The sequence below is a fragment of the Dermacentor albipictus genome, chromosome 4, assembly GCF_038994185.2.
Source record: "Dermacentor albipictus isolate Rhodes 1998 colony chromosome 4, USDA_Dalb.pri_finalv2, whole genome shotgun sequence".
Lineage (NCBI taxonomy): Eukaryota > Metazoa > Arthropoda > Arachnida > Ixodida > Ixodidae > Dermacentor > Dermacentor albipictus.
The window spans coordinates 94,324,798-94,432,702 of record NC_091824.1 but is presented as its reverse complement, the minus strand read 5'-3'; the positions used below and the strand labels follow the sequence as shown (position 1 = coordinate 94,432,702).

Below are 107,905 nucleotides of genomic sequence, written 5' to 3'. Positions count from 1 at the left end.
AACAAGCCCCGCATTCCTCTAAAAATCAAATCACCCTCGTCTGGATCCCAGCACATGCCGGCGTTGTCCACCCGCACCTCACCAACCTCAACGAGGTTACACACTCCGTAGCACGAGGACTAGTCAACCGTGCCGGAGACGGTGCAGGTGCACCCGCAGGACGCGACCGCCTTACAAGGTACAACGACCTTGTGAAGTAATTTTACCTCGCAAGAAGAACCTTCCCCACCCCTCAGCGCAAGTTAAACAGAGCGCAGGCAACCACCCTTCGCCTGTTACAGACGAATACATACCCCTCCCTCACACGCTATCACACCACATACCCCGACATCTACCCGAGACAGACGTGCAAGATCTGTAAAACTGAATCGGCAACACTCCCCCACATGCTATGGGAGTGCAAACACCAATACCAAGAGCTTAAGCCCGTGACCCTCTCGTCGAGATGGCACGCCGCCCTGCGCAGCTCCCATCTCGACGACCAACTCTGGGCGAGCCAGCAGGCCTACGAATCGGCGAAGAGGCAAGACCGCGACGTCCCATCGTGGGAGGCCTAGGCCCAGCTGACTGAACTGCTAGTGCTCATTAAAGTTCTCTCTCTCTCTCTCTCTCTCTCTCTAATTTCTCCCGAATGCTCTATAGCTCTCAATCTAATGTAGATACATTGGCAAAAAAATTTGGTGATATTGGCAGCTAAGACGACTCTGTCATTACGCCAAGTTTCACTTACTTGTCATAATTAGTTAGTTCACAGTGAAGTTATAAACGTTATAGAATTCCCGTCTGCTGTCGACACATGGCCGGCTACGGAGGGAGTACGGTTGCAGGAAACAGTTGTAACTCTTGTTTTATCAAAACTGCCCCGAAACAAATTAAACGAAAATTAGCCCCTAAGAGGACTCCAACATTACGCCGAGTTTCATCTTCTTTCCTTAATTGTGTAACTCTCAGTGAAGTTGTAAATATTGTGGAATTCCCGTCTGCCATGCGGCGGTACTTGTACACGTCACTACTTCATAAAAGAATAACTCATTCCGCAGTCAAAAGATGTTATTATTGTCTGCGTCCAATAATAATAATAATAATAATAATAATAATAATAATAATAATAATAATAATAATAATAATATAGTTGTTGTTGTTGTTGTTGTCGTCGTCATTGTTGTTGTTGTTGTTGTAAACACAGCCCGTCACAGGGTGGAAGGGCTTATGATTTTCTTTTCAGTCTGCAGGACCACACGAACTCCTTTCCTTATTGTTCAACCGAATCGCACAGAAACAAATTTTAGTGAATCACATCATTCTATACCACCAAAGCAGGAACTATAAAAGCTCAGTAAGGGGCTCTGGATTACTGTGTCGCTCCTGAAGTTCGATAACTTGCACCACTGTGGCACTGCTAGACCTGCAACTTCCCTTCCTATTCACGTACATTAAAGACCTGGCTTCGCTAGCAGTGAGCCCGCTTGCGACACCGCAGAGTCTGAACGACGTATGTTAACACGCAGAACTTGAGTAGCCGTTGAGCCGCGCAAATGCGCATGCGCACACTACCAGTGTGACGGGCCCGGACGCCACTGGCGCGAACGCTCGTGGAACAACTGAAACTGAGAGACATCCGCTATTTCGCCACATTTCATTGTCGGTTATCCGGGCCTGTGTATCAAACTCTACACATGAAACTTATGATTTTCGCAGTACACATTACCAGAAGAAACGAAATATTGGGGAGGGGTTAACGAGAGTAGCGTCCCATCGGTTACCCTACGCTAGCGCATGTGAACGTGAAATTGTACAGATGTGAGAAAGATAAGCCAGGGTAGAAAGAGCAACCGCATTTCGAACGCAGCCAATCATGTACACGTAGGGCGGACCTCCGAATAACCCGAATCTACATAGTGGACTACGTTTGATGGCATAGTGGATGGCTACAGCTACTACAGCTAAGAATTGAACCCGCAACCTCGTACTTAGCAGCATAACGCCATAACTCCTAAGCCGCCACGGCGGGAAGTGAATCGCAGAAACGTAGCGGTACCTTAAGCGTGTTCATGTTAGAAATTTCGATACGGCTCGGAATGCGATACCATGTCCGGAGTGTTGTGCGGACTACAAGGCTGGAAGACACAAGGACAAAAGGGAACTTTGTTCCTACTTGTGTTTCCCCGTCACCGCCAAAGTGTGCTTTGCAGCCTCCGGGCGAACCCTAAGAGCATGGGCGCCACCTTTGCTGCCAAGATGCCATCGTATAGGTTCTCGTTTTTCTTTCTTCGCCTAGAGCAAGGAATTTCCCTGGAGGTTTTGCCGGGAGCTTAAGACGCTGTAGCATCAAAGAGTGAGGAGCACGAAGAAAGCAGAGATGGCAAATCCACACGCGTGTTTCGGGTTCCTCGCTCTGACAGACGACGCAAACACTCGCCTGCTCTTCAATGGTCTTCCACAAGCAAAAAAAAAAAAAAAGAATGCTCACGAATAAAAGAGGCACTTTCAATCTTCTTCTTCGATGTCATTCCTTTTTCCGAAGGGTGAATTTGTTACGTTTATCAATTTGTAGCTTGTTTTAGAAGGTGTGTGTGTTTATTCTAGGTGGTACTTTCTTTTTTCTTTCCATTGGGCTTCTTTCAGCTGTCTCAGTTTTCCAGCGCACTCGGTTAAAGGCTTTCGCTGCAGGGCACACATGAGTCGCAGGTTCTAAAAATTTCAGTGCGGTGTTCTTATTTTTATTTTTGTACTTAGACGTATTAATATTACGTGAACCATTAAGGATGGTATTTGCTTCGTCTGGAGTTCGGAGAGCTGCACACCTTCAGCAAATAAGTGTTCATGATGTCGATGCAGGAAAATGTATACACACTATAGCTTCTCTATGACAAGATGGCCCGATATCAACATATCTTGTTCCATCAGCAATCTATCATTTACGCAGCGTGTACATAATAATTTTGAGTGATACTGTGCCGCTATGTAAATCGCCATTTAATAAAAAAAATCTTCTAAAGAAGAAGAGTTGCGGAGAAAAAGACAGCCTTTTCTCAAAAGGACGAACTCTAGCCAATCTTGAATCAACGCCGAAATGGCTGCAGACAAACGTTTTAGTGTTTAGCATTCCGAAATAATCGTGGCTTCTAATAATTTTTGATAGTGAGTGCGTTAGTGAAACAACTTTATTTGGTCCATAATAGACGCGATCAAACTCAACCTCACCTGGCTAGGCCCACTCGGAGACCATCAAGTGAAACCTACCGGCCCTCTCGCGAGCCCTCTGGACTGCCAGGATTTGAGAGGTCTGGTCCTGGGCCCTAATGAAACTCATCATTTCCTCTTGGGTGAAAAAGAGACCAGCAGAGGCGCAGCCCCACAGCACATGCTAGCATTTTTATAGGAATGATTATTTGACTCGTATTCGGCACTTTGATGTAGTTAGTTAAGCTCCTGTCTGCCGTCGTTCGCGGCCTCTCCCGAAAAAAACGTTTGGTGGTGAGATTCGAACCAAAGGACCACCGCGCAGTGGCCAGATGCTCTACCTAATAATTGAGGGACGCTTTTTAAAGCTATAGCTTTCTCCAGCTCTGATACACCGACTAGGACTTGGTGAGAAACTTTCCGATGCTATTTCGGACCTTACATCATCCGGCGCACTCGGATATGAGGTCGTGCCCGACGGCATTTCGCAACTGTACCGGCACCGCGCACGCCTGAGGTCATCCACGTGGTGCGTCCTAAAGGGACTCACAACCGATATTTAAAGACATACTTTTTTTTTGTGACGCAACGCAAAGCTCACCCTCGGTAGTGTTTACACCTGCGGCGGTTCCTTCCAAAAGCACGTGGATATTTCGAAAGCTGAATTTTCCGATGCGAGGAGTCTCTAAAAAAAGAAAGAGTATCGCCCTTCCTCGTGGCAACTCCTCAAACATCTGCTTGATAATACCACCACCCGCACCACCCAACAGGATCGGCTGCAGAAGCTCCTTTATACGGAGACCCTTAAGCAAGGTCCACAACAGGTGCTTGACTACCTCTGCACCAGATATATCTCCAGGGGACAAGTCAGTCCACACAGCAATTACATCGGTAGACCCAACCCAACACTAGACGCCGATTTCAGCGTATCTGAAATACACGCCGCTCTACGCAAGCTTAACGGTCGTTCTGCTCCAGGGCCAGACGGGGTCACTAACAAAAGCCTTCGCAATCTCGATGACGAGTCCGTGTCCCATCTGACTGACTACATCAACGATTGCTGGCGCAGTGGTGCCCTTCCAGCCGCCTGGAAGACTGCCAACGTTATCTTAATCCCAAAGCCTGGCAAACCATCTAGCCTCAATAACTTAAGGCCCATCTCCCTCACTTCATGCGTAGGCAAGGTGATGGAACACGCCTTCTTAGCACGCATCAACAGTCACCTCGAGGACAACTCTCTCTATCCCGACACCATCATTGGATTTCGCCCTCACCTTTCTACTCAAGACGCTATGTTGCAGCTCAAACATCAAGTGCTCAACGATCGTTCTCGTAACATGAAAGCCATTCTCGGACTCGACCTCACTCAAGCCTTTGATAACATTTCCCATGCAGCTATCCTTGATCAGGTCTCCAAGCTCCAGCTGGGAGAGCGAGCCTACAATTACATCCGTGACTTTCTCTCCAATCGCACGGCTACCCTCTCGGCCGGGGATTTACGATCAGACCAGCTTCCCCTTGGCAGCAAAGGCACCCCGCAGGGTTCCGTTATCTCTCCCATGCTCTTTAACTTAGTCATGATTGGCCTTGCCAAGCAGCTACAGCAAGTCGACAATATCAACCATACCATCTACGCCGACGACATCACCATCTGGTCGTACCGAGGCAGTGATGGTCAAGTGGAATCGGCCCTCCAAACGGCGATTGACACGGTTGAAGCCTATCTCCAAGGGACTGGACTGCGCTGTTCGCCGGCTAAATCGGAGCTTCTGCTATACAAGCCCATTCAGCGGGGTCGCCCTCCCAAACACCAATCTGATCACCGACCCTGTGACGCCATCACCCTACGCCTTCAAGATGGCAGTCCTATCCCAAACGTCCCTAGTATCCGGGTTCTTGGTCTCACCATCTCTACCAACGGTTCCAACGCCTTGGCTCTCAACAAGATCTGTGCCCAATCTCAAAACACCCTACGACTTCTTAAACGTATATCTAACCGTCGAGGAGGACTCAAAGAAGAAAGCCTTCTCCGACTCGTCCAATCCTTTGTCATATGCCACATCACCTACGTTGCTGCGTACCTCAACTGGTACCGGGCTGAGCAGAACAAGCTCGACACCCTCATACGAGGGGTCTACAAGCAAGCACTTGGTCTCCCACATTGCACCAGCACTGAACTCTTCAACCAACTGGGAGTTCACAACAACCTTTCCGAACTCATTGAAGCCCAACAACGCTCTCAGCTTGAACGGCTCACCCATACTGAAACGGGGCGCTTTATTCTGTCCACGCTTGGCTTCACCTACCATCAGCAACAGGGCCCCAAACAACCGATCCCGACCGACATCCGTAGCTGGATCTACATAGACCCTATCCCTAGGAATATGCACCCTGAATATAACAGGGCCCGGCGCCAAGCTCGGGCCGGAGCTATCATAAAAGCCCTTGCCAACGTACCTGGCGTCACATTTGTTGATGCAGCCCGATACTCCCATGGCACACGATTTGTGGCCGTTGCCACACGTGATGGAGCCCTACACCATGCCTGCAGCGTCACTACCCCCACTGCAGAGACGGCTGAAGAAGTGGCCATCGCCCTGGCCACTTTAGATCCCACCTGTCACACCATAGTGTGTGACTCTCGCTCAGCCGTTATTAACTTCAGCAAAGGGCGTATTTGTCCCCAAGCTCTTCGCATCCTCTGCCAGGCACCACATTCTAAAGACAGCATCATCTCCCTAACATGGATCCCGGCCCATGCGGGCCCTGTCCACCCACACCTCCCCAATCTCAACGAGGTCACCCACTCCATTGCGCGAGGCCTAGTCAACCGCGCCGGAGTCACTGGAGATGAGTTGGACACCAGGGACAGTCTGACAACTTATAACGATCTTGTTAAGGCCTTTTACCTGAGTCGCCGAATCTTCCCCCCGCCTCACCCAAAGTTCAGCCGGGCGCAGGCTACCACCCTGCGTCTACTACAAACAAACACGTACCCTTCACCCGCCCGCCTCCACCTTATATTTCCGGACGTCTACACTACCCCCAACTGCCGGTGCTGTGGAATTCACCCGGCTACGCTTTCGCATATGCTATGGGAGTGCCCAGCACAGTACGCACAGACTAACACCACGACTCTCTCGTCGAGGTTGCATGGGGCTCTGCGGAGCTCCACCCTCGACGACCAAACCTGGGCGACCCAGCACGCCCGCGAGGCGGCGGCGAGGCAAGCCCTCGACGTCCCTTCGTGGGAGGCGTAGGCCCGGCCATCATAAAGTGCTGGTTCTGCAATAAAAGTTTATTCCTCCTCCTCCTCCTCTCCTCCAGCAACGCTCTACGTACAGTGCTACGTGCAGTAGCAGAAAATCCAAGCATGAAATCAGTGAGAATAAAGCTTGGCATAGGACAAGGCAAGATGTATGCACTAAAAATAATAAGAGTAATGTCATCAGCAATTTTTATGATGTAGTAAAAGCAACAAAAGAATTCTATACTGACATGTAGAGTACCCAGAGCAATCACGCTACCTTCATTCGAAGCAGTGATGAACAGGATACAGTAGCTACTTCTATTACTAGCATTAAAGTTTGAAGGGTTTTTCAAGGCATGTCCTGGCGAAAAGGGGCAGGAGTAGATGTAATAACAGTCGATTTAATCAAGGATGGAGGATGTATTATGCTTGAAAAAGCCTTCGGCGTTTTATACGCAATGCCTCACGACTTCGAGTGTACCAGAGAGCTGGACGAATGCCAGCATTATACTAATCAGTAAGAAGGGAGACGTTAAAAAATCGGAGAATGGTAGGCCCATTAGCTTGCGTTCAGTATTGTATAAAGTATTCACCAAGATTATTTCCGATATAATCAAGGCAACTCTTCAATAAAACAAAAGAACTGCTTGCTTCAGGAAGGGATATTCTACAATGGATCTCATTCATGTCATCAATCAGGTAATCGAGAAATCTGCTGAGTACAATAAACCTCTCTATATGGCTTTCATAGATTATTAAAGGGCATTCAATTCATTTGAGATACCAGCAGTCAGAGAGGCATTGCGTAATCAATGTATATACAGGAGGCATACGTGAATAAAATCTTGATAAATATCTACAAAGATTTCATAGCTACCTCGTTTCTCCACAAGAAAAGAAGAAAGTTGCCTATCAAGAAAGGGCTCAGACAAGGAGACACAACCTATCCGATGCTATTCACCGCAGGCTTAGAAGTGTTCAAGCTTTTAGACTGGGAAGGCTTAGGAGGGAGGATGAACGGCGAATATCTCACGAACATTTTGTCTGCAGATGGCATTGTCCTGTTCAGCAACACAGGGGACGAATTACAACAAATGATTGAGGACCTTAGGCGAGAAAGTTTAAGAGTGGGGCTGAATAATATGCACATGACAAAGATAATGTTCAATAACCTGGCAAGCGAACAAGAATTCAAGCTAGCTAGTCGGCCTCTAGAGTATGTAGAGGAGTACGTTTATCTAGGTGAAATGCTCACAGAGCACCCTGGTCACGAGGAAATTTACAGAAGAATAAAATTGGTTGGAGTGCATACGTCAGGCATTACCAAATCCTGACGGGTAGCTTACCACTGTCATTGAAACGAAGAGCGTACAAACATTGCATTATGCCGGTTCTAACACATGAGTCAGAAAGTTAGAGGTTAACAAAAAAGCTCGAAAACAAGTGCCAAGCAAAGAGCAATGGTACAAAAATATTAGGCGTAATGTTAAGAGACAGGAAGAGAGCTGTTTGAATCAGAGAGCGAATGGGGGTAACCGATATTCTAGCTGACGTTAATAAAAAATAAATGAAGCTGGGCGGGTCATGTGACGTGTAGCGTAGATAACTGTCGGACCATTAGAGTTAAAGAATGGGTGCCAAGGGAAGGGAAGCGGAGCCGAGTACGTCAGAAAACTAGGTGGGGTAATGCAACTCAGAAATTTGCAGGCGCAAATTGGCATCAGCCAGCGCAAGGCAGGGGTAATTGTAACTGCAGTTGACGTGAAAACAGGCTGATGATAATTATGGTTATGTATATGCGTGTCATGGCATACGTGTGTGGCGTTAGTGACATGTCATGTCATGCATATCATAAAATGATTGACATGAATGTCACGGCCTGTATGTCAAGCCATGGCATGATTCCCAGGAATCGCTGCAAAACACTCTATTATATTTTGAAGGCGTCACTGCACCTTTAACGGGACTAGAGCTTGGCACTACGGCACATTATCGCCCCATGGCAAAACACCACCCGTGCGTTACGCGCCACGAAGGTGCTGCCAGGCTAACATCTCCAGCATGCAAATAAAGCTTGTTCTCTCTCTCTTTCTCTTTCTCTCTCTCTCTGTCTCTCTGTTATAAGCTGCGCCACAAATTCACTGGGTGTGTGCCACTTTTTAATTGATGCCTTTCAAACCAACGCTTTAGCGAGATGCGCTGTGAGTTAAATAGGTATGTGTTGCTCTTCAGTGAACCTCTCGCTAACTTGGGTTACTGAGTATGTGCTTCTGAGTGTGAGGCAAGCGAGGGAACGACTCTCGGCGTTCGCAGGCACCGGAGCGAAGAGCTTCTCGTCTCGGAGGCCACGCAGCTCGATGGCGCAGCGTGTCCGAAAAGATGCGTGAGAGAGAGGAGCACGGTTTACGCATGACGCGGTTTCACAGGCGCCATGCATTTCGGAAGCCACGCGCAGGCTTCGTGGTGGTGGCACTAGAGGACGCCAAGTGTCCTTAGTGTTGCACGAAAGCGGAATCCCACTTTATTACACGTCTCATGGATACCTCACTTCATCCTGTCACCCTTCATCCATTCACCCTGTCCCTATACTAATTCAATGCCGAGGCACTACCGTCGACAGTCATCGCGAGATGGCTTCTGCCAAAATTTTTTTTTATATTTACTGACAGTAGCGACAATTTTGGTACCGATTAATGAGAGTTCTTTTGCATTATACAAATACAAAAGAACTACAATATGGAGTTTTTTTTTTTAAATTCCGCTTAAGCGATTTCTGTTCACTATATGATCCTACTGCATTGCCAATGAATTAGTATAGTGCTGGCCCTTCGTAAATTAAGCCCAACAATAGATTATAATGTCATTCTAAATGGCTCTTTGTCCTAATGAATCGCAGGTTTGCGAGTCTTTAAATCCTTAGTAGCTCCACACTTAAGCGATATCCATTTATACTGGGTACCTGGGAAAAACTGGCCTAGCTCTAAATGAAACGGCTGATTCATTGGCGAAAGTGTTGCTAACCTGGCCCAGCCATTCAAGTTCTCCCTACAGCAGCCTTGATTATAGCTGCAAGATTTCGGAGGCAAATGATGCTGAGAGAATTATCTGCGCCATCTAAACCAATTCCTCGGATTTTAAACACTTAGTTTACCCCTGGAAATATAATCTATGCCGATCAAGAAAAATTGAAGTAATTATTAGTAGGTTTCACTGTCGCATACCTTCTCTAAATTTTTATTTATGCAAGGGTGATCTGGTACCCTCACCGATTTGTTAAATGTATCGAAAAGATGAAACCATGGAAATTTTCTTTTATTTCTTGTCAATGATTTACGAGGTTAAAGAAACGAAGCTTAGAAATAACAGTCCACCTTGGATCAGATTTAACTGTTCAAAACGCACTATCTCCGAGTGTCTCTGCACATGGGCATAGTAACAGGATGTTAGCGCTGCCATCCAAGAAGTTTTTTTAGGATTGATGAGACTTCAACTCTGAATGCAAAATTTTAAGCCTCCGTTTCTTCAAACGAAATTCAATTCGTATTGCTTTATTTTCATGGTAATGGCAGAATTTTCAGTTCCATAATATCAAGCAGGCTCTCCAATCTCTATCTTTCGATACTAACTTACCTATTATGAAATGTTGACCTGTTATTTTACGCTTTTTGTGACCTGCCCGATTCTTGGCCAGTCCACCAACGTGGGTACGTGCCAGTGGATCGCATGTAGATATACATCTGCATTTTCCCCAATATTACAAAAAGTCGATGAAGACGAAAAGAAGCAGAGGGAGCGCGGATCGCTGCGCGCCATCCGTTGAGCCTAGCTCGAGAGCTCGCTCCAAGCAAGCCTTTTTTCGCCTCTTTCAAGATGGAACCGCGCCGGAAAAAAGTGAATTGTGCCCAGTGCACTTAGCGGTCGATCGCTGACAGCGCCGCGTCAGTGAAGTCAGGATACTGTCCGTCCCCGTGCGTGGCGGCCCATGTGTCCTTCAAACGAGCGCCCGGCCAGGCGCCGGTCCGGCAGGCGGCCGAGCTGAAGAATCTGTCGAGCCAGCGGCCCTTCGTCGTGGTTCGTCATGAGTTCGGATCAGCACGTGGGGCAGCCGCAGCGGACGCCACTCGTGCCGCTCGACGATAAGAGCCAGAGCGAGCCCCGGCTCGAGCCTCCGCCCGCGTCGCTGGGTTCGATGAGTGCACTGAGCAGCCAAACAGAGCACAAGAGCCGCGAGCCGCTGGAGCCACCGCTGGTCGAGTATGGCGACATCCGGAGACCATCCATCAGCGTCAACGAGGGTGAGCTGGGCAGCCAGCCACCGCTCGGCGAGCATCCGCGCAAGAGCATCGGCAGCGTCGACTACGGCGACCCAGGGCCCGAGAAGTCCGAGAAGGAAGACATGCTCACGCCCATGCCCCCTGTGGCGGGGGACAACGTGGACATCGCGAAAGATCAATTGGAGGGCGGATGGAACTCTGAAGAGGCCCCCAAGGCTGCTGCCGCGCCTATGTCTACGATGCGGGTGCCTCTGGACGCGCGCGGAGAGGAAGAGCAACGTCAGCCTGAAGCAGCTCCGCCACAGCCACAACCGGAGCCACTACCTTTCGTACCGACTGAAGAGAAGCCGCCGCCACCACCAGCAGCATCCTCAGAAGGTAAGAAGGAGAGTCATTCGGCTACCACCACGGGCACCACTACTGGCTCCTCGTCGGAGGGCTCGGAGAGCGAGACATCGACTAGTGGCTCTAGCAGCACGGGTACTAGCAGCAGCGGTACAACTAGTTCCACTAGTTCGACTGGTTCTAGTAGCACGAGTGGCAGCACCAGTACCAGCGGCACTAGCAGCAGCACGACTGGTACCACAACTGCCACGAACACTCGAACGACCAAGAGCAAGCCGGAACCGCAGGATAAGGCGGCAAAAGCAGCAGTCGCTCCAGCGCCTGCAGTGCCGGCACAGGCGGCTGCCACGGGTCAGCCGTCGCAAAAGCCACCTGGAGAAGTGAAAGCGCCCTCTTCGTCGGAATCCTCGTCCGGTTCTAGCTCTGGTAGTGACTCCGAAAGCAGTGAGTCCGGTTCGTCGTCAGCAGAAACTGCAGCTCAAAAAGATGAAGAGAAGCAACCACTCCTGCCCAAGCAACAAGCACCGTTGACAGAGGGAAAGAAGCCTGAAGGAGAGGGCAAATCCAGTGTAACTTCACCAACCAGTGCCTCGTCAGGCCCGTCTGGCCCGACATCGGGATCAACGTCAGGCCCATCTTCTGGCCCCACATCTGGTCCAACGTCGGGACCAACGTTGGGTCCGACAGCAGCAAAGAAGAGAGCGCCCTCATTACCACCACCTAAGCACCCGCCCGTGCCTCCAGGTGGACTCAGGCCAAATCGGCCACCTCCGAAGCCGCCACAGCCAAAAGCCCCACCGCCACCTGAGAAACCGCACAAAGGGAGCGGAAAGTTGGGGAACGATCCTTCAATGTACGCCGTATTGAACAACGAAGCGCATCGAGATGCCGAGCACAGAAATAGTCGGATTCCTTGCTGCCTGCTCGTGGCAAATATCGTGGCAGCTCTCATACTCGTCATCATCTCCCATGCTCTCATCGTGTACGATCTCGAACGACGCGCCTCGATGACCAGTACTACGGCACCCCCTGAAGTGAGGGAACACGATTATGTGTGTCGGGATGTACAGTGCAGTGCAGCTGGCACTCACCTCTTTTACGTGCTGAATGCAAGTGCTAGGCCTTGCGACAGTATCTACAACTACGTATGCAAAAGTTGGATACACGAGGGGCCTCAGAACTACCGAAAAATAGTCCTTGGCGCCGAACGCATCCATGTTGACAACATGTACACTGAAATGAAAAGCGCCCTACTCAGCCATCAGGCAATGGCTAGCGAATCAATGGCCGTAAGGAAAGCTACTGCACTCTTCAGGCTGTGCTTAGAAGAGCCAAAGAAGCAACCAAAGAATACAAACCTAATATTAGGAGTATTGAATGAGTATGGTCTCTCTTCGTGGCCCTACTCAGAAAGTGCTCCTTTAAATGCTTTCTCAAGTCCGTACGTAAGCCTCGCGAAGTTTATCCGCGATTCCGGTGTCGGCGCGGTTGTGGCTGTGAAAAAGCTACCGGACCCCGAAGATACTCATGCTAGACTGTTTGCCATTGACTGCTCCAGTTTTGTTGTGCCAATGGGCACGCTCCTGTCTTTTGCGGAACATAAAAGCGACACTTTGCTCGGTTACAAAGCATACATTGCTGACGTCATAAAAGAAGTGCGACCTCAAAGACAGGACATAGAGAAGCTGGCCACAACCATTATGGCGTTTGAAGTCAACATGGCACACCGTTGCAACGAAGGATGTCGCAAGAAAAGGCTTAAGAGGACGACCTTCGGGGATTTGAAAGCTGAATTGAACAGCAAAGGTGTGAACTGGGAACAGTTTATAGACATTGTGGCTTCAGGCAATTCAAATGTTGGGCCGAACAGTCCCGTCCTCGTCCGCTCTGCGCGGTACCTTAAAAGCGTCTCCATGCTTTTTGAAGACCAGCAAACACTGCGGCGTATGATGAGCTATGTAGGGTGGCGGGTAGTTCATCACTTTATGCGGCACGCTGGCGTTCGCTTCCGAAACTTGACAGAGTCGTTCATGACGGCGAGGCTCAAGGAAGAAAGGTTCCCGTACGACAGAAGCTGTCTCAGAGACGTCAACGATGTCATGCCTTTTGCCGTGGGACGCATCTTCGCTGAGACAGTGTTGTCTCGGGACCGTTTTGAGCACGCCGCGCGGACTGTGACTGCTATCATCACAGGTTTTCAGCTCGTGCTCAGAGAGTTTCAGTGGGCCCCTCTGGATGTGCAATCCAAATTCTCTAGAATGGAATACATCGTCAGCTACCCGGAGTGGATAAAGAATTTTTCCAGACTGAACGTCTTTTATGCAGATGTAAGAACAGACGGATCGTATTTCGAACGCTACATCAGCGCCTCGCGGAATCGATATCAGCGTTACCTCTCTCCACTACCGAGGATGTCATACATGCACCGAAGGCTGGCAGAGTTCATCTTCCCTTCCCGCATAGTCGACCTGGAGCGGCGCGTAGGCCCTCCACGCGAGACCAGCTTCTACGACGCTCGCGACAACACGCTCATCGTGCCGGCTGGCTCCATGCAGCCGCCTTACTACGACCCTAGGGGTCCCTGGGGTCTCACCTTCGGAGGTCTCGGAACCATGGTCGCCCGGGACTTCATCAACGAGATGTTTCACACGCCCGAAGGAATCCTAAAAGATGATAAGCAAAGGACCACTTTCAAGGACAAGACTCAGTGTCTGCTGGATCACCTCAAGAAAGGATTGGACCCGAACGCAAACCCCGGCTGCTCGAGCATCGTCACGGACGTCTTCGCGCTCCGGGTGGCGTACGAGGCGTACCAGATCTTTGTCGACGGCAAAGACGATCAGACGCTCCAGGGCGTCGCGCACATGACACCGGAGCAGCTTTTTTTCATCTCGGCCGTGCGAACGCTGTGCACCAGCATCAGGGAACAGCACTTCGCCCAAGTTGTGCTTCTGCGCAAACCTGTCATGGAGATGGAGCTCATCGACCCCGCCGTGATGAGCATGCGAGAGTTTGAGGACGCTTTCGACTGCAAGACGAGCAACATCACGGCTGGCCAGAACCTGTTCAACAAGTGTTTCTACCCTGCTCAAGCATCGTGACTGTACGCATCCCTGCAAGGCGAGCAAGTTCTGGAATGAAGCAACTTGAGTGAAAGCTTGGGCATCCACACCGAAACGCCGACTCAGGTGTGTCCTTTGCGGTCGCCTCTATGTGGTCGCGCGGCTCCGGCTGGCTCGATGCTCGAAGACGAAAATGTCTGTGCCTGGACGTTTCTTGCGTCAATTTTGACCCTCGAACTATGGCGAAACGTGGCACTGTAAATATGTTAATACAAACAATCGTACGGGGCCTTCATCACATTCTGTTCTTTTTTTTCTTCTTTACAGTTGAGCGGACTGGTTAGCAGGAAGTTTTGTCGTGCGCTTTTTGGAGACTGGCTAGACTCCTTTACCGCAAGTTGTTGTGCAAAAGTTTGTGCGATGAACTATTTTTATTAAAGTCGCACTCTCAATGTGTGGGAAGCCCATATTTCTACGGAAAGCATTGCATCATGTTCTCCGCGAACTTGTTACCTAAGAGTAATTTTTTGTTGCAGAGAGCGAAAAATAATTATCCTGTATATATATATATATTTGCTGTATTCCTTGAGATCAGAAATTCATGCTGTAGAGGTATGTGTTAGGGTCACATTACTGCAGGTTATATGATGTATCACTGTTAGTGAACACTAGTGGCGTGAGCATCGTGTAACACTCTCGTTTCTTAGGCAGCACTTCCGGTTCACCTCCTGAGGCGACCGGGAGGAAATTCAAAATAAATTTGAAAAAAAAGAAATGGAATAGTACAGTACAGCACAAACTTTCTGCTTTCATTACAGATATCACATCAGAAGTTTAGTTACAAGATGATGTACTGAAGTTTGTGGAATCATAAGAATAGGGAATTACTGAGATGGCGGGGGACGAAATTCAAAATAAACCTGAAAGAAATTGTAGAAGAATAGAACAGTACAAAATTTATTAGTTTCATTACAGATATATCATAGGATAAGTTTCATTACAAGTTGAGTTAATGAAGTGTTTGGTATAATTAGAATTAAGTAGAAATAACTGATATGACCAGGGAAGAAATTCAAAATAAATCAGAAAATAAAATATAAAAACAAATTTGCAATACAAAATTCATGAGTTTCATTATAGGCCTTTTCATCGGGCGAGGAGGATAGGGCGCGCGGCGCGCCGTTCCTCCTCTCTGGCTTGGGCGATCCGGAGCGGCGCTGCTTGAAAGTATTGCTGTCGCGTGCTGCGGAACGATTTCGAGATGTTTTAGATCGTGCTTTGTGAAATTTACGCCATGTCCGTTCATATAAGGTCGTCAGAGAAGCCTTTCGGTGCATCGGTAACTACAGTAGGCAGAAATGTGTGCCTTGGGGCCGCAAAAATGTGACGCGCTTTATCAGCCGTGGTGTACGCCCATTCTCAGTCCCGGTGTGTGTATGTGTTGTGAACTATTTTGCTTATATCGGTTTTAATTCAACAAAGAAAGCCGGTGTCTCTGTATTACCAGCATTGAATGGTAAATCAGCTCACTGTCTGATCGCTTGGCGCAGGGAGTAAAACATAAAACTTAAGAGGGCATGCTCGTGCACGGCCAACCTAAGGCAACCACGAAACATCTAAGCGGCACGCTCTATCGAATACTCGTGATACAACGGCATCGTTGTCACGCATTTCAAGTCTAGTACGCTTGAAATTACTATTTGTCTACGCTAGCCTTCCTCCATGAGGCCGGTGGCGCTGCTCAACACAACGATCACTGCGTTTGGTGAACCAGCACGATACATGTATAAGCTCTGTACTTCGGAATTGCCTTTTTGGCCTGTATACTGCCATAATATCCGAGATGGATCGCATAAAAATAATGCGATGGCTATTTTTGTGGACAACATTTGCGTAATACGTGCGAGTGTGTCGTAGAGAACGGAATTGACACAACCGAAAAAATAAATTCGGTTATCATCCTCTTTCTCGAAAAAAAAAAGAGAAAACGGGCAAACGCCGAAATACGACCTCGCATAGTCACGCCGTATAACATTTATAGATATATAACCACTGATGCCGTATGCTTGGACCATGCGCTATATAGAACAAAGATATATGCAATCCAGCACCTACCACTGCTTAGGACGCTCGCGCAGTTCGTAAATGGTCGCTTTGTTGGACGAGCTTAATTCAGACTGTAAGGTATGCTGCTATTAATAGCCGAAACTATTTTATTCATGGGTGGAAACCTCATCCATCGAACCAAGTAGTCACGCAATGTAACCTGTAGCGAACAGTTTGAAAGCTTGTCAAAGTATAACAGCACAGCTCCTATCGTAGCAGAACGGTACCCACGCTTTTACGATTGTCGCGTATATTTAATTTAGTCTAAACCGCTGCTTAGAACTAGATGATAATACTGCAATAAGGTCACATTAGTGAATGAAACATTCAGAAATACACAATTGACCTCCGCGGTTGATGCTAGGCTCAAATATTTGCGCGCACACATCGCGCTGTGTGCTCCGTGCGCCTCAATTCCAGCAGAAATTTCGGCCATCACGCCTTAAACCACTTCAGTACGTCTCACAGAACCGTTTAGCCCGTAGAAGACGCACGTCATGCTAAATAGACCGCGCGAGTGCGAAAAAAAACACCACAAACTATCGCCGAACGTACACCTGCCATGCAAAACAGAACGCTCGCCCAAGCCAGTATGCCGACTGCCCATAGATGGCGCCACTGTGTAGCAAGATTGAGCCTATGACAACGTAGACCGCAACATTTTGTGGGATATTCTGGAAGGGGAAGGCTTAGGTGACGATTGTCTACAGCTTTTGAGAGAGATTTACCTAGAAAATACCGTTTGCGTTGAATGGGAAGGGATGAGGAGCTAAGAGAAAGTTCATATCAACAAGGAACTGAGGCAGGGGTGCCCTTAATCCCCACTGCTGTTTATGATGTATATGGTGAGGATGGAGAGGGCTCTAGAAGGAAGTAATATCGGTTTTAATATCTCATACAAACAGGCGGGTGCAGTAGTAGAGCAGCAACTTCCAGGTTTATTTTATGTCGACGATATTGTGTTGTTAGCTAACAAGCAAAGCGATTTGCAACGTCTGGCTAATATCTGTGGACAGGAAGGCAACAATTTAGGTTTGAAACTTAGTGCTATAAAATCAGGTGTTATGGTATTCAATGAAAACGGTGAACAGACAGTGGCGATAAAGGGCAAGGAAATACCTCGGGTAACAGAATATAAATACCTTGGTATATGGATAAACGAAGGCAATATATATATGGAAACACAGCAAAAAAAAACAATAACAGTGAAGGGGAAGAGAAATGCAACCATAATGAAGCACAGAGCGCTATGGGGATACGATGGGTACGAGGTCCTCCGAGGTATGTGGAAAAGTGTAATGGTTGGAGGACTAACTTTTGGAAATGCGGTTGTTTGCTTTAAATCAGGGGTGCAATCAGGACTCGATGTGAACCAAAGGTCAGTGGGTCGCCTCACATCGGGCACTCACGGGAAGACTACAAATGAAGCTGTGCAGGGTGATATGGGCTGGACTAGTTTTGAAGGGAGGGAAGCTCGCAGTAAAGTTGAGTATGAAGAACGACTGAGGAATATGTAAGAAAGTAAATGGGCTGGGAGAGTGTTGAGGTATCTGTACAGGAAAAACAATGATTCACATTGGAGGAAAAAAACTAGGAAGCTTTCCAGCAAGTATGCGGCCTGTAGGGTGGGCAACACAGCAACAAAGAACGTCAAGCGGAAAGTCAGAGAGGCTGAAATAATCTCATGGATGGCGGCAATGGAAAAGAAACGTGCCATGAGTAACTACTTAAGAGGAAAAAACGAAATCAGGAAAGAAACGATTTATGATAACTCAAAGGGAAGCTCATTACCTTTCGGAGCGAGATCGGGATGCCTCATAGCACGCACGTATAAAGCGAGATAGAAGGGCGAAGAAGCATGTGCTTGCTGCAGTAAAGCTAAGGAAACTATGGAGCATGTTTTATTAGAATGTGAAGACGTCTACCCAGCGGTCCATTTAGGCGTCACTGGCCTCCTCGAAACCTTTGGGTCCAGCGAGAGCAGTGGAAAAGCAAACATGTCTGTAATAGGGATTAGTAAGAGACAATATGAGGATTGGTGGAAGAAAAGTATGGAAACGACAAAAAAAAAACGGAGACGTACGAAATCACAGTTCGCAATAAGGGATCAGAAAATGTGGTTGTGGGAATTCATAGTGTTTTTTTATTTATTGTTTAACCTATGTAGGACATTAGGCAGTATAATAGTAAGAGCTTTGTGGCGCAACCCACCTCCCCGTTCCAGAGGGACGCTCATAACATCCCTCTATCTATCCATCCATCCATGGTGGTGCCCATGAAAAAATGGTGCATAGATATATCTGAGCATAAGTTTAGTTACAACTTCAGTTACTAAAGCGTCTGGAATAATTAGAATTCATTAGAAATCACTGATTACCGCACTCCAAAGTACAGAATCGTAGACTTTAGAGATTCACCACGTGACCACGACGTCGGCGAAATTCCTGGAAACCCGGAAGTAGAAAGCGGAATAATGACGTCACCAATAACGTCACATATAAAAACAATTATGGGGTTTTACGTGCCAAAACCACTTTCTGATTATGAGGCACGCCGCAGTGGAGGACTCCGGAAATTTCGACCACCTGGGGTTCTTTAACGTGCACCTAAATCTAAGTACACGGGTGTTTTCGCATTTCGCCCCCATCGAAATGCGGCCGCCGTGGCCGGGATTCGACCCCGCGACCTCGTGCTCAGCAGCCCAACACCATAGCCACTGAGCAACCACGGCGGGTATCACATATAAGAAAGGGGCAAGATACTTAGCCGGCTAATTAATGAGAAACAGCTGCCTCCGAGTTCGGTTCGTGTATTGCGTTCGCCTAAAGTTAATCTAAACAACAACATCACCGAGGAGCGAGTGCCACTAAGAGACACCTAAGTCAAAGATTAGAATCGCCCGCCATTTTCTTTTTTTTTTTTTTTTGAACAGCATTGCTGAGTGATATAACTGGTTGTAAGGAACCGCGCATTTTACGACGCCAAGGTGCGCAACAACCTTTCTTGTACCTGTGTCTGCAATGGGGAAGAACTCGACGGTGTAAACTCGTGTGCATTTACCCCGCCCCCGCATCTAAGCAGGGCGAGGTAAATGCACACGAATTCTTCTCGTTGTTCGCGCATTTGCCCCACCTCACTCGTTATGTCGCGCTTCGCGGGCGCAAGAAACGCATTTCCCTTTTATTTCCTTCCCATGATTGACCCTAAAGTGAGTAGCCCGATTGTCCTTCGAAGCACATTGTTGAAGGGAAGTTTAACGTCACCCTCTGTTGGCACACCTTGGGCTCGCAAACGACACTGCACTGATAGCTTTCTACCTGTCTTACATTGGCACACGTGCATATCACCAGCAGTTTTCCCATGAAAAAGAACAACGGAATTATCTTCTATTTTCCATTCGGTTTAATTCTACATTCTGCATTGTTCTATGCGAGTATATTTTTTTCTCGCCTGAGTGATATCTGCCCTTTTCAGACACTTCTTCTTTTTCTTTTTTTTTTTTTTGCCACACCTGTAGCTATACGCACCGTAACTATCTGAGAGAAAGCTCCTCTCCTGTACGCACGGGGTTCTTTTCAGGAAGTCTTAATTCTTTTTCTTTTTGATTCGGTTGGCTTGCCGCGAAGCATACGTACAAAAATAACAGCAAGAGGAGACAAATAAATGCGCGTATCCCTGCTGGATGCAGGTACTGCAGCAATAAATTTGCGCACTCGTCTGCTTAGCGCTGTTCTTTTGCTTATTCCGCTTAGCGCTGTGTTGTGCAATTTCTGCTGATTGAAAATATTACGTTCTGCAATTTGCTGACTGTGCGTGCCGAGATCCTTATCTTGCTGTTTCGCTCAAATAGTATAATCTGTACAGAATGTTTTGTTGTCCGTATATAGGTGACGCCACAGTCAGCGGAGCTCCGGACTGTTCGTCCATCACTGTGCCAGTTTTGCAGCTTGTGGAACAATAACGGGAAACAAAAAAAAATATTTAGGGCCTCTGGCACTAAATCCCTTCATCTGAATCACAAATTTCAGTATAGAGACCAGAAACTCAGCATATCATTAGCCTTGTCTTTCAGTAACTCCGAAGTCACAGTACGGTGAACTGTTTTGTTTTTTGTCTTTAACAACTTTCTTCTGATGCTGTTCACGCAGTATGTTATTTTCACGATTTTACTGTACTCCGCAGATTGCAAATTGTTTTCTTTTTTTAACAATTAGCGACCTCACAAAATATGTAATCTTCTACTATTTTGCAACTTTTTATTTCATTCGATATTTGGCGTCCTCGTGTGGTCATTACGTGACGCCACGTTATTCATAACTGAGTGGCGTCGCCTGGTGTGAGAATCTGAACTACATGCAAGATGGCGGCCGTTATACTTTCAACCCAAAGCTTCATATAGGGCGTGGAAAGCTAGCAAGGTGACAACCATTTGCTTTGTGTCCTCTGTCTTTACTCAGAAGAAAGAAAGAAACTTCAACTTCAACAAAGTTCGGCTTCTAAAGCGCAGCTCTCTCTTCGCTGAAGTTCACTGACGTGACAGTGTACGTCTTGCGCTGCGAAGGCTGCGGCGGAGCGGGGTGGGCCCACAACACTCTGCCTACCGAACGTCACCGTGGCTCTCAGTTCAAATATGATTTTCGATGGTCGCGTAGACGCCATTACTTCCGATCTTGACGCCTACGACGCGACAAGCGCGATTGTCCTCAACGAGCCGCAGTTCGCTTAGTCAGCGGACTCGTCGCGGCACCTTGCGGCGGCCGCTGTAGTTACGCCACGTAGCAGAACGCAGCTACATGCAAATGTAGGGCGTATGCGCAGCGTTTGCTTTGTGCACGATAGGGCTTGATTGGCCGCTCGCGCTCATATGCTCCGGTCTGGCCGGGATACCTGGTGTGGACTAGTTTTGTCCTGCACCAGCTTGACCGACAGATAGTAGGCACATCGGACTCGCGCATTTTGAAGCACTATCAGCAGCTCAGTATGAAGCGAAGTCTGCCAAGGCGTCTAACCAGAAGCGGCCAGGAGTAAGCGCGCGCTGGCAAGCATGCGTGTAGTCTGACCGAAAGTTTCGCGTGGTTATAGGCAAGTTGAGTGCTCAAAACTTGTCGAAATTCGCGAGACCCGATGGCTAGGACACCGATAAGCCAGGTGGCCAAAATTTAAATACTACGTGGACGGCCGCGGACGAGCGTGAGCAGACGGTAGTCAGCTTCTCACGGAAATGCGTGATTATTATCGAAATTCGAAAGCAGATTTTTCGCCTACTTCAGCCTGTTTAACTGCGCCAATAAATGTACACAGTAACAGTAGGAAGAAGCGCACTGATCCAAACCAAACACCCTACTTCATTGATGTCAGCTACTGGTGAATAGCAGCCCCGAATGAGGAATCTGCCATATTACTAAGCGAAGCGCCCAGAAGAGAATGAGGAGCAGGCCCCATTTGAAAAGAGAGCGTTTGAGAGAAAGGTGACTCCGTGCTTCGCTTGCGAGATCCCCGCGCCACACATGAGTGCAACACTTGGCTGAGATGTTTGCAGCAGCATATGCTATCCACGGAATATATTTCTACAGCGAAGCTGTATATGGCTAGGGTTCTGTGTACTTTTGTTCTCCGTGAACAAAAACTATCATCGTCAATGAGTCACACCCCCGTAAGCATTCATGCTCCCGTAAGCAAGCAAAAAATTCAATGGCTCACAGCCCCGTAAGGCGGAGGCTACAAGCACTAAGCAAACTGAAGGAACAGGGCTTAAATTCTTTCTCATCACGCATACAACACACAGAACAGCGTGTCGAAAAATGGCTCATACCCCCGTGAGTAATGGCTCATACCCTCGTAAGTAAGCAAAAAATGTAGTGATTCACAGTCCCCTAAGGTTCATGGCTGCTATCTTTGCATGAATTAGCTGCGATAACGCTACCCCTGTTGTCGTTGTGGTTGATTTCAACGTGGATGTGTTGACACTAAAAAAGGAGCGGTTTACGCGTTCCGTGTTGCAGACATATCCCTTGCGATGCCACACCGATAAGGCCCAACCGACCACGCAGAGGGGTATGTGCATCGATTTACATCATCAAAGAATGGATTGCAGTTGCGAGTGAAATAATGGCCACCGATCAAGTCAATAAATGAATATGCGTACCTTTCGTAACGATGACCACCCATCAAGACAATAAATGAGTTCGTACCTTTGTTCAAAATTATGTGTCGCCTCCGTGTCGTGTGCTAAACAGCTTCGCTGATCAACCACCTTCGCAGAGTGGAATGGCTCATGATTTTTTCACGAAGGCCTAGGGGTGTTTCAGGACCACTTTATTTGCGGCTTGTAGTTTTGAGGCGACAACAACATACATCGCGACCTGTACTTAGTGTGCAGCTGCTGCGACCGGTAATCGGACCCACTACCTCGTTCTGAGTCACAGATTGTCACATCCACTGAGGGGACCACCATTGCAAACGTGTATTCTCTATACGTGAGCGATAACTATCTGTTCCTGGCAGCGTCTCACGGTGTGGCCGCAACGTAGACTTGTCATAGCGCTTAAACTTCGCATGGTCTTTTACAGCCCCCGTAATTATTTATGCATTCTTGTCGCGAAATCAGCCACCCTTATTTAACTGCCGCGTAAACAAAGACAATATTTTTAAATGTGATGCGAACCACCGATAGCGTGCTAAATCAAAAATCAAAATAAATAGTAGCAATAGCAAACGTGAAACAAAATGTTTTAAGTAATTAAAAAAGGTAAGGCAATGCAGCTAGAAAAAACACGAGGTTAATATTGAAGAACAAGGCAGCCGACCACAGTAAATAAAAACAGAGAAAAAACTGGCCACGGCGTAGGCACCTAAATCTGTTGTTTCCGAATTTAGCTTTTCGGGTAATTTTTAGATAGGCACTTACAACAGAAGAAAAATACTGTGCCGAACAAAGTTCCACTGCTGCTACAGCGTCGACCTACCCACGCACGGCTTTTTTTTGCTTTCTTCTCTTCTTATATTTATATTCCATTTGTTCGATCCAATTCCTGGCCAGCTCCCACGGTTGCCACCTGACATCGACAACAATGCCTGCCGGTTAATGTGTGCTGCCTATTCTCAATGCCATTAGTTAGAGAGGAGGCTGGAGACTTCGACCGGGAGAAATCGGCCCCCGGCACAGACCCCCTCATTTCCTGTCCTCTTCTTCGTTCTTCTTGTCCTGCAGCCGCGGTTTTGTCGGCTCGGAGAGAGCGGGTGCGTCTCGCTCGCTCTAAGCCGCACGCAGCTCGGCGAGTCGCCTTGAATGCGGCGTCTTCGTAAATCAAGCCGCGCGTCGGCAGCAGCCAACTGGAAATAGAGGCCACCTGCGTCGCACCTGCACGAGAGCCCGCTGCTCGACCCCGCGCGTTCCAACAAGCGGCGCAGCCCCCCCCCCCCTTTGCTCCCAGCAACTGACAAGGCGTCCCGACGGGGCGAGAAGAAAATTCGCTTTCCTCGCGACGCAGATTGTTTCGGGGCGCTCCAGTTTCACTGCGCGCCTCCCAGGTGAGTGTGCATTTCGTGCGTTTGTGAGTGCGCATTTAACCTGAGCGGGTGTGTGTAAGCCAGGCGAGCAGCGGGACACGCGCTCCGCTGAGCGCGCGACGCGCCAATTTGCATACGTGGACGAAGTCTGCCGGTCGATTTTCGCTCGTAATCGTGGTTGCCGTATCCGGTACCCGCGTCCGAAGTGTTGTTGTCCGAGGAATCGGCCGGAGGCTTCTGCTTCAAAGGACGCCGTACGATCTGTAGTCCTCTACAGCTAAAGGTTTAGTTAGCGCTGTTCAAACGTCGACGGCGAAAAATTCGAATCTATATTGTGTAGTGCAGGGGTGCCAATTGATCACCGCTCCCAGAAAACGGTAGAGAGCCAGGCGTGTACAGTTCAATTGTAGCACCTTGGCAAATTATTATTGAAGCGTTTATTATATTATTGTGTCCGCACCGAAGCTTGCTCCATGCAATTTCTTTGAAAGCTTTGAATTCGGTCCCCGTTGGAAGCAGTGACAGATGGCAAAAAAACGAGATGTCAAGTTTTCTAGTTGTGCATATATATATATATATATATATATATATATATATATATATATATTAAGTTACTAAGGGGAACGCGTTCTCACTCCACAATGCGCCGCATGTACATAAGTTCATTACGCCCAGCGGCAGGCTCTCGATGCGGTAACTTACATTGTCGCTAAGCCTAACACTGCGCTTCATAAGTCTACTAACCGATATACACTCAAATATTTTCACGACTGGGGCGACACGAATGTTACAATGCAGAGAAGCCGCTTTCAATAAAACCAAGCCTGACTTTAAAATGTAGTTTTGCAACGAATTATCCGGGAAATGCGAGAAACTCGCTGCAGAGGTGCTCCCTTGCTTTTCCGCACCAAGCACCGCCCACTCTCGCGTGGCGATGTTGTGTACCTTAGTCACGCTCCGTTTCTTTATCTTTGGGCGCGTTACGCCAGCGTCTAGTGTAATAGAGTTAATAGCGCGTTCTTCAAAGAGTGTGATGGCTGAAAGACGCAATGCCCTTGGATGTCTATAAATTTTCTCGTCAGGATGTTTAGAAACAAGAGACGAGTTCAAAAGTTTGTTTGTTTGTGTGTGTGCATGTGTGTGTATGTGCGTGCGTGCGCGCGTGTGTGTGTGTGTGCGTGTGCGTGTGCGTGCGTGCGTGCGTGTGTGTGTGCGTGTGTGTGTGTGTGTGTGTGTGTGTGTGTGTGTGTGTGTGTGTGTGTGTGTGTGTGTGTGTGTGTGTGTGTGTGTGTGTGTGTGTGTTACCAGCGTTTCTAATTGACCGACTTCATTCGCTACTATGTCCGATGTTGCTATTAGCCTGCACTTGTTCTTCGGAGTTACGTTAGCGTATTAACCTCTTCGCGTATTCGAGCCCTGACTCCAGAAGAACTGCGCATGATCACATGAAAGTTTTGAAATGTAGTTTCAAAACCTAAAACCTAAGGAAACATTCAATGACTTTCCACGTATTCTTTCCCCGGAAATATTGCGCTTTGCCACAGTGGGGCAAAACTATGTAGAACGCCAGTACCACTGCGTGTTCTTTCTTCTTTTTTTACAGGTACCTCACAACTGCAACTATTCGTAGCATTAATACTTTGTCTACATTCCAAAACGATTGCCTGGCTTCATTTAATGTAACTAAATTTAGTAACAAATCAGACATAGTCACAAGTTTGCTTGTATCCACCCACACTAATTATGCATTGCTCACCAACGGACGTTGTTAAACGTTGTGCGGAGCAATGACTTCAAAACATTTGGCTGTTTGCAGATGAGGATGAACGTATAATCCATGTGCACTAATACGGTAGCTGAACGCCACTGACACGGTTTATTCTATATCAAGTAGACGAAGCATAAGTGTTGTCGATCGTATAGGAAATATAACAGCAAGAGTCCATGGAGGCAGGCAGCATTCGTTTCCTGCGTTTGGTTATTGCTTTGAAGCTCCGATGCCTCATGCCTGAGGCCATTGTGATTTCGCTTTTGCAAGTATGCCATCGATAAAACGATGTGAACTGACCCTCTGCTATATAAAGCACAATAGGGGGAACACAACAAGACTTCATCACGCGCAGGGACACGCAGTGTTGCACGGAGTGCATAGGTATTGCACAGCGAAGTGCTTCAGCGGTGTTTGCTAGCGCCGTATGTCCGCGATGTGATTGATTTACACGCCTCGGAGATCCGGGTGACCTTTCGTGACTTTTAGCACTTGCATCTGTTTTAGAGCCTCTGCTGACTAAGCACCATTTTATATTTTTTTTAATATTTGTTACGTGTGCGCGTAAGAAAGAATGGCATCGTGGATGGTGTCCGCTACTCCTTGCTCAGGCTAACAGCACAAAGCAATGATGGGCCGGCTCAAACAAACATACATAGAATAAAAATACGCAGTACGAGTAAAAGTAGGAACTTGCTGCCGCATACTTGACGAGCATTTCAAACTGACACATCTGCATTAAAACTACTTTATTGAAGACCCTAACAATGCAAGCTTTCTGTTAACTATTGCAGACCATGTGAAAAGGGATGGCAGCTCTAGAAGATGTAAAGGGACAATATTGCTCGAATAGCTCTAGTTGTATGAAGTAAACGCAAGCGTCAAATGGTAGCAATAAACGTCAAATGGTCGCAACGCTGTGTGCGTACATGTTTAACAAATAATTGTCCAACGGGATATTGGCCTCTAAACGAGAAGCACAGACGAAAGTGACCGCAGTCTCTCTCTCTCTCTCTCTCTCTCTCTATGTGCGTGCGCGCGCGCGCGCGTGTTCATGTGTGTATGTGTGTGTTGCTATTACAACCTCTTATGGAGAGGTTGACATGCCGCATACCTCGGCTACCAAACGTTAATATTTATCCGTCTTTTATTTGTTACATTTGTGCCTCTGCATAGATTACAATAGTGAGCTCGCATGGTTTATGCGGTTTGTGTAGGATCAAATATTTAAGCAAGATCTCGAATAACTGCACTGTGACTAGGCAGATTGAGTGACCCGTACTGGCAATTTATGCTGCAGATGAATTCTTCACCTACGTCTCCCGTTTAGCATGCGCATGTTTCGTAGGCACAGTCCTTTATGTAAAGGACACAAGCAGTACGCAACTCTTAAGCATAACATTTGTCGAACCTCTGATACGCACAATCATGGGCACTAGAGTGAGCTGCATGTGTTCACACATTCGAGTGAGGCAAGAGCTCATAACAGCTTCTGGTGTAAACGTTTTGATGCTACCGCAGTAGTGGATTTCGAAATACGGTGGTTACATCTGTGGTTTCGGCAAAAAATTTTCTGTTGCGTTTTTCAAGTATAATTTATGACCAAAATGTGCTATTAGCGACGTGGTCTTTGGAACATGTTTGGTGTTAGGCAACCATACGGCTATGACGTAATGTTATCGCCGACTAGCATGGCAATAAAAAAATATTTGTGCAGTGACAGGCAGTGAGCGACGTGGCAATGCACGACGACAATAGTGAACGTCTGTGTGCGTTGTTGCGGGCGGAAAAACGACTACGTGCGTCCGCTTAGACACACGCGCACAGCGCATAAGCACCTTAGTATGAGCGTTATAGTTGTGTCCTGTTTGCTCTATCTTCGTTCTTTCTTTTTCTGTTGTTGCCAGAGCATTGCCATTGGAAACACGTGAAAGGCGCCTTGAATTGGCGCACATATATAACTTATTGCCTTGAGCACTTCTCAGCGTTAGCCTCGCTGGTACACTTATCGATTATTTGAAACGCTGATGCAACATTAAGTTTGCGAGGCTAGTACAGGACTATACTATTATTTACAGTGCGTTATTCGCGTTTTTTTAGGTGTTCCAAGTAATTAAAGCAACTTCGTGCGGCACTTTTTTGGCAATCATTTCGCCGTGGTGCTGGTGCGCACATCCATTTTACGTCCTGCCATGAATATGGTCAGCCCAGAGCCACGAATGCCCTGTGGTTGTCAGGTGAAACCTTTTTCTGCCATGATTTCCGCACGGAAATTGTACAGTCCGACAGCCCTATCGGGTTACGGCCGAAATACGTACGTAAGCTTGAGGTGAATCGGTACACCCCTGCCCTTGAACGATCATGCACGCTTCACAGACAACAGCTGCTTGATTGATGGATTGATTGATTTAGTGATTGAAACATGCATTCATTTATTCGTTCGGTCGTTCGTTCGCTCGCTCGCTCGCTGGGTGTGGATTTGTTTGGCTCATTCCTGGATTCTTTGACTTGGGCTTAAATCTTAAGAACTTACAGCTTCTCCATCCTGCCCACGTCGCAATGGGAAAGGCAGCCATGCCGGCGTATACATTCTGCGCTAACGAACGCCGAGAATGCCTTATCGTAGCTCCGTGAACGGCACAAGTGCCGCGTGACGCCTCGGCCAAAAAGAGCAATCGCCGCACAAACGAAAAAAAAAAGAATAACAGAGCCCGTTTCCGCTTGCGCACTCGACGTCTGCCTTCCTCCGCCCATGCGTTCGCGGCGGACCGTTAGTCTGTGAGCGGCGCCGTCACTCAGCCTGTCACCACGCTGAGGCCCCGAGACCCTCGGCTGAGAGCGGGCCGACTGTGTAGGGTCCGTGGCCGCACCGCTAGTGCCCCAATTTTCGAAGAGCTGCAGGTGGACACTCGCTGGTCCTGCGCTCCCTCTTGCTGCCGGCCACAACTGTAAGTGCTAGTTCGGTTGTTTCACGCAGCCTCAGCTGGGTTGGGCACGCGCTATAGCGGCGTATGCAAGCAGACGTCTCCGTTGCTTCCTGTCACGATTCCACGCCTTTTCCTCTGTTTTCATCCGAGTGGCGCTTACCGATTACGCTTCTTTCTTTTTTCTGCATCCATTTATTTGCTACATACTTCAGAACGCTACATTGATTCTTTACGCTGTGCTCGCATCCTCTTCTTCTAGGCTTTTGTTTTTATTCTTATTTCCTTTCCGTGCGCCACAGAAACCAAGTTTGTTGTTTTGTTTTTCACTCTTTCGGGTTCTATTGGCCTCCGCCAGCTAGAGAAAATAATTATATACTCTCTGTCTGAACCATACTTGAACGCGACATTGAGGCAGCCGCCACCCCTGCCCTCCAGCCTCACTGGCGACCTGTGGTAAACACCGCCGACCGTAAATATGGTCATACTAGGTGGCCTAATTAATTAAGCTGGCTCATTCAACCATGCCATTGACCACGTGAACACGAACAGCACTAATTTACACTCAGTGTGGGTAAATGCCACCACATGACTGTGGTAATTCCGGTGTCGCGACCGCCACAGGGTGAAGTCATGGGATAATTCATGGAAAATAATTGCTTTTTACAGTAGGCGCAAAGGCGCGCATGACAAAGCCCACTCTTGCCATCCCAAGACTGGGCGGTCCCCCACTGAGACTTCCTTTTCGGAGAACAGAAAGCATTGTGAGCTTGGCTTACGAGTTAGAATGAATCTCAGAGTCCTTATATTCTTGCAAGTAACGGTGTGACTGCCTCGTTGTGCCATGATTATTGTTTACCACTCATGTAAACAAATATAAATCTAAATAATGCATATGGAGGCACCTATCTCATTGCAATCCTAATATTAGTACCCACAGGCTTTAAAGTCCTTCTGAATGTTTTAGCTATCCCTGACCCTCTAACAGCATTTAATTAATTTCTGTAACACCAGTTCAAAAGAAAATTCATGCACAAATCAACAACCGTTGTGCTGTATAGTTCTAAATATGAAAACAACATGGCCATTGTTAAAGCTGCCAGAGACACGTATCACTTAATCTGTTCAGAACGCACATTGAGAAGGGGAGTGACTGGTAGTAACGCCGATAAATTGTGGCACAGCGAATTACACGCAATTCTTGGGGAAAAAAAACATTTGTTATTTAGACCATAGCTCATAGGTGCTGCTCATAGCCTCCAATCACTGAGAAAGGTGACGACAGAACCGAAAATGAGGGCAATGGTATCAGGTTCGACTACGTTAGTCTAAGCTACAACTCTGGTTAGCTGTCCCGCAAATTTCTGGCTTTCTATTAGATCAGCTCAGCGCATGCGGTGTTACCACGGCTTCTCACGCACAAGTAGTGTCGAAAGCCTCGCCAATCTTCTATGGCACTTCTTTTAATACATTCACGCATTTAAGAAAAAATGCGTCGCGTCATGTAGGATTTACACATGGAAAACAGCTGTAGGAGCAAGCTGCGAATTACGACACGGTGTAATAAAACGTGTCGAGTGCAGATATAAGTACATTATGCTCTCACACATGTCTTTCCTACTTCGTAAAACTCTGTCGAGGAACTGGAACTTCAAGTTTTGAAGGGCCAGTGGCATCGTTGCACACCGTTGCTTGTGCATCACGTGCCGTCACGTGGTCCCTGAGGACATAGTCCAGGCACACATGTGGTAGTCACTGCTTATAAGAGAAGCAGGACACCTTGTTCAGCGCTAAAACACATCACAAAAGTCGAGTTCGGTCACTTGCATAAAGTGTTCGACGTATAAGCCGCTTATTGGCCTGGATGAAACCCAAGAACACTTGCTGGCATCTGCTTGCCAATGCAACGATATTCACAAGCGGGTGACAAAAGCACCCGAGAAGCCATCAGTGGCGTCATCACCTACTGCAAGGGAAAAACACTGCTCCAGTCAACTAGCACGCAAGTGATAGTGATCAGGGGATAGTGATTTAGTAACTCAGGGGACCAATTGCAATGCATGCTCATGGACCTGGAGAGGCAAAGCAGACGAGTGGGTCTACAAATTAATCTGCAGAAAACTAAAGTAATGCTTAACAGTCTCGGGAGAGAACAGCAATTTACAATAGGCAGCGAGACACTGGAAGTCGTGAGGGAATACATCTACTCAGGACAGGTATTGACGGCGGATCCGGATCATGAGACGGAAATAATCAGAAGAATAAGAATGGGCTGGGGTGCGTTTGGCAGGCATTCCCAAATCATGAACATCCCTCAAGAGAAAAGTATACAATAGCTGTGTCTTACCAGTACTCACTTACGGGGCAGAAACCTGGAGGCTTACGAAAAGGGTACTACTCAAATTAAGGACGACACAACGAGCTATGGAAAGAAGAATGATAGGTGTAACGTTAAGGGATAAGAAAAGAGCAGATTGGGTGAGGGAACAAACGCGAGTTAATGACATCTTAGTTGAAATCAAGAAAAAGAAATGGGCATGGGCAGGACATGTAATGAGGAGGGAAGATAACCGATGGTCATTAAGGGTTACGGACTGGATCCCAAGGGAAGGGAAGCGTAGCAGGGGGCGGCAGAAAGTTAGGTGGGCGGATGAGATTAAGAAGTTTGCAGGGACGGCATGGCCACAATTAGTACATGACCGGGGTTGTTGGAGAAATATGGGAGAGGCCTTTGCCCTGCAGTGGGCGTAACCAGGCTGATGATGGTGATGATGATGATGATGATGATGATAGTGATCATGCCTCCTTCTTCTGCATGCACCATGACTGGCGCAATATTATCAAATGTGGCCTGTAAAAAATAATGTCTACAAAAAGACACGTTTATACAAACCATGCAACCCCTTTTCCTAAGTAAGGCGTGGACGAACGCTTGATTTCTCAGTGAGTCTCCGTGAAGAGCTGAAAAGGCGTTCTGAATGGCGACGGTGATTTATACTTTGTTCATTTCTGCAGGCCCCACTTTATCTAGCCAAGCTTTACATCACTACCCTATACGCAGCACACACACTTTCTGCACTACAAAGTTCTGCACACTTTTTCTTAAGTTTCCGATCTCCCTTTCGTATCTCATTCACCCAAGACGCTGCCGCCAGTCAACTTCCTTATTTTCCCCCTTCTAAACAAGCTTTCCATTTCTGCTAGTCTCAGCAAACTGCCAGGAGTGTTCGGCCGACCGATAAAGGCTAACACGTAGCTGCGACGCATGACGGAACACTGAACGTGTTTATGTTCGAGATGCACAGGTTTACTAGAAGCCACCGCGTTTCGCCGTGTCAATTACCGGCATCAATCAACCGCGATTCCCATTCTCGCTTTGTGCCCAGCTGGAATCTCGCACTTGTGAGATGAGCCGCCGAAGGTCCTTTCATGTGAAAATACCTTCAATAGCCCCCTTTTGACTTTAAGCGTGCTCTTAAGCAGCGCTGCTTGACGAAACACAACAGCGAAGGAGGGGAGACAAACACCAAGCACTACACACGCACCTGACATTTCATTGCAGCGCTGCTACGTCCTGCCGCCATGACACGCCACGCGTCGTGAGTGAGGTGGCTTGCGGGCGAGCTTCGCAGCAGACGGACAGCGACGCCTGCGTTGACCGGGAATTCAGCGTCGCACGACTGGTCGTCGCAGTTTTCGCCACTCGCTAAAGTGCGGCCGACGCCCGTTCGGCCCGCCGGGTGCCCGTATGACAGCCGCAGTGCGCTGAGGATTGGAGCTGGCAGCTTCTCCTGCTGTGTGCGCCAAGCTGTGCGACGAGGAGCTTATACGATGGGTCAAGTCCTCCAAAAAGTTCACGGTTCAAAGCAGCCCAAGGTGTCATGTTTTCGACGCAAGAAGCTCCTCTGCGAGTTCAACACTTTCTACGGTAAGATCGTATGCTTTTTTTTTTTCCTTTATATATCCACTACGTTCAGCAACCCATGATTTCCTGCACCGGACTGTTTGAGTAGCCAGCGATCGGTGCTAACCACAAACTAACAAATTTGAGCGTGAATTTATCTTTGACGTGTCGATATCAGAATCACTAGACTTGTCCAAAGTTCATGAACTCTACACGCCTTAACAGTCAATACCTTCTATGAGAATATTTAGTAGTTGCAGTAGTAGTAGTAGCAGTACTAGTAGTAGTAGTAGTAAAGTTCACCCCTAGTAGACATTCTATTTGTTTCGTTTAGTGTATTATGTTCCAAGGCTATATGTGTCAGTTGTATACACCTGCTTGCTTTAAACTAAAGCCGTGCTACTCAGCTATGTGTTGTTCCTTTTTTTTTGTCGTTCCCTTCGTAAATATATATAGCGCAAAGTATAGTTTCTCATTTACTGGGTTAGTGCATTCGATAATATGTCGATACAGAAACCACAAGGCTCGTTCTGCGCACTTGAATAAGATTGATTGATTGATTGATTGATTGATTGATTGATTGATTGATTGATTGATTGATTGATTGATTGATTGATTGATTGATTGATTGATTGATTGATTGATTGAGTGAGTGAGTGAGTGAGTGAGTGAGTGAGTGAGTGAGTGAGTGAGTGAGTGAGTGAGTGAGTGAGTGAGTGAGTGAGTGAGTGAGTGAGTGAGTGAGTGAGTGAGTGAGTGAGTGAGTGAGTGAGTGAGTGAGTGAGTGAAGCAACGTTAGCGAGTAGTACCAATAAAGAGGCCTTGTATTTCTAAGCACCATTGTGTAAAGGAAGGTGTGATTCGTTGAGTGAAAAAATCGCAGGACAATAGCCCAAGTCTAGATTTTGTAGAATATGCGCGCTAGACACGCATATTTTCTTGACATGACGTTTCTTCCACTTGAAAAATCGTGCGTGTCATGCAGTTACCATTCTAATTTGAGTGCAGGTGTGCAGTGTTCATGGTAGTAACATGGATGTTGTTTTGCGCATATCTGAGGCTTTGCATTGTTATTTCGTGTAGCCAAGGTGCTTGTCCTCTCATGATTCGCTAAGGCTTTGCAGTAGCATGCGACTGTCATGTGTTAAAACTCGTATCTTTCGGCGCACGATCCGTGCATAAAATCTTGCTTCCGTCTAGACTTTCATTTTGTTTGCCTTGTGCACCCCATAACAGGAAATTATCATCTCCGTGAAACCGAGATCACTTCCCCGAAGAAAGACATACGCGACCGTTGCCAGTTCTTTTTTTCTAACAAATGGCCCTACCTTCCGGGAGTTGGAGCTCGCCTATAATTCGGTCTGATTCACTGACAAAAGAGCCACGGCGGGTCACTTGCTTTTGGGACAGGAATCGTTCCTTATTGCGCCATGTCGCTTATACACGAAGACGCAAACGGGGAAGAAAAAAAAAAGCTCCTATTGGCAACTTTCGCTCTTGTCTATATTTTGTGTTAATTTCTTACCAAGGAGGTTAAAGAAAAACTGCTGGAGTGGAAACAAGGTACCGAAGGCAAAGCCACACTGGAGGGGCAAAATAGAACTATAAATAAACAATAAAGAATGGCGAAGAAGTGCTTTTCGCACACATTTCACGAGTTAATCCTTTGTCTAATCATGCCTTATTTTACCAAACAAATACTTATCAACGTGTGTCTCTGCAATACTGGTTTTAGTGTGAAATCTGAATGTCCTGGCATATTGTATTCGGAAGAACATAAACAATATTCCGAAGAAGTTATTATTTTCATTGGGAACAACCAGTCTTTCTTTAACCTCCTTGTTTCTTACCGAGCTGCCACTGACACTGGTTCAGTGCCTATAGGTCATATGCAGCTTGCGCGCTCTCAGCTACAGCGACTTCCGGCGAGATATTCTACCAGACTACGAAAAAAAAAATCCTTGTGACAACTGTCATGCCATAACTTTGGAAAAAGGAACGCCGAAAGTGCGCAACAATCGGGTTATTGCGCATGTCCCTATTCCATCATTTGTATGCGAAGAATGTCGCATTATTCATTCCAGGACGCGCCGAGAATATACTTCGCTACGCTTGCCGATAATACAACGTGCCGTTGCGGACGTGATAAATTAGTGTGTCGAAATGTAGCCATACAAAATTCAACTTCGAACAATACAGACGTTCTCAGGGAGGTGGAGACTTGAAATCAATAACAGCAGTCGAACAAGGGACGTCTCACATCGGAGCCAGCATTTTGACAAGATAACTTGTCTTACACTAGTTCCCTTGTTGAATCGTACGCTCCAATTTGAGACATTGCTCGTTCGACCACTGTTGATAACTTGTACATTGGAAGCGTGCTACGCTGTTACGTTTCAGATTTGAGCTAGTTGTGTACGTTTGCGGCAACATTTTCTTTTTCTGGGGAATCGTGCGAAAAACGAGACTAACGAGTCCCGCCTATTGCGCTGTTTGCTAACACACACACACACACACAACGCACAGTGCGTGTGCCTTTGCCTCTCGCTTGTCCATTTTTTGCGCTGTTCCTTCCGAACATCTAAGTGTTCTGATATCTTCAAGGAATCAATGTCATGCTGATAAAAAATTGCTATCAAGAACCGTTTCGCTCGTTCGCAGAAAGAAAGCTTCAGCTAAGCACGTTAGAATTGCCTGAATTCTAATGTAATTGTAATGTCTTGGACATGTTTCTCTGCGCTTGGTTCTACCAGTTAGTTCAAAGCTGAGAGCCTGCAAGTCTTCGTTCTCGTATAATGTACGGGCAAACTGTCTTCTTTTCAGACCTCAACAAAGACGGCGTCATAACCATCGATGATTTCAACCAAGCCAGGCTGGTACGTCATAACTTATAACCTGTATGATTTCCTTTATGCAAGTGCCTATATTACTTTAAAATGAGAGAAGTTCAAACGAGCTTTGCTCTGGCCCCTCTGTCACAGTAAGAGTTGGGGTGACGTACAAGGCCTACGAAAAGTGTTAAGACGCACCACATAAACTATACGACGACCTTATCGTGTTAACAGAGCTAACAACACTTTGTTTTCCAAGAACTCAAAAACAGCTCTTGCGCCAGTGAAAACCAACCTTCCGTAACAGGCACAAGGGCTCATACTCTCAAGACGTTAGAATAACTTGCAGAGCATCTTTATTGCTCTTTGGTGTACTCTCCATCAAAGACCAAGTACTTCTGAAAATCAACTCTCTCGTTTGTTTGTTTTACTTGTTGTTCGTAAATGGACCTCTCCCGTGAGAATAATAAGATCACAGCCTAGAGCTTTTACACAAGCCGACTTGCGGTTACGACTTATGGCACCGTGTGTGAACGGTTCAGTAAAGCCGACGCGCGCGAGAGAAAACAAAATGATAACTTAGGCAACTGGCGAGCCAGTCGCGAGGGATAAAATACTCTTATAAGCCAGCGTCTCTTCATATTAGCACTTTTTGCCTGACCTGAAACATGGCCTTTGAGATCGGATCGCGCATGCCGTCTTCGCACACTGCCCGATCTCGGGGACAATGCTCGAATCAAGCATTCCTCCTACCACGGGCTCGGAAAGTTAACAGCGTAAATCCTTCCTTTCTGACAATGTCTAACAATGGGCAAGGGCCTCAGACAAAAAGCTGCACCTCAGATAGGTTGAGGAATACTTCACCTACTGATTGTGTCCTAGAGTATGAAGACGCAGCGTTCTTACTTGGTTACCCGAATGTTTTACTCCTAAAAATGTGCGCCACGATTTCACCACCCATTTGTGTAAGTCGGAAACAGCTTGCAGCGCGTTGCGCACTATTGGCTTCCCGCAACATGTCTCATGATTGGCAAGCGCGTTGGTTCTTATACCGTCTGTCACATTGTCTGAGTAAGGCTGCTATCAACTATGCATGAAGTCTTGGTGTTCATGTGGCTTTGTGAATCCTGACAGGTATGCTTTCATGAATTCAAGTGATTTTTCGAACGATATGCAACTGCCTTTTTTTTACATTCATTGCCTATGGAATTACCTTCCCGTTATATTTAGGTGGAAATGACCGCGAATTCTTTCGAACTCCACTTGAACCTAATTCCCGAAACTATGACATGGACTCTTCTTTTAGACCAAGCACCTTCTACTTCAATACCTTGTAAAACAGGTGAAACAGAGTTCAACTTTACAAAAATGACAACCTAAAGAGAAAAGAAGAACGGGCGCACAAGATATTCGCCCGCACATAAGCGCGAGGCACCGATCGTGTAGCAGCAGCTGTAGAAATGTATCCCTCCGGCGGAGTAATTTATATGGTCCTTCAACGTTACAGGGCATATGAAGAGAGTGTAGGTTTAAGTAGGTCAAAATGCACTGCAACGTTTCATAGGTTGACGTTTCAAAATCATTTGCTTCGACCTAAATACGTGACTTTTATATGTTGCGCTGTGTAGGTGTCCGGTAAGTTTTCGTACTTATCTGCGCCCGTCAAGCACATGTTCCGTCATTTCCTGAACGTGTAAAATTAAGTATGTCAGCATGGTTTCCTGTACGAAAAGTCCACTCAACTGTGCGTGAACTGTTCAAAAAATGGATCACGAAGCATTTGGTATTGCAGCACAGTAACTCGGGGTTCATTAGGTTGAAATTGATGCATCCAATCAGCGTCATACGTTCGTGCTCACAAACTTGGCAAGCCTGATCTAACATGTTCTTGACTAGAAGTAACGCTACATGGCAGTTGCTGCTGATTCTGTTTTTGTAGCTGCGATACTCTTAAAAGATTTGCATAAAAAACGTTTTACAAGCAGAATCATCTGAGACGGCCGCTATATCGATTTGTACGTATATTACTCATGGAAAGGGCCTCGAAAAACACCTCCTAGCAGGGAGTGTCCACCTATACGACGTTCGCATGTGGTTGCTTGCAAGTGAAACTTCAATCTACAACCGAGAAATGCATAACACCATAAAACGATAAATTGTCATTTACGTTAACTAAATATTGAAACGATGCCTTCTTAGCATCGACTGACTACGTATATAGGGTGTCCCACGTGACTTGAAGCAAGATTTAAACATACGCAAATGCCATGTAGCTGAACAGAACCAAGGTAACATTTGCCATCGCTTGGAGATACACAAAATACCTTTTTTTTTTTTACAGCGATGCTGTATATGCCTAGGGTATTTGTCCGTTTGTGGGCAAGAACTATCGTTATCTAGGCTAAGGTGATAGTGCAAAAATGGTCCAAACACAATGTCACATACCCCTGTGCGCTCGGCGACCTGTAACACGACCTTGAACTACCCTTGTCACACATGGGACCCAAAGCGGTCCTAGGTACAAGGGTACGAACAGATCTTTTGGGGAATGTGTTTAATACAACCGTTTTACAAAAAGTGCTGTTAAAGAATTATGAGCCCTTCCACTATGTGAAAATGGAAGACCAACGAAGCTGTATTGCTCAATAGTATTATATATATATATATATATATATATATATAGGGAGCTTACGCTGTACTGGCTGAATATAGGCATAGACACACAACTTCGTTCTTTGTTTCGTCTTCTTTTTTTAATTCTTATTTTCTTTTCTATTTTTTCTTCTCTTTATTTTTCGATTTTTATTCCTTACTACTCTTTTGTTTTTGTTTTATTTTTTTACTTTATACGCATACACTGACGTTTCGACGCATGGTTCCCACGTGCGACAAGGATAGTTCAAGGGCGCGTTACAGGTCCCCGAGCCCGCAGGGGTATGTGCGATTGAGTTTGGACCCTTTCTGTACTACCGCAAGGACCGGCCCATGTGATGATTTGTTTTTGTCAACATCTCGGGGTCACATTTTTTTTCCACATCCTAGCCATAGACAGCTTCGCTGTAAAAAAATTCTCGGCACCAACCGCGCGAACGCGCTCGTGCCACTGCTAGTGCGTTTGTCGCCGTCGTCTTATTCCACAGCTGGCTCCCTTGACGCTCATCATTCTAGCATAAATTTTCACTTCTCTTCCGTACTCGTAATGTTGAGGCCGCGTTTATGTGGGGGCATGAGTCACTGTCTTTACGTGACCAATACATTTAATAACATAGGTGATACGCGAATGTGTGTGCGTACCCATATTGTCACGATGATCACAGATTAGGATAATAAATATGTCTGTACCTTTGTTCAAAATTATGTGTCACCTCTGTGTCGTGCGCTAAACAGCTTCGCTGGTCCCCTCACAGATTTTAATGGCTCTTGATTGTTGTGCTTGTTTATTTTTGCATTCCGCCTTACTATATAATCTGACTTCATTAGTTAACCGACTTCTCAAATATTATAGTTAGATGAAAAGCGCCAATCATAAAATTGTGGAGCAGCATGAAACACTCCCGATACAGCTTTATGTACCTCAGTACGTGTGTTTCCGAGCATGAAGAAGCCCGTGAATACACTCAGAGTGCCTCGAGCAGCCAGTCACGCAGCAACTTTTTGTGTATTTGCGGGCTTCGTTCACGCTTGGAAAAACACTTTTATGTAGCACGTATGGAGCAATAGAAAGCTGTGTCGCAATTTTTTCATGTTGTTCTACATTTTTCTCATTCGCACTTTTCAGCTAACCACATACTTGACAACTTCATTAATTAATTAATACTAATTATGTAATTAGGCCGAGTGCAAAAAATCATCTGACTATCTCCAAGCGCGAGCAAACAATGTTACCTTGGTTCTGTCCAACTGCGTTGCATTTGTATGTATTCAGAGTTTGGATCGATTTACATGGGACACCCGGTACATTAAGATAACCCAAACGGAATACGGAACAAACTTAGACTACAAACGGAATACAAACTTAGACTTCGCGGCATACATAAAAACGTCTAAAAGGCTCTATAACAATGATTTATCGCATAAAAATAAGATAAATCATTAGTTTGCCACTTCGCAAATACCATTAGTATTCTCGACACGGGCAGCACGTCCCAGCAACACTTGGATCCCCCAATTAAGCGAAATAGAAATTAGATATTTTTGGAACCACTTATGAATAAACCAGAACGCCACGTGTAGCCCCCGGCTTTGCGAATAACATTAAGTGCTTGTCAATTAACTGACCAGACGCTTCTGAGGCAATATCAATGGAGGGCCTTGAAAATGTAAATTGAGCGTAGAACGTGTTTGAGTAGCGTGAACGCGTTTGTAAATAGCGTGACGCGTTTGAGAGTTCGAGACCCTGGCTCGTTCTTTGAGAAAAACATCATGCCGATAATTTTAACTGCACATATAAATTACATTACGTAAAGTGCGGTCAGCCTGTGCTTCAATATAGAGAAGCCATTGCCCTACAGAAGACTTGTACTCTAACTCAGTTAATCTTAGTACGCAGAATGGACCTAACCTTAGATATTGCCGACTTCCACTTAGGTCATCAGCTCTGTGTATTCATGTATTTGCGCTCTATAGGTTCTAGAGTTTCAAGTGATTAAAAAGTTTCAAATGACGTTAATAGACAAAATGCCATTAATACTTTCTTCTTAAGGCAAGACGCATTATCCAAGAAAGTCGTGCTGCATGGATCAAATGATGTGCAACTCTTTTCTAACTGGCGTGTATATATTTTTTTTTTATTCCAAGCATATCTGCAGGCTGAATGGCTGGAAGGAGGGATGTCCAAAGTTCGACAAGACAAAGGAGCTCTTCGACGAGATATGGACGCTGCTTAGACAAGATGCCGACTGCGACTCAGACGAAAGGATCACCTCTGAAGAATGGGTAGGCTAGGCTAACCGAACATAACCTGTCCTTAGCAATAGAACGAATCATCGGAATTCAGGAAATCGTTGAACCGACATATACGTACACGCACATACGTACGAAGAAATCTACGTTGAAAACGCTGAAAAACATTGTCATCGCCCTGACGAAGACAAGTCACCTTGTCGAAACGTTACTATCAATGACATTCCTTGTTCTACTACTACTCGTCATATACAGTGTTCAGAAAGTATTTTTTCATTTACATATATATATATATATATATATATATATATATATATATATATATATATATATATATATATATATATATATATATATATATATATAGAGAGAGAGAGAGAGAGAGAGAGAGAGAGAGAGAGAGTGCGTATGGCTTTATTTATTTATTTATTTATTTATTTATTTATTTATTTATTTATCAGAACACGTGGAGTACCGTGACTTTAAGGGTGTGTTCACACTGGCATGAAAACACGTGCGATCTTTAGGGTTGCTATTCCCTTTTATTAGCAGTGAAATATGACAATGCGGTCACAGGGCATGCCAGCTATCCCAAAATCTTAGCTAAGAAAAAGAAGGAACAAAGAAGTTAACGAAAAGATCAAGACAGTAGAGAGTCTATACGAAATAAGAAAACATTAAACAAAGCAATTTGGTAGATCGCGGGGAACCTAGAGACAAGAAATATATGTAAAATTACAATAACAAAACAAGCACGAAGAAGTAAGTCATGGGAACAAGAAAATTAGAAATGCACGCAAACCGCTTTTCACAGAAAACTGACGAAACTGTCCGCGAGAAAATCACGCAGACCGTTAGGAGCTGACTTCTGTTTCTTGCGGCACAACCAGAGTTCAAGAACTTTTTTTCATGGAAAGGGCGCCTACCTAAAATGCCCTGACAGCTTCGAACGGTCTCTCGCTTGTTGCCATGTTGACGAATGTTAATAATTGTACTAGTATAATTCCATGTGTACTGTTATGGCCGAATAACGTAGGTCACATATCTCGTACATGAAATTCAGGAATAGTGATATTCTATGCTTCATGTCAAACAACAGCGGTTCCTGTAATTTTTATCTTTTATTTTTCAAAGTTTACATGCTGAGTTCAGGTATACGAGTAAACTGCAATGTGATATGTTAGCTTTGTTTGTTTAAAACTTTCTATAACCTGCAACTCGCACAACTGTACATGTATACCTGTTAAAAACGCTGAGGGACAGAGCCATAAACTTGTCCTCTACAAATTAAATTTTTTTTTGTATTTCACAATACGCGGCATGTTAGAGGGACGGCGAAGCACAAACGACAAGCTTGCAGCGGACACGTATGGTCGTCCTGGTTGTAGAGTACTGAATCAGTCAGACTCACATCGGCTACCAACAATTTCGCCCGACTCCGTGTGATTCATGTACGCCGACTTAAAGAAACAATATTGAAAGCAGTCTTCTCCCAAAAAAATGACACAGGAGGTTGTTTTATGCAAAGTATCAGTATCACCCTCCTGATCAATCTATGTCGTGAAATCGTTAGGGCCCAGTAAGGTTATGCGCATCTCACAAGGCTAATCTCAGTTTGAAGCACCCGCTGTGCTTCCTGGCAATGAGCTTTATTTGGAGTAGCCTCTCACTTAATGCAGTAAACAGCTTCGAAGCACTCACACCGCAGAACGTGTTACATATTTTAGGAAACTTCCAGAAAAGCCCAAGTAAATGCGTGCTGACTCTTATTTTACTGAAAATTGTACGCTTAAGTCACGGCTGGACTAGATATAAGAATACGGTCTACGCAGCGATTTCAGACACGTGCGCAAAGGCAAGTTCTCCAACGTGTAACATACGATGCCTTAAATCAGCGTACAGTTAAGATAACCGAAAAAATATAACTTCTTCGATAACGAAATATGAAAAAGCCTTAGTTGCGCATAACAAACTTGCGAATGTAAATTGACTAAGCGAACGAGGTCACATTGTCTCTTCGAAAATATAATAAAGTTTCCCGCAATTTCTGACGTTATACTAGTTATGGCTCCAGTAATGCGTTTAATGCCCTACACTCGTTCACTTTTTCGTTTTCATTTCTTAATATCAATCTCACGTTAGGACTTTCAGACTGACTCCAATCAAATAAGCGAATTTTGTTAGCCCGACATTTCGCAGCCCATTCGGCTCCTTCTTCAGGGGTTATTCTTCGGGGTTGGCGGTGTGCAGCTTTAAATGAGTCTTTTGTAAAAAAAGGAGGGGAGAGTACTGAAGGTGGGGAGACACTTCTCAGACGGTAAGTGGGGGAGGAGGGGAGTGAAAGGGTGAGACGGCAGCAGTGGTGCTGGTCGGCTGGGATGACCGGTGCGGGGAGTCAGTCTGAAAGTCCTAATCAATTTCCCAACGAGACAGGTAATTCTGTCGAAATCTTTAGTTCTACTCTCACGTTTCATGCCATTTCAATAGCCGATTTCCATTCTTGTTGTCAGTTGTTATAAAACGCATTTTGCTATTTCTCTCTTCATCAAGAGGCGAATTTTCATCGCATTCTTCGTTCGCATTTCTTTTCTACATATAACTTTATTTAATTAGAAGGATTATAGGTATTGTAAGTGGACACCCTTTGCACTATGTCTAAGATACTTACATCACTTTAAGACGCTACTCCTACTTCGCGGTAAACGTCACGGTTAAAGTTTACCCTGATAAGTGCTACAGTACAAGAATGAAACATTTGGCACCTCAAAACACTTTTTTTAATAGCTGCAATAACTGCAGCCGTGACTCTTTCATCACGAGCTAATGGCAAGTTCTCGAGCATATTAAAGCAGCACTCGTCTTCATGGCTAGGATCTGCCTGTATCCCCTTCCAGATACAACTTTGGGAACGACGCACAAAGCTAGAAAGCCAGGACCAGGAGGAAGGTGCACCAAAATGGCTAGTCGCTTACCTGTGGTTCCGTTTCAACATGTACGACAGGACAGGTGAGCGTCCCTCTGTGTTCAAGTGTCCATTAATGTTTGTATTGTAGTCTTCTGGTTTATACATTAAGGCTTTGAAAAGAGTGCTGCGAACGAGCTGGGGACCTTACTCTGAGCCCCTTGCCTTGTCATCTACCACTACCTAAAAAAAATTCGAACGAGAGTTCCATGAACTGGAGTCTGACCTGAGGTTGCTTTAGCGTGCAGCCGAAGAATCGAAGAATACGTGCTGAGCTCGTTTACATCATGTGCCAGACCAAGGCTACAGTCGTGTGTGTGTTAACTTGTTTTTTTTTTGTGTGTGTGTGTTTGCTAGAGAAGGAGATATATTCACTAACATCCTAATTTATTTCATTATGTTCTCTTGCAGGGGATGGCGTAATAGACTGCGACGAATTTAGCTATGTACTGGAGGACTTTGGTATACCTCAGAGGCAGTCCAGACAGTGTTATCTAATTATGACTGAGGTTCGTTCTTTCTCTTTAAACATACGCTTCTTCGTGCTTCGCTAATAAAACCGTATCACATTTATTGTAACGTAACTACTGGGAGGAATCGCTACAGCCGACGAGTTCTCAGAATATTTTTCTTCCAGATTCATATTCCTTGAACATTATATGAATTATATAGCTATTTCCTGTATGCAATATCGCTTGTGAGCAGAAGAGATACGCGCACACGTGATACATGTTAATGATTCAACTCTGAACATGTCTGCACCATATACGAGTACTGGCATGTTATTGTGCTTGCATAACGAAACATGTTTTGGTAGCTTAATGTTTTCAGCAGGTACGTGCCACACGCTATAGTTACATTTACCGAATGGTTATCTTTGACTATAATCTCACATGCCGGTCTTGTGCTGCTTGGTCTTGTTATGTAATGATAAAAAAACGATAGACTATGTTGGTTTAATTTTCTTGGTCATCAGTCATTGACCACTTGCTATGACTAACGAATTCTGCAGAAATCGCATGGTAGATAACCTTTTATGAAAGGAAAGAAATTGTCATCCACCTGCACCGCAGCACGAATCTGCATAAGAAACTCACATGGGTTTCCGTATGAATTTCCATCTGGGTTTCTTCTTTAACTTCGTGCTGTAGTGCAGATGGATTCCAATATTACCGCTGTCATTTCGCATCACTTGCAGCGCGAACAGAACCCCCCCTCTCCCTCCCCTTCTCACGTTTCTGCATCATTTCCCGTTCTTTAGAACGACACAAGGAAGTTGGACTACAACTACTTCTGCGAGCTTGCTGAAGAGTACCTGACTTCGGAAGATGAGTGCGCGCTCGGTAACTTCATCACAGGAAGGCTCGATTTTCGCCATTGACTCTAGTTACAGCTCAGTGTCCACTCGCACGCCGATGTGGTGCCTTCGAATGCCGCCGAGGTTGCGTCGTTGAACATAACCCTGGACAGCGACGGACAGTATTATTCTTCTAGCTCGCCGTGCGCAAACTTCGTGCACATTCAGGTGGACCAATGTATTTATCACTTCGTCTACCACCGGACGTGTTGTAGTCTACCACCTTACGCCACAGAAAACCGACGTTTCCGTGTTTTATAAGAAAATAAATGTTTTAAAGGCCCTATATATGGCTGAATTGACGTTGCTTGTGCCTTACCCCTTTATTATAAACAATAAGTTGCATTAGGGACTTTGCGAAAAACAGAAGGGACAACACATTTAAATGCTGAAACATGTAATATATTCTTATGCAGTATGTGCTAGAAGGGAGGCTAAATGTCAGTGCCAAACATTGACTGGTGTTGTTGAATTGAGTGGGTGTATTGAGCACTCGTATCCGGTTGTAAAAAGTTGTAAAAGTAGCATAAGCAGCATGCCTTAAACTTACAAGGAGCCCCTTGGCATCCTGAAAAGCTGACAACTACACCACGCACCAATGTGTAAAAGTATACGCTCCGTAGCAGGTGTCAGAAAGGTAAAAATGTAAGTTGCCCTATTGTTTTTAGTCCTTGCAAACATAACTAGGTTGTGCATTTGAAAGGCGTCGTCACGTTCGTTCCGGAGATGGAATACGACTACACCTTGTCGCCTGGTGTGCCAGCCTCCTCGCATACGCGTATGCACTCGCGGAGTGTTCGAAATCTGTTCGCGTTTCCACCACACCCTCCGTACACAAATCTTCGGCACCTGCCGAACAAACTGTCGTAGAAGTAGAGCGCATAATGTTCGTAGCAGTTTCCCGAACTTGGGGGGAGAGAGCAGAGCCTTCGCCTCCTTTGGGCGCCGGTGACTGCAACAGAAGGACCAGGGTAAGGGAGCGTGTGATTCTCGCATAGATAAACAAATGCGGGAAATAAAATAACACCAACACGTGCTAGTCGAGACTGCCGATTTGGTATTATGTCAAATAAGCAAAGTTTACGCTATCACACAAAGCGTAACGTGTATTAGTAAACGTGAATCATCGGCCACATAAATACGCCCCAGAACCCATAAGGGCCTGCCGCGTAAGACCACAAAAAGCACAAAGAGCACAAAGAGTTAATCAAAAAATCAGCAGCAATTAAGCGTTGCACATTATGTAGTAGTTTACCACATGTATGTTCAAATTTTACAAAAGCTTTCAAAACTGCGCAGGATAACATGCATAATATCAAATAACACAACTACCACTCTAAGATTCGATTACATGCGCCATTACGTGATACTACATTTTGTTCGATGTCGCGCTCAAGTGGTACATGCAGAGCAAACATTGCGTTTTTCTGCACAGCGAATCATTTAGTGCACGGCCGGTCAGCCAGGCCTGTACAAATAGCAAAGAGGCTCGTAAAAGCAAATTACGCTCAAGTACTGGGGACACGTTATGTACACTAGCGAAAGAGAATCGCGTGCCCGTATCGAGTAGACAACGGCAGTACGACTCACGAGATATCCCAGCCGCCAGCACGAGCAAGACAACCAAGGCCGCCGAGCGCAGCATCGCGGGTACTTCGGGCACTTCTTAACAGCAGGATACTTGATGTGCCACCTCGTGCCAGACGGCGAAACGCGCGGGCTCAGGCTGAGAAGACCCTGTCCAAAGCCGTTTGCCCAAGCCTCTCCCCAGAGTTTAGAAACACGAACTACGTTCATTCGACAGCGGAGCCAGTGCCACCCGACGGGGTCTGATCCGTAACCACCAATGTTCGCGTGCTGCGATGCATTAGAGGCGCGCACGGCGAGAGTCAACTCAGTTACAATGAGAGTCGGCCGTGCAACCTACTCAAATTTCGACGTGTCCGTTGTGAGGTAGAAAGAGGTAATTCTTCTTCTTTTTTTTTCTTTTCTTTTGCGGGGTCATTTTTCGAAACCTCCGGCAGTGAAGCGTACGCTTACGGGGAGATGGATGGAAGCGCTTGGCCGCCGAATGTTAGCGACGTACGTCCGTCTCCTTTTCTGAGTGCGAGTTGCGCAGCAAATTACCACGCTGTCTAGTTTATTGCCATTTGTAAATAGCACGCTGTTGTGCAAACGAGCAGCATTCATAGCACTGAGATCCGAGGTGCAGACGCCGTTCAAAACAGGATGACATGCTTTAAAAAGGTAACGTGGATTTTTCTCTTTTTTTCTTTCGCTCCTCTTGATTCCTCGCTTACTCATTTGTTTCTTTGTTCCTTTGTTTTTTGTTTTGTTTTCACTGTTCCGATTGCTTTTAACATATAAAGGTTAGAAATCTGCTGTTCAAGGGTACGGAAACATCTGTTTTGGCTAACGAAAAACAGCTTTTGCATCATTTGCTAGTCGAACTGAACTTTGATTTTACAACGAGCGATGAAACCAGGAAAAGGCGAATCGCGCTCTCAAGCCGCTATGAATATTACGCATAGGTAAGTTCGTGTGTTCGGCGCTGTTCAATCCAAGCGCGAATATTTGTGGTCGAACTTGGACAGCGCAACTGTGGCCACCACTACGACGTTGCTACCATGGTAGTGCGAGCAGCAGCTAGAGTTTCGTTATACGAGATTCATCATTGCTCCAGCACGTATAATGAAGCTTTATTCTCGATGTTGAAATCAGTTTACCCATGGCGTAAAGCTTAAAAGCTGTATGCAAACTATTTGTACGCGACCAGCCGATAGTGCCAATACAGTATATAATTCTTTCACGTCCTGTTAGAGGCAGACTGTAATGCATGACGTCAGGGAGGTGTGGCGACGCCGCAGTCACATTCCGTCCGTGCAGAAAAAAATACATTGACTATCTCTACTGGGCTGACGTAAACATCCTCTGAAGAAAAGGTTCATAGATGTGACCAAGTTTTCAAAAGTTACCTGGTCTGAGCGGCCGATAGAAAATTAGAGGACTGTGAACTGTTGTGGTCAGTTCTTTTGGCCTGCACATTACCGATTCTACGTACCCTGAGCGGCAATTTAGTATTCCGGCCTTAAGTGCCGCTCAGAACGGCGCCAAGAAATGACTACCGATAAACATTAGGTAGACGCAAAGATGGGAAATCCGGCCGAAAGATCTGCTTAATAAAGAAAAGAAGAAACAGCTCTGAAACATGACTTTGAAATACAAATTGAGTGATCGCGTACACTATAATCGGTGGTGTACTATGCCTACTCGTTTACAACCATACAGCTTGGATATTGAGTATTGCATGCCACATCATTCAAAAGGCCTCTTCTGAAGCATTGGCTACCAAAAAGCCGTTGATACACACCCATGAGGCGGGTCGAAATTAACGAGATTTTTTGCCTCTCTAAGTTGACTCTTCTTTTCTCTCTTTTTTTTTTTAAACACGAAGACTGCGGCTCACGACGAAAGCAGCTCACGCGTCATTCTTGGCGGTGATTAATGCAGTTCCCGTTGCGTCGGCCGGCGCCCGTTTACCTTCGTACACCTACGAACCATAAGCCCGAATTTAGCGGACTTTCACAAACATTAATCAACGACAGCTGCGGTGGATTCTCGGTATCTGTGCTCCCTCATTTCTGTGCGTAGAAACGTCGGGCGAAAATAAGAAGCAACAAAATCAACGCCTGAATTCATAAGCAGGCTTTACAAACCTGCTAGCCGAGACCTGCAAGCAACACTTCCGCGAACCTAATGATTGAGCGACATATTATAAACGAAAGAGCTGCACAGTTTGTTCGCTGAAAGCGGGTTTGTGTGGTTTTAGCGTTGCCTGTGTCACACGGCGAGGCAAGGCTGAACAGCGTGCGCTTCCCTTTTTCTTTTTTGTGATTGCTTTCGAGCGAATGCAAGGGAAATTCATGAGTTTCTTTCGCGACGAGACGTCGAGGCTATTCACCCGTGCTCCTGTGTATAGTAAACCATCTGCAAAAGCGCTTGACAAATAATTTGCGTTATAAACACCTCGTGTAACACAGAAGTGTTACATGTTATAAACGGAGACTAGACTTCCAAGTTTCAAGATTTGTTTTGGTATCATACAAATGTAATAAAAAATAACGACATTGCCGACAGCAAAGTATCATTTCTTTCACGTAGAGCTGCGATAAGCATCGCTGATCATCGATAAGCATCTCTGATAGCTTTTATAGAGGCTATCAAAACAAGGGTTCACAGGAAGACGAAAGTTTAAAGTGATCAAAAGTCAAAAGAGAATCTTCAGTCGAGCCTGGTCGAGCCAATGTTTCGGCAAGGGGAATTGTCTTGGTCAGGATTTTGTATGGCTTGGCTCCTATCAGTGGATTTCTTGTTCAGCCACTTTAGAGAAGCAGAATGTCTCGCTTACGAGAAGTTTTTTCATTGCTGCGAATGGTCACTGCGACAGATCATGTTAATGTGCTAGCTTGCAGAGGTTACATGCCTTATGTATTTATCAGTACTGTAAGCCTAACATGAGCGTTCACGTTAATGCAAGCGAAGTGCTATAACATTTCAGAGATGCTAAGGAACGAAGTATACATCATATAAAAATTTAGACAGGGGGTTTAGAAAGGGGGAAAATTTAGAAATTTAGAAAGAATGGTGACCTAACACTTAGAAAAAATATAACATAGGCATAAACATACATCAGTGAAAGTGTTAAGCCAGCACGGAAATTATGGGAAGTACACGGATTTGCCTAAACTTCGTCCTTCTCACTTTAACCGTCTCTTCTACTTGGTAAATTCGTGATTTTCAATAAAGTACTCTGTAATAACTAATTAAATAAACATGATTAAAATCATTCGCCGGCAGGATTCGAACACAGGACCTCTAGCACAGAAGCCCGACATCGAAACCATTATGCCACTCACGCATTTTTTAAAATTTTTTCCAGGCATTCGGCAACTACATAAATACAAATTGCTGCCATCAGCTGGCAACACTCCCTTTCCCAGCGCTGCGCTTTGAGCTTACGATTCAGATGACAAAACTTTAATTTTGACAACAGCATCCATCAATAACAACAGTGCATCGTCATAACCTAATTTCTGAGACACTTCACGTAGTTTGGTCACATTTTCGGTAAAGTAAGAGTTTACTAGTCTGGAGTCTTCAAAAGAATTTCTTACAGCGATTCGGTTCCACCAGATGCTGTGAAGGCCAAGGAAAAAGCACGTCATCAGGTACACTGCCCTTACCTGTAGCTAAGTAACGAATACCCGGTGGTGTTAACGGTAATTCCTTTTTATAGTTATTTGCATAATATTCCGTAAAAAGATTCCACTCCAACAGTCTAGAAACACGTGTTCTATAGATTCTGGTTTCTTGCAATATAAACAGTTAGTATACCATGGTAAATAATCGATTTTTTCATCTAGCCATGTATGTACAGGCAAGGTATTAGTATGTAATTTAAAAAACAATGCTTTCAGTCCCCCTGGTACCAACATTCGTCTCACAGGTTTTAGCGCATCTTTCCTCTGGCCTTCGCGGTACAATAATTGATACAATGGTTCTGGGAAAACAAGGTCTATTAAATCCGAGCTTATCCGCTTAGATGTCACAGTAGCCAAATATTCCATGTGTAATACGATTATTTATTATCAGGTGAGACTGACGTAGAAGATTGGCTCTCTACCTACGAGCGCGTCAGTGATCACAAGTGGGATCACCCGACGAAGCTACGTAGCGTCATCTTCTATCTCGCTGACGTTGCGAACCTCTGGTTCCACAATCATGGACGGGAACTGCAAACCTGGTCCGCTTTCAAAACAGCATTCACGTAAGTCTTCACTCGCCCAGCCTTGCGAAAACTCCGCGCTGAACAGCGCCTACGCCAGCACGCCCAACAGCCTGGCGAGACTTACACCAGTTACATAAAGGATGACGTGCATATTTGTCCCCACGTCGATTCCACCATGACTGAAGAGGACAAGGTGAAACACAGATCGATAACCCGGTGGTGAGGGGAGCGTCAGAAGACCCGTTACTACGGCCAGACATGGCCGCTGAATCCACCCTTGCAGAGCTCGACACTTGCATTCGAATGCGTCCGTGTCCAGATGCAGAGTGCCTTCCTCGGACGTACGCATCGAGAAGCCCGGTAGAACGCCCTTATGAATTTATTACGGGGAAGCCAGCATATTGAAATGCTTGGCGCGTTTGAATTTGGACATCTCGACAGGCTTAGCCGCTATTAGTAGCGATTGTGCGTCTTCGCAGAGTATTCTACGGACCCTGAAGGGAAAAGCCTCAAAATAAGTAACCTTTTGCACTCAGTGGTGTGAGTTGCCTTTTTTACAGCTCAGCTGGTAGCGCTAATTCACAGAGTGGAATGGCTGCGGTTTTTCTTAGCCCTACGCATGATTTTATCGAGGCTTACGAGCGTTACATATCTACGGAAGTCAGTGTTTTATTAATGAAACTTCAAGCTATCCACGACGCTGTGCAGGATGCTACCTCTAGGCTACCTACACTCAGACACTTCAATATTTCCACTGACTCTTTAGCGGTCATAAAAAAAGTCAAGAATGTTCGCAAGGCGATATCTGTGAGACGATACACACCTTGAATTGCAATATAGAAACCTTTGTCACGTTACACAAGATTCAAGGTGATGCTTCGAACCTTCCAAACATTGCTGCTGACCAGGAGGCACACATACCTCCTACTTCAAGGTCTTCCGCCAATCTCCCCTGTCCCCTCAATTCCTCACCTCCTCTCCTCGACCATAAAAATTCCGTCCGGCGGCACACACACGCTCTTCACCCACAATATGTCTGTCGCCCCCCCCCCCCCCCCCCCGTCACCCGTGACCCAAGTAGGCTAACAGCGTGTTCACTTGGACTGGTTTGTACATCTTGTAAACAACATCTTTAAACAGCGCGACACAGGACACATCAAGATAACCACAGGACAGCGCGCTGTGGTTCTTTTGCTGTGTCCGGTGTCCTGCTCCTAAAAGCTCTTGTTTACACCTGACTATAACGGAGGAAGTTGGGCTTAGGAGGCTTCGTGCCAGGATGGTCCTTACATGAGCCACCACGTCTGTATGGAACTGGCCGCATTCTTCCACTGGGTGCAATGTGTCCATACTGTCCCCGTCCATTGACTGAAACAGGCGCATACCCCTTAGCATGAACCTTCTTCCGGCTTGTGAGCTGAACGTTACCGTCTTCTACTGCAAGCTGGCCCACAATGCAATGCCAGCTATGATCGCTTCGTATACCACAACAGATACCACGGAACACTGCTGAATTCCTACACAACGCAGGTATTACACCACGCATATAGTGCACACCATACATTAGGCCTTATGGCAAGTCTTGATCACAATAAAAGAAAGAAAGAAACATTACTGCGCTTGATTTTCCTCTAACAATGATTGCCCACAATTGCACATGGCGGAGGAGTACGATTCACCATTGGCGGCTATGCGTCAAGCAACTAGAAAAACAAATCTCAAGAAGTCTAAATTTAGCGAGACGCAAAAGTATGAACCCGGTATTTCCCCTCGTCGCTGGACATGTATGGCTCGCGCTTCCGCGAAGCGTGACGGGGGCTGACGAGGAAGAATGATGCGGGGGGCGTGCCAGAACGAGGCGGAATATCGCCCGCCAGCAAGAAAATATTTGCCTTGAAGAGAGTGTTTACAAAGGCGAAAGCGCGAGCTGAACCATTGCGTGCGCCGCTGACACGCTCGGGCGCTCCGAATGTTGGCTTGAGCTCAACTACGAGCGCCGAGCTCGAAACGGTACGTGCCAGAATAGTGACAGCTCCGCGCTTGCAATTCCTTCAAACTACAAAGGTGGCGACAATGCTGAACAGATTGCCAACTCGTAATTTTGCCAAGACGACGGGCGATATGGGTGCATCCCGCTTCTTTTTTTTTCTGAACGTACTTTTCTTGCTTTTAAACATCACGTATTTCTTTCTCTGCGTCCTATACGAGATCCACCAGGTGCGCTAGAAAACACGCCCAGCTACCCATTCTAACGCTGTACAAGTATCGGGCCCGCGTATACGTAACCGCAATGAGCAGGCAATCTCTTTCCTTTTGCGGACACATTTCCTACCCCGTGCGTAACACCGCGCAGAGCCGCCAGACCGCGGCAAGGGACGCCTGCGCGCCCTCCGGCACGTGCGCCGCGGCGTCCTGAGGAAACCGGAACCCCGAGCGGCATTTCTCGGCAGGATGGAGGTCGCCAAATATATTTAAACGGCGCCGCCCAGCCTGGAGTGAATCTCTTCAAGGACGACCGCGCGGAAATCTCACGTGTCAACGATGCTTCGAGTGTCTGCTTTGGCGGCCTTGCTTCTTCTGGCCATATCCTTCCAGGGTGAGCTGTGCTTTTGAAATCGATTGCGGTTACAGTACACAGAGTGCCTTGGCTATGTGCTGGTTATGCTTACATCCTGCGTCGAGTTATTTATTGATGACGTAATTTCCGTTTCAGTTGTTTTAAGTATACTCTCTTTTTTTTCGTTTTCTTTACGCTCCCTGGTGCCTTCGTACGAAGATGAGTCGAGTATGCGATTTCTTTGTGTCTTGTCTTTCTTTTTTTTTCTCTTTCTCTTAGTATAGAATGTCACGCAAACGGTTAATTTTCTGGTGCCTTGTTATCCTGAGCAAAAACATCCTGTCAAGTGGTGGCTAAATATTCCAAGCTATATTATGCATTCTTTACCTGTACTATTACTGCTAGCGGATTGTGCGGCCAACATGAAGACGTCGGTATAGTCGACACAACAGGTAGATGATATAGGGCTTAAAAATTATACAGAACAATCAATCCGGATCGTCTCTCTATGGGAATAATTATTATTTAATAGTATTTATCTCTTGATTTCTTTAACAAAGAAGTCGCAGCGAGGCGTGAAGGTATCTGAACGAAAGTGTGCAGGCTCTTCTGATGTAAAAATCCAGATAAAAAACTCAATGCCCTCCCACGGTGTGAAGTCGGAGGACCAGCGAAGCTGTGTATGTGGGCTCCTTAATGAAGAACTGCACCACCAGCGTGGGTCCGCCCGGCATTGCACTATTATCAGGAATCTTTTTTTTTTCTACACGCGAACACGATAGTGGGGAAAGTGCCCTTAACAACTTCGTTGTAATAGAAGTTACCATCTAAAACGCAGTGCATATATTTATCAGTTTGATTAATTTGTAGGACGGTTGCTCTTAGAATGCTGTGTCGTGTAGTTCTCGTTTCTAAGCAGAGCAGCGTATGAACATCTGCTGTAGATGCTGGAACAGAGCACACTTTGGACAGCTGACTAGGGACAACAATTTGAGATACAGATTGTTCTATCGCTAGCGTCATCTACTGCAAGTACTCCTACAAGTGCTTTCAGCTATTGACAATTGCTCAAACAGTTTAGTGAGCCAGAAACGTCAAAGTCGTTGCGTATAATCTGCTCTGAGGCGCGAGGAAGTCTAGATCACTTCAGTACTTTGATATGTAGGGCATGAAGTTTTTCCTTCAGAAAGTGGTATTTTTCTTCCCTTAAACACTGCACAAATGAATAGCCAAGCACCGTTACATTTAGATGTTGCCATGAAACGGGCTCTGAGATGTTTGCGACTAGCCTTAGGAATACCTGGCTTTAAATAGCCTGCCAAGTTTTCAGACATGTTTTCAAAGGAATATGAGCACTCGAAGTAGTCAATAATGGCTGAACTAGGTATGTCTACAGCTGGAGCCAAAGTTTCGATAAGGGCACCTCTATGCGTGATGGGGTATGACTATCACGAAAACGTTTTCTTCTTACGCTGACAAAACCCTAGTCCCCTTGTCGAAACGTTCGCTCCAGCCGTTGACATTCCGTGTTCCGACAACAGTTGATCCCTCCCGTCTTGCCGTCACGCAACAAAACAACAACAAAATGTCATGGTAACCAAGTCTTTCTTTTCCGCCCTTTTTCCAGACGCCAGTGCACAGGGCAAACCAAACCTGTGCTACCTTCCCCCTCGTACGGGTCTCTGCCTCGCCTACTTCCCATCGTTCTACTACGACAGCTCTTCCGGAACATGCCGTTCGTTCGTCTACGGTGGATGCCAGGGAAACGAAAACCGATTCGTCTCGTACGAGGAATGCATCCGCGCCTGCGGTTGAAACTATATGTTTGAAGAGCCCCAGGAACCACTCCCGCCATCATACTCTAAATGTCATCTGCCCTTTGTCACGCGGAAGAAACCATTTCACGTGTAAATGACTCTTCTGTGCAGTAAGGCTGCCTTGCGACATTTTCGCATGGGCGTCAATCGACCCGCTCCTTCTGTGGTTCAAAGCCTGAGCTTTTCTTGATAATGCGATGGATTTGGTCAAAGTACGTTACAGTTTCAGAAGACGCATTCATCGAGCGCAATACGACAAACAGATTGAGTAGAAGTTCGCTGTCACCTAAGTAATAGATTACATATGTCGGCAAGAACCCGGTGAAGTGCAAGGCTGCGTATTTCAATCATTCAGTCAATCAATTAATCAATCAATTTTATTTACCAGAAAGAAAAGGAACTGGAGGGACACCTGGGCAAAAAGCTGTCGCAGCAGCTTGACGGAGGCCCAGGGTCCCTTACATGGCAGTGGCACTCACATTATATATACACAGAAGGCTTTACACACAACAAACATTACACATCGCGCGTATGCATAAAAAAGGACATTTTTCACTTGAATGCAATGTACTAAAGTGTCGCTATAAAGAAATAAAGTAATCATGCAAATCATCCGAGTGTAATGCCCCCGACTTCACATCACAAACAGATATTTCTACTTTTGTGACAATGAAAGAAGACTGAACGGAGCTCAGCTGAATAGTGTCGTGGGATTCTAGACTAATATAGTCTGAATACACTGCAAGTATATTCGATACGAAAGGACTGGCATCTGGAATCCTTCCTGGGTCACTCTAAAGAATGCCTCATCACTTACTGTTTTTAAGAACTGTCTTCTTCAGCCGCCATTCTGTTATTGCAATCGATACTCCAGGCACATTTTTGTTGCCGCCGTCGCCGTGATGTTCCGCATAAAGTCCAATGGCGATAAGACCGTCGTCGCGCGCCGTATGCTGTATTTGCGAGTGAAAGCACTCGAGGGGAGCCGACGGTCACGGCTCAATCTGGCGCGCGCGAGGGAGAAAGGCGGAGAGCAAACGCGCCGTCATCCGTCGCGTGAAAGGCCGTGGGGGGATGACCGGGAGGTAGGGGGCGGCGTTAGGGCACATTCACACCGGCGACTTGAGGAGGTCGCGCGACCATTTGCGACTCGCAATCAAAAAGCGACCGAAGGCTACTGATGTTCACACCGGCAAGCCCGGCTGAGTGCGACCCGCAAGTCGCAATCCCGGAGATTATCGTTCTCAGCGAGAACTCTCGGAATCTACGCGGAATTTGAATGCGACACTGGGGGAGGCCGGATGTAGACACACGAAAGATCACTTCCGGTGCGCCACTGATTGGTTTATCAGTTTTGCGACCACGGTCGCGCGACTGAAAAATCGCGCAGAGAGCGACTCGCCCAAAATGGTCGCTTTTCGAGAAAGGCGACCGTTTGCGACCATTTGCGACTGGTCGCAAAGCGACCAACTTGGTCGCGCGACCTCCTCAAGCCGCCGGTGTGAATGTGCCCTAACTGACGATCGCGGCCCAATCTCGCGCGCGAAACGGAGGAAAGTGGGGAAGCAGCGCCGGAGGGAGGGGAGGGGGGGGGGCAGCATCAACTCCACCAGCAACTGTGCACTTTGCGCGGCGGCGCGCGGTCACGCGCGGCGTATCTTGAAAGCAATCTGCAGACAGTTCGTACGTGCGTGCTGTATTCTCCCCGCTGTTTGCGTTCAAGCCATAGACCACATGAAGGTCATTGCGCTCGCTGCTGCTGCCGTGCTTGCTCACACCAGCGTTTTGACAGGGAGTGTCTGCGGTCATCGAGTGCGATGTGTTCATGTTTCCCTGTGCGCGCTGACACCACGCTTGTTAATTCAATTAGTCAGCGAACTTTTCCAAGTTTATACGGCCGATAAAGCTACTATCTTTACTTCGTATAACTGTCGACTACTTTGCTGTCGAAAAGAATGCTTTGCCTTTCAGGTGAAACTGCGACTTCTTTCTTATGAAAAAAAAAATCCATATAGATGCCGGAACTTTATTTTCTTTTAACACAGTGATTGATCTCCTTTCTAACGAGTTCTAGGGAACAAACGCCACTAGTTCTTGTTAAGGTTAAAAGGAACAACTAGAGCTAGGACAGCCCTGTAATGTGTTGTGCGGACAAACGGTGGATTTTGACAGCAACACAAATGGATAGACGAGAAGGTAAGGGAAACTCTGTCGACACCATCGGGGTTAATTAAACGAGTATAAAGTAGATCCAGTTGACGCAGAGAAGGTTTAGTAATATACCATATCTGGAACACATGTTTATCCGTCAGTGAAATCATATATGATGGGGATATCTCCTGAGATGGTACTGCACATCCAAGAAGAGCCTAAGCCTTCATATGTGCCCAGCAAGCCCGACTTCCAACTATTACTCTAACGTTGAGGCTTGCCCGTAGTTAGCTCACAAGGACAAAGCTTCTGGACTAACGCCTACAGTTAAAAAATAATTCTAATAAGCGCAGTAGATGTGAATGTTTCAGTACTCTGCAAACGTGAAAAGTGGAACACAGCAACTTCTGCACCGCTAAGAGGGTTATGTACAACGACAAATCAGGTAAAGCAATCATAATAAACACTTTCTGCGCACGTACGGCATCGCAAAGCGCTCACACAGGGGGTTTACGTGAACTCGACGAAAACCGGTCGACTTGACATTAGGGATTGTGATTTCGCTCTAATGACTACTCTAATGAACGAGGTAGGTTTCCGAATAGTAAATTACTCTGCTAGCTGGTGCGACATTTGTGCGAAGGGGAACGCTAAAGTCTTACGGAAGGAAAGATTTGTTTACTCAACCTGACCCACATACAACGCACACGTGAACGCGGTCGCATCGGGCCCTCGCTTTACAGCCAACGGTGATGAACAGAACGTGGTTTCACAGCTCGCCTTTGGATGGAGGCTGCCGCAACCCTCTCGACCAGCTGTAAACGCTATAGCGTCGAGATGTACGAGTTCGACCTCTGACTCAACCCGCCCTTGTGTTCATAGTAAAAGGATCAAAATAATAATATCAAAACTACCAACAATTATCGAAGCTTCGAATGGAGGCAGGGTCGAGAGTGGAGAGTGAGTATTGAAACTAAGCAACCAGAGAGCTCGTCTGCGCTGTTGCGTTTATGGTCACAGTGGAAACTGACGCGAATATATAATCTCACAAATCGAGGAGCCACACTGCTCAAGCCGACCAGAATGATTTAGCTCCTTCACAATTGTACAGATATGTCAAGTTAGTCACTTCGTTACAACCCTTAGTGCATTTTTCACTAGTGAGCAGTCTTTATCCTTCGGCATGTCCAAAATATATGTCTAGTACACAACAGATATCACGAGCCACCACTGCAGCAATGGCGCGAAATGTTCGAAAGGGTGATATTATTGAATTATGGACGGACGGAAAAAACTTTAATGGAAAAAGGACCTGCGAGGTTGCCAGCCCGGGCTCAGGCCACCCGGGCATTGTGTGCGGTGAGGCATAGCCTTTCCACCACTGCCCGGGCCCGCTGGATAGCCCATAATTGGTCGTGTAGTTCTGAGCTAGTCAGAGCGCTTAGCCATCGCTCCTCGAGAAGGTCCGGTTCTATCTTGTCCTCTACGTATACTGAACCGATCTGTGTGCACTTCCACAAGATGTGTGCCATGTCTGCGTGTTCGTGTTTGCAGAGCTTGCAGCTTGCGTCTGGATATTGTGTTGAATTTATTCTGTTTAAGTGTACTGGGTTTCGGAACGTTCTGGTTTGCAATCTTCTCCAATCTGTTTCTTGAGACCTGTCGAGTTGTTTGTGGGGTTGTGGGTATGCTTCTCTTTGTTTCGTGTAGTGTGTCAGTATGTCGTGGTACGTGACCAGTCTGTCCCTGTCGTCTTTTATCGCTTCTTCGTCGTCCTCGCCTCCTCCGTCTTCTCCATCGCCTCCGCCGCAGTCCTTTCCTCTTCCCCAAGGGTTGCGAGGTGTTGGGCCGTCACTGTCCGTGCCGCGGTGGGTTAGTGTTCGCGCGACTCGGTGGGCCTTCTCGTTGAGGTTGGGAGGGGCATTCATGGTAACTTCTCCCATATGTGCCGGGATCCATTTGAGGTATTTGGGTGTAATTGTGCCGTTCTTAAAGTCTTCTGCTCTGTGGTTCAGGATTTTCGCCGCCTCGGTGGAGACCCAGCCCTTTGTGAAATTCCTAATAGCCGTCTTCGAGTCGCTGATTATTGTTCTGTATTGTTGCCGACCGCTGATTATAGCCAATGCGATTGCCGTTTCTTCCGCTGCCTCCGACGATCTAGTCCTTACGGAGCCCGCAGTCACGGTCTTTCCTTTCGTGCATACGACCGCCATTGCGAAGAGGGAATTACCTTTGTCAGCGCCGACACCACCATTGTCGTCCCTGTTTCGGGGGTACCGCACGGCGTCTACGAAGAGCACCACCTCCCGCGCGCCGTGATTTTTGAGAATCGTTTTCGTGCGGCATTTTCTTCTCTCGACATTGTGCACGGGGTGCATGTTCTTCGGGATATTTTCCGTGTTAATTGCGGCTCGGACGTCTGGGTGAATCTGCATCTTGGGGCAGTTCATTCCGTGGTAGTTTATGCCGATCTTTTCCATGATTTCTCTGCCCGCCTTGGTTCCGGAGAGTCTTTCAAGTTGCGCTATTCTCTGTGCTTCTGCGATCTCCTCCAGCGTGTTATGCACCCCGAGTTGTAGTAACCTTTCGTTTCTTGTGTATTGGGGGAGACCCAGTGCTGTTCTGTACGCTTTTCTAATGAGCGCGTCGATCCTGTCTTTCTCGGCCTTGTTCCAGTGGACGAATGCCGCCACGTACGCGACGTGGCTGATCGCGAAGGCCTGAACGAGCCGTACGACGTTTCTTTCCTTAATGCCCCTCCTGTTGTTGGAGACTCTCTGTATTAGCCGAATGGCCGCCATGACTTTCTTTTCCAGGCGTGTTATAGTTTCCGTGTTTGTTCCCCTGGCTTCGATCCAGAGACCCAGGACTCTAATCTTTTGGACCATGGGTATCTCCGTGCCTTTCCTCGTGGTTAATCTGATTCCCCTTTTGTGTAGTTCCGCTACGTCTCTGGACGGCTTGCCGGACCTCCTGGGGCGGTAGAGCAGTAGTTCCGATTTTTCCGGTGAGCATTCAAGTCCGGTGCCCTCTAGATGATTTTCGATTGCCTCCACCGCCCCTTGAAGTCTGTTCTCCATATCACCCTCGCTTGCGTCTTTCATGGTCGAAATCGTAATGTCGCCTGCATAAACGGTGTGATTAATGCCTTCTATTTGGTCCAGTTTTTCCGATAGTCCGATCATGACGAGGTTGAAGAGCATCGGTGACACGACGGACCCTTGCGGCGTGCCAGCGCTGCCCATGTCCACCTGGATACTCTCCTCCTCGTCCAGTCTGATTCTGGCTGTTCTTCCCGTAAGGAAATCTCGGATAAAATTATACGTTCGTTCGCCCAGGCCGAGTTGCACGATTCTGTCGAGTATGGCCGTGTGCTTGACCCTGTCGAAGGCCTTCTTTAGATCAAGCCCAAGTATTGCTCTCAAGCCCCGCCCCGTGGTATCTATGACTTGCTCCTTTAGTTGTATCATTGCGTCTTGTGTAGAGAGCCCTCTTCTGAAGCCAATCGTGTTGCTGTGGTACAGGTCGTTTGACTCCAGGTAGCCGTTAACTCTACTCAGGCAAGCATGCTCCATCACTTTACCAACGCAGGAAGTGAGAGAGATCGGCCGCATGTTCTGTATTTCTAAGGGTTTACCCGGCTTCGGGATGAGGATCACGTCGGACCTCTTCCATTCGTCGGGTATCCCGCCGTTCCGCCAGCACTCGTTGATGAATTATTGAGGCGACAGCCTTAAGTGACTCCTCGTTGCAATGGCTCATACCCACTTAAAGCGGCATCTAGTCAAGTGGTACAAACATTTCATCATTAGCAGTGGCTCGTACTCCCATAAGCAAACAAAAATGCAATGGCTAGATTCAATGAAATCACCCATACAACACACAGAACAGCATACGTTCCAATAAAGAAGAAGCTCACAACAAGCATCCGAACCATCAATAAAGTATCGCATATCCCCCTCAGAAGTAGGCTACGACCGAGGTGCTCGCCAAGCGAGATACGAGGCGACATGCGAAGCGGCGGGAGCAAGGCGTTCGACCGCGACTGCTGTTTTACCCCAGCTAAGACGATGCAACGTAAATTCGAAGAAAAAAGTCGTTGGCGCGAGTCTGAACCCGCTATTCGAGCGCGCGAAGTCGCAGCTAAGCGTTGAAAAACGAGCAAAAGAAACCGAACTGCGTAAGAAGCCACGCGACGATGCGAGACGGCAACGAAAAGAGAAGGCCGAATTGCGCACAGTGCGGCTTATCCCACGTTTACTTGGCACTGCCGGCTCGTTATGTCTTGCAAGAAGTCTGACCCCTCCGATCCTATGACCTAATGCATCACCAAACTTGCAGTGGGCTCTCGCCTTCACGTGTTACGGGAGTGCAACATGCTGCCGACCTTTTTTCTTTTTTTTCAATTTGATGGCGCGTGGCAACGGCGTCTAAATAACAAGAAATAAAAGTTCATTCCTGATCTTCCGCTGTCAAGTTAAAATACGAAACGAAAACGAAAGTACAGAAAATAGAAAGTAAAGAAGAAGATGCTTTTGTTAGGCGGCACGAGCACAAGCCGAAGAAGAAGAATTTCGCATCGTTCCATGCTGATTTCTCACGACGAGCCCCTGTCATTCCTGCTTTTACTCCAGAGTTCGTCGTCGAGAGGCAAGGAGGACATCACTTTTCCTACCCGCACCAGCGGCATTGTCACGCGAAAGAAACGCACGCAAGGTAACAATATTTCTCTCACAAACACATGGCCCTGTGCCGTTTTGATGAGGTTAACCCTTAAAGCCGTGTCGGGCACTAACCGTAAACACTTAGAGCCCTTCCGAGTCAAGTGCGATGCACCATCGAAGTTACCACTGACTCCTCTGTGCTCCGCATTACTGTTCACCGAGCAGTGGTAATGACGAACATCCGGCGTGATGAATCTGTTACCAAATTGCCATTGAACATATCGCGTAGTCATCCACCACGATGGAGGATCCCCAGGAAGGGAGGCAAATTGTATTATTATGCGTGAAAGATAGGCAAAGCTCGCGAAAATATTGTCGTCGTGAGCTCACTCTAAACGACAAAGAACCCTCTGTTCGCATATTATAAAGTTCACAGCTTCACTGACGCCCCTGTGAACAAGGACGCCATGTTGTAGTGGAACGATCTTTTATTTTCTAGACTCTTCACTATTAAATTTTAAGTGCCTCTTTAGTCTTGTTAGCGGTTTAGTTTCTTAGTGTTATACTCGCGTTTGCGTATTTTACTTCTGACGCCAAAGCGTTGCAGCTGCGAAAAGGTGATTTTTTTTTTTCGCCATTCCCCAATGTTCAAGCAGAAGTTTCAAGACCGATGCTTATTCTTTTACCCGAAGCCAATAGTTAGCTTAAAGCGCCGGCAGCGCCTGATGTCCACGAGGCGTCTTATACGTCTCTTCGATGACCGGTAATTGACATGCCCGCGCCCATGCAGGTGACCGGACGATGAAGTCGAAAAAGGTAGGCACCCCTCGCAACGCCGACCCCGCCACGGCCTCCGAGGACGACCATCGTCGCGGAACGAAAGATCTGGCGTCGCTGCTGCGCTCTACGCCCTCGAGAAGAACGCGGGCCTCGCGCAAGGGGCGCGAGCCGCCGAGCCCCGGCGCGAACGCGGCGTCACCGTCACCGCTCGTGATGCAGGGCGGGGTGCCGCCGCCGCCACTTCAACTGCAAGTCTACCCGACACCGTTCTTCGGCCAGCTGCCCGTCCACCAGGCGTACCTCATGCCGCAGCAGCCCGCCGTCTACGCGCCCGTCGGCGACGTTCGCAGCGAAGGGAGGGAGGCGAGTGCCTCGACCCCGGCCGAGGCTGAGGCCGTCCTCATGTTGCCGGGAATTGGTGGGCTGCCGATCAACGCGTGCACGATGTACGGGGTGCGTTGTAACGCCGAACCTTGGTGCGAATTGGCGAAACAATTTTTTGCAGCTCCATGCGAACTCTTCGTAGGGCAAACGTCGAGGGCACACGTCGTCGGTTCAATGAGGAGCGCCTAAGGCCTAGTGGCCCGCAATAAGTATCGGTACTTTTTCGTGCATTCAAAGACCACTTCTGCAGACCTCCTTGCACGAGAAACATTCCAGCCTCACTACCGAAGCGACCGCACACATACATGAGCTCGTAGAACGCGAAGCACGTGGTTGAATCGTCATGCACGTCACGCTACGCCGTTAGTTTTCTGCACCTACACTTCACTCGCTCGTTATCACAAATAGAACACAACCCTTCACAGGGCCACGGGAGCGCAAATGAAAGATCTCCAATTCTGCAGCATTGTTATGAGGACATAACGTGGCATTGTTTTCCATAAACGCGGCGTGGACGCGAGCTTTCATGGGAAAGGCCGGTTCCCGACTGCAATGTTGAGCTGGTGAGTGTTGACTCCTGCCTCTCAAGTCTCCGGAACTTTTGCAGAACTTCAACACAATCCCTCCTATCTCATTCCTCGACTCCTTCAGACCAGTCTGCAATATTACGATCTCTCTATTATGAAGCTTCGTACTAAATATACCGTAGAAAAATTTGTCTGCAGTGTTTGCGTGCGTCGCTAATACATGGCGTCTCGATCAGCACGGTAATATTGGGCAATACCTGGAATGGCATATGCGTCAGCCTGCTTGGTCGGAGCGACCTTGAGGAATTTAATAATGAAGAGTCCGTCAGTTCATTTATCATCGCCACTAGATTGCATACCCACAAGTAGTCCTTTCTAGCCTCCAATTCTTACCATTCAATGGCTTTTGAGGACGTTAGATAACCGCTTCGAGTAAAGAATAGGTGCGAAACGTTATCTAGGTTTCGTCACATGGCATGGCACAAAGCTTCGGCATTTTTGTATACATTGGAAATAGTGCAATACAAAAAGATTTTGCATTTTGAAGAATTGTGAGCCTGGCTCGCAGCACAGTCCAGCCATAAGGAAGGCTAGCAAGACATTGGTGTAACGTGCCTCATAAACGGACATGCTTAACAAATCGTAGAAAGATGTGCTACACATCTCTACGATAACTCACTGATTTCAGCGCCAAATAGGCCGCTGATTCTTTGGCGCAACACTTTATATTCGCTAAAGTGCCATGGCACTTTAGCGAATATTACTCTTGTTACTCCTTTCACAATAGACGACGTCGAGAAACAGCACTTAAATCCACAAACCCAACTTCTATTCCACATCAAGAAAAACTAAAACGACTTTTTCACGGTCATGTCTGGTTGTGGAGAGTACATTTACTAAAAATAAATTTTGTTTGTGATGCCAATCACTTACAACAGCAGTTAAAAAGTAAATGGTGTCCCTAACTTCCATCAACTGAACACTCACTCCAAAGCATTCAAATGCCAGTTATGGGCATTGCATTCGCTTTTTCACGCTTATATTAAAATTCGTAAGTATCGAAATGAGCGTATAACAAATACGTTTAGCTCTCCAGGGAGTCATAAAAGGGATGTGATAGTGCACACGTAACATATAACGTTACATGCTAAGCCGCCATATGCAAGTGTAAAGCTATGGGTGGCCGTAAATGTCACCATGCTCGTATCTCGATTTCCTGTTTCGAGAAACAGCCGTGCACACCTCTCTGCCCGTCGCGCAGTTAGTGCCGGAGGAGAACGGGCAAGGCGCACCACCTGGCACGTACTCTGCCCTGGTCGCAATGGGTCGGCACAAGGCGGCCCTGCATTACTCGGAACCGAGCTCGGATGCCACGGCCACAACTGCTGCCACCGACGACAGCAGAGGCGGCGACGTTCCCGACGCCCACAACGTCAGGCCTTGTACGACCAACTTGCCGCTTACCACCGTAATTCCTACGGGGGCACTAAGGTCAAATCATTAAAGTTAAGCTAGGTGAACCTATTACACCTCCGGAACCGAAAGCAGGCTATTATTATGTCATTCCTATAGCAAGGGTAGTTTCTTGAACCTACAAGAGACGTCAGACAGAAAGGCAGCTGGCAACGCCCACTTGGAGTTCCGACACCAGCGTTCCGGGACGTCGCACATGGACAGCCCCGCTCGAAGTGGTTCTAGCTTCAGCAACGAAAAAAATTATTACGCTGCATTTGAAAATCAGAAAGCGCTCAACAAAATTCACATTCAAGCAAGCAATACACGTCTGAACAAAGCATCTAGTAGTGTGGGTTGGCATGGTGTTTTGACTTTAATGCTCCTTTAAACGTTTCTTCATTTGTCACGCCTCGATAGGAATAGACTGCTGGGCCGTCCCTGAACGTTAGTCCCCTGCCCTTCAGCAAGGCTCTAGAGCGCACCATGAGATGTAATATCGTGGTCAGTTGCTCAAATAGCTACCTGCAAGATGCTTGCGTGGATGATCATTTCACCAGGAGTGGCATTATCGGTCGATCATTTTCGGTTAAGCGGTCACTTCCGCGAGCCTCTCGCATGGCTTGGCTCCGAAGACGTAGGCGTTTAGGGCTACAACGACTTGTGACACTGTGTCGTCGAAACAGCGTGCTTGGCTCTGTATGCGAGAAACTGTCGTCCATCGCAGACTCCTCCGGTGCTGAGTGACGCCATATCTCACGATAGTGATCGTATCCCCGAAGGTGATCGACGGAGAATACGGCTACAGCATATTCCCTCTTAGCTGGCATCGTCGAAGACGAGCTCCCCTCAAAGATGGGAGCCTGGTGGTGGGCATGGTTTTGTATAACGTCCGTGACATTGTTGCACCCAGTATTTGGAATACGTTTAATTTAACAGACCTTTTTGAGCTTTTGCAAAAAGGTTTTGCTCGGGCCTACTGACTGAAAAAAAATTATACAGGTACGACGCCCAAGTTAGAATGTATGGAAAATAAAGCTTGCATGAATTGGTTAAATAAAGGCTGTAGAACTGGACGCGATGCATGCTGTTTATAGTAATCGTGTGCCAGGTGCAATCTCATTCAATAATAAGGTTTACGCGCAGCACAAGTCACAACCTTCATGTCGTGCGATGTTTATGACATACAGCGCTCGCGAACTATCTGCAAAAAGAAATATGCACAAACTCCACTAGAGTTGTCTAAGTATACGTAAGCGTACCTGCAAATTTCAGTTCGCCCACACCCAAATTTCAAGTTCATCATCGTTATCAACCTATTCTATGTCCACTGCAGGACGAAGGCAATACGGATTGAAAAAGAAGGATTCGTACTATAATAAGCTCAAAAACAACAGAACAAATGCTTATTACTTGAAACAGTTTAAGTATTACAGAAACAAATCCGTGGCGCTGATGAGAAAATCAAAGAAATTGTATTATACTAATTTGGTTAATCGTCAAGGAAATGACACAAAGCAAGTATGGAAGATTGTAGGAGAAGTTACGGGAACAGCTAAAAGAAAACAGATTGTTCCTGTCAACTTGTCAATAGAGACTGCAGACCAGTTTAATCAGTTCTTCACAACATACGGTCAGAACAGTGCGCAACCTACTCCCTTAGCTTCAGTGACATCCGACATACCTCGATGTATTAATAATGAATTCAGTTTCTCGAACATTACTAGCGATGAAGTTGCAAGTGTTGTGGCGAACATGCCCACGAATAAAGCAGCCGGGCCAGACGGCATAATGGCTAAGGTAATCAAGGACAACATTGATTTGTTTTGTGTTCCTTTGTGCAGAATATTCAATCATGCGATACACTCTAGCTTATACCCCGATACTTTAAAAGTTGCAAAAGTTGTTCCGATATTTAAAACTGGTGACCCTAACAACCCGTCTAGTTACAGGCCAATATCTGTACTGAGTGTCGTCAATACCATTTTTGAAAAATTAATTGCTTTCCAACTGAAAACCTTTCTTGATGTTAATCATATTATTTGTCCTCAGCAACACGGATTTGTTTCTAGCAGGTCCACGTCCACGGCTGTAGTTACTCTATCACAGCTTATCCTATCTGCTCTTCATAACCATAATGTTGCTGTAAGCGTATTTATAGACATCAAAAAAGCTTTCGACACAGTTTCACACTCCATTCTTTTAATGAAACTGGAAGCATATGGTGTGCGTAGCGGGGCCCTTGAATTCTTTAAAAGTTATCTTTCTTCACGACAGCAGCAAGTTGTCCTCAAACAGTTCAAGTCTGCATACCAAACTGTTACGTGTGGTGTACCCCAGGGGTCAGTTCTGGGACCGCTTTTATTTTCGCTCTTTATTAATGACCTCCCCAATGCAATACAATGTTCTCAAATTTTGATGTATGCGGATGACACTGCACTTATCTTTACTGGCAACTCACTTGAATTAATAGAAAATCCTATTAACAATGAACTCCAACGTATCTCGACCTGGTTTCGTAATAATCATCTAACTTTAAACACTGAAAAAACTAAATATGTTATTTTTCGTTCAAAACAAAAGTGTATTGAATTAAGTGATTTTTCTATATGTGTTGACAACAATGTTATTGATAGTGTGTCTTCTTTTAAATATTTAGGGGTCATGTTCGACTGCCACTTGTCTTGGAAGGAACAGGTGCACAGTGTGTGTAAAAAGGTTGCGTACGGTTGTTTTACCTTGTCTAAGGCACGGCGGCACTTTCCACCTGCTATTCTTAGATCACTGTATTTTTCATTATGTCACAGTCATCTCAGTTATTGCAGTGAATCATGGGGAATCACATACAAAACGTATTTAACACCATTGCTAAGACTACAAAAACGTGCCTTGAAAACCATGGGATTACCTTCTTCGAATAGTTCTAACAATAACATTTTTGACGCAATGCAAATCATGTCATTCACAACCTTACGCGATTACAAAATAGCTCTTATGGTTAATAATATTATAAATACCAACTACCCCTTACCTCTTGGTGCATTCAGTATTCCCGTCCGCAACACTAGACAAGCCAGCAATGGCAATTTTAACCTTCCTATTTGCCATAATGCGTACGGAGAAAGACGAATAGAATTTACAGGAGCGAACATTTGGAACTCGTTGCCAATTGAAGTAAAGCAAGCTAGGAATTTCAAACTGACATGCAAGAAACATTTTTTGGGAATGGAAGCAAGGCTACAAAGTTAGTTTTTCTTCAATGTGTTTGTGATTGCTGTCCTATATGTTATTTCGTATTGGACCGCTTACTAGCCTCATTGGCTATCGGTCCAAATATCTGTGTATACATTTTGTTTGTGTTACTCAATAAAGACTTCTTGATTCTTCTTGATTCTTGATTCTTCAAGGCCTTTCCCTGCGATCTCCAATTATACCCCTGTCCTGCGCTAACCGATTCCAACTAGGACCCACGAATTTCCTAATTTCATCACACCACCTAGTCTTTTTCCGTCCTCTACTGCGCTTCCCTTCTCTTGATACCCATTCTGTAACCATAACTCTCCAACGGTTATCTAACTTGCACTATAAATGACCTGTCAAACGCCAGTTTTTTTCTGTTAATGTCAATTAGAATATCGGCTATACCCGTTCGCTCTCTGATCCAAAGCGCTCTCTTTCTGTCTAGGCGAAATGAAAAAAGATATGTGAGTATCTCCAAGCGAAGGCAAACATTAACCTGGTTCTGTCCAGCTACGTGACATTCGAATATTTTTAAACTCTGGCTAAAGTAAGCTGGGACACACACCCTGTATATAAATCGACAAATATATCTAGTGAGAAAACAACCCACATCTAACCGCGGTAATGAGACAAAGAAAACTTCTCTTGAATACCTCTGTGAACCAAGTGTTCCACAGTAAACTTATAGTTAATAAACAAACGCTTCATGAGAGCATAACTGATAAGGGCACTAGAGCCCACGGGGCAGCTTTTTCTAATTGCGCTGTTTCATCATCTCTCTGAGATGCTTAAGTTTACAGAGTGTCACAGCTAGTTTTATCGCAGTGGGCACGATTCTGAGGGCTAGTATTTCATTTATTGAAATTAAACGTGCTTATTAATTTCGACATTTAAAATTCAATTCTCTGTTTCTTTCAGCCTGCTGGTAAGTAAAACTCTATTTTGTCGTGTTGAAATATATGTCTGTTCGATCCCACTTAAGAAATTGTTTTGCGTGCGCAGCGATGCACAGTTCAGCTTACTTTTTTCAAATAATTTTCTTTTCTTTTTAGAGCCAAGTAGCAAATTCCACTGGCGAAAGTCTCATAAATGCGTGCCTCAGACGTATTTATTATTGCGTTACGTAGCTTGCAAAAAGCAGCGCCTCGCTTCTTTTTTTTTTTTTTTGCTTTGCTTACAAGTGCAGTGATGTTTATGCGCGCTGCAAAAAATCTTCTCTTGAGAGAAACAGAATACAATACGAAGAACAAGCGCTATTATTCCCGAACATTATTCGTTTCTGATTAATTTGACAATTTCTACTGTTTCCTTCTTTTTTTTTCAGGCTGTGCAGGGACGGTATCATTACCAAAATGATCGTAATGCTCGGAGTGCTCTTCCTAATGAACGCGATCATTGTGGTGCCACTGTACGTAGGAAAGCGTACGTTCCCTTGCCACCACACTTTCGGTTCCGCATTGGTCGCAACGACTGGTCCTTTCATGTTCCTGAAACAACTTGCAGTTGGGCTAGTTGGTAGCATATGGTAGACAATTAAAGAAGCGCAAATAGGCACACTCGCAACCACGCACACACCCACACAGGCGCAGACGCGTTAGCCAGGTCCCCCACACAAACTAGAGCCTCTGCGAGTATGGGTGTGGTTGCGAGTGGGCCTATTTGCCCTGGTGTAATTATCTTTCGTGTTTGTTTTTTTGTATAAAGCAAGTTCATACCCCATTTATGTAGCCTATAGAAGAAGGGGAACCGAGGGGCTCGATTTTGTTAATCATGACCACATAAAGCCAAGAGACAATGAAGTCAAGGAAATCATCAAGGAAATTAGCCGTAATTGAAATTCAAATAATGAAGAAAAGGAAAATGAAAGTGAACGAATGATACCTTGTCACCGGTGGGAACCTTCGCATTACACATGCATTGTACTACCACTTGTGCTACGGCGACGGCTATCAATCGATTCACCAACTTGACTATGTATGCATGACAGGTGCTGCGGGCACCTGTCAAGCTGCCGTTTGTTCGTGCAGCTTTTTCCTGCAGCCTCCGCCATCTTTCTTGATGGGAAATAAACATTATTATTATTATTATTATTATTATTATTATTATTATTATTATTATTATTATTATTATTATTATTATTATTATTATTATTATTATTATTATTATTATTATTATTATTATTATTATTATTATTATTAGACCTAGCCGTAGGAATGTCGGCGAGCGCCACTCAAAGCCATGGTGGGCGGGTGTGGAGCATACATCTGTGTCCCTATTTTATATCGTTCTCGTAAGAAAGTTGAAGTGCAGGAAAACCGAGAGACGGAAAAAAAGCGAACAAACGCGTCTTTCCTGCGCTATAACTTTCTTGCGAGAAATATATAAAACCAACTAGCCCACTTTTCGAGACTACCTCATAGCGGTTCGCTTTCGAAACCGTTTCTAGGATCGTGCCCCTGGACGCTGTGAAATTGCGTCGCCTTGTCAAGTTGCGCAATGGCGGCGTTTTGAGCCAATCAGATAGGCCGTAGCAGCTCTGTGGACCAATCAGAGCTGACAAGATGGCGAATTTGATAGTATAGCGGAATTTGACAGTGTCCAGAATGGAAGTACTGGGTTTACCGCCTGCGCGCCTTCTGAAGTCGTTCCAATTCTGGCGAGCATTGAAGAGAGTCTGCTTTGACTGCTTAGGAGGCAACTACAAGCCCAAATAATGGAACACATTTTGGTAGACGTCTCTGCAGATTACACCCACCTCGCCTTTTCTGTATAGAAAATACCTTTGGAAAGCACATGTCATTACTGTATTTGAATGATTTGTGTGTGCTAACCTATAAATGGACATACTTACAATATGCGTTTAAGAAATCGTGATTACGTTTTTCTGGCAATAAATCGGGAATAGGACTCTGGCAATACCCTCATAAGGATTGTAACACTTTTAGGCAAGTTCAGAATTCATATACCGCATTTTTCCTCTTTGGATGCTCCACTAAAAATAAGTTTGCAGAACGACGTTGTGTGTTTTTGGCGCAGTGTTACGGATGTGCAAACTTAATGCTTCTTCTTTTTCTGCCTTTCCACTTACCGGGAAGATTTGTAAAAATTGGATGCCATAAATTGAAATTTTGCTTAGTAGAGTCACTGCAATATAACTTTCTCTCCAAATGCAACAAACTTATTTCATGTGGATCAAGTGGTTGTCCCATAAAATAATTTCCTGCGTTCTACATGTATTTGAATAGTGGAATCGCTGTTCCTCTTAATCTTCCTCTTATGTTGGCCGCTGTCCGCTCAGCTGACTAGCCGTCAACGGGTATTGGTATTGGAGCCCATACTCTAATGTCACGAAGCTTCTGTCGGCAACTCGTCGTCGCCAGCTGTTCAAGCTTGCGACGACCGATTCGATTTCTTGGCAAATCATTGCAGTGAGCAGCTTCCACAACAACGTGGCGAGCACTTTCTGCATTCTTCGCATGCCCTGTTACGAAATCGGGGTGGATAAAAAGGTGAACTTTCGTGGATAAACTTAACAACGTATAGTGCTTTCGAAATTGCGTAATTTAATCTAGTCTCATGCGATTCCCCCCTGAAATGGCACCTTTGCAACACGGTTCCTTAAACCAGTTTCTGAAAAATTAACACATTTTGGTTAATTAGAGACGCACTGCAACGGTTACTCGCCCTCCTGTAGTGTCCGCCACACTGAATGTATAAAAGTACTGAATTAAGCATCCTCGTATCGGTTAAATCTTATTTCTTTAGTATTCGCACTATGATAAATTACTTGGTATATGGCAATTAATCTCGCAGCTTTGGCTTTGGTTTTGTTACAACGGAAAGCAATAAAATTTGAAATGACGCAAGCTCTAGAGATCCCCTACGCTGTTTTGTATACGCCGATTCCTGCCACAGGTTTGATTTATTTACCTATATCAGTAAATGTTTATTGTGAACTTACCGTGCTTGTTATTTGTGCTAAAATGTCATTGGTGTGTCATGCTAATGTTCACGTTGGCCGTACTTTTTTTTTTAGGTAATGTTGTCCAGGGGAAAAATATCTTTAACCTCAAAGGACAACGCGCATCTGGCAAGTAAACATTATGATCTTCCCTAGCTGCCTCGTACTGCACTTCACTACACAGGAAGAAAAAAGGACATGTTCTCCTGTAACGAGCACTTATTCAATGGCTTGCAGCGGTAACTTATGTTTTCCTTTTTTTTTCTTTTTCTTCTCGCGTGTCAGGTTAGCGACCTTAATAGCAGAAGCTTGAGTCGTCCTATGGAGAGCTTATTTGTGTATGCTAGGTAGACCACAATGTCGAGGTCGTAGTTACGGATCGAGTAAAACCGTGCGTCCCTGCATCAAAACCGTTCGAGTCGGACACTGTGCGTTCTGTCCTAACAATAATTTGTTCTAGAATTCGCTGGCTGATACGAGGGAGTGACGAGTACGAAGTCACATTGAACTTCTACATCTGTTTAATTTATATCACGCCAAAAACCACCAAGCCTTTTGAAATCGTTCAACCGAAGACAGCTAATAAATTTGGAAGAATTATCGGAAATTGTAGCCAATAGCGCTGTTATCGCCATTATTATGATGATGGTGTACTGGCGTCCGCTTTGAAATGGGGAAGTGACGAATAATTGCCAATGCTGCTTGAGTTGATCATGGACGCTATTCATGCCTTTCATTCTAGCACTTTGTATACACTTCCTTAATGCTTTTCCGCCCTTTAATCTTTCTTCTCTTCCCTAAAACTTCCATGCTAACCTTGTATAACTACCTATGCCTTTAACAGATCCGGTTCGACCAATCTCTTTCGTGCTTTTTTTTCACATATAACCCAAACGTCTCTTGAATATCTCGACCGCTGACTTGTAAATGCTTCCATCCACTTTAGATATAAGCGTTGCGGCAAGGTGCACGTTACCTATGGGTCTCGCTGGGAGAATACGTTCGTATCCCATCAAGATGTGCCCTCGCAGCTAGCGATTCGAAGCTGCAGGCTTCACGTTCATCGGGAGTTGGGGTCAGATCACGTTTATCTTATATCTTAGCATTAAGAGACTGCATTTCGTCATGACAGTTACAGACAGCGCCATAGCTGTCATGACAACAGTCCCTCCCTCAACCTCCGTCACATGAGAAGCACCTCGATCACAGATATAACACTTCAAACGCCAAAAACACCTTGCGGAAGAAAGGAATACAGCATTGCGCACTTTTTCTAACCGTGAAAGAAAGTGAAGACAACACGAGTAGTCATTTAACATCACTAACAAAAAATTGGTTGCATTAACGAATTACAGTATAAGCGAGGTAATGTTATACAATGGGTAGGAATGGGCACAAAGTGATGGGCTCCTATGAACATCTGCGGCCTCCCAAAGAGCTTCCTTGAGAACTGAACATGCCACTTACTGTCCCAGCTGCACTATATGTTGGAAATGTTTTCAGATGTTACACAGAGGAAACGATAAAGTATAACGTGGGCAACCCAGAAACGTACACTGTAGGATGACTTTCTGTCAGGTCACACTGAATCAGGCTCTACCGAGACATAAGATATATAAGGTAATAAAATGAAATAAAATGAAAATGAGACAAATGTGACCCTACCCCAACTGCCGCCAGAAGTGAAGCCAGCAGCTGCGACTCCCTATCTGTCCGCTTTGCCGCTCCAGCTGACGCCACTAAATTGATCGCCCTCATACTGCTCCAAACTTAAGAGATACTAGTTCAGCACGAGGTAAACAAATTACAGCAAGGCTGCTCCAATGTTGAGTCAAATAACATTAATTCAGTGCGAGGCAACCAAATTAGAGCAGCAATGACGTTGCTGGCTGCAAGGGGAAAAAGCCGTTTAGAAGTTTTACGAAGGCTTGCACCCATCCGACGATTAAATTACGTGGCCGGACGTCACTTAACTGGCCCGGTGGATTAGGCCAGACGCCGCGAAGGACATCCAATTTATTTTCACGTCCTCCCGCAGAGCGTTCTGCCTATTTCGATGTGAGTGTTCTTGTACACCACCCCCATCGGAATGGGGCAGTCGCGACCAGGCAATCGCATCCGCTACATCTTACTCGGCAGAACGACGCCAAAGCAACCGAGCAGTCACGGCGGGTCCGCTGGAGATCCAACGGCGGCACTGCGTGAAGTTAGAGTTTTTGCACGATACAAACACCGCAACGAGGGTTACAGTGACTGCATTAGCATTACTTTCACATAAAAAAAACATGAAATCTGGAAAAGTAAGCATCCCCGACTGGTGGAAACAGCTCTCCTATACGCCGCATCTCTTCTGATCACCATGCAGCGCGCCGATGTGCGTAAGCTTTGCAAACGCGTCCTGCCCACCTCCTTCAGGATTCGCTGTTTTGCGCAGACTACGTCACCTCGTCCATTGCACCGGAGCCCCTCGTGTGCATGTATCAGTGCGCCGAGAGCATGGCGAACGAGATCGTGGCGGTGCCGGACGACTTCTGCGACCTCGTCTACTACCAGCTGGACGAAAAGTACACCTTTATGGAGTGGCCCAATTCGAGCTGCATAAGGCAGCTCGTGCTGACGGCCTCAGCGTCGAAGAAGCATAAATACGGCATTACCGTGTACAACACGTAAGTATTTTTTTTTTCAGTGCAGATTGCTTTCTTCGTTGTTAGCGTTGTCTCTGCATATCGAAAAATTGTGGTCTCTAGTCAATGACCGCTTTGTGCTGGGATTGGGGTTCTTGAAAGAGAGCTGTGTATCAGGCTAGACTGCTCAAGCACTTGTTTCGGAGACCTCTCTAGGCACTCTTACTGGCACAAGAAAGGGTTCCTATAAGTTGAATAAATGAAGAATGTCTGCTTGGACTAATTGGTGCATTTTCACGCCAAAGGAGCTCTAAATGGAAGGAAACAACAGTGATGAGGTGAGTGACAGGCACAAGTTCTTGTGTCTGTCTAGCTGCGTTTTCTTTTCTTTTTTTCAATTTTAGTTCATCATCAACTTTAGTGCGTTGCATCATATTTACAAATATAAGTCGTTCTCGCCCACTAAATGTCCCCGAAAGTTCCTGGGATGTTCTTCCACTTGCCTTTAACTCTTTTAGGGTCACATTTTTCCGAGAATTCATCCCTCCCCCCCCCCCCCCCCACGTGGTCACATTTCCTTATTACAAATTCAAAGTTGTCACTGCGATTTAATTTGCGAAGACACAAGGAAATGTTTTGGGTGAGCATAAAACGAAAGTCTGTTTTAATCTGGGCAGTTTTACACTTGGTTTGTATTGTAATACGTGGAAAAATTGGCATACATATTGTTTTTACAAACGCAATAGAATTCACACAATTAATTTTTATATTTCGAATTGCTTTGGTACAACTATGGTGCATACTTTGAAACGTTCCATCTCATATTCCTCTTTGATCACGTGTCGCACCAAGGAAGCGATGCCAGCAACTACGGCAGTGAGCAACGTGCGAACCAATGACGCACGGCCACAGGAATGGAAAATCAAGTGGATGGTTAGGAAATGCTTGCCCAGGGACACACGGCTACAGCGAGAACGAGGCATGCCTGTGAGCACGCGCAAATAAACTCAGTGATGCGTACCCGTCAGAACAACAAAACGAGTGAGAAACTTGCAGTACATAATTGTTAGATCGCTGGACGAAATTCTATCAGTTCTCACAACGCACGCCTGCGGGTGAGCATCTCGCGGTGACGTTTTGAGTTATCAACGAGTTTGGGCGCACGTTAAAAAACGCCATGTCGTCAAAATCATATTGCAGCCTACCACTATGTCGTGCCAACAAATCAGATACGTTGTAAAATCCCGTAATTTTTTTGTTCATAGGAAGCAAGAATCACTTTTCCCGACCCCAGATACTCGGAACACTCGAAAAGAACGTGTGAGAATTCGGTTGATATATCGCGCAAGCGCCGGCGTGAGCACGCAGCAGTAAGCCATTCGAAGCGAGAAGCTACCGCGGTGGCAGCCACCATAGAGCGAAGCCATAAATCTGTTTTAGCGAATATATATATATATATATATATATATATATATATATATATATATATATATATATATATATATATATATATATATATATATATATATATATATATATATATATATATATATAAAGTAACGGGAACGTTTCAGCACCTCGAAAGCGATGCTAGGCGTCGCTTCCTTGGCAACTCCCATGTGACGCACCAGGGCGGTGTCAAACGAATCTTGGCTATATGGCGCGATAAGGCAAATCATCCCTACTGCTGCAGTGACTGCGCTGACTATGCATCCAATCGGGAGTTGCGTACACTGCCAATCGGAATAAGATCGTGGCAGGAGGCAAGTGCGGGCGCCAGCTTCACTTTAGGCCACGCTATTATACGTGGCCCAGGGGTCGAACAGGGAGCCGTGTTCCACGGCGCCGTGAGCCCAGGCGAGTACAGCGAAACGAATAATGATTCCCTTCATTTAGGTGCACATCGCCATTAGGATATGTAAACACCCGGAACTTGAGTTTGGTGGCGATTCTCTTCTGCCTTCCAATATAAACATGCACCGTAAAGTTGGTAACTACGAAGTTGATTACCATAAATAGTTTAATTAGTAAATTAATTCATTTGATATGCCTTCACATTATGTATGCCTAGGCGGATAATCCTTCCGAAGTGACATGATTCGGGTAAATGTTGCGGGCTTTTTTTAAATATGTATTCGGATAAATAATACACTCGATGGGAACCTATGCACGCTGTTTCGGCTTCCGAGTCGCGAACGTGGAGGCTCTACTGCGAAAATGTTAAATAATTCGGGGTTATTGTTTCCCTCTCTCTCTTGGCCGACGCCACTGCACAGGCAAGGCGACGAGTCATTCGACCAGCTGAAGACTTCCGCCGGCGTGGCGCAGTTTGTCAAGCTTTGGACAAACAATGTCAAGCACCACGGACTTACGTTTGCCAGTGGTACATACGGCACCTTGAACACGCTCGCACGCTTCAACCTCAAGATCCTGGGCGTAAGTTGCCTCTGCTGCTGCTTCGAAATTTTGCCTCGAGCTTCACGAACTGAAATACATTTTAACCTTTAGCAATGTCTTAATTGGGCACCGAATGAACCAGTTCGGACGAAGGCTGCTCTAACCTAACGAAAATTTTGAGTTTTACTGACTTGTGGTGGAGCAGTTATGAAAGAGGCCATTTTATTAAATATGACCAAATGCGCCGTATTTTGAAGATACGACGCCAAGAATCTTTAGACCATGAGCGTCCACAATTTCGCAACTCACGAAACGAAAATAAAAAAACGAATTTTGGAAAAGCCGTCGCAGAGCAATTAACGCCAATAAAATTTCCGGGTCATGTTGTATTTTACGTGGAACTTGCTCTGTTTACTTTGGTTTACTTTGTTTACATTTGAGTTACCATACGTTTCACCGAAATAAGTTTATTTAGATCCTTTATATGTCTATTTCGTCCGTTGTAAATTCACTAATAGTGGGAGCGGTTTTTGTTGCCGATTTAAAACACGGTAAAGATTTAATTTTTCAACTTTTCTTTAATATTATACTTTGTGCCCCAGAAATGGGCACAATGGTTTATGAGGATTGGCGTAGTGGAGGACTCCAGCATAATTTTAACTACCTTGGGGTATGTTACATATCACCGAAAGCAGAATAGTAAAGCGCGAAATTCACTAATTTATGAAAAATGTAGGGTCACAAACAAGACTTTATTCCGAACATCGACTCAACATCACGCCTGTTTTTTTGTTTTTTTTTGTGGGGGGGCGGTGTGTGTGTGTGTGTGTGTGTGTGTGTGTGTGTGTGCGTGCGTGCGTGCGTGCGTGCGTGCGTGTGTGTGTGTGTGTGTGTGTGTGTGTGCGTGCGTGCGTGCGTGCGTACGTGCGTGCGTGCGTGTGTGCGTGCGTGCGTGTGTGCGTGTGCGTGTGCGTGTGCATGTGTGTGTGTGTGTGTGTGTGTGTGTGTGTGTGTGTGTGTGTGTGTGTGTGTGTGTGTGTGTGTGTGTGTGTGTGTGTGTGTGTGTTTTACTTCAACTTATTTTATGCAAATATTTTGAGCACTTCACTAGTAAGAACACACGTGTTTTCAACGTCTTTATGAGTAGCGATCGTTCCACTACATATCTCCATTAATGCTTAAACGTCGGTGCATGTTTTTAAGCACTAACACTTTATGGCGTTTTGCAGCGTTTCAAGTCACTCCAGGTCGCTGCAAACTCAATGGCTGGCCAAAGGGATCACCGCAGATACGTGCTGCTGGGAATACAAGCATGGTTTGCGAACTTTTCCACGGAAAAGGTTGCCCTCGCTGCTACCCTGAAAAGGATATCCACGTGAGTTTTCCTTCGCATTTCGATGTAGTGCGTAGGATCTACCATCTTAGACAGTGATACATCGGATACCGGGATCGGTGGTGGACTCTGTGAATTGCCGCTAACTGCGCCTTGCAATAAAAATCATTTCTCCTGAGTGCTGTGCATAAAGAACGACACCACGCGGGTTTCCCTCGAGTAGCTTGCACAGCCGAAACAACGAAAACGCTGTTCTCATAAGTGACGTTCGCTAATGCTATCGAGTCTTTGTCATTTATGTTACGCGAACTACAATATCTCTGTTATGGCTAAAGTGTTTATCCATTCGTTAAAACTGCCCGGTTTTGTTTTCGACATATCCAAAACGGGTGAACGTTAAGAGACCGCCGTTGTCAACTTCTGTGCCGGAAGTCATAAAATGACCCGTGAATGGGGCCCGGGAAGTTCGTTTTGCCAGCTTCTGCAATGTGAGCTCGAATATATTGCCTCCCTCTAATGTCAAAGCGCAGAGCAAGCGTACGTTCATACTTTAAGAAATATGTAGAGATTCGACAACTACCATCATTTCTCACGAAAAAACCGGCAACGTACTATAAACTATATGTGTCAGGCAAGAAGACAGAAGCTGCCCTATGCTTTCAGTGCATGCTTGAAAAAAGTATACAAGATGCTTTATTGAAAAGGACTAGCATTGAGAATCGATGGCAAGTATCTCGGCAAACTGCGGTTTCAAGATCACATTTTCTCGTTCAGCTACGCTGGGGATGTCTCGCAACCACGCAAGAATGATTGAATCGGCTGAGTCTACGGGTAGGTTCGACAATTAAGACGCAAAACCCATAGTATTGTTGAATAGCCTCAAATAAAAACAAACGTTCGAGTTTGGCAGTCAGCCTCCTGGAGCGGTGCAGGAGTACCTATTATGGGAGCGAAGTATGGACAGGCGATCCGGATTGTCAGAAAGAATTGTCCAGACAAAGAAACATGGCTTGGAACGTATATGACTGACAATGCGAAGTCATGATCAGCCGCTTACCGCTGTCTCTGAACACGTAAGTGGGCAATCATTGCATTATGTCAGCACTAAACTGTGGGGCTCATTATTGGAGGACAACAGAAACCCAAGAATTCAAAGACGATTAAGCGGTAAATGCGAGAGAAATACTTCACACCTCTTTGAGGTCGCGAATGCATGACTTAAATCGTATTCACTACATTGCAAAATGTGGTTCACTCGACACGTCCTACCTCTTTGAGGAGCGAAGTGCAACTGATGCTGGTCGTGAGCGAACCCCTGTTAGTTGAAATATATATATATGGGAATTATATATAATATGGAAATATATCTGGGAATTCGTCTCGGACCAGGACGAATTTTTCTTCAACTATGAGGCTTTTCTTTCGAGGAACCCGTATGTGTTTCCTTTCTAGGAATTGTTACGAACGGGTGGATGTCTGACTTTCCCTTTATTCAATATATATATATATATATATATATATATATATATATATATATATATATATATATATATATATATATACCTCTATACCGCTACCGCGTGACCCGCTACACACATTTCACACAGGTACATTTTCTTCCACTCACGCTCCTGATTCTAATGCATTAAAACCACAGACAGAGTGATGTAACGAAAATTGGTAGGTGATCACGCATGAGGAAATTAGGAGACGTGGTATTAGAGAGGCAAACGAATGTAGAATGTAGGTGACATTCTGGTGGAGATTAAATCCCAGGAATACAGTTGTACAGGTTATAAAATGCGTTCAACGAATAAGCAGTGGTCTATAAATTAACAAAATGAGTACCAAGGGAAGGAATTCACAGTCCAGTATGGCAGACAATAGTGTGGCGTGATTACACCACGTGTTTTATTTTTATTTTTTTTTATTATTATTTTTTAGACCACGCAATTTTTTAACGTCCCGGGTGACAGATAGCACAATTAAAGTCTTTGAGCTGAGTTGCGCGATGAGGCTGACATTGTTTGCACTTGATATTAAAACGCATAAACGTATAATCACCGAAATTGCATCAATTAAGTTTTAATCTATTATCTATGGCTACTATTCGAATTTATTCAATTGTATGCAGCGAGTTCACCAAGCGAATTCTCTTGGAACAAGTTCTTAGAAAAACAAGTTTCAAGATATTCATTCCGAAAGTGTGTTAAGAAATACGGTAGCGTTCCGGTTACTTCTTGAAAACACAAAACGGCATTTTGTTGAAAAAGTAATTTGTGAAACAACAGTCAATATTTAGAACATGTTTGGCGCTCAACAGTGAATATATAGCGCAAGTTTAGCGGCTCATATAGAAAACCACTGGCATAAGCAGAATACATACTTTCAAGTGCACATGTCTTGCAACCTCGCCTGCTATAATTTGTAACTTGCAGTATGTGTCATAAATCAACCTAATTAGTGGAAATTAGGTAATTAGTCAATCCTTCATTTTGATTTATTGTGAAAGCAGTGCGCGCCTTATCAAGCAGTCTATTTCAAGGACTACGATTGTGTTATCTGTCAACGGCAACAGCTAAAGATTCCTGCACAACCTAAAAAAACCTAATGCAGTAGCAAACGTGTAAGCATAGGAAGCGACTGATTGACGTCAGGCAGGGGCAGCTAGAGATATGGTTGGGAGCGCTCCTCGTCCTAGAGCGATGACGTTGATGACGACATGACGTCACTACAGGTCGCAGCCGTTGAACCTGCTCCTCTTGTACACCCACATCTGGCACTGGCCCACTACGCAGTGCGTCGTGTCCGGGCCGACGATACTGAGCAACAACCTGCATGTACCTCTTCCCGCTATGGTGAGTCATTTAAAAGAAGGGAAGGAGGCAGCGTGGGGGTAAACTATACCTGTAGTGCTGCCTTTGCTCGCATTTTAACGCGATAGCATCATAGGCGCACTTCACCCACTTTACGAGCATCGGTCTGACGAAGAAAATATGGACCGATTTCGAAGGCTGAGCGTGTGACACTCGACGCACGCGCCAGAGGTTGCAAAGAGCAAATATGGCACGCGAGGAGCATGCGGGCGATCGCAGCCTGATGGTTAGACCATTGAGTTGCTGTGCGAGAAGACAGAAGTTTGATCCCACCATCAGTAACGCATTTCTCTATAGCATTTAGGCGGCCTTCACCCACTCTGTAGCTGTCTCACGGAACAGTCGAGGTTTGTTGAACGCGTCACCGTGTGCACGCAATTGCATGGGTGCTGGGAAAAGCAATGCACTATGTGAAAAAAAAGAAACAAAATGAAGAAAGAAGAAGGATCGAGTACGCTGAACTTACCTTACGTGAATGTCTTTGATACGGAAAACAGAATCCTTTTATGTAGAATTTTACGCGCGCACTAAGCGCTGGTCCCGCTTTGTTGACTCCCAGTATTGTTAGCCCGATAAATAGCATCTCGGCTGTTCCCCTTGTTTTTCGTTGCCCCGACAACAAGACTTTTTCTGTGCAGCCAAGTTAAGCTATGTACGTACACTGGAATGTGCATTTATCAATCGACGTCAACATTTTGATCCTGTCTCGGGACTCAGTGTAAGCAAGTCGCAGCCTTCTCAAGCAGTGACTGTCGCACGGTGGCAAGCTCCAACCAGTGGGTTACACGATTGCTTAGTCAAGACGGGCGCTCCATGATTGGAGAACCGCTACCAGATGACTCTGAAGGATTTTACCAACCTAGCGCCAGTGACGCTTTCGGTGACGGCCTCTTTGCAGCTTTCATATAATGCACCAGCAAAGCGTGATAGGTATTTCTTTTACATGCGAAGTTATGGTGTCGTTCTACCGTGTGTCTCAGCTAACTTTAACCATGCTGTTCAACCCCCAAAAATATTTAAAGGGCACACAGCGCAATACGTAATTACAAGACCTGCGGTGTCCAGTGGCCGGATGATCGAACACCATAGGTCTTAAAATTGTATCTTCAACGGTGTATTTTTAAACTTCGTTGTTTTTTTTTGTTGTTGTTTGTGCTGTTGAATAGCTTGGCTAACGTTAGCTGGGAAAACCCTAAGCATAGATGCAAGTTTCCGAAAAGTCGTTCTTTAGGTCAGAGTCCTCTATGGCATATTCCAACACTCTGAATTGGTGAATACTGCGTCAAGTGAGCCTACTGGTTGCGTAAAAGACGCCTCTCGTATACGTTTAGGTTATCGACAGTTTTAATTAAACAGACTATAGCATGGAGTTGTGCCTGCCACGTGCGGTTCCTTCACCCCCATCGTACCAGCCTGCTGGTACGCGCACGTAGCCGTGAGTCCCTACTCTGTTTCTCTGGACCGCGTAACGAAACTTCTGTCCCAGATTTGCCACTCGAGCAGACGAATTTCCATGCGGGCACCAGCACAGCGCGCGGGATGGAACAGCGCGGATCGGGTGAAATCAGAGGCGAGCTCTCATTCTTTGAAACTGATGAATTGTTCGGTCGAAGAGGCCGCAGGTTGAAAATAGTTCGCAAGGCATGCATTCTGAGCGCATATTCCCTGATACCCGCATGGCGTTCATTAAAGTTCTTGACGCACACCAGCCGCGAAAAATTCTGTATTTATGAGCAGCCTATACGCGCGAGCCGGGATCACGGTACTACATTCTGCATCTAGTTTATGTGCAACCAATTATACCCTGTGTGCATTGGGATTGCAGGATCAAGGCTGATACGCGAGTAAATGTATGCTTTCGGCGTATTCCGCGTTCGAAAAACTATACTGCGATGGGCTGTACCATCAAGGATGACGATTGCGCAAACGTACCATGGGCTTATTGCGACTTCAGATTGGGCAAGTTGGTAAGGATCCGCTGTTACAAGCAGCAACAACCCCATAAAACACGCAATTGAGGAAGAAACAGAGGCACCGCTACCTACTATGTAGTTTTTTTTTTTCGCTCACTTTCTTTTTCATGAGGTGCTGTTAGACTGGTCGAATCAGTTCCTACAGAATGTAGTGGTTTATTATATTTGTAACTTCTCCAGCATCTATGTTGCCTTAATTCAATATGCACTGGTGCAAAGTTTTCATGAACAAAACAAAAGCAATACCATTCCTACTACAGCTTAAGGAAATACTGCTAGATACACCACTTTGCCGGCATGATTCACATACTCATTCATGTTGAAATTCTAATGCAGGACACGACTGTGGAGCTAATCAGCGCTGTGGAGACCCCGAGATACGTGACCGTGCTATTGTCTCTGAGTGCGATTGTGTCGCGTTTCGTCATGGAGGACAATTGGGAGAATGCGGTAATGTACGGAGGCCAATGTGTCGACCGAGAAGCCGTGCCTTATTCTAATGTAAGTGGCCGCGTGTCAAGATGTTATGCCGCTCACTCTTGCCTTTCCTTTCTGCACCCCTTCACTCTTGCTTTCAACTGACATCGCATGAAAATTTTTGTTTACATACTCAATGCTATTAACTTGTGGCCATTAGGACCGTTCGAAGTATGCATATATAACTTCTCGGTGTATCGATGTATGTGATTTCCATGAACTCCAGTCGAAATATTCGCGCTATGTGTCGACCAAAGCTTCTCTTGACTCTTTACCGAGAGACATTCTTCTTCTTTTAGACAGCCAACATAAAAGACCTAACTTCATTTCAACTTATCTTATGCGTAAGACTAATGTATACAAGGTACTTAGATAAGTTATCTCGAGCAAATAAACGGATATACGCGTTCATGCTGAACTCCACAGTCCTCACAGTACTTGCTCCAACTGCGCTTAAAACTAACCGTCGTAATGCCTCAACCACGAAAGTAAAAGGAAATATTTTGATGTTTTCTTCTGTGACAGGGGAAAGTTAATATTCGTGTGACCTCGTATTCGCACATCCTGCTGTATATACTAAACACCTATTTATACTGAGTATCACACATCTGAAACGAAAGAGAGCAAGAAGGAAGAGGTGTTACTTGATTTGCTTTACTAAATCAAGTTTTATTGCAAGCGAACGGTGCAATTCATCCACGAGTACTTTGTTCCGTAACGTTGCACATGTAGCATTCTACAAAAGGAAAGAAAGCCAATGCCAACTTTCGTTCATGACGGTCAATATAACACGACCAAAATATTAAAATGCCTTCTTCGTTATTTGCGACTAAGCAAAGGCAACTAATTTTGGAAAGAATGAATGCAGTTCAGCGTGTTTGTACTTCCAGCAACGAAGTGAGTATACTGCATCTTGTGCAGAGTCGGATATTTTTTACAAGCTTTTCAATTTCCGCTAGTTAACTGTAAAAAACACATAATATGGGGCTTTACGTGCCAATACCACTTTCCGATTATAAGGCACGCCATAGTGGAGGGCTCTGGAAATTTCAACCACCTGGGGTTCTTCAGCGTGCACCTAAATCTAAGTTCACGGGTGTCATCGGATTTCGCCCCCCATCAAAATGCGGCCGCCGTGGCCGGGATTCGATCCTGCGAACTCCGTGCTTAGCAGCCCAACTCCATATCCACTAAGCAACTACAGCGAGTGTCAATTCTAGTGAGCGTAATTAGCGCCTCAAAAAGTGAACTTATCAAATAATTGACAGCTTCGCCTCAAGGCGAAGCGTCGAAAGCGATAGCAACGCTTAGCGTCGGGCTCAAGTTCTCCTGGCGGTGTTCTGGAACAATTCGGAGAGCCGACACGGCGCAACGCAGCGATCGCCATCGTTTTAGAATCGTCGTCTCATTGCCGCCATGCCGTCGCCATCGTCCTACCACCTTTGTCGTTCCAACGTCGTAACTGCGTCGTCGTCAGAGTCACAATCATGCCGCCATGCTCATGGGATGACCACGGCAAGCGAACGCCATAAAAAAGTAGGCTGCTGCGCAGAAGCGGGAAGAGCTTCCCTGGCAGATGCTGCAGGCGTGTCACAACACTGGCGCGACGAGGAACGCCGGCAGCCGCCGCACTGGGTTCCAGCACCGAGGTGCCACCAAACACGGCCTTGGCGTTGGTCCGCGTTGGAGTTGGTCAGCGCACTGGCGTTGATCGGCACCCAAGGGAAAATATTTGCCAGATTTAGCTTGACGGTCCGCTCCGACCAGCGCGCGCACCGCGGTGTGGTATGAGCACAACGCTCGTGCCAGATGCGGAAGCCAGCGCGCTGCCTTGGCTACGGCAGAGCCTATTGAGCCGAGCGTGACGGTTCGTCGTCCACTTGTTTTCGTCGATTTTGCAGCCAAACGCTCCGTGCATCTCAGGAGACCTTCTGTAACCTTCCAAGCGCTGGCAGCGCGCGCGCATCAATATTGAGACAGCATGACGGCGGCTCCGATGGTGCGAAAGCACCTCACGTGTCTGTATAAGTGTGCTATCGCAATAAAATGTGGTTGCTCTTGTAACCAACCATGTAACCAACCAGCAAAAGACCGCAAGCATAGGACCTTGCCAGAAAAAAATGCATAAATAAACGAAATGACGTTCTGTCTGTCACCACCTTTTCAGAAATAGATACAAAAATAATTTGCAGCTTGTAATACACTCGTTAAGCTCAGATAGTGGTCTTGTCTATGGTTCGTTGCAGTACGTTTACTGCCGAGCTAACGTTTCTTTTCGCTTGTCTTACGATGAGCTGGGTCAAAATAGCAGATATCTTCGCCTCTTAATTAGTACTGTTCGCAAGACACCTCTAGGTAACTTCGCGATGAGCACTCAGGAACGTATTCTTGATCAATGACAGACAGTTGACCAAGTACTTATACGGGCTCACATTCCAATTACTTATGCGCAGTTACGTTCGTAGTGTACATTTTTTACAACTGTAGGGTATTCAAGTTGCCATTTACAGATGCAAAACCTTTGATAAGCAATATTTGATCACTTCGTTAATTGACATTTGTGCTTGTTATATGGATTCACAATACAGGATTGCCTTTAAATGCTTATAGCGTGTAAATCGCATTTGGTGCTCTATCAACGTTCAACAAAATATCAGCGGTTCTGCTCATATCTGTTTGCATGATTATTCAATTCGGCGCACTCATTTCCATTACGTTTTTGATAATTTGAAAGCATCCGCATGACGTGAGACCTTCGTACATGCCCGAGTTTCATCTTCAACGCCGTCTCTTGCTCGCAACAGGTCTGCAGCGGAACCAGCATCGTGAATCCAAGCATAGTACCGGAAGCCAGCGTTGCCATTGCACACGTCTACAAGGAAAACGTACTGACTCAGGCCACCTACGAAACAGCGGACACCATTAGGTCCAAGGTGCTCTCCAACTTCTCTTTAGCAGCCTCTTGCAGCAGCTAAAATGCACATGAATATCAGACAATTTTACATAAAAGTATGCATTCTCGTTGTCGACGCACATAATTCCTTTGGCTTAGCACTACCGCAGGCAGTGGCCGTAGCTCCCCGTAAAACGTGCCATGGTACCACGGGATCCTCACAGTGCAATCATGGTTGCTATGTCAACCTTCTGTTTGCCGCTTTAAAGCTATGCTGAAGGGAAGTGTTAAGATAATGTAGCATATTGGTGAGTTCTACCTCTTAAATTGTAAATATGCCAATATTCGCGCGGAGAGTTCTCCTATGTCAGAAAGGAAGCAAACACAAAAAGCGGGAGGCGACTGCACTTCTAAATTCATGCAAGAGCTCCTCGTGAAGTCATTATCTAAATACCTTCGTCTGGCACGGACTCGGTGAACGTTTACGGATAATTTTAATTGCATTCGAAAGGAAACACACAGGTAAATTTCTGCTAGCAAGTTCTGTTCTGGACTATCACTGCGAAAAATATATCAGCTATATTCGTAACGTCACACTGTCTTTTTGATGTGGCAGTCTGATGTGGCGTGATATTCTTTTTTAAAGAAAGAGAAGTTCGACCTTCATTTTCTTCGCTAACAAGCAACTATGTCCAGAAAAGAAAACAAAAATTCTAAAGCTTAATGTACCATTCTACGCAGTGTTTTGCTTTTCTGTATAGAGAACCTTCAAAGCGGCAGCTTCGTGACACACAATTCAGCAAGATCAGACCATTACCACCACGGTCTCCAAGACAAAAAATACTTAGATACGTTTCAGGGATGTTTGATATTCTAAGCTCGTAAACAGAATCGCGTCGGTTCTTCGTGTGGCACGGGGGACTTGAAAATCGACCAGTAAACTTCTTCTCTGTGCAGGTCGACTACGCCTACCGGTATCTAGGGCGCAGAAGTTTCGGCTGGGCCATTCACTACCTCATCGGGGGCAAGTTGAACGATTCTTGCCCCCAACTCGGCATGGATGGAGAGGACGTCGTCGCAACAGCCGTTCTGCAGACTAAGAGGTCTTGGATGGGATGGCGATGGCTCTTCCCGTTTTGAATGAGCCGCTGCAATACTGAGCGGTATACGTCTTGCATCCATCAATCTAATTCGATATCAAATAAATACATTTCGCATAGTCACCTTAAATATACCAGTATGTATTGTCAAACCCTTTGTTTCATTCTTTTTACTTGAAACTTCTTTTAAAAAGTTCGAAGGGCTTCGTTTTCTGACACCGCTGTAACGAAAACATGTATAGCATTATTGTTTATGTCTTTGCAACCGTATTAGCCATGCGCCTTACTTTGCTATCGTTGTGTAGAGGAAAGAAGCCGTTACTCGACCATGCGTGGGCCGTGTGCGCAGATGGCGCTGTAGTCGTGCCGTGCATGACGCAATCCGAGCTAAATTTAGCCTCGCGCGCCGTGTTCAGAGCGGCGTAGCTCGGCAGCTCGTTTGTCCACCCGTGCAGGAATGGTCGAATTTGAGAGAGAGAGAGAGAGAGAGAGAGAGAGAGAGAGAGAAAGAGACAGAGAGAGAGAGCTCTGTCATAGCAGTTTTAATTCATCAAACTCAAACCGGTGTTCATCAGGAGTTGTAAGGCCAACAAATGGGCAGTATGTTGCAAATATTTAACGCGATCTCGGTTACCCACACCGCCACCCTCTCTCTGCGTTTGACACATACAGTTCAAAAATGACATGAAGAGACTGGGACAGCGAGGCCTACAGATACCCAACCACTGCGGCACGTGTTCGTTTCCATGGAGAGCCGCTTGCTGGAAGGGGCAGACGTGGTGAGCGACTATGCTAAGTCGCGCGGCCTCAGCTGCACCCCCCAAAAGTCGGAGCTACTCCTGGTCTCACCGCGAAAGAAGCACGCATCCGACTCGCCCACTATCAACGTACAACTGGAGGGACACACCATCGTTCCGTCTCAGAGCGTAAAGATATTGGGAATGGCTTTCCAGTCGGATCGCACCAATACAACATTAATTCACAAGCTTAAGAATACAACAGTCCAAGTTACCCACATGATCCGTTGAATAACAACCGAGACAGGAGGCATGGGGGAGGCGGACGCGCTTCGGCTTGTCCAAGCCTTCATCGCGTCTCGAATAACTTACGCTATTCCATACGCACTACTCAACGCGACGGAACTCAACAAAATCAACACAATGATCCGAAAGGCATATAAGCAGAAGATGGGCCTGCCGATCAGTACGTCCACAGAACGCCTACTACGACTAGGTGTGCACAACACGGCCAAGGAGCTGATCGAGGCACACTTATCCAGTCAGCGAACAAGGCTGGCGGTTACGGAAGCAGGGAGGTCCATTATCTTACGCCTGGGGCTCTCTGCCCCTCTGAGTCATCCGCCGCCTCAGACTTTGAGTTTACGCCATGCCATCCGGAGTAACATCACCGTACGTCCTCTACCTCGCAACATGCACTCAGTGCACCACGCAGAGCGAAGGGAGGCCCGGGCCCTGGCCATACACAAGTGACACAGGACTTTACCCTCTACGGCCTACACGGACGCGGGTTCTTACCCCAAACGCAGAGCCACAACAAACACCGTAGTCGTCAACAAAGAACATCGGAGCAGCATTTCGCTCACCCGAAACAATCCCCTCCAAGCCGAGGAAGTGGTCATAGCCCTCGCGCTCTCCCAAACAGAGGTTGAAGTCATAGTGACCGACTCCCAACAGGCGGGCCGCAACTTTGCTAGTGGCAGAATTCATACCACTACGCTCAAGATCATCAATGAAAAGCCGCCAACGAAATCAGTCATGATCATATGGGCGCCAGCTCATCATGGCATTCCTGGCAACGGGGTCACCAACCATGTGGCTCGATATCTGACCCACCGAGCCGACGCCGAGGAATCTGAACCCGAGCGCGTGCACCCTCTAGTCTCGTACCAAGACATTACACAACACTACAAGCTAACCCGTAGAACATATGCACCCCCACACAAGTCACTACCAAGAGAACAGGAGCAATTCCTCCAAGCTCTACAGGTTAATACATTCCCCCACCCAACCAGAAATCACCTCATAGCCCCTACACAATTCTCTCCGCAATGCCGCTTCTGCGCAGAGCCCGGGTCCCTCAGGCACATAGTAGGGGTTTGAAGAGGGGCACCATTAAATCCTCCGAACCCTTACCCCACTAACAAGCTTTGGGAGAGAGCCTTGGCCAGCTCCGACCTCGACAACAGCTGATTGCGAGGGCCCAGGACGTGGCCCGAGCTCAAGGCATTGTGGAATGAGGACGCCTCTCCAAAGCTGCATTCACCCAATAAGAATGTTTATTCTCTCTCTCTCTCTTTCTCTCGCTCTCTGGCGAGCGCTAGGGCCGGAGCCCCAACCATCTACGAGTGCGGCGGGCTTGAGCAGCGCAAGGGAAAGTGTCGCCATCTAACAATTTTGTCGCGATATTTAGCGACTTTCTTCTCTGTGTAACGATAAGCTTTTCCAGTTTGTGACAGGCGATTTTATTTCGTTTTGTTTGAGAGGGGGGTGGGCAACATGCCAGGACATCTCGCGACAATTTAGCGACTTCGAATTTGGCAAAGTTGTTAGGAAAATGGTTTCTGGGGCGTACTGTTATATTTAAAAAAAAACTACAAGTAGGCGGCCCAAATAGCCTGTTCGGCCCGTGCGCTGTGTGACCATGATGAGGCAACATTTGTCGGCACATCGTGCTTGTACTTCACATCACGGTGGTCTTAACAAGCTCCCCATTGTTTTCCCAAAGTGCATTCTTTAATATTTACTTTGCAAAACCGTCTTGAGTGCGTCTTAACAATGCACGTTCTGCAGTCTCGCTAATTATGTCTGATTGCATGGTGAATGTTCTCAAACGCGGCTGCCAATCAATTTAGCGAAACTAAATAGAAGTAAGTGTGTGGTAGGGTATCGAACGCAGCAGCTGCATAATTGGATAGACCGACTGTGAAAAGACATACATATTGGAACGGTTAGACATGTTCACGCCAACCTGCACGCACCACTTCCGTTTCTCATAGCTTTCGCACAAATAAATATGCACTGCATGAAACTTTCTGGTGTACTTGATCTATATGGCATTTCACCTACATAAGCATCCCGCAATTCTCATCGCCGTGTTAAAAGCATACGACCAAAAGCGTGCAGAAAGATTTTGTTCAGCTTTCACCCGGACGCCTATAACTAAAAATTTTTCCAGACATTGTGTGGTCAAAGTTCCTAAATTTTGTGGTAAGAGAGTCAGGTTACCCGGGTTCTTTCTTTCTTTTTTTTCATCCTGCATTTATAACCGTTCAATGTTAGGGTAAACGCAGTGTTTCAGCTTGTATCGCCCATTATGTAGTTATAGTAAACATCCGTGTACACCCTGCCGGTAAATGTACACTCATTGTTCCTTGCCTGCGGGAGCGTTAGACAAACGGAAAACGCTTCGATAGATGATTTACGCCACGTTATCTTATGTTATAGTGTTCCAAAGTGCCTACGTTATTTTATGTTCTCTCTACAATTTTAGCCATTTCCAGCAAAATTTTGCAGACATCTAGCGACTTTTTTTTTCTCCGTTAAAGTGACACGCCAAAAATTTGCGGCAACACTGGGCTCGGTGCCACTACCATGGGGAAGGGGGGATTCACTCCTTTACCCTTGTGGCCAAACACCCTCTGCGAAACAAGCAGGCCCACCGCAAATAAGGAGCGAGCATGATTGCAAAATTATACCGTAAGACCACCACTAGCTGTAACATAACTTAGGCATGTAACCTCTCTAATGCATGAATAAATGTATCCTGTCTATTTCGTTATGTCATTTCTATGCCCTAGTGCTCACACACCGTCCGCAAACCTAACATGCACGAGAAGTTTCACGTATATCCCCCTGCGGCTGCGGCCCTGATAGAACCCACCGTATTTATTGTTTTCTTTTTCATCAAGCGAATCCCGGAATGCCTACCGTGGTCAATGAACGTCTAGCCTTTATAAAAACACAGGTCGGCCCTAGCTGAAATGTCAGAGTACGGGGTCGTGTGCGCAGCAAGGAAAGAGCCTCCCCATGATTCTTTGCAATAATGGTGTAGTCTTTGTGTATTTACCTCCTGCGCCTATGTCTACGTCTGTGAAAGCGTTTGAGGTATACGCCAGTGGCGACGTTCACGTATACTTTACTCGAGTTTGACGCGCGCTCATTCACGTGTACAAGTGACTAAAATATAGCAAAACTTTCTTTTGGGCTACCAGACACTTCGATGTCATTGTAGATCGGGCTCGACAATTATACGCAAGTAACGGACACACGTCCAGAATCTGTCAGACTTATTTGAATGTTCACTGCTCGAAAGTACAATGCGCGCTCGCAGCGCTAAACAAATAACTGCCTATTTGTTTTACCAGGTTGCACGAACAACTTTCTACTGGTCTTATCGAGTATCCTAAACACAGTTTAGTAGAACTTGTTGTTGGGCGAGTTGGTAGGTATTAGCGAACATTGTTTAACTGCGCGAGCAAACGAACCACAAAGACAGCGAGGGACAAGGACGGGCGCAGACTAATAATAATATTAATATAAGGATAATAATATTCAGTTTTTAGACAACGCTATAAGCTTCTGTGACGACCATGTGTGCTGGAAATATAACCCAAGATCCCAAAAGAAATTGTTGCCCTACGATTCGGCTCATTCAAAAACGGTAAAGCGGGCAATAGCCACCCAGTGCATCTTATCAGCCTTAAGGAAGTCCTGCACGCACAAAATACAGGAAAGCTTTGACAAGCAGATTGTAAGGCTGGAAGAAGCCGGTTTCCCGCAATCAGTCATTTCAGCAGTAGTGGAGGCAGTGCTTAAGAAGACAAAGACGGAAGGCAATGTTGCTCAAGACACAAGGGAGCGCAAAAATAAGAAACGGACAGTTGTACCTTATGTTCACAAGACTTCCCACAACTTAAAGAAGGTTGTGAAACGGTATGGAGTTGAGGTAGCGTTCTCGGCTCCCGGCAAGCTCGCTGGGCTATGCTCGCGCATAGAAAGAAGTAAAAATACCTTCCAAGGGTGCGGAACTAAGCACTCCATTTCCCACGTAGCTTGCAGTGTTGGAGTAGTATACCAGATACCTCTATCATGCGGCAAAGTTTACATTGGCCAAACAGGAAGGTGTGTGAATGTGCGCTTGCGTGAGCACGAATTATCTATTAGAAATAAAACGAATGGGCACCTGCCTGTCCACTGCCTGGCGTGCACGTGCAAGCCGATCATGAAGGAAACAAAGATTTTGTGCCGCTGCCGAGATAGCCGAGCCAGAGAGCTACTCGAGGCGTACCATATTAAAAAGAAGGGACAACAATGTGTCAGTGACACCTCAGTTTATTTACATACCAGTGAGATTAGGTTTATTGACGAGCGTAGGTAGGTCGCGTTTCGCATGTACAAGGTTTTACTTTTCTTTTACCTTCCCCTTTTTTCGCGCACGCGCAGTGATGTATGTCGGGTGTGTATTTATATGTGTACCTTGTGGAATAAACTTTAGTTGCAAGTCTGCGCCCGTCCTTGTCCCTCGCTGTCTTTGTGGTTCGTTTGCTCGCGCAGTTAAACAATGTTCGCTATCCTAAACACGTCGCCTATATTATGGAAGTTCAGGCTCTATATCTCGTGACAGACGGCCATCATATGCAGTATTAATGTTGTCCTAAACTAACACGATAATTTACAGCGCGTTAACGCAAGATGAAATTGAATTTTTTTAAAAAATAAGTTCGGGGGTTTTACGCACCAGAATCACGATCGGAAAACACGGAAGGGACCAACATATGGTGAAACGGAGCGATAAGACTAGCGAAAATTGGTCGTAAATGCAATATCATCTCCCCATCCTTGCCAACCCCCCCGCCCTCCAACACCAGCCCCAATTCGCTTCACTGAAAAAAAGAATCAGTAGCGCCCTTGACAAGAAATATTTTCGCCATCATCGAGCCTACGAACCTGAGCGAACATCCCCGAAGTTCGTTTTCGATTATTTCTTTGTGAGCTAACATTGAACACCTGAATACACTTTTGGTCAGCATCATATTAGCGATTTGTTTGACATGTTTGTGGCTATTCCCGAGAAACTCAACTCAAGCTAGCTCCATTCGCGCGTACTGACTGCAAATATAGAAAATTGCCACCACTGACGTCGCTTTCCCCGCTTCTCGGAGCCAGTCCCTGCATGAATATCGCCGGTTCAACGAGTTTCTTAAAACAATAACGGCAAAACAGCGAAAGAGTGATGTATGGCAGTCACCAAGCCGAGTAAGTTTGAACTTGACATTTTCTTAGCCAGAACAGTAAGGTAGGAATATTCGCACGTGTTTTATTAGCACTCTGGCAGTTCGATTTTATATTTCTAAAATACGTGTGCTGGCTTAAAATGACCATAGCCGACATTATGTCAGCCTAGTCCGTTCAGGGCAAGCCAATCTGTTTTGCTATTCATTTCTTTTTTCATGTTACCTAACGAAAGTGTGCTATCTTTAAGGTCGCGCAAACATCCGGTACGCACAAACACAGTTACCAGCTCCGTGCACTCACCTTTATTTCCCGTTCATTTTTAACATATCCATAGATATGATGCCAAGTGTTGCCACCACAGCCGAAGTCAGAAGGATATCCTAAGGACATCCTGTGCGTTCTCCTCTGCTGTTTCTCCTGCTTTTTCCGTCCTCGTCAATGCCATCCATAGGTTTGCGCGACACCTCTGAATTTTTATCCTGACCATGGAAGTGCGCAGTGTGCAAGGCTTAGACGTTCGTCAAACATTCAGTTACGCGTTAACCTTGTATTCCCCTCTATAGAGTCAGGCTGAGTCAGTCAGAGCCAGTCTCACCTTCCCTTTTAATGCATTAGCATTCTCAGGGTACGTAAGGCCCTTCCAGGGGCTAACTGTACATGTATCTCTTTGTGTGTCCAACCGTTTTCCCGCTTATTTGAGTCACTGGTCGAATGGGTTGCACACTAGGCTGAGTGGCACAGGCCACTCGAACCAGGGTTTGAAACCATCCATCGTGAGGGCTTGGGTCACCAAGTATGTGGCAATTCGCACGTATGTGGCGATCTTCAACGAAACTCTTTTACGCCGACATGAGTCCCTGGGTATGTGCCACTGGGTCGGTACTGGTTTTTAATGAACTTCTTTGCTGAAAACTTAAGCCACTGCGCATCTGCCAGTAGGTATTGGCCGCTCCTTGATGACCGTCTTTGACGCCAACTTGGTTAACTCGGTGTGTGCCGCTGATGCTTTGTATTTGCAGTCGGCTTCCGAGTACTCTGTATTTCATGCACAGACGTATTTTCTGTCAATTCCAGCGAGATCACGCGAAGCAAATACCACTACAAGAGGTCCTGAAGCACGAGACTATGTCGGATCTCTGAGTTGACTTTCCGCAAACGTTGCAACCATGCAGATTCAAATATAAGATACGACTTATATTTACTGGAACAACAATAATAGTGGGCAAATAGTGTCGCCTTTTTGGCAAATCAGTTCGGCGGCAGCCTTTTCTGTCGTACAATAATTTATTGGTGAGCTGATGCACAACCAACTCTATTTTTCCGGCCTTTTCGGCATGCGACGCCGACCTGCCTACGCACCAAGGTGACACCAATACCCAAATACAAGAGCTCGAACTTCTTGGTATCTCTCTTTACCAACTATTCATGCTGGAATGCTTGTGCGCTTTTTACGAAAACGAAACTGTGCGCCATTCGTCGACTCATGCATCCTACGACATGAAAGATGCCAGCTTCTCATTCAGTGCTTCCAGGGTGCCTTTCTTCCGAATTAACGTTCTTCTATTCGGCCAGCTTATTTTTTGAGTAAAATAAATCGTGTAATAGACATCATATAACTGAAATTTGTCTTGTTTTTTCACGGCCATGCATGCATGCGAGTAAATGTAGTCACGGTAATCACTAAATGCACGTACTCCTAGTCTACGAAAGCTTTCGGACCCCCGAATTCTGGAAACAAACAACAATCCACCGCAACCATTACGTCATCCCTTAAAATAAAGATCTACAGCGTATATTCCCACTAGGATACATTTGCAACTTTTGCCGTAAACTAGGACAAATAAGCAAAACGAATGATAACAAAGGGATTAATGAATAAACCAGACAAAGAGATTAACGAACGAATCGGGCAGGAACTTTGATTTCGCTTCTAAGCGAAACTTTCGAAATACAGACTTAAGAAATTTTGTTGTAGAAACAAATTATTTATGAACGCTTGCTAATATTGCTGAGAGCTTAATTTCTAAGATAAATTTTTCTTCCCATGCATAGGCGCGAGTACATTTTGTGCAGTATTTTTCTTCTTTGTATTAACACTTTTTTATTAGCTTCTTTTTCCGTATCTGCTTCATATTACTTGGTTCTCTTTCATTTTTGTCCTTTGATGTTTTATATGTGACTTCGTATACGAAATGTCCATTTGTTGCAAACTATGGCTGCAGGAAATTTTGTCAAGTGCAGAAAGAGCCTTTGCATGTGTAACTTTTCTTCTGTATGTATATAAGAAAGAAATGCTCTGCTACTACTGCTACTAATACTAGTGTCACATGCACGCACACACGCACACACACACACACACACACACACACACACACACACACACACACGCACGCACGCACGCACGCACGCACGCACGCACGCACACACACACACACACACACACACACACACACACACACACACACACACACACACACACACACACACACACACACACACACACTACTTCACTGTGGGGGGCAGCGCACGTGATGCGCCTGCTGTATATTTATAAATTTTTATTTTTCGCAATAAATTCAGTTTCTATTTGAGCGCCCTGTTTGTCGTCTCGTATCTTTCGTATTCGTCCCTAGTGCTGGCCCAACCCACCTCAACCAACCTGCTCCGGTATCTGCTTTTCTATACGTAAACATAGGCGCACAAAAACTCAAGTTGCTCTTAACGAGAGAAACGCAGCCGGAAAATAACCCATAACGTTTCGCGCTCGCGGGCAACCCAACCACGGAAATCCCACACTTTATCGGTCAAAGCAGCCCCTGCGATGCTCCGACTTGGCGTGCATCGGTAGTGAACGATAGTTCACCACGTGTCGACGCATGCGCCACTGCAGCGCGCCCAGAAAACCGGAACCTTGAGGTGGCGTTGCTCCTCGCAAGGTCAAAGTCGCGCGCGCTTGCCATCGGCTTCATACTGCAGGACGTCGGCATTCACGAACGCTCACCGTGGACTCTCGTTGTCAAGATGTCTCGATTCGCTGTGTTGGCGGTTTTGCTGGTGGCCATTGTAGTGACGGGTAAGTCGGCGGCGGTTAGCTGTTTTCGATAGCGCTGTTCCCACATTAGAGGACATTCGTAGCCCTTGAGCACGAGCTCGGTTGCTTTTACCATAGAATTTCTCACTATATTACCTATAGAGGGAATCTGGCGCTGCTGCGCTGTGGTGTACATGGGAATGCCGGTATATGGTGACTTCGGATTGGCATCGTTTATGGAGAGCCAGGACACCTTAAAGGCAAGCACCGTTCCGTCAGCCACAATGATTCATTTTCTACTAAAACAGCATGTGAAAAGCTGTTTAACTTTATTATTGCAGAAAAACATTTTTTGTTCAATTATGACAACTTGTCATTGCATTTACAATTATATGAAACGTAAAAAGCATCAGCCTGCCGCTAAAGTTGGAGGACAGACAACAATATTCGCGCTTGCTTTTCTTCGCTTGGTTATGCACTGTAGGTGAGCAAACTTCATTGGAAGATGTAATCTGAGTGAACAAAAACCTTTTATGACGATTTTACTTCAAGAACGCGTTATTTGTGTAGCCATATCCATGTTTTAGACGAAGCCTCTTACAACACCAGCTATCGCAAGCCTCGCAGACACATACACTGTCATTCCCATGACAGCACAGTACCCCTTAGGAAACTCTCATATACGGTGGCGCCAGATTTCTCTCAAGGTGTTATAGTGAGAAACTCTATTCCTTTTACAGCCTTGCAATGGTAATAATCTGACATAGCGCACACATCGCGTGTGTTGCTGGTAAGCACGCAGGCAAATGTGTGTGCTTTTGTTTGTGACTTTAGATGTCAGAAAGCAGTGTAGGTAAAGGTAGCATTGTTGAAACCACACAAATTTGAGCAATTTTTTTTCGCATCATTCGTGGCAAATCTGCATAAAGATATCTCGGACTAAAATGGGTTCAAATTCTAATACAGTCCCGTCCACACGCACCAGTCGAATTGTGACGGTCATTTTGCCAGTTAGGTAGCTCGGAAGCTAAGGTGGTCTTGTCTTGATAAGACGAACAAAATTTGCCTCGTTTGCTCAATAAAGGAAGATGCTCTTTGTGCTGGAATCGTTGGCAAAAGCAATCATCGTCACTTGGTCATTAAGCCATCCAGGTTCTAATTTATTTAGGGGAATACACTAGAAATATATATATATTCTTTCAATTCGCGAAGCTTCTTAGGTATTTGTCACAATTCATAATATATTTTTATTGTACGGAAAATATTACCATATTTACCCAAACTGAGAATTAAGCACACTTGTTATAGAAGAACTGCATCATTCTCAGTGCATGCGTACGTCTGAAACATTATTTTCTAAAGACTTATAGCGAAAACAATGTAGATCATGAAACGAACTACATCTGCGCCAAAATTGGTTGATCGACTGGCGTGAAATTCGTTGACCACCGGTATTTGCTGTTAACATCCAAAGCCACCAAGCCACTGTATATCGGGGCCTACAAAACTGTCTTTAGTGATATTGGCACAATATGTAAGGACAGTTACGGCTGTGATGGGTGTCAAACAATAAACAGCGGCGTTTATACTTGAATGCGACAAGTAGCTCGTCGCATCCCACGTCTAGCGCACAGCATTCCTGTAATCGTCGCTAATGCGCTGGGAAGGCGAATCACATTATTACCGCAGGAGAGGGTAGTTCGAGACGGGGAAAGTCATCCCACGCGGTGAACGAAAACGCTCGAGTATTGCATTCAAGGAGCAAACAGTAGCGAGATGGCTGCCAGCCGTGTGTATTTCTCTACTCGCCAATGGAATGCACATCGCTGAAAACAGGTTCCATCTTGCTTCAAACGAGTGGGGACGCCGCGCATGTAAACGCTGTGAAACAGTAATTACCGCGGCGTGCAAAGGATTGTGAAACGCCACTGCCGCGTTCGTTTAAGCGGGGCGAACAGACGCCAATGGAAGTAAGACGCGCGGCTCATGTAAAATATTAGTACACGCTTGTTAGCTCATGGTAACCTGTTATAACGTGTAATGAAAAATGCGGAGCAAAGTGTACAGTGAGAAAAATGAATTGCTAGTCAACGCAAAAGTTGTGGCCATTGGCTGTTTACCTTCTCAGACATATTTTGTCCACACTTACGCTGTTTGCCTCATGCGACCTGCGCATTTGCAGGCAGCATTGCTGCTGGCGTAACTACAACTCTCACGGCGATATAAGAACTAAAATTCCCGCGCTGTTGACAAGGTATACTGTAACGTTTTCTTATCCGGGTTCGAAACCTTGCTTCTCACTGATGTTTTCAGCCTCGCACAATAAAAGCAAAGCCTCCCGCAGCTAGTGCGGAAGCATAAACGAACATAGCCGGCCTCTCTTACAGAGTGGATGCAATTTTAAGGTCTGTGAACCAGACACCCGCAGATGTTTGAAGCAACTTATTGTAGTCGCATGTCGTCAGTATCACCAAGATTTGTTTCTCTTCTACATTTCTCTAAGGCGTTTTGTCTTTTCTCCTTTCGCTCCCGTCTTCGTTCTTCGTGCAAGAGGGTGTGCTCCCTCTCTCGTCCTTTCACTCTAAGCATACAGCACTAAACCTGATATATTATCTGTTTTGTTAGTTTATGGTGTCTTGGCATCAGCAAGAGCGCAAATAATGTCATGAAAGGGACCGACAACCGTTCGGTATGTGTCTTGAGATTATAGTGTCGGTGGCGGGACCGTCAATCACAATAATTGGAAGAAACCTAATTTTATCCCTTAAATACGGAGTTATATTTCTCAGTCAGCACTGAAATTCACGCAAGAATGACGGAGCGCGACATTCTGTGGCCGAACGTGTCAATGGGCCTTCAAAATCGCGTCCATTTCTAAATGAATTGACAGGCCTCAATGGGTTTCAAGTGCTGCATCTATAAAGCCAGCGGGTACTTACACCAGCTAGCCTCCCTGTATTTCCTCCCCATCTCTCTCTCTCTCTCTCCCTCTCTCTCTCTCGCTCGCTCGCTCGCTCGCCCGCTCTAAAGTCACAAAAACGTTTATTTCCTTCTATTGCAAATTATCTCTATTCGTCAGCGTATTTGTAGTCTGCAAATAGTTTTACAGAAAAGCGACACTGCTTGCGTGCGAGGAATCGGAGCCACGAATTGACGGAGCGTCACCGTCTCGCGACCTTCTCGCGCATACACAACAAGCCACTGTGAGGTCACCGCCCGTACCGCAACGAATTGCAGGCGTGTCTGCACGCCGGCTTATAGCAAGTTTTCTCAACGACCACGCTAGCGGTGCAACGTGCACAGCCGCTCGCCTCAGTCGACTCGGTCCGCTCGTTACTTTTCAAACCTTTCCAGACATTGCCCGGATGAATTGTTGGGGGAATAGATGCGCCAAGAAAGGGGGGCGCTTGAAGAAAGGTTGTCAGTCCCTTTAATAACCGAAGAAGAAAAACCTTTTCGCTTATCACAAAGGCCGCGTTCTTGTTGAATCCCTCGAATAGCATACTTCCACCAAAAATACTGAGATGCTTTCTTAAAAATTAGAGCCGGATAGATGATCTTAGGTGCATAGCACGAATTACCAAGGATGTACAAGGTAAACATGCCTGGTAGCCAAGCTTCCATAGAAGCTTCGCTGCCGTTTATGAAACATGGCGTTTCATGAACGGGTCATGGGGCTTAGCGCCATCTGTACGAAGAGGGAACACTTCAAGTGGAAGAAAAAACAGCGTGACGTCATATCCATCAAAAAACAAGTGACGCCGTTTTGTTCTCAAAAGCGCGAAATTTGTTTTTGTTTTGGTGGTCAGCCATTAGAGTTGTATATTTAACTGAACAGGTTGAGAAAAGATGAAGCTACCCACGTCACCAATTTCAGACAAACGCCGACAAATAAAAAAGCACAACTTGTCAGCGGGGCATATTGTAACAGGTGAATTTTGAGAGCGCGCCTTTCTGAGCACTTGAAGAGCTACATTCCTTTGCAATCGATAGTGGCGTCAGCGCCCCCTCTTACGATGGGCGCTGAAAAAAAGTATTTCTTGATAATGATAAAATAAAATAGATTTGTCTTTTCTTAACTCGTCACGCACATTTAAATTTGATAAGGAATTTCCGTTGAATGAATCTAACTGTGTCTTGCTTTAATTTAAAAAACGCTTCTTTCTTTCCCAATGTTTGTTCCCTCCAAACATAGTCGCGCTTCTATCGCTGCTCCCATAACCACCCTTGCTGACGTCGATGACAATTTGTTCTGAACCGCTTTTCACCCGAAGCTTCGCGGCCTATTTGAATCGACATTGTGATATACGCGTAAGTCCACTGCAGGACTAAGTCCTTTCACAGAAGATCTTCAATTACGCCTGTATTGCGCCAGTACACTCTTTTTTTTTCGCATGTTCAATTACTAATATTCTAAAGGAACTTGACTCTCTGACACCCTCCATAGGGTTCTTTTTGAGATGGTACCAATTAGCCCCTCCTGTTCTGTCCTGCTTATGAGATTACCTGTACGATTCCAATACGCCATCAGCGATACCTTGCACTAAACGTTTTGGCACGTGTACCACCTTGAAGTGTTAATAAACTGTTCTCTCTCATTTTCCTCTAGCACTTCAGTTCGCTTTCTTAAATGTACTGTCGTCTTCGTCTATATTGATTTTAAGCCTGTAAACCTTCGTTTTATCATTGATCGCACGTTCCTTAGCTTCTTACAAAGTCGTCGCGTTATTTTGCAAGTTTCAGTCCAGTACCTTAGTACCAGCATTGATTAAACACTTTTCTTGTGAAGTATATCTGTAAGCTGCCATTCCTAAGATGTGTGTGCTCTTACAAATGCGCTGGAACTCATTTTCTTTCTTTTAATTATTCGTTTATTTTACCCTCAGGCCCGAAGCATTAGACAGGAGAGTAGCTTAAAGATGATGATGATGATGATGAAAAACTTTATTTATCCCTCTTTAAAGGGAAGGGGGCAATGGAATAGAGGGTGGGGGAGGAACTACTTGAAGTAGGCCTCCTTTATCCTCTCAGCCCACTCCAGGATGGCCTCCTGAAGATCGGGCCTGGAGCTGCGCAAGGCAGCCTCCCACTGCTCCTCACTAGATATTAACTGCTTGAGGAAAGGGGGAAGGGGGTGCTTAGGGCACCCCCACATGATGTGGTTTAAGTCTGCTTTGGGAGCGACACAGAATTTACAAGAGGGAGAAAGGTAAATGGCGGGATGAATGCGGTGGAGGAGGTAAGGGGACGGAAAGGTGCGAGTCTGCAGCTGTCGCCACAGAACTTCACACCTACGCGGGGATTTGCCCATGAGTGGCGGAAAGGTTAAGCGGTCTAATCGGTAGTGGGTGCAGATGTCGTGGTAAGTAATAAGTCGATCCCGCGCTGTAAACGGTGCCTCCTCCGTGGCGAGGTCCGACACATCTGATGCCTGAGCCCGGACAGTAAATCCTCGGGCACTGGCATGAGCCGCCTCGTTTCCGGCAAGGCCCGCATGCGCGGGAGTCCAGATTAATGCCACAGTTTGGTGTAAAGGATGGGCCAAGAGGAGAGAAACGGCTGGCTTAGAGACCCTACCCGCTCCGAAGTTATGTATGGCTGCTTTGGAGTCGCTAACGATAACTGATGAATTTGGAATTGTGAGGGCCAGGGCTATGGCCGCTTCCTCCGCCTCCTCCGAGGAAGAGCCAGGAATGGAAGCGGCCGCAGCGACCTGGCCGTGAGAGTTTATGACTGATATTGCGTAATGATTTCTGTTCCCATATTCGGCGGCATCGACATAGAGCACGTCTTTAGAGGTGGCGAATTGTTTTTGGAGAGCCTTTGCTCGTTGCCTCCTGCGCTGTTTGTGATGCTCAGGGTGCATGTTTTTAGGAAGTGGGGGGATGCAGAGGTTCTCGTGTATGTGATGTGGAATGGTGTATTTAGTCTTGATGATGGGTGCCGGAGTGATAGAAAGGGTTTGTAGAATGTGTCGACCTGTTGCGGTGTTAGAAAGTCTGCTATATTGGGATGTGAGGTGGGCTTCTGTGAGTTCAGTAAGTGTGTTGAAAGTTCCAGTAAGCATTAGCCTATCAGTGGAGGTACGTATGGGGACTCCCAGAGCGAATTTATATATTTTGCGTAAAAGAGTGTCGATCTTATCTGATTCTGATTTAAGGAAATGTAGATATGGTGTTGCGAATGTAATCTTACTGATAACGAAGGCCTGAATCAAGCGGAGAAGTTCGGCCTCCTTTAGTCCGCCATGTTTATTGGAGACTCGCCCTAGAAGGCGCAGGGTGTGATCGACTGTAGTGTGGAGTGTATGTAGGGTATATGTGTTGAGCCGGTTGCTTTGAATGTGTAAGCCAAGCACCCGGAGCCTGTCCACTCTAGTAACGGGGATGTGGTTTAGGATGACCTCTATACTAGACATGTGTTTTCCGGACCCCCGGTGGGATGGCAGAAGTAGCAGCTCGGATTTTTGAGTGGAGCATGTGAGATTCATAGCCCCGGCATGAGCCACGACGGCGTCTGCTGCGGCCTGTAGAGTGTCTTGAATCTCTCCATCGGAACCGCCAGTCATCCAAAGAGTGATGTCATCGGCGTAGAGTGAAAACTTGAGATCGGGAATAGACCGCAATGCTTGCGCCATCGGCATCATAGAAAGATTAAAAAGAAAAGGGGACAGCACTGAGCCTTGGGGCGTGCCGTAGCTACCTAAAGCGTATGAAAGGGATTGCTCTGTGCCTATGTGTATCGTTGCGGTACGGTTGGATAGGAAGGTAGATATGTAGTCATATGTCTTTCCGCCAACCCCAATGAGATTAAGCTCTCGGAGGATGGCGGAATGTGAAACGTTATTGAAAGCTCCGTGGAGGTCCAGACTGAGAATTGCTTGCGTATCTAGACTGCTATTAGGTGTAATGATGTCATGCTTCATTCGAAGCATGATATCTTGGCATGACAGAGATTTTCGAAAACCTACCGTTTCTGATGGATAAAGATTGTTGTCCTCCATGTATTTACTAAGTCGGTTGAGGATGACGTGTTCGAGTGTTTTACCTAGACAAGAGGTTAGTGATATAGGCCTGAGATTAGAAATGTTGAGTGTTTTGTTTGGCTTTGGGATAAAAATTACCCTGGCATCTTTCCACGAACTAGGGAGGGTGCCTGTGTCAAAGCAGTGATTGAAGTACGCCGTGATGGCTGTGACAGAGTTGTCGTCTAGATTGCGGAGTATTTTATTGTTAATAAGGTCGGGGCCTGGTGCTGACATTGTGCGTAGGGTGGCGAGGGCATGGCGAACCTCTGCTTCCGTGATAGCGGCGCTAAGTAGCTCGTTGGATTCGCCAGTATATTTTGGCATGTCATACTTCTGAGCGGGAGGCAGATGTTTATGGCGGAGGTCGTCGAAGAATCCGTTGAGATTGTTTTTGTGTGCATGTAGCAGTTTGTTTATGCTATGGTTGTGGCGTGTGCGCGATGTGGTAGGGTCTAATAAGTGTCGCAAGAGTTGCCATGTGCGCTTGTTATCGAGGTTGTCATGCATGCTTTCACATACCTGGCCCCACTGCTGGCAGGCCAGTTGTGTGGCGTACTCCTGGATCTGAAGGTCTAATTTGGCAATTCTGAGTCTTAGTTTTCGGTTGAACCGTTGCCTCTTCCACCGTTTGAGAAGAGACTCTTTGGCTTCCCACATGTGTAGAAGCTTGGAATCAACCGTAGTGAGAGCGGTTTCGGGGGGCAGAGTGGTAGTGTGCGTCTGGGCGTCTGAGTGTAGTTGCTGAACCCATTCTGAAATGTCTTGAATGTTTGTGGGAGCTGATATCTGGCGGGCCTCTCGAAAATTGTCCCAATTGGTAAGGCTGAGGCGTTTGGGTGCAAAGGGTTTGTGTTTGAATTGTAGTGTGATGGTAATGATGTAATGGTCGCTACCGAGGTTAACTTGTGAGTTGTGCCATGTGACGTGTTGGATTCTGTGTGTAAGCGTAAGATCGGGGGAGGTGTCCTTAGCTACGCTATTGCCTAGCCTGGTTGGCGCATCGATGTCGTTATGTAATGTGAGTCTGTGGTCTTGTATGTGGATCCATAGGGCTCTGCCCTTAGGAGTAGAAACGGAGTGACCCCACAAATGGTTGGGTGCGTTGAAATCTCCAAGGATTAGGAGGGGGTGGTGGGTGGCAGCGGCAATAGCTTGAGCGAAAAGGGAGTCAAAGCGGTGATGTTTGTCTTGTGGACGGCTATAGATATTGAGAATGTAAAGGCCAGGTGCATTATTTTTGTGAGGAATAATTTCTAGAAAATCGTGCTCTATATCGACGCTGTCGAATTGGGAGTGATTGGCAGTGAGGTGCTTTTGCATAAGAATTGCCGTATCGGGCCGGGAGACCTCATTGTTCTGATAAACATTATAACCTGGAAAGCTGATTAGTCCGTGAGTTTCCTGAAGCGCAATGACAGCTGGGAGATTAGAAGAGGAGGCTAGAAACTGCTGGAGGTGTGCTTTCTTTTTTCGAAACCCCCTACAGTTCCACTGCCACACTTCAAACTCGGAGCGGGTCGGGTTATTGGCCATTGTTAAGCGGAGCTAGTGGGGAGGCGGATCGAGCAGGTGCAACTATGTTATGGTGATTCGCGGTGACTCCAGCTATCCAACTTGTAGTTTGTTGGATGTGTGCTTGTACGAATTCAATAAATTTGTCGAGCTTTTCATTCCTGGATGTGTAATCTGTATTGATTTTTTTCAATTGCAGTGAGTATATTATGAAATTTAGTCTCCAAAGAAACTTAAAGAAACTTAAAGAAACTTTTCATCAATTAGCCAAAATAACATCAAATAGCTCATTTTAATTTCCGTAAAAAATATAACAAATTCAGAGAGACGTGAAGTCAATAAACCAAAAGAAAATATTATAACACATTATAAAATTGATCAAGTATAAAAAAAGGATTGGCTTGTCAAGTACCGTCAGTTAAAGTCTTCTTGAAACGCTGGTGGTCTGCTATACCCGTTTTGAACGCAGGAAGGCTGTTTTGCTCTCCAGATTTTCGTAGAAGGAACGAGCTGCGGAAAGTGGAAGTCTTGCGGAAAGGAAATGTCTGTGGTGAATGCATGTTAAGACATTCTGAGGAGGAGAGATAAGAACTCCTTGCACAATGAACGATAATAAGATGGGCGGTGAAAAAGAAGTACACACGAAAGTACTTGCGGCGCGAGATGCGCGCGACGGTATACAGACGAAGGCCAAATTATCTGTCAGTGACACTTGTGCTCAGTGACGTTATCATTTCCAATATAGCTGGACACGATAAGATGCGCTAAATTATTCTGGGCCATTTCGAGGGCGTATATTCGCTTGTCGCGAAGGGGGTACCAAACTGAGGCGGCGCATTCTAACCTTGATTGCCTTATGTTGTATAATGGTCCGTACTTCGCGATAACGTTCTTTCTCATTATTCTAGTCCATGACTACTTGGTCGCAAGTTTACCTCAAAAGAAAAGCGACAGAGTTTGTCCGATGAGGCTGACCCGATGGCTTGCCTAGTGTGCTATTTAAGATGAATGTAATCGTTATATGAATGGCGCACAGAATGGAACACACCACACTCACACGTCCTGTCAGGCACATCCAAAGCTGATCACAACGCCTAGCTGAGGTCAGGTTCACGCAAATATAACAATGTTAATTTTTCGCAGCTCATAACGCTCACGTGATGATGCAATACGATCCTAGATGGAAAGCACTTCTTCCTGTTCTCCAATCTCAAGGTTAAGGTGTTATCCGTGGCGGACATTCATGTTGACATTGTGGTTGCCCTGTAAAATGCAAAGCACCTGAAATGGCTTAATAAGTGATATACTTTGTCCCGCGCTCATCGCACACGAGGCCCACTGGTGACCAGAATGAACGTGCCCGATCGCATCTTTGTTCTGCAAAAAATGAAGATACAACACTCTTTCTCGCTCTATACGCAGGCGCCAGCGCTCAGGGCAGGCCCAGGCTGTGCTCCCTTCCAGCTGACCAGGGACCCTGCCGCGGCCGAATCGCCGCCTTTTACTTTGACCGTTCATCCGGCAGGTGCCGCCAATTCTTCTACGGCGGCTGCCGGGGCAACGAGAACCGTTTCAAATCTTTTCAACAGTGCGCCCGCGTCTGCGGCTGAGGTCACAAACCGTATGCTCAAAACATGGCTGAAGCCATGATGTACGCTCCTTCGGATGTCACGCTCTTCTTCGTGTCTTTACGATAGAAGCTGATAAACTGACGCTCCTGCTTCTTGTGCGAAAGTTTCTTGCGAGACTATACTGTGGCCGGAGCAGCCTCCCGGGAGCCTCCACAACAGTCGCGGCTGGTCATGCTGGCCCGAGCTGGATAGCCCGGCCTCCCACAGTTCGGGCGTTGTAACGGGAGGTGTGTTTGGTGTGGGGGGGGGGGGGGGGGGGGCATCCCCAAGTGAACGCCCTCACACACGTCTCTTACGCAGGAAGAAGCCGTTGGCATGGCGACAGTTCAAACAAATGCATTCCCCTGGCGCACCTCACTCTGTACCACACCTATATACCAAAAGTCTTACTCTTACAAATGCCCCCACTGCGCAGAGTATGACCAAACTGAAGCTATGCTCATGTCTGAATGCATAATGTTGTCCAGTGTGTTTCGTTCTTCGTACGTTGCCGTTTGCGCGGTTACATTATTCATTCAATTATCGATCACCAACCAACCCACATTTCTATGTTACATAGGCTACGCTCATGAGCAGGCACGCTGTGCCAACTCCCACCGTCATGTTGGGGAACTTATCCGGTGCCACTTCATCACACCACGACTCCGCAACGTCACTCAATTCGCTTTAGAGCGTTGCATTCACTTCACCCCGCATCTCTAACTACTAGATGTACGGCGATTTCGCGTTTAACGCTCATTTGTTCAAAACAGCAGACGCATCGCGGATGAGTGCTGGACATCCTCGGCCTCCTCCAAAGTTCGAATGCCTCCCCTTTAAAAAAAAATACCCATAGAAGTGAATTTCACTTTGGAACGCATGCAGTAGCGCACGTCGCATAAGTCGCAAGTGTGCCACTCTGCCGATATCTACTTAGTTGCATAACGCAGAAATAAAGAAGACGACTGGCGATTTTACCGCCACTGAAAAGAACATTGTCCTCCTCTTTGCCGAGAAGAAAAGAAAGCTGCAGTACCAAGACAACAAGGGTCCCAAATATGTTTTTCTTTCTGAGGGACCAATGGCATCGTGATATTTTT

General features: G+C 46.0%; 3 protein-coding genes across 5 annotated transcripts; all 3 read left to right on the top strand.

The window, feature by feature from the left end:
* The first annotated feature begins 23,591 nt into the window (after window positions 1-23,591).
* Scp2 (Sarcoplasmic calcium-binding protein 2) lies at window positions 23,592-44,679 on the top strand. 2 transcript variants are annotated; one of them, XM_065454006.1, is made up of 7 exons: window positions 23,592-23,750; window positions 31,984-32,349; window positions 35,149-35,201; window positions 39,954-40,091; window positions 42,953-43,064; window positions 43,432-43,529; window positions 44,282-44,679. In XM_065454006.1, exons 2-7 carry the CDS (start codon window positions 32,253-32,255, stop codon window positions 44,399-44,401), a joined length of 618 nt encoding a protein of 205 aa, XP_065310078.1. In that variant the 5' UTR covers window positions 23,592-23,750; window positions 31,984-32,252; the 3' UTR covers window positions 44,402-44,679. The 2 variants fall into 2 exon arrangements, with proteins under 2 accessions (XP_065310078.1, XP_065310079.1); XM_065454007.2 differs by lacking the exon at window positions 23,592-23,750 and adding an exon at window positions 28,240-28,445.
* Window positions 44,680-52,464: 7,785 nt separating this feature from the next.
* LOC135919979 (isoinhibitor K-like) lies at window positions 52,465-55,151 on the top strand. Its single transcript, XM_065454008.1, has 2 exons — window positions 52,465-52,761; window positions 54,350-55,151. The coding sequence occupies exons 1-2, from the start codon at window positions 52,707-52,709 to the stop codon at window positions 54,535-54,537; spliced, it is 243 nt and encodes an 80-aa protein (XP_065310080.1). The 5' UTR covers window positions 52,465-52,706; the 3' UTR covers window positions 54,538-55,151.
* A 6,090-nt stretch (window positions 55,152-61,241) lies between these two features.
* Window positions 61,242-87,523, top strand: LOC135919981 (uncharacterized). Of its 2 annotated transcripts, XM_065454010.1 has the most exons (11): window positions 61,242-61,406; window positions 62,145-62,587; window positions 64,307-69,159; window positions 71,774-71,827; window positions 74,133-74,364; window positions 76,599-76,758; window positions 77,949-78,094; window positions 80,790-80,910; window positions 83,238-83,402; window positions 86,183-86,311; window positions 87,229-87,523. In XM_065454010.1, exons 3-11 carry the CDS (start codon window positions 69,090-69,092, stop codon window positions 87,409-87,411), a joined length of 1,260 nt encoding a protein of 419 aa, XP_065310082.1. In that variant the 5' UTR covers window positions 61,242-61,406; window positions 62,145-62,587; window positions 64,307-69,089; the 3' UTR covers window positions 87,412-87,523. The 2 variants fall into 2 exon arrangements, with proteins under 2 accessions (XP_065310082.1, XP_070393371.1); XM_070537270.1 differs by lacking the exons at window positions 61,242-61,406; window positions 62,145-62,587; window positions 64,307-69,159 and adding an exon at window positions 71,176-71,246.
* The last annotated feature ends 20,382 nt before the right edge of the window (window positions 87,524-107,905 follow it).

Coding starts and splice junctions, on each gene's coding strand:
- LOC135919979 (XM_065454008.1), top strand. CDS start 52,707: ATGCTTCGAGTGTCTGCTTTGGCGGCCTTGCTTCTTCTGGCCATATCC. Junction 52,762..54,349: donor TCTGGCCATATCCTTCCAGG/GTGAGCTGTGCT, acceptor CCCTTTTTCCAG/ACGCCAGTGCACAGGGCAAA.
- Scp2 (XM_065454006.1), top strand. CDS start 32,253: ATGGGTCAAGTCCTCCAAAAAGTTCACGGTTCAAAGCAGCCCAAGGTG. Junction 40,092..42,952: donor GGATCACCTCTGAAGAATGG/GTAGGCTAGGCT, acceptor ATCCCCTTCCAG/ATACAACTTTGGGAACGACG. Junction 43,065..43,431: donor CAACATGTACGACAGGACAG/GTGAGCGTCCCT, acceptor GTTCTCTTGCAG/GGGATGGCGTAATAGACTGC.
- LOC135919981 (XM_065454010.1), top strand. CDS start 69,090: ATGATCGTAATGCTCGGAGTGCTCTTCCTAATGAACGCGATCATTGTG. Junction 71,828..74,132: donor CAAAGGACAACGCGCATCTG/GCAAGTAAACAT, acceptor TGTTTTGCGCAG/ACTACGTCACCTCGTCCATT. Junction 74,365..76,598: donor GGCATTACCGTGTACAACAC/GTAAGTATTTTT, acceptor GCCACTGCACAG/GCAAGGCGACGAGTCATTCG.